Source organism: Perna viridis, chromosome 12 (assembly GCF_037379345.1).
Source record: "Perna viridis isolate PV_CMFRI_1.1 ecotype Kerala chromosome 12, ASM3737934v1, whole genome shotgun sequence".
NCBI lineage: Eukaryota > Metazoa > Mollusca > Bivalvia > Mytilida > Mytilidae > Perna > Perna viridis.
The window spans coordinates 14,380,739-14,524,917 of record NC_142456.1 but is presented as its reverse complement, the minus strand read 5'-3'; the positions used below and the strand labels follow the sequence as shown (position 1 = coordinate 14,524,917).

The following is a 144,179-nucleotide window of genomic DNA, read 5'->3' as shown; positions in this document are numbered from 1 at the left end:
GGGGCTAGGCGCTCTGCCCACAGAGCAACTGGGATGTGTGCCCCAGGTGGTGGAATTGGGTACCCCTGGCATGTTACATGCTGGGGTTGTCTGGCTATACTACGGAAAACCTGACCGCAAACCATAGTGGTGCACCGTGTTGGGAAAGATGTCGCGATCCTCGCACGTTAAAGAACCCTGCTGTGGTATTCGATAGGAGTAGGAGCCTTTGCGCTCCGCCACAGGAGGCTAAATTGCCCGACCTTACTCATCCCTCCCATTTATTATGAGGCAATCAAAATTTGTCGACCCTACTATCCTTGTGTCCCATCCCATTTTTCATTTCATCATCATTTCATGTTCATTTTATCATCCATATCATGTTCATCGTCTGTATATAGCTGGAATATTGCTGCTCGGACGTTAAACCCCAACAAACAAATAAACCAGGAATAAGTTACAACGTTATGGTGGTCACATCAACATCACAAAGACTTTTGACGCGTCTCTCCTTCGTCGGATTGGGTTTTTGCTACGTAAAGGTACCGAAGATGTAAAACATTTACCGGCGGACTTTGACATCATAAAGACCGAGTTCATCAACAAAGTTGATAAAGTTGTAAACGAAAACAACGTTTCATACTCGTTTTTTATCAACTTGGACCAGACAGGATGTCAGCTCATTCAATGTAGTGATTGGACTATATGGAACAACAAAGGTCTCAGCAAGTTCAAATTATTGGTATCAACGATTAACGTCGAAAAACTTTTTTTGCTGGCAACCACTAAGGACGGTTCGTTATTACCACCTAAACTCATTTACCCCAGAAAGACAGACAGGTGTTTACCAAAAGGAGTACCATATCCACCAAGCTGGGATGTTACACAAACAGGAAGCCACTAGTCTGCTGAAGACTCTATGATTCGTTTTATCGACAATGTATTCCTACCGTACTAGCGTCAATCGTCAACGACTTGCCGCTGTCGGAGAAGTCCGTAAAACAAAAAACAGTTTGCATTTAGCCGTGTATAAGGCTCATCGTGGAGCCTTATTCAAAACCTCAAAGACAACAAAATCATCGCACTATTTGTTAAACCGGCGTGTATGAACCAACTACAACCCTTAAATTTATGGGTTAACAGAAAGTACAAAGAGCAGTTAAAGTCTTACTTTCATAAGTGGTACTCCAAACAAGTCGTTGATCAACTGAACGACAGAGAAGCCGAAACAGGGAAAACAGTTGGACAAATTGTTAGTAGACATTTAGAAATCATTAGTTAAGCCTATTCACGCACAGTAACTGATTTCACTCATAAGGCCACGTCGTCAAGCACTGATTTGATTAAATCTGGCTTCTGTTGGATTATTATCATTTTATATCCGAATATGTGATGAATATTATCTAGTTCTGATCTCTTGTCACTTTTTGTATTCACATGCCTAGTATGTATATTTGTGCTTTCGGTGCATTACATATTGTTGTTGTTGAATTATCTATTAGTATTATTACTAATATAGAAAATAGTAGATTTTTATATGATTTTCAACCATCAAGTGATTCAATTTCAAATTGAAAAAAGCACGGCAGTTGACTATCAACCAATAAAATACAAAAGAACAATCGTAATAAATGATATACATTTTACAGTACAAACATTGAAAATCAACACTTTACAATTAATGATACACGCTTGTAACAGGAAGTACTTCAAATCATAGACACTAATACAAATTCAAAGAAAATATCTGTGTTTTCTTTATCAAAATCATGTCTTACTGTTTAATATACACATTCTAATTGTTTACTGTGTCTCGATCCTCGTGAAATACAAGGTTTGCTGACAAATTAAAGTAATTAGAAAAAGGTTGTCAGCCGTCTCGAGATCTGGCATTATCACTTGTTTCTTCACTGCCATATTTAATCGTTTGGAAATTTTTATTAGTTTAATTCTTAATTTCGTCTTTGACTCCTATCCACAAAAACCTCGAAAATTGGTACCACAAAAAAAAGCAAACCACAGTATTTAAAAAAAAAACTCGAACTGTCTGTTAAATAATCTTAATTTAACCTTTATATGTACATTTCTAACATAACGTCGTTAACAGGCTTGGAGACCACAAGTTTGGTTGATTTTCGATTCTATATGAGCAGCACCCGACTTATTGGGCGTGGCTTGTAAATTGGATAAATTACTGCCTACCTTAATCATGTAAAACCAATAACATTCCGAAATGTATCAGATGTTTTCATTCATTTCAAGGTCCCAAGTACCGTGAACCACGCTCCTTAAATTGTAATTATAGCGGTAATCAAAAGAATGCAATGTAGGGACAAAGACCAGACATGGAAAACAGACATACACAACAAAGAACATAAAGTAACTAAAATCATACATACAAAGTAACAAAAACAAATGAGCAACTCGGACTCCACTAAAAACTGGGAGCATGGACCAGGTGCACCGGTAGGGTAAGCGTCCTCTGCTTTTCTAGAAACACCCGCCGAGTTGCTAATAAAAAGTCAATTCCGGGTAGACAAACGAGGAAAGGAAAACTATGACCCGTTGAATAAATCAGTTTTCATGGTGCAGATGGATACACCATAACGATACATGAGTTCATGAGTCCACTGGAAGGAACAGTTTCTATACATTTTGATTCCAATCGCATGGCTTTTGCTGGGGTGTTTGGTAGGATAAGGTAGGATGAGGTTTGGGCCCTTGAATAAATTCTTTTGATCTCTCTACCAAAAACGATAATTGTGATCTACCGTCTATGTACTGGATTCCTAAACTCCACAAGAATCCATACAAACAACGCTACATAGCTGAATCTGCAAAATGTACCACCAAACATCTTTCAAAGCGTTTTAAGTCTATACTCACAACTACCGAAGAGGGTCTCCAGTCCTACCACAACACTTACTACCGTAGTGGTATTATTCAATGTGGATCCTGAAAAATTCGAAAGATCTTTCAGAACCCCTCAATTTAAGATAATTATCAGAATACAATAGCTTTTTCTTTTAAAAAAATCAATGATTTTACAACTCTTTATACTTTTATTACCTAAACTCATTTAAAATCCCGACTCAAAAACATTAAACATTGTTGTTACTCCAATAAGACGGTATACCTAGATACAATTACATAGATTTTGGTAGAAGTTCCTCTTACTTCGTAAAAAAAGATTCCAAATCAACTTTCAAATATACCGATTAAGATGTTTTCAAAATGTTGGGTTTTTTTTATCGACAACAAATTTGTCCGGTGTGGTGGACGCTTTTTCAACAAACGGCCTGCATTCCGTTAGAAACAAATTGTGCTCATCTACTTGCTGACCTATTCCTTCACTTTTATGAGGCTGACCTTATATATGATCTGATCCAAAAGAAGGAACATCGTTTAGATTCATCCTTTAATTTAGTTTCGCTATATTGATAACGTATTACCGTTAAACAATCCAAGTTTCGGGGATTTGTTACTTAACATCTACCCCAAGAAACTTGAAATAAAGGATGCTACAGACACTGTGAAGTCAGCCTCATATCTTGACTTACACTTAGAGATCGATGGTAAATAAAACACTTTCACCAAAGAGCAACTTTCTAGAAAATGCTTACTCTAACGGTGCACGTGGTCCATGCTGCCAGTTTTTGGTCCGATTTCCTCAATTTACTTTTGTCACTTTAAATGTTTTATTTTGGTTATTTTATGTTCTTTGTCGTGTGTGTCTGTTTTCCATGTCTTGTCATTGTCTCTGGAATACATTCTTTTGATTTCTGCTAGAATCTTGGTTCCCTTGATTACTCTTTCTGACAAGGATCCAGGTCCATATTGGTGAAAAAATTTGAATACGCATTAAGAAATTTTGTATTGAATAGAGTATTCGAAAAAAAGCCAATATAGTTGGATCGGAACAGGTGTTATATATTCGTATTTTAGTCCGTGTTGCAAGACCGGCTGTAATATTTTGCATTCTCTGGAGTTTGTTCGTATACTATTTGTTCACTATACATAGTAGGTCACTGCTATTATCTAGTCTCAATATAAGTAGAGAGTTCACCAATATCTTAAACACTTCTGAAATGAACGGTCGAAAAGTACCTATCCAAAATATGTGTATATAACATGATCCTGCACCGCACTGTTTTCCATGGAGATTTGACAAGGTACATTCCGAGATTTCTGTATGACAAATGATGTTCCCTTCGAATGTTATGTTAAAATATTAATTTCTAGATTTATTCCGTTTTCGGACAAAACCACGAATTGGGACACATCCATTGTAGAATATTTGTGGTCATATTTAGGAAGTGGTTAAAGAAACTGCATTTTCGCTGGTCAAAACATCAGTGATATAATAACTAATAAAAATACAAAATATTTTTGAGTGCACATACATTTGTAGCTACGTCTCACATAGTAATAACCCTAAATCATACTATTTCAGTAGAAATACATTTAACATTTTATTTTTTTTTTATCGTATTTTGTGCTGAAGAATTTGGTGTTCCGTTTAAACCAATGAAACTCGTGATGGTAATAACTAATAAAAAAACAAAATATTTTTGAGTGCACATACATTTGTAGCTACGTCCCACATAGTTATAACCCTAAATCATACTATTTCAGTAGAAATACATTTAACATTTTATTTTTTTTTATCGTATTTTGTGCTGAAGAATTTGGTGTTCCGTTTAAACCAATGAAACTCTGGATGGTACTTCCATTCAATAGACGCTTTTATGTATAGCCAGAGAGTTGTGAAGGAATGGCAGCAATAATTAAACAAAAATAAAATTGCAGAACTACTTGAATAAATAATCAAATAAAAATTAATATTAACATGCATGCATGGTACCAATACGACCGAGTAGTATTTAGCCATATAATATATCCTTAATCAGTCAAAAATAAAGTTCAAATTGTTTTGTATATGTACTGAAATGTCTATATCAAGTAATCTTTATAAGAGATGAACCGGAAACGAATGTTTAAAAATCATAGCATGAAATCATAACCCAATTACAGTCTTTTATCGCCAATTTATGGTATTTAAATTAAGCCTCTTTACTAACTTGTAAATCAGTCGACAAAAAAGAGCCACTATATTTTAACCAAATTGATCGATTATGCATTTAAACTATTTAGAAATTAATGCACAAAATTACACTCATGGGAAAGATTTTCATTTTTTTTTATCTATTCCTGACTTCTCGTATCACGGGACATTTCATCATTTTTTATGCTTTAATATAATAACCTTTTGGTTAATGATATTCTGACAAACAAAATAGAAATCAAGATTTGTTTTGATAGAAACTATATATTGAAAAATAGTTACTGATGCAATAAGAAAATATGCAATTCGGACTCCACTAAAACCTAGGGGAATCGACCAGGTGCACCGGTAGGGTAAGTGTTCTCTGCTTTTCTAGAAACATCCGGGTTAGACGAAAGAAGAAAGGAAAAATATGACACGTTGAGTATAGTATTTAACTGAATAGATCACGACCAGCCTATAATGATTGATTTTTAATTGGACAAACGAACCAATTGGATTTTTGCGCACTTATATCACATTGGTTTGCCTGATACCTGTGATACAAATAGTATGAAAGATATCAAAAATATCAGGTAGAAATGTCAAAGGAAAAATGAACATATTACCGATTGTAGAAGTTTCATACAATTCTAATTGTCATACCATTCTACCATTCTACAATTTCACTTTTCTTTGTTTGTGTAATGCAGCTTATATTTGTTCAGTGAATTTCTTTGATCTTTTGCAAGTATATTTATCAATTAACTTAGTGAATAGTTTGCCAGTTGTCTGTATTTGGATCGTAACAGTAAACACTTAAAAAACTTTGAGATTAATATAATCCAGTTAAACTTGGCAGCGTCCGAAATCAAATTATCTTCAACAATAAATACTGTATCCCTCGATTGGCTAGATCCTTTAATCTCAATTTCCGCTATATATATGACGTATTACCTTTGAACAATCCTAATTTCGGGGATTTGATACATCGCATCGCATCTACCCAAAAGAACTTAAGATAAAGGATACTACAGACGCTGTGAAGTCAGCCTCATATCTTGACCTACACTTAGAAATCGATGGTAAAGGAAAACTATTGACCAAACTTAACGCTAAACGCGATGACTTTTCATTCAGAATGGTCAACTTTCCTTTCATCTATGGCAACTTCCCTTCTGCACCTGCGTATAGAGTGTTCATATCGCAACTCATACGTTATGCCAGAGGTTGCCGAAACTACACAGACTTTTTGTATTCCGCTAAACGTCTTACAATTATGCTTCTGGAACGAGGTTGTATTGCTTCAAGGTTTAAGTCATCACTACAGTAGCTGCATGGTCGTCATCATGAACTCGTGGATCGTTACGGTGTATCCATCTGCACTATGAAAACTAATTTTTCAACGGGTCATAGTTTTCCTTTCCTCGTTTGTCTACCCCGGACTTGACTATTTATGAGCAACTCGGCGAGTGTTTCTAGAAAAGCAGAGGACGCTTACCCTACCGGTGCACATGGTCCATGCTCCCAGTTTTTAGTGGAGTCCGAGTTGCTCATTTGCTTTTGTTACTTTGTATGTATGAATTTAGTTACTTTATGTTTTTTGTTGTGTTTGTCTGTTTTCCATGTCTGGTCTTTGTTCCTGTACTACATTCTTTTGATTACCGCTATAACCTTGGTTCCCTTGATTACTCCTTCAGAACATGCGAACTTTTAAAGCTTGTACCGCGGGAATCGAGGTTTTCACAAATAGACAGAATAAATATAAAGTGACGCCTTAACTAATGCCATGATCTATTTTTACAAACCTGAAATCCGATTAAAATAGAAATTGGATGTGTTAAAGTCCAGCCAGACGGTGGCGTCAAAACATACAGGGTTTACACGGTGCAGTTTGTATAGATGCTCCTTTAGTTATTTAGTGTGACAATATTAAAACAGTCAACAATTAGTAAGAACATGTAAAAATTTGAAATAAATAAAATTGTCTTAAATCTTCAATATTACGATCAATTTTCAGTTGATGTATTTATTTAGGTAAAGACGTTTGCAAATAGTTGTTTTCAAAATCAAATGTTATTTGATATTGTCAAATTAGAAAGTACTCTAATCTTAAGAACAAAACATATGTTATTGATCACAGATCTCTTGGATCATTCTCTTCTATTTAATATTTGACTTTAATGTTTAGTACCTGAATATAGATATGATTGATTGACACAGTTTAATGTCATATGACACTATGTGCTAGCTCTAAGAGTAGGCATGTCAGCCACTCTGACACATAAATCTAGCTCCCAGCCAACTATTAGATACTGTATCTCCTATATGCCACGTGCTTCGTGAACAGTAACTACCAATATTTAAGTTTCTTGTATATTTTGTCCAGGAATCGAACCAACGACCTTCCGCACTCGATCAGAGCACCTGCCACGAGATCTAGTCAGTTAGTTAATATGATTAAAACATAATACACATAGATTACACAGCAAGCAGTCCTTCTTTTATTTCTTTTTATTTAGCATTCTACAAAAAAAGCAGGAGAAAAATGATTCATGCATGTAAAAAAACAACATCGAATTTACTTTTATTTTTTACCCAGGAATAGTTTCAGACCACATAACTAATCTTCGTCATTTGGTTGTTGCACCTTTGAGCTGACAGTTATATGGATTGTGTATGGAATTGGCACTTTGTAACATTTCAACATTTGGTGTAATTTTATTTGGTTGATTCAAGTTTTTTTGTTTTTTTTTGTTTTTTTTTTTGTTGTTTTTTGTTTTTTTGTTTGTTTTTGTTTTTTGTTTTGTTTTTTTTTTTTCAGAAAAAAAGACCATTGTTACATAAAGATATTTCATATGTTTCGTGGGCTGTCCGACACCATAGATCACATTTAACCACAGGCATTATCTAAATTTTGGATGGTTTGGTACTGACTTTGTAAGTTGAAAACATTTACCAAATATAAAACAAAGAACACTTTACTTCTAACATTCTAAATTGTGACCTTTTAAACCGATACGTCGATACGTGTGCCCGTCCCCAGAAGTATGACATATTTTATTGATTTACTGTTAGTGTGTTTTCCTTTAATTCACGGCATAAGGAATTCGTTCTGTGTTACCAGAAAAGCAGATGAGTTTTATCATACTAGTCCATTTGTCGCGTGTTCACAGATATCGAGCAAAAAACTAGCACTCATATTGATATCGCAAATGAAAGAATAACCCCTAACCAGAAGCATCAGGTGTCGAACTCACAAAAAGTCGTGGCAGTAAAGTTGATCATAGTAAAGACGTTATAACAGAAAATAGCATTGTGACGTTATAATTTACGATCAATTTCACACTGAAGACACCAGACCCTAATCATATTATCTAAATACAGTACCATTTAAAACTCATCATTTTATCATGTTTTGTGCAGCTGTATTTCGTTGAAACAAAGGTAACTCTTGATTGTGCTTTCATTCAGTGGCCTTTATTTATAGACAGGAAGTTATAAAGGAAAAGCTACACAATCATTTAACTCCATAGAATTCAATTAAGAAATACAAAACAAAGATAAATAAAATTGAATTGCAAAAGTACTTTAGTTCATTATGAATAAAATTTTATATTAAGATACATGCAGGGTACAAACACGATTGAGTAACTTTTGAAAAGGTGTCCATGGAAGACCCAGGCAGTGGGGGCATATATTTACCAAATTATATTATCAAAACATTTTATCCATTTGAGGTCACAAACTCATGTTTTCTAAAAAAAAAAAAAAAACAAAAACAAAAACAAAACAAAACAAAAAAAATCTTGTTTTGTAATTTACTGATATGATACCAATTAAATAAATTATTACTTTGATGTGTCCTTACCAAATCAGGACCGTTGTGGTGGTTTCCAACTTTCCGGCATTTACCCTGATGTTGCTATATGTCATACGACTTTCCCTTTGACTTTTACTTTTGTCTATGATATAGCTTTTGTCAGTTCGGTAAATTGTTTATACCCTTCATTTTGAAAGCACAACAAACTTTGAAATAAAGGAAAATAACTCTTTCATCTCATCATAATCTGGTTGATTTTTAGGGAACAAATGTATATTCTGACACATGCATTTTTGGTACAGAAAAATCGCTGTTCTTTCTGTCATCATAATGAATTTAAGAAACGAAAAAAAAAAAAAAAAAAAAAAAAAAAAAAAAAAAACATAACTGGCACCAGACAGTCCAGTGCCACTCAATCATACAACTATAAATTACAAATTGTTTTTTGCGTCGCTATTTATATTAAGTCGTCGAGGTGAACCGGAAAATATGTTTTTTGAAAAAAATAACAGCTATAAAAATAACCCTAAGTCAGTCGATTAACACTTATTAATGCAACATAATTCCCTGTTCTTACTGTCAATGTAAATACTGTAAATGTATTAATTTTCGCGGTGTACTAATTTTTGCGACTTTTGCGGTGGACAGAAAACCGCGAAAAATAGTACCAGTGGAATGAATTTTTAACACTATAAACGATAATCATTATTGAAAGAGTAATCAAGGGAACCAAAGTTATAGCGGTAATCAAAAGAATGTAATCCAGGGACAAAGACCAGACATGGAAAACAGACACGCACAACAAAGAACATAAAGTAACTAAAAGTATACATACAAAGTAACGAAAGTAAATGAGCAACTCGGACTCCACCAAAAACCGGGAGCAAGGACCAGGTGCTCCGGTAGGGTAAGCGTCCTCTGCTTTTCTAGAAACACTCGCCGAGTTGCTCTTAAAAAGTCAAGTCCGGGGTAGACAAACCAGGAAAGGAAAACTATGACCCGTTGAATAAACCAGTTTTCATGGTGCTGATGGATACACCATAACGATCCACGAGTTCATGAAGACGACCATAGAACTTCTGTAGTCATGACTTCAATCTTGTAGCAACATAACCCTGTTCCAGAAGCCTATTTGTTAGAGTTCTAGCGCGATACAAAAAGTCTGCGTAGTTTCGGCAAGCTCTGGCATAACGTATGAGTTATGATATGAACGCTCCATACGCAGGAGCCGAAGGGATGTTGCCACAGATGAAAGGAAAGTTGACAATTCTGAATGAAAAGTCATCACGTTTGTCGTAAAGTTTGGTCAATAGTTTTTCTTTACCATCGATTTCTAAGTGTAGGTCAAGATATGAGGCTGATTTCACAGTGTCTGTAGTATCCTTTATCTTTTGGGTAGATGCGATGTATCAAATCCCCGAAATTAGGATTGTTTAAAGATAATACGTCATCTATATAGCGGAAACTGAGATTGAAGGATCTAGCCAAACAATATTCTTTCTTTCTGATCAGATCAGCTATAAATTGAATGAATTGAAGGAATAGGTCAGCAAGTAAAGGAGCACAATTTGTTCCCATTGGAATGCCGATCGTTTGTTGAAAAACACGTCCACCACACTGGACAAATATGTTGTCGATTAAAAATTCCAGCATTTTGTAAACATCTTCCTCCGTATATTTGGAAGATGATTTGGAATTATTTCTTACAAAGTATGAGGAATCTCTACCAAGAACTATATATTTGTATCTAGTGTACCATCTTTTTTGGAAAAACAACGATGTATAATGTTTTTAAGTCGGGATTTTAACTGAGTATGGGGAATAGAAGTATACAGTGTTGAAAAATCATAGGTTTTAATGCTATTATATTCAGATAATAGTCTTGAACTGATTGTCTCCAAAAGATCTTTCGAATTTTTCAGGATCCACATTGAATAAATACCACTACGGGAGTAACAAGCGTTGTGGTAGGACTGTAGACCCTCTTTGACAGTTGTGAGTATAGAAGTTAAAAGTTTTGAAAGATTTTTGGTGGTACATTTTGCAGATCGAGCTATGAAACGTTGTTTGTATGGATTCTTGTGAAGTTTAGGAATCCAGTACATAGACGGTAAATCACAATCATCGTCCTTGGTAGAGAGACCAAAAGAGGATAGCACAGATTTATGGTTTTCCACAATCTCTTCTTTGGAGAGAGTGGTAGCAGTGTAGTCTTTTCACTGCTATTATTTTCTACGTCTACCTCTGATAATAAACATTGGATATAAAACGTTTTGCAGACAAAAACAATGTTGTTTTGGGCTTTGTCTGCTGGTACGACAACATATTTGTCATGTATAGTAGACAATGTTTTTGCTACATCGGGGTCTTTGAAAACTGATGTAGCCTTGGCACTCATTGGTCTACTTAAAACTTTCATTCGTTTCAAAATTAAAGACTTCACGGCCTTCAACCACTCTGACAGAGAAACAATGTCTTCTTGTTCTCGTTTTATCCATTTTCTTGCATAGTCCTCGACGGCATCCATAAGAACTTTAAAGTTATAATTCCAATTTATGGAGCGTGGTTCACAGTACTTGGGACCTTTAGAAAGGTTATTACGCAGAGATTCGTTTTCGATAATGGTTAAATCTCCCGTAACGACGTGACCAGAAGGCCCATATTTGAATGGAGAGGTTTTGCAAGAACAGTCAGGTGGTTTAGCCTTGAAGTCCTCAATCTCGAGGTTCTGCAATAGCCTTTTATAATTGAAAATTTTGGATGCGATGGGTGAAGTATAGGAATATGAAATAATTGGTATGGATTTGTCTTTAAAATATAGGGGAATTTTGTTGGTAACTTTTTTGTGATGGAGGATGTTAGCCAAATTAATTGCATCTATACCTTTGTTGACAAACGGTAGTGGAAGAAATGATCGTTTTTCTTCATCTTGACTTTTCACACAAACTAGTTTTTAAAGAGTCTGTGGAAACCAATATCCAAAATGATGGCAACAAGTCTGTATAATGATGAGGTGGGGTCAGAAACAGGAGTGTCAAGACTTGTTTTATAAAGGGAGTGTAGTAGACTGAGAGGTATAGAATAAAGTTGGGTTCTAATGTAATGAAGTCCAAGAGGTTTTTGTATGAAAGGAAGGAGACCATCTATGGAGACATCATGTAACTTAGGTGACGTATAGTGGCGATGGCCATGACGCCTTTCCCGTCTTGGATTTTTGTCAAGTAAATTCATCACATTTATGTTATTGTTATATTGGCTTGAAAGGTTTCCTATACTTTTGATGTTGTCATTGCATCCGTAAGGTATTGCAGTACCTAGTCTGCGTATCCAGTACTCCTCTCTTTACTTAGAACGGGACTGTTCGTAGAATGGTAAAAACGCGAAAATTGATTCACGCGAATATGTTCATTTGACAGAATCCGCAAAAATTGGCTACCGCGAAAATTAACACGTTCATAGTATCTTGAATATAGGTCATTAAACACGGACAGCTAAATTTGGACTAAAACCATCGATTATGCATTTAACTTAATGCGAAATATTATGCCAGTGGAACACATTTTTATTTTTTAATCCTTTCCGGATTTGATAAATCACAAAACATGTTCAGATTTTTTTTTCCTTATTCGAATTTAATGTTGTGATAGAATAACCCTTGGGAAAATGATAAAAATAGTTTTGACAAAAAAAAAAAAAAAAAGAAATATATATTTTATAGAAATAATTGAGAGAAGATATTTATGTGTAAAAAAACATATTCCCTGCATTACAAAATCTACGCTAGTTATCAAGAAAACGATTGTGTTTGGATACGAATGAGCACAAGAGTACTGAGTAAATATATAAGTTCTATAGAAGTGTTTCTTGAAAAGCAGAGGACGGTTGCCGTATCGTTGCACCTGGTCCATGCTCCATTTTTTTAGCGGAGTCCAAGTTGCTCATTGACGTTTGTTAATTGGTATATATTATTTTGATTATTGTATGTTCTTTGTTGTGTATCTATTTTCCATATCTGGTCTTTGTCCCTGGATTACATTCTTTAGATTTCCGCCAGAATCTTGGTTCCCTTGAATACTATTGACAGCAGCACCACAGGGGAGGATGGAGATAATTGTACTTACGTGTTATTGACTTTAAAAAATGAAGCAGTACCATAAACGTTAAACGTTTAACTTTTCTTTTACAATGTTTTTTTTTTCTTAAATGCAGCTTAAATTATTACTTCATTGATGTTCTTTGACCTTTCGACAAAGTTTATTTTCTTAATTCCCATACAGTGTACATTTAATAATACGAAATGTCTCATTAAAATATTAATCTGATTATAATTAATATTTAAACTGGTTGCAAAAATAACGATCTCGTTAATTGGTTGTTGTTCTCTGTTCGTTTTAAACAGATTATTTTGTTTTTAAAGAAATTATTGAATTGAAAAGTTTACGTAAATATATACATAAATTATGTCAATATTCCTGACAGTTTTTAATATTCCGTCGCTAATATCTCTCCTACAATAGCTATGACTTCAAACATGGAATGAATCGTGTTCGTTATTAATAGGATGCAGCATGTGTTATTGCTATCAATAGATTGTCCATTGATCTGTAGTGAGCGAGTATATAAAATCTTCTGTGAACGTTGTGAGTTACAAAAAAATAAAACGTTTACACTCTCGGTAAAGGTAAGGATCATATCCACCTGATGATTTCCTTCTGCACTTATATTATTCCTAACGTTAATAACACGCACGTATTACACACATTGTGATAATGGTTTTCAACGATTATTTAAAATATATTTATTATGTGGTTTTCATCTTGTAATTAAATCTAATTACTTTATTTAGACTACAAATGGAATTAATGAAAGTAGTTGTTTTATTTGGTATATTTGTATCCGTTACACCACAGACGCTACAAAATGCTAAAGACGTATATGACCATATTTTCAACGACTACAGGATCGATCTTCGTCCGTCAAACAACTACTCAGAGCCTGTCAACATCCAGATTGGTTTCTATATCGTTTCAATTAATGACTTCCGGGAAACGGAAGAGACCCTTGTATTAACTGGAGGACTTTTCATGAACTGGACTGACGTTTCTCTGGTGTGGAACCCTGCAAATTATGGCGGTATAACCTCACTTCAGGTTAACACAGAAAAAATATGGACTCCATTGATATACCTTGCAAATAATGCTGAAAAACTAGAACAAATAGGTTCTGACTCCAAATTCATTTCTAATATATTGTTTAATGGTCAGGTTATGTATTCACCTGGTGGTATCATACAGGCTAAGTGCTCCACAGACTTGTCGAAATTTCCAATAGATTCTCAAACGTGCAAGCTACAATTTATTCCATGGAGTTCAAGCTCAAGTATTGTTAAACTGATAGCTGGCCAAAATGAAATAAATCTGAATTTCTTCAGCGATAACTCTGATTGGGATATTAAAGAAACCAGTGCGTATTCTGAACTGAACGACAGGGGAAGTGGATTTTATTATGTCTATGAAACAACTCTGACTATTAAACGGAAACCAGCCTACTACGTAGTCATGGTTATATTACCAACTATTCTTCTATGCCTGCTCAACCCGTTAGTGTTTCTACTTCCGGTAGAATCTGGAGAGCGTATATCATTAGCGATTACAATTTTACTATCGTATGCTATATTTTTAACACTTGTTGCTGCTTCTATCCCTGCGTCGTCAAACCCAATGTGTTATCTGTTAGTTGTCATGGTGATAATTATGATTATAAGTGGCATGACCGTAATAGCTACAATAATATCAGGGTATTATTACTATAAAAACCCTTACAGTCCAGGAAAAATTGCAAAATGCTTACTTTGGTGTTTCTATCGTAATAAGAAGGTCCGTGATTACAATGAAAATTCGAAAAAATCGGTCGTCACTGGTCGAGATATGTCGAACATTTTAGACAACATATTTCTTGTTTGTTTTTACATTGTAATAATGTTGTTGATATGTTCTTACCTTTTAGTGGTTGTTACTTAGGAAACTTTAATAGTATGAAAACCCGTAAAAAACAACTGCTCTGTGTTCTGGACATCGTGTCATATATAAACCTGGAGAGTGAAGCTAAATTTTGCTATATGGAGAGATAATTGGATCGTGTTGATAAAAAGGATATAAAGAACCTGGCTTACTTGGTCTTCCGCTGAATCAATATAATGTAGTACATGTTATACTTGTTTTGTCACTCGAGATAAAATTCATCGATATGGTGTTCTTCTACTGTATTATTTTTTTTAATTTTGTATTTTTACAAAGTCGTTATTATCGGGCAATTTATGGTTGGTGGTAGCCTTAAAGAAAGTCCACCTCATTTCTGGAATTTGACGTAGTCATTCTTTGTCGAAATATATATCGTTTCTAAGGAAATTGTCCCCGGTCATAATGTGTAACACACACACACACACACACACACACACACACACACACACAGATATATATACATGTATATCTGAAAATATCAGTTCTAAGACAACATTCGTTGTTACCAGGACTTGCACTTTACATTACACGGTGTGAATTCCACGTGCAGTGTTACTTAAGATACACTTAACAGTTGCAGTAAAGGTAACCGTGTTGTATTTAAAGATATGTAACCGTTAAATCCACAATTACCGCCTCCAAATCTTTTTTAAAAAATACAACTATCTCCTAACTTAAACTCTTTAAAGATAACGTCTGCGCATGCTTAATTTTTTTTTATTAAATCGCAGAATTGACTCCCTTAATTCACGTTGTTATCCAATGGAATTGTACGTTACGAATGTTGCATTAGAATGTCGAATTTCTTGTTACGACAAAGTTGGTTGAACAGTATATTACAAAATCATACAATCATAAATTTAGCAAGGACCAATGAAAGTATTTATGTATTTGTTGCTCTTTAAAGTTATATTCTTATCATTATATTGTACTAATTAACATGTTCGAGTTACGTAAGTTAGATTGTTAAAGATTCGGGATTTACAAGATAAAGCAAGAAGAGTTTGTCTCAATAGAAGATTTAAACCTGCTACTGACCCGTAACAAGAATCTGTCAGACAGTGTGTACAACTAAAACAGAAAGATATGGATAGAAAAGATATCACTATAAGTGAAATAGGATTCGAGCGGTAATCTAAAGGATATAAATCGAAGTTAACGACTGGACAAGGAAATAGCTAGACACACATGTAAAAGAACATGAATTAACCAAAAATACGTAGAAAGAAACAAATTTAAGAGTAATCAAGGGAACCAAGAATGTAATCCAGGGACAAAGACCAGACATGAAAAACAGACATACACAACAAAGAATATAGAGTAACTAAAATCAATCATACAAAGTAACAAAAGCAAACGAGCAACTCGGACTCCACTAAAAACTGGGAGCATGGACCAGGTGCACAAGTAGGGTAAGAACTCTTTTCTAGAAACGACTTTTATGAGTTGCTCATAACGATCCATAAGTTCTATAGAAACTTGGGAGTGATGACTTTAATCGTGCAGTAATTTAACCTTGTTCAATCTTAATGCAAAATATTATTACAGTGGAACACATTTTTATTTTTTAATCCTTTCCCGACTTGATATATCACAAAACATGCTCAGATTTGTTTTTCTTCCTAATTCGAATTTAATGTTGTAATGTAATGACCCTTGGGAAAACGATAAAAAAATAGTTTTGACAGAAAATAAGAAATATATATTTAATAGAAATAATTGAGAGAAGATATTTATGTGCAAAAAAACATTCCCTGCATTACGAAATTTACGCTTGTTACCAAGAAAACGATTATGTTTGGATACGAATGAGCACATGTTCAGTACTGAGTAAATATATAAGTTCTATAGAAGTGTTTCTAGAAAAGCAGAGGACGCTTACCGTATCGTTGCACCTGGTCCATGCTCCATTTTTAGCGGAGTCCGAGTTGCTCATTGACGTTTGTTACTTGGTATATGTTATTTTGATTATTTTATGTTCTTTGTTGTGTGTATCTATTTTCCATGTCTGGTCTTTAAATTTCCGCCAGAATCTTGGTTCCCTTGAATACTATTGACAGCAGCATTTCAGGGGAGGATGGAGATAATTGTACTTATGTGTTATTGACTTAAAAAAAATTATTCGCAGTGCCATTCTACAACTACGTTTAACTTCCTTTGTAATATTTTTTTTTCTTAAATGCTGCTTAAATTATTAGTTCATTGATGTTCTTTGACCTTTCGACAAAGTTTATTATCTTAATTCCCATACAGTTTACATTTAATAATACGAAATGTCTCATTAAAATATTGATCTGATTATAATTAATATTTAAACTGGTTGAAAAAATAACGATCTCGTTACTTGGTCGTTGTTTTCTGTTCGTTTAAACAGATTATGTTGTTTTAAGGAAAATGCTCTGACAAATTCAAGAATTGAAAAGTTTACGTAAATACATATATAAACTATGTCAATATTCTTTGTTAATAGTTTTTAGTATTCCGTCTCTAATATACTTGCTCTCCTACCATAGTTATGACTTCAAACTTGGAATGAATCGTGTTCGTTATCAAAAGAATGTAGCATGTGTTATTGCCATTAACAAATTGTCCATTGATCTGTAGTGAGCGGTATATAAAATCTTCTGTGAACGTTGTGAGTTACAAACATGTAGTACCTTTAAAAAGATACCTCACGCATTAAAATGTTGGGATTTACATGTAGTACTAAAGAAAAAGTGAGAAAACATGTGTTAATCTTTAAGAGTCAATAAATACGTAGTGGTCATTTTTTTGTAATTCATTAACATTCTTGTTCTTTCATTTGAAATTTGTATATCCCTTAAACAGAAGATTAGAAGATTAAGAAACTTGAGAATGTTTAAGAGATCAGATAAAGTTCTACCCTAAACTATCGTTACATTGGCAAACGTTTTCAGTGGAGTCTGCGTTGCTCATGTGTTTTTGTTTTCTGTTAGTTCCCTTCGATTTATTCACGTTCTTTTTAGTGCAAAATTAGTTTTCCTTCTGTAAGGAACTTGCAAGTTATAGCTAATTGGGGCACAAACTTTTGGTTATTCCATATAATTATGAAAAATGTTGAAAATTACAACATCACCATAAGAGCATACTAATGTAGATGTGAAATTCTATACAAGACACTTACAAAAGTATATAAATTGCATGTTTTTATTGAGATGAAATAGAACTGAGAAGGTATTACATCTTTATTTAATAAAATTGAACATCATATTTACGTTGAAAACATTTTTAGAGATTGCCTTGTTGTAACATTGAATTCAATATCATGCATCATGTTTGATAATTTCAACTTTTAAAATATTATATTTCACCAAATATATATATATATATATATATATATATATATATATATATATATATATATATATATATATATATATATATATATATATATATATATATATATCTTTGGTGAAATATAATATTTTAAAATAATATAGAAAACTATTAAAATTGTATATTCAGAAGAAATTACAGTTTTTAAATGAACCACAATATGTACGTGTAAATAACTAAAAAATAAAAAAGGAAAAATATTTAATTATTGCCTGAATCCTAAAACCTAAACTAATACTTGAATGGTAAAATAAACATCCATATTTGCATTATTACTATTAAATAATTCCAAATCATCTTCCAAATATACAGAGGAAGATATTTACAAAATGCTGGAATTTTTAATCGACAACATATTTGTCCAGTGTGGTGGACGTGTTTTTCAACAAAAGATCTGCATTCCAAAGGGAACAAATTGTGCTCCTTTAATTGCTGACCTATTCCTTCACTCTTATGAGGCTGACTTTATAGCTGATCTGATCCGAAAGAAAGTATATCGTTTGGCTAGATCCTTTAATCTCAGTTGTGACTATATAGATGACGTATTATCTTTAAACAATCGGGGATTTTATACATCGCATCTACCCAAAAGAACTTGAGACAAAGGATACTACAGACACTGTGAATTCAGCCTCATATCTTGACCTACACTTAGAAATCGACGGTAAAGGAAAACTATTGACCAAACTTTACAACAAACGTGATTACTTTTCATTCAAAATTGTCAACTTTCCTTTTATTTTTGGCAACAACCCTTCAGCACCTGCGTATGGAGTGTTCATATCACAACTCATACATTATGCCAGAGCTTGCCGAAACTACGCAGACTTTTTATATCGTGCTAGAATTCTAACAAATAGACTTCTGGAACAGAGTTATGTTGCTACAAGATTGAAGTAATCGCTACAAAAATGTTATGGTCGTCATCATGAACTCGTGGATCGTTATGGTGTATCCATGTGCAGCATGAAAACTGATTTATTCAAGTCATAGTTTTCCTTTCCTCGTTTGTCTACCCTGAACTTGACTTTTTTAGCAACTCTGCGGGTGATTCTAGAAAAGCAGTGGACTCTTCCCCTACCAGTGCACCTGGTCCATGCTAACAGTTTTTTAGTGGAGTAAGAGTTGCTCATTTGCTTTTGTTACTTTGTATGTTTGTATGTTTGTATGTTCTTTGTTTTGTTTTCCATGTATGGTCTTTGTCCCTGGATTACATTCTTTTGATTACCGCTATAACCTTGGGTCCCTTGATTACTCTTCCATGTCTGGTCTTTGTCCCTGGATTACATTCTTCTGATTACCGCTATCACCTTGGTTCCCTTGATTACTCTTTCACTTATTTACACAATAGCATCAATTTATTGTTATCAAAAGAAGTATGACACTATTAGTACAATTCATGTACATACTAATGCTGAAGATTATGTAAATTATCTCAGAAGATTGTGTTCTTTTTACTTAAAAAATCATCCACATTCTATTTGTATAAATATTAAACAGAATGGAAATATAAGTATAGATATGATTTCCCATTATCTGGAAGGTAGGTCACTATATACATGTACATGCTATAGAAAAGCTTCTAAAATTTTCTGAAACAACACTTCAATAAAAACGAGATGCTCTGTAATCAATCATGAATTATTCACCTGGATATTGAAAACTAGTAAAAATATATATATTTTTCCCATATATTTCCAATGCAATCTATTGACATATGACCAAAACAATTTGACCAAAGTTTGCAAGGGAGTTTATTATGAGCATTCCTGGAAAGTATTGGAGAATCATCCAAAGAATAACAGAGAAACTTTCAAAGTGTACATTGTTTATAGAATGGCTAACAGAAAATAGATGCAAAGTCATACATCTAGCCATAACTCAAAATTGACATTGACAAAGTGAGCTTCAAAGTATCAAATAAAACATCACTGAATACTCTGTACAAGTAACGAAAAAGCAATGAAGTATATCAAAATGTCTTTGTTTCATACATTGGTACCAGTACTGATTGGAAATAAAAGATAAATATATACAAAAGACAAAAAATACTGAATGTACAGTACAGCGTAATAATTTTGATATTTCTTTCAGAACATATTATGTTGATCTTTACAAAATTAAAATATATTCAAAGAGAAATAAATTGTATTAAAGAAATAAAGCATGACATTTGATTAACAACATTCGTACTTCAGAAAATTTTATTACATATATGGAACCCTTTGAAAAAATATGAATGTAAAACTAGATTGCACATGGTGGGAAAAAAACCTTTGGATGATATATTTACTGAATATGTGCCTACAAAGTTGTTTATACTGCTTTGGGATTACACAAGGTTGAACAATATACAAACAGTATAACAAAAAAGTTTCTGTGCAGAATGATATTGGCCTGACATTGTTGAGTCATGTTTTTTTGGGGAACCAATGTGGACAGCATTCATGTTTAAAAAAGTCATACTTAATACCCTGAACTGAAAAGCATCTTTGACAATTAAACCTTGTTTGGATAATCAATAAAAATAAATTCCCATTACTTAAAGAGATTATCCAAGTAGAAACCAGGCCGTTTCTTTGATATCAATGGCACATGCAATTTTTTTATCCCACAGAATTTTTTATTCCAGTGTAATGTTTATATTATGTACAAGTATATCTCAAATAGAACAAAGAAACAAAGACTTTTTTGCATGACTGAGATAATGATTTTAAAGCTCCATAAGAAATCAATTTTGCACAATATAAATGCATAACCTCTATTTTTCATTGAATTTTAAAGCTTTTTATGTAATTGCTTTCCCTTTATCCGTTCAAGTAAATCAAAATTTAAAATTCAACTTTGAGAAAGGATGGATATTTATACGAAATGGATGAATCTCTTTAAAATATAAAATTTAACATCTGCCACCTACTGTCTAGTTTTTGCATGAACACCCTCTTAAATAAATACACGCCCAACTAAAAATCTGTGAGTATTTGTATGCCTATGGTTCACTTGGTTCACTTTATGTCAGCAATGATATATATAGCATAAAGGAAATTTTTCATTCTTTTCAATCAAGTTCTACATGTACAATTACACGTGACAACAACATAATATGTCTGCAATATTTGTAGATATAACAAAATTACTATTTGCTCAAGGGACTAGAATAAACATATATTAACATTAATATCTATAAACATAGATATATTTAAGAATTGGCAATAGTTAACATTTTGTCTATTGAAAAATAACATAAATAAAAAGAAGAAAAAATTAAAGAACCTTAGTGAGCACGCACACATACCCTATGTGTCCCCATGTTGGATACTCAAGTAAATTTATTAGTAAGAGAAATCCATGTAGAAGGACCCCGATAAAAAGAGGAATAAGAATGTTTTTTTCAGGCTTTATCTTCTAACTGAATTCTGTTACTCAGAATGGTAGTTTCAAACTACAGACTGTGATTTCTTTGAGTTTTAGTTAATCCAAAGTAAATATCAATGTAGCCGAACAAAATGTACACTTGACCTGTAACTTATCATGGTGAACTTATATACCAAAAATTATGTCATAATCTGCAAACGTTTAGAAAAAAGTGTCTGAAAACTGTTATTTCTGTGAATTTTGCTAAGTTCAAGACCCGTAATTTGGATAAAAATCATCAGAGCTGAACGCAGAGTTAGAAATAGTAGCCTGCCCGCCAGTCCGAGACTGGCTATTTTTTGGCAGGGCTGGCTAATTTTAGCAAAAATTTATATAGCTATATACATGAAGTAAATATATGGAAAAATTGAATTTATGACTGGTTGGAATTGGAGTGAGTTTCCTACTCTGCTGAATGAAAATTAAACTCGACCTGTTAACTTATCATTTTGAATTTATATACAAACAATCATGTCAATATCTGCAAGCGTTTAAACAAAAAAGTCCGGAAAACTGAAGATGAGCTGACGGACAGGTCAAAAACATTATACCCTTCGCAACTTTGTTGCAAGGGGTATAATAAACTACGATTACAGTTTCTCTAAAGTACTAGACAAACCTCTTTCACACTGGGCAGCATTAAATTTCTAGTAAAACTAGAAAATCTACATGTATATCTAAAAAAAGGAAGTTACATCAATTCCAATTCAAAAGTTACTTGTGTCAAAAAAAAAAGTTTTTCCTATAACAAGTACTATTTTATCACATGTTATTCCTTGGACTTTATGAATAGTTGATGCCCAAGCAAGAAGGAGTGGAAACTGAATTCTAGTAATTGATTTACCACTATAATAAAATTCTTGTGAGATTTGGTCTGTAACAATGGCATTGTGATGTTCATCATAAAATCGACGTCCATTATTATTATCATCAAACTATATATATATCCTAGAAGGTTTGTTTTCATTCATCTAAATGTGGCAAACAAAACCAAGTGCACCATTTATCAAGCCGTGTTCTGTAGCAATATTACGTATAAGCGTAACTCTTGTAGCAATTGATAAGACCAGATTTCTAGGTAACCCTCCCGCATCACGATCATCATTTGGAATATAATCATCTGTTTTCTTCTAGTCCTACATTAATGGAGCTAAATCTGTGTACAGCATTGATCTCAACACTGTTTTGTAATAGATTTTGTTGTTTCTGATTGTATTCACTGACTTGTTTTAAAGTGGGATAAACTCTCATGACACCATCAAATCTTTCATCATTCTTTTCAATACTGTACACGTGATGCCAAAATATGTATGTCATATTGTTTAAATGCTGTTAAGCATTTATACATAGACTGATGTAATATCTGTGATGGTAAACAGGTGTAATTTAAATGAAGAATGGTATCCGGAACGTTTCAGTCCGCTGCCATATTGTATTAGGTTCTCTCTTCAGCATCAGATGGCTGATTTTCAAATATCTTATTTCACACGAACTTTAGGAACTAAAATTGTGAGAGAATGAATCGAAGAGGATGTTATTATTTTTACAGTGTCTAAGTGCCTGATATTTTATAAAACATAGTATTTGGATGTTAGTTTTGAAAAGGCACTCCTGATATGTACTAAAACTCAGTTATATTTTTTCAGTATGTTACCATGTCTACTGTATTTTATAACAATGATCACTAAATTACTTATAAATGACTTGAACCTCCAGACACCAAGGATTTCAAAAATATGCACTTTTTTTATGACAAAACACTAGAAATGTCAGTGTGGACTGCCTGAGAACAGCTTTAATCAACAAAATGAGACTAAATTTTCAGAAATGACCTAACTGTATTGTACTACCTTATGGCACGTTTTCAGGAACACTACATCTGAAAAAATAGGATTTTTACCATAGAAACCACAATTTCTTGTGCAGGTTAAGGTGCACTGAGTAAGAAAATGTAGTTTGTGTTAGGAAATATAATTGTTTAGTGCAAATAAGTCCTTAGCAACCAAATTTTCTGTTGTTTCATAATTTCAAATGCAACGTCATAGAAGATATGCTTGTATCTTCTTGCGATATGTGCTATTCTAACCACTTTTGAGTAAAAAAATGTTACTTCTTTAGCTTATAATAAATATAATGCATTACCGAACAAATATCGAATAAATACTGTTTTCAGTGCCCAGAGTGTGAAAAAAATCTGTGTCTGAATGTGTTTTCTCATTTTTGCTATGTATACAGCCTTTTTCAATATATGAATGCATGTAGCAGAACACAAGGCAGAATTACCCCCAAAACACTTTTTTGGCATTTTTTTATTAATAGATCACAGCTTGATTCTTTGACAACACCTTGATGAGACATCAGTACCTTCAGATAATGATATTGTTTGTATGTATGATTTTAGTTACTTTATGTTCTTTGTTGTGTATGTCTGTTTTCCATGTCTGGTCTTTGTCCCTGGATTACATTCTTTTGATTACCGTTATAACCTTGGTTCCCATGATTACTCTTATACCATGAAGCAAATTTAAAAAGAGACATGTTATCTAATTCTATCGGCTGATTCATATAATTATCTATTATATTTGAGCAAAATTTTCTGCACCGAGGGTCCGGAAATTTTGACAGCCCATGCCGGACACGTTTGTGTCAGTCTTTTACATGCTCAGATGAAAAATAAACTTTAAAAAACTTTTGTATGTATTTATTGTAAGATAAATATTGGAAATTATATTGGAAATTATATTGGAAATTGTGTTATTTCATTACATACTCTTGTTTTTACAAAATATTAGAACGAGTGAACGAGTTCGATTTCAACCACACATGGACGTATAAACAAAACATCGCATCTCCCGGACTTTTTCATTACATAGGCAATAGCCAAAAAACCTCCGAGTGTGGAAAATATAAAGAAAATCGCGGACGACACATTTTGTACGTTTATTTAAATGGTCTGATGATTTCTGTGTTAAAACATTTCAATCAAAGAATTAATAATTACAAACTACAATGTACGACTGATTCGTAGTTTCATTTCCATGAGTTGTCGTTACCACTGAAAGATCGTCGGGAAAATGACGGACTTGTCAATCTTTTTTTCTTAATTAATCAACTAATAAATGTATGAAAATTCTCCGAGTCACTTCAATATTGTATACGCAATGGGGCTTCACTTGTACCGTTAATTCAATTGTGCAATCAACTAATCAGTTACAAGTAAATCAGTCACAGGTGGCTGCACATTGACACACACCTGTGAAATAATTTCCAATGAACAATTAGGAGAAAGGTAGACAGGATGTTTATAAACTAATAAAACCATGCAGACTCTAATTTATAAGGGTTGACATTTTTTTATGTCCGATATTGGGAAATGGTCGTCGGTCATTTGCAAAATTTGTTGGTCAATGACCGGCATTTTCTACCGTTTCCGGATCCTTGGTCAGCACTATTATTTCTTAATTGCTCTCTCTTCTTTTGTGGTAATAAAACTTTGTAACGTTCATCATTAATACATGTTTTAACAAAAACTGTTGTTCTCGAAGACCAAACTGACCAACTCTAACCGCTGTCTCCTGTGCAGACAACCGTCTAGCTTTTAATACACAATTGCCAATGATGTGCATTTGTTATTTTATTGTATATTGCTGCATATTGTCATGTATGTCCTTGTACAGTTTATTCAGAGCATATTTCAAATCATCAGGTCCAGTTTTTGCTATGTAACTACAAACATAATACGCTAACCCATGATCTCCACTAACCAATTAGCACACCACCTCTTTAACTATTTAGGATTGTATGCATTTACATAAACATCATCAACTGTGCTAGCCGTTTGATAAAAAATGTCCTCTACTTGCCTGGTTTGTAATATTAACATTTGATAGTACATGTATCTTTGTTTTAGTACAAGGTGTCTTAGGAAACCCGAAACAGCAGACATTATGTCTTTTGCACGAGCTTGTACATGTATGACGATGGATTTGTAAACGTTTCACTAACTAATACAGGTCTGGGTCTTTTTACCAGAAAGTAATGATGTGCAAATTACCTTTTCAATGTAACGCACAATGTCTGATGATGTACTTGAAATCAAAGTAGGGGCATTTGTTATCCACAACAAAAAATATGTAAATGTGGACTTCCTCTATTTTGATATTCAACATGTGCAAAAAAATAATTCTCAATATTCCCTCAAGGTTTTTCTTTCCCATTTAAAACAAACTTAAAGAAAGCTTTCCATCTCCTTTCAAAAGGAAGAGAAGTGAATAATGGATCTTTCCTCATATTTTCATTACAGGATTTTTTTAGTTTTTGGCTTCTTCATATGATATTTTATTCAATAACATGTTTAATTCTGGTCAATTATAATCATCTGCAGATAACGTAACAAATAATGTTGGAGGTCCTGAACTTTTTACGGTCGCTAACAAATATTGCAATATATCTGCTCAATAAGCTACAGTACCTCTAATTTTTTCAGGAACATACAATGTAAATGAGTTCTGTTTTATCGTAGACAAATGAGAAGTATCTGAAAAAGACCCAACTGTCAATGTACCATTTGATTTGCGGGGCGCATTTGAATTTTAACTTCATTAAATAATTTTCATTTTTGTTTGTTCCATATCACTGACAGCAAGCAAAAGATATGTTATATTTTTTCTCCAACGATCATCTTTATGATAAAGAAGATATTGATAATATTCAAGTTGAGTTAATTTTTTAGATCTTTCATCATACAATCCTCCCTTGCTATATGAGAAAAGCCAAGGAAACGCCAATTCCTCTCTCCATGAATCATTTGAGACAACCATGTAGGTTTATTAAATGGAACAGGAATTTCAAGTTTTGCATTACGACTTAACAACAGATCAATATCAAAATTTGGAACAGAATATTAACTGGAACCGTTGCAGATTCACTGAATCCTTGAATACTTTTTTTTTACATCATGATTCACATTTTCATAGCTACTTACATGTATGTCAGTATAAACAATTTCTACATAAGTTCATATCACGGAAATTAGAGTAAAGTTTGTTATACAATTTCAACCAAGAAATTGAAGTATATACCTCATCAAAACTGACTATTTTTTTTTTGGATGGCCATTTGCTATGATTTGGTCTATATGTCCTGGGGTAAGTATGTTGTTTGGGTTGAAAACCGTCGAAGCTACCAACCGGGCGTACAGGGCGATTGCAGTACACTGAAAACCCGCTAGATTTGACATTATATCCCCCTGGTGATAATTTCCATTAAAAATCATAATAATTCAATATAAGCTTTGTGAACAGGCACTTACCATTTCCATCATTCCTAAACTGTACAAAATATATTTTTTCTTCTTCGTTGACAAACACCAAAAGCGCGCGAAAATCCAGCATAGGTAGAATGTCCTACTAAAAAGTACCCGGGCGCTGCTTGAGACATATATGGCAAGAAATGTATGCAAAATCCAATATATCAACATTTGTAACCCCTTTAATAATATGGTTACAACCAGTTACATGGTTACACTCATACATATCTCATTGAAAAAACTGTTTCAACTTGTTCCCTTATGCTCAACCACATCCTTATTCAGGTTACATGGTAACAATGGTTACATGGGTTTTAAAATTATGCCAAAGAGTAAAAGTTTATTGTGCAGGTTTTTTTTTTTTTTTTAGGAAAAACAGGCTTATATTTGGATTCATATTATAGGTAAATATTTAATTCTATACCCAGGATCTTCGAATTATTATTAGTATATAGTTCCTGTTTAAATGTCTCTTAGGAAAATTTATGGTGTAAAGGGAGGAAAACCTGTTGATTCTAATGTGAGGGGGATTTAAAGTTTTTTATGTTCTATAAATTTTGACCCGAAATCATGCCACCAATGATGGTTAAGCATTAAAGTCCTGAATCTCCTGGCTTCAGTTTCACAAAATGTCGTAAGTGTAAAATTGATCGTAAGTCATGACGTAACAATGCTATTTTCTGTTATGACGTCATTACTTACGATCAACTTTACACTTACGACTTTTTGTGAAACTGACACCTGGTCCCGATACACCATTTTATAGTTGAAAATCGATTTTTTTTTTATGCAATAGGTGAAGTATAGGAGTATCAAATAATAAGTGTATGGATTAGTATTTGAAATAAGGGCTTTTCATAACTTTATGGAAGCCAGTAATTAGTAAAAGCAAAATTCATCCTGGTGTAATTAAATAGAAAGTTTAGAAATATATTAAAAACTGAAATAAAAGTAAAACACCAGCAGTACTCAAATTTTCTTATGCAACCTACAAACGTTTTACCAACGTTGGCCATTTAATTAAACGTATAAGATGCCATAAAATTTACGTCGGGCCAACATGGATGCCCAACCTTAACCTAAAGTCGTAAGTGCAAACGCTTGGCCAATGTTAGTTCTATGTAACCTCAATATAAGTTAACGTTTTCCTAACACAGACAATGAAAACGTGATTGGGTTTTGACGGTCAATAGTTGATTACCACAAGGATATTTCATTGGAATTACATCATCATATATGAAATATTTCTCCGAATATATATGATAAAAGACACTTGCACTAACTGTATCAAATCATTGCCATAACTTCAATCAGTTCTTTATATAAATTTATATTTAGATGTCTTACAGTTATATTAAAAGATGTGTCCTTATTATTTCAGGAACTCTAAAAACATAAAAACGGGTACATCAGATACGGAAAATTGCAAAATTTCAGATAAGATAGAATAGCTTATCTGCACCATGTAAACTGATTTGATTGACGTGGCATAGTTTTCCTTTCCTCTTTCGTCTACCCTGCACTTGACTTTTTATGAGCAATTCGGCGGTTGTTTCTAGAAAAGCAGAGGAGCCTATCCTAACGGTGCACCTGGCTCATTCTCCTAGTTTTTAGAAAAGTCCTATAGTTGCTCACTTACTTATGTTACTTTGTATGTATTATTTTATTTATTTTATGTTCTTTGTTGTGCTTGTTTGTTTTCCATCCTGGTCTTTGTCCCAGAATTAAATTCTTTTGATTTCTGCTAGAATCTTGGTTCCCTCGATTACTCTTATCTGGGTACCGGTTTCATACAATATCTCACAGTAAGAATTTCCTCAAATCCTTTCTGAACTATGATTTCGACCACTCAAATCAATTGAAATTGAACATTGGAATAAAACTCCAGGATTTGAGGAAAATTACAATTTTGGATTTTTTTATGGAATCCTGGCCAGAATACATAAAAGTGCACCATTTATCAAGCCGTGTTCTGTAGCAATATTACGTATAAGCGTAACTCTTGTAGCAATTGATAAGACCAGATTTCTAGGTAACCCTCCCGCATCACGATCATCATTTGGAATATAATCATCTGTTTTCTTCTAGTCCTACATTAATGGAGCTAAATCTGTGTACAGCATTGATCTCAACACTGTTTTGTAATAGATTTTGTTGTTTCTGATTGTATTCACTGACTTGTTTTAAAGTGGGATAAACTCTCATGACACCATCAAATCTTTCATCATTCTTTTCAATACTGTACACGTGATGCCAAAATATGTATGTCATATTGTTTAAATGCTGTTAAGCATTTATACATAGACTGATGTAATATCTGTGATGGTAAACAGGTGTAATTTAAATGAAGAATGGTATCCGGAACGTTTCAGTCCGCTGCCATATTGTATTAGGTTCTCTCTTCAGCATCAGATGGCTGATTTTCAAATATCTTATTTCACACGAACTTTAGGAACTAAAATTGTGAGAGAATGAATCGAAGAGGATGTTATTATTTTTACAGTGTCTAAGTGCCTGATATTTTATAAAACATAGTATTTGGATGTTAGTTTTGAAAAGGCACTCCTGATATGTACTAAAACTCAGTTATATTTTTTCAGTATGTTACCATGTCTACTGTATTTTATAACAATGATCACTAAATTACTTATAAATGACTTGAACCTCCAGACACCAAGGATTTCAAAAATATGCACTTTTTTTATGACAAAACACTAGAAATGTCAGTGTGGACTGCCTGAGAACAGCTTTAATCAACAAAATGAGACTAAATTTTCAGAAATGACCTAACTGTATTGTACTACCTTATGGCACGTTTTCAGGAACACTACATCTGAAAAAATAGGATTTTTACCATAGAAACCACAATTTCTTGTGCAGGTTAAGGTGCACTGAGTAAGAAAATGTAGTTTGTGTTAGGAAATATAATTGTTTAGTGCAAATAAGTCCTTAGCAACCAAATTTTCTGTTGTTTCATAATTTCAAATGCAACGTCATAGAAGATATGCTTGTATCTTCTTGCGATATGTGCTATTCTAACCACTTTTGAGTAAAAAAATGTTACTTCTTTAGCTTATAATAAATATAATGCATTACCGAACAAATATCGAATAAATACTGTTTTCAGTGCCCAGAGTGTGAAAAAAATCTGTGTCTGAATGTGTTTTCTCATTTTTGCTATGTATACAGCCTTTTTCAATATATGAATGCATGTAGCAGAACACAAGGCAGAATTACCCCCAAAACACTTTTTTGGCATTTTTTTATTAATAGATCACAGCTTGATTCTTTGACAACACCTTGATGAGACATCAGTACCTTCAGATAATGATATTGTTTGTATGTATGATTTTAGTTACTTTATGTTCTTTGTTGTGTATGTCTGTTTTCCATGTCTGGTCTTTGTCCCTGGATTACATTCTTTTGATTACCGTTATAACCTTGGTTCCCATGATTACTCTTATACCATGAAGCAAATTTAAAAAGAGACATGTTATCTAATTCTATCGGCTGATTCATATAATTATCTATTATATTTGAGCAAAATTTTCTGCACCGAGGGTCCGGAAATTTTGACAGCCCATGCCGGACACGTTTGTGTCAGTCTTTTACATGCTCAGATGAAAAATAAACTTTAAAAAACTTTTGTATGTATTTATTGTAAGATAAATATTGGAAATTATGTTGGAAATTATATTGGAAATTGTGTTATTTCATTACATACTCTTGTTTTTACAAAATATTAGAACGAGTGAACGAGTTCGATTTCAACCACACATGGACGTATAAACAAAACATCGCATCTCTCGGACTTTTTCATTACATAGGCAATAGCCAAAAAACCTCCGAGTGTGGAAAATATAAAGAAAATCGCGGACGACACATTTTGTACGTTTATTTAAATGGTCTGATGATTTCTGTGTTAAAACATTTCAATCAAAGAATTAATAATTACAAACTACAATGTACGACTGATTCGTAGTTTCATTTCCATGAGTTGTCGTTACCACTGAAAGATCGTCGGGAAAATGACGGACTTGTCAATCTTTTTTTCTTAATTAATCAACTAATAAATGTATGAAAATTCTCCGAGTCACTTCAATATTGTATACGCAATGGGGCTTCACTTGTACCGTTAATTCAATTGTGCAATCAACTAATCAGTTACAAGTAAATCAGTCACAGGTGGCTGCACATTGACACACACCTGTGAAATAATTTCCAATGAACAATTAGGAGAAAGGTAGACAGGATGTTTATAAAGTAATAAAACCATGCAGACTCTAATTTATAAGGGTTGACATTTTTTTATGTCCGATATTGGGAAATGGTCGTCGGTCATTTGCAAAATTTGTTGGTCAATGACCGGCATTTTCTACCGTTTCCGGATCCTTGGTCAGCACTATTATTTCTTAATTGCTCTCTCTTCTTTTGTGGTAATAAAACTTTGTAACGTTCATCATTAATACATGTTTTAACAAAAACTGTTGTTCTCGAAGACCAAACTGACCAACTCTAACCGCTGTCTCCTGTGCAGACAACCGTCTAGCTTTTAATACACAATTGCCAATGATGTGCATTTGTTATTTTATTGTATATTGCTGCATATTGTCATGTATGTCCTTGTACAGTTTATTCAGAGCATATTTCAAATCATCAGGTCCAGTTTTTGCTATGTAACTACAAACATAATACGCTAACCCATGATCTCCACTAACCAATTAGCACACCACCTCTTTAACTATTTAGGATTGTATGCATTTACATAAACATCATCAACTGTGCTAGCCGTTTGATAAAAAATGTCCTCTACTTGCCTGGTTTGTAATATTAACATTTGATAGTACATGTATCTTTGTTTTAGTACAAGGTGTCTTAGGAAACCCGAAACAGCAGACATTATGTCTTTTGCACGAGCTTGTACATGTATGACGATGGATTTGTAAACGTTTCACTAACTAATACAGGTCTGGGTCTTTTTACCAGAAAGTAATGATGTGCAAATTACCTTTTCAATGTAACGCACAATGTCTGATGATGTACTTGAAATCAAAGTAGGGGCATTTGTTATCCACAACAAAAAATATGTAAATGTGGACTTCCTCTATTTTGATATTCAACATGTGCAAAAAAATAATTCTCAATATTCCCTCAAGGTTTTTCTTTCCCATTTAAAACAAACTTAAAGAAAGCTTTCCATCTCCTTTCAAAAGGAAGAGAAGTGAATAATGGATCTTTCCTCATATTTTCATTACAGGATTTTTTTAGTTTTTGGCTTCTTCATATGATATTTTATTCAATAACATGTTTAATTCTGGTCAATTATAATCATCTGCAGATAACGTAACAAATAATGTTGGAGGTCCTGAACTTTTTACGGTCGCTAACAAATATTGCAATATATCTGCTCAATAAGCTACAGTACCTCTAATTTTTTCAGGAACATACAATGTAAATGAGTTCTGTTTTATCGTAGACAAATGAGAAGTATCTGAAAAAGACCCAACTGTCAATGTACCATTTGATTTGCGGGGCGCATTTGAATTTTAACTTCATTAAATAATTTTCATTTTTGTTTGTTCCATATCACTGACAGCAAGCAAAAGATATGTTATATTTTTTCTCCAACGATCATCTTTATGATAAAGAAGATATTGATAATATTCAAGTTGAGTTAATTTTTTAGATCTTTCATCATACAATCCTCCCTTGCTATATGAGAAAAGCCAAGGAAACGCCAATTCCTCTCTCCATGAATCATTTGAGACAACCATGTAGGTTTATTAAATGGAACAGGAATTTCAAGTTTTGCATTACGACTTAACAACAGATCAATATCAAAATTTGGAACAGAATATTAACTGGAACCGTTGCAGATTCACTGAATCCTTGAATACTTTTTTTTACATCATGATTCACATTTTCATAGCTACTTACATGTATGTCAGTATAAACAATTTCTACATAAGTTCATATCACGGAAATTAGAGTAAAGTTTGTTATACAATTTCAACCAAGAAATTGAAGTATATACCTCATCAAAACTGACTATTTTTTTTTTTTTTTTGGATGGCCATTTGCTATGATTTGGTCTATATGTCCTGGGGTAAGTATGTTGTTTGGGTTGAAAACTGTCGAAGCTACCAACCGGGCGTACAGGGCGATTGCAGTACACTGAAAACCCGCTAGATTTGACATTATATCCCCCTGGTGATAATTTCCATTAAAAATCATAATAATTCAATATAAGCTTTGTGAACAGGCACTTACCATTTCCATCATTCCTAAACTGTACAAAATATATTTTTTCTTCTTCGTTGACAAACACCAAAAGCGCGCGAAAATCCAGCATAGGTAGAATGTCCTACTAAAAAGTACCCGGGCGCTGCTTGAGACATATATGGCAAGAAATGTATGCAAAATCCAATATATCAACATTTGTAACCCCTTTAATAATATGGTTACAACCAGTTACATGGTTACACTCATACATATCTCATTGAAAAAACTGTTTCAACTTGTTCCCTTATGCTCAACCACATCCTTATTCAGGTTACATGGTAACAATGGTTACATGGGTTTTAAAATTATGCCAAAGAGTAAAAGTTTATTGTGCAGGTTTTTTTTTTTTTTTTAGGAAAAACAGGCTTATATTTGGATTCATATTATAGGTAAATATTTAATTCTATACCCAGGATCTTCGAATTATTATTAGTATATAGTTCCTGTTTAAATGTCTCTTAGGAAAATTTATGGTGTAAAGGGAGGAAAACCTGTTGATTCTAATGTGAGGGGGATTTAAAGTTTTTTATGTTCTATAAATTTTGACCCGAAATCATGCCACCAATGATGGTTAAGCATTAAAGTCCTGAATCTCCTGGCTTCAGTTTCACAAAATGTCGTAAGTGTAAAATTGATCGTAAGTCATGACGTAACAATGCTATTTTCTGTTATGACGTCATTACTTACGATCAACTTTACACTTACGACTTTTTGTGAAACTGACACCTGGTCCCGATACACCATTTTATAGTTGAAAATCGATTTTTTTTTTATGCAATAGGTGAAGTATAGGAGTATCAAATAATAAGTGTATGGATTAGTATTTGAAATAAGGGCTTTTCATAACTTTATGGAAGCCAGTAATTAGTAAAAGCAAAATTCATCCTGGTGTAATTAAATAGAAAGTTTAGAAATATATTAAAAACTGAAATAAAAGTAAAACACCAGCAGTACTCAAATTTTCTTATGCAACCTACAAACGTTTTACCAACGTTGGCCATTTAATTAAACGTATAAGATGCCATAAAATTTACGTCGGGCCAACATGGATGCCCAACCTTAACCTAAAGTCGTAAGTGCAAACGCTTGGCCAATGTTAGTTCTATGTAACCTCAATATAAGTTAACGTTTTCCTAACACAGACAATGAAAACGTGATTGGGTTTTGACGGTCAATAGTTGATTACCACAAGGATATTTCATTGGAATTACATCATCATATATGAAATATTTCTCCGAATATATATGATAAAAGACACTTGCACTAACTGTATCAAATCATTGCCATAACTTCAATCAGTTCTTTATATAAATTTATATTTAGATGTCTTACAGTTATATTAAAAGATGTGTCCTTATTATTTCAGGAACTCTAAAAACATAAAAACGGGTACATCAGATACGGAAAATTGCAAAATTTCAGATGAGATAGAATAGCTTATCTGCACCATGTAAACTGATTTGATTGACGTGGCATAGTTTTCCTTTCCTCTTTCGTCTACCCTGCACTTGACTTTTTATAAGCAATTCGGCGGTTGTTTCTAGAAAAGCAGAGGAGCCTATCCTAACGGTGCACCTGGCTCATTCTCCTAGTTTTTAGAAAAGTCCTATAGTTGCTCACTTACTTATGTTACTTTGTATGTATTATTTTATTTATTTTATGTTCTTTGTTGTGCGTGTTTGTTTTCCATCCTGGTCTTTGTCCCAGAATTAAATTCTTTTGATTTCTGCTAGAATCTTGGTTCCCTCGATTACTCTTATCTGGGTACCGGTTTCATACAATATCTCACAGTAAGAATTTCCTCAAATCCTTTCTGAACTATGATTTCGACCACTCAAATCAATTGAAATTGAACATTGGAATAAAACTCCAGGATTTGAGGAAAATTACAATTTTGGATTTTTTTATGGAATCCTGGCCAGAATACATAAAAGGAAGGATGATGCGACTTAAGAGCGCCACCCTTTTTTACCCAACTAAAAATTATCCATCGATGATTCAATGCAGACAATCAATACAAAAGTAAAGAGAATGTGATTAATACAGTAATTTGTGTGAAATAACATTGGTTTTTAAACAGAACAGATCAGAAGATGTTATGTCTCTTGTCAAAAATTCATAAGCTTTATCCAATTAAATGTAATATAAACAGAGTAAGATAAAATATAAAACTATTCAGATAAGGACCCATACAAAGGCGATCAACTGTATCATACTGTGATTCAGTTTTCGATATTTATTCCGGGTATTCTGCTGTTCATGCACAAGGTACTTACATCATTGACTGTATGTAATTTATATCGATTATAGAGATCACAAGACTAATAGCAGCTAATACCGCTAATACTTGAAAAGTATGTAAAACCGCCAAAAAAGGTAAAACTAGCAAAAACAGGGAAAATTACTCCAAAATTAGTGAATCGATTATCATGAAATTTTCAGGGTTGATAGATCTCTACGAAACTTGTACCAATAATATATCTTGTAAATACTGAACATTTTATCAGTTTACAAATTTTGATAGGAAAGAAGTTTGTCATTATTTATCACGTACAGAAATGATTAATGCTGGACCTTCGATAGAAAGTTACCCCTTATCCTCGTTATTACATCATTACAAGTCAATCAGTTTATTTTCAACAATAGACATTTAAAAACGATCACCTGGATACCAAGGGAAATCACTTTACAAAGCACCATCCAGGCTTACCAGGCGCGGATCCAAGGACAGGCGTGCCGGACGTACGTCTCTTCCCCTTAGCATTGAAAAAAATTTTTTTTTGCATAAAATTTTGATTTTTCACAAATTTTACCCACACAATATTCTTTAATACTATTTACGCCTCCTCCAACCTGAGATCCTGTATCCGCCCGGGTTACTGATTTGAGGGTACATGATGTACAATAACTTCAATGGAACATTATAGAAACATTAAATATCACATATGCATGCACTTTTTCTATAGATTTAGAGATTCGGGTTGTGTTTGACCAAGGAACTTGAGACTGAGTATTTCTTTGAACGCGCACGTGCTAGTAGAAAGCATAGATTCACGAGCCTCTCTCGTCGTAGATGGATTTTTGTTTATTAATGGGACCTAGATTTTTGGCAGACTGGTATCTTAAACATGAAAACGTTTCCAGTATTTTGATAGATTCGATACTTATATATTTACAGAATGGTAAAAGGAAAGAGTTATCAAGGGATATACTTCGATTTTAAATATCTTGATTCACAAATGGTACACACAATTTTGAGAGAGAGAAAAACAACAGTCCCGTTTTTGCTAAAGAATTTATTAAAAGAATGTATAAGGCTAAGGGTATCTACAATATCCTTCCTTATTTATTGACGTTATAGAAATAGCCATGATGATAAAAAGTGATACCACAATAGCGACATCCAAAGAATCGCCTCTAGCGTTTCCCGTTGCCTTCTCATAATGCATAATTAATTTATGAAAAGAATGATTAAATAAAAAAATAAGAATTTATATTATGCAAAGTCGACGAGACAAAATTGATCTATAACTAAAGGGCCTTTCTTGTGCACGAGTAAACCTCTTTCAGACCTTCTCATTTCTTTAAGATGGACTCAGTCGATACTAGTACTGTGATATAAAGCCTTCTCTGGCAATTATCAATGTGAATTCTCCTAAATTCAAAAACCTTCAGGGGTCAGGGGGTGGATCCAGGATTTAAGATTAAGGGGTGCACAATCAAAATTTCTTAGAGATTATTTTTTTTTCAAATATTCTTCTAGAGTGAGTGCAACGTAGATATCTTTTGTAGTAAAATAAGCGCGAAATTTAAGTTTCAACCTAAAACTGCCTAAATCTACCCCTGACAACCCATGCTTTGCCAATTTTAGGGGGGTGCACGCCCGCCACGCTCCCGCCTGAATCCAACCCTGGGAGGCGTCCTCCTTTTATAGGGCTTACCTTTTATTATGGTAAATACACTTTTGATGTTTCTACCTTGTACATACCACTTCCACATGACAAGCTAAAGTCCATTCTGAGTGATCTTATGATCAATGCTCCTAAACGAAACAGTGGATTTTAAGATATATATATCTAGCATCTGACGAAGAGCTTATTTTGTGGAAAAATACGATTCCGACAAAAAGTACTCTGAATCTGATGTTGTTAAAATGTTGTAATAATTTGTCGAACTTTGATGTACATGCCATTGGAATTTCCGCAGAGAACTAGTTGTGTACCGATATTGGAAGATTTATTTCGATATTGGTGTGAACCTGCGGGTGTTTTTACAAAAATTTAGTGCTAGTACAAAAAAATGAAGCGATGAATGTAGTCCTGTTATATCAGTTTCCGTTAAAACAGACGATGTCAAACGTGATGATTTTAACTTGCAATTGTAATTGTTACATAGCTAGTTTACCGAAAGTTAAATTATCAAGACTAATTACCATTCTGATTCTAGATCTGTAAACATCCATACATAGCACTCATGAATCAAATATGGTGACCATCGCATAACCTTTATAAAAATAGTAAATACTTGCAGAAGATCGCCGAAAGATCTTCAATATGTGTAAACACACCTTTAAGTAAGCTCTGAAAAGCACTGACAATAAATATATATCGTAACGACACCTCTTTAAAATAAACAAAAAAGTCAAATAACGACATGAAAACATCTTTGTCTGTGGACAGGAGCATGTCTGTGGCGGGTTAAATAAATCTAGTAACCAACCCACTTTAATGTAAGGTCAAAAACGAACTGAACTGAAACAACAAATCAACACTCAGCAGGGCACACACTTTGAAAAGGTGGGTGCCAGCCGAAGTTTCTCAGAAAAAGGGGCTGCTAGGACATTATTTGCCAGTTTTTATCAGTATTACACATGAAAAAGAAAAACTTTCCAATAAAATGGGGATGCCAGCCCCTGCACCCCTCTGGATCCGCCACAACTACGTGTTATATTAACCCAATACGCCTTCATGGAACACCTAGTTCTCGTATCATCCATATAGTTTGGTTTTCAACTGATAATTACTATAAATTAGTGTATAACAAAAAAAAACCAATACCATATCATGCAGGTTCAATTTTAATAGACCCTTTTGTGGTAAGTTGGTGAGCATGCTCAATATACACTTCCGCGAGGTAGAGCTTCGGTAGAACTAAAGAATTTTCCTCGCGGTAGTGTATATTGAGCATGCTCTACGCATGCTCATCGACTACCCCAACGTTAGCACAAAAGGGTCCATTTGGCCAAAGGGAAAGTGAATGACAATGTCTAGCTCAGACTGAAAGTGTAACACACATGTATATTCGTATATACAAAAATAAACACGCAAAGGTCAAATAATTCAAAATTAACTTGTATCCTGTATAATTATACTTTTTTGGAAAATTTTGTTAAATTTTGTGCAATTTTTGGACAGCTATTAGCAAATAATAACCTGTTACCCTATCCCTTTATACGTTTCTGGATCAATCCTTGCCATATTTTTACAATGTCTGTGTATCGAACATAATATGGGACGACTCGACTGTCTTTGTCGGAAATCACTTCCGGGTTAAATCTGACGTCACTTCGAATAAGGATCAACAAAAAAGCCACTTACTGGTCTCTATATTTGCAAGAAAAACTTATCTCCTGTCAATGAAAACTTAATACAGTTCTCACTTTAATCGCAATGAGTGAACTGACTCCAGACGAGGTAAAATTTCCATGTACTGTGTCGGTACGATATGATTGAAGTCATCTGTTTCAAAGAGAAGCAAAATGACACAAATGAGCAAAATAATGGAATTCTGCACCTAAATGACACAGTAGAAAAATTTGTATTCCAAGGATTGAGAAACGTTAAAACCATGAATTGCAGTGGTCATGCCATTCAATTACTAGTACTTTAACACAATGCGAAGGATAAATTTTGCATTGTTAGAAAATATTTATATTCATTAATTCAATTGTGCCTCCAATCTTAGAATTTGGTTATTACAGATCTGTAACATGGTCACCATATTTAATTAAAGATATAGAAGCATAAGAAAGGTCCAAAGAAGGGGTATCTGCATGTCGGACAATTTGTTCGAACTCATTTCATTAAATTTAAGACATAGAAGATGGGAATAAGATATCTGTGAAACATTCAACTATGTCCACTAGTTTTACAGAGGTGATTTTAATGATTTGTTTGAAATAAACAAAGTGAACACTAGAGGTCACAACTACAAGTTATCTAAACACTTATCTACATGTAGAACCGAGGTTAGTAAACATTTCTGAGCTAACTGAGTTGTGAATAGTTGGAACTTGCTTTTCTCCACTGTGGCCACATCCTCTTTGGCTAGTTCTAAAAGATAACTGAGGTCCTATAATAGGTGAAAAGGATGGAAGAACAAAGTAACTGGTACAAACCTTAGTGCTGTTTTGTTAATGCTATATTTTTCAGCTTTAAAACAGAGTGCAAATGTTGCTATTTACATGTACAATGTAGATTTGATACTACGTAAGCAGTGTTTTATATCAAGTTTTGAATTCTGTTAGGAAAATGCAGTATTTTTTTTTTCTAGATAAGAAGGCGGCGATTGGCTAGGTTAGCTGGTTCTCAGTCTTCGTCTTCCCCTGGCAGTCAGTCTACACCTACAGATGGCTCCAGATCATCAGGAAGTCAGTCAACACCCTCTAGTCAGTGTAATAGACAATCATCATCGAACATGCCATCTTCCATGGATACTTCATCCCAAAGTAGAAATCCTCCAAGTAAGTAGGACTAAATTTACCCATACGAAAGACTCTATTTTGAAGATTGAAATGGTTCAGAGGAGTAAGGTTACCAGGTATGCTTGTATTAACTACCACAACACTAGTAGTGTTTCTGCCATGCTAAAGACACTTAACTGGCCAAAACTACAAGAATGTTGATAGGGCACTCGCCTTATCATGATGTATAAGATCACACATCAACTTGTTGCTATACCATTCAGCAAATTTATAATTCCATCAAACTTGAGAACTAGAAAACAATACTCTCTCACTTTCAGACTTATCTACATATCCAAAGAATCTTGCAGGTTTTCATTCTTCCCATGCACTATTACTCAGTCTAACTTATTACCTTTTGCAGTCTTCACCTTAATTTTTTCACCCCACTTGCCCCATTTTCTCCTTGTCTCAACGTAATTTGACTTGCCCAACAAATTTGAAGGCGATTTTGATGTAAGATAATAGAATGGGTTTTCTATATTTTATTCTCTAAATGATATAATAAAGGAAAACACAGTGTCCACTATTATCTCATAATCACTGTCATCGTCATCACTATCCTTAAAGCTTTTGGTGGACACGCTAGCAATAACCTGCAGAAAATGTATCAATTAATAATTTGACCGGGAATTGCACCCTCATGATACTTGAGAAAGACTTTGCGTCGTTTTACCAGAAGTGAAAACCTCGCATCTCTTGGGTTTGACTGCAAGTGATGCACAACTCGGATCTCTGGAAATACATCCTTAATACAAATATTAGGCACGAGTGCTTCGGATCAATGGAGAATGTTCCATGGTGAAAATAATGAAAAATATATATTGATCGTTATTTTATAGACTTATTATTAATTGAAAGCTAAATGCAGAATTTCTAGGATTGCTTAGGACATATTTATTTATCTCTTAAGATAACACTTGCCCATTTGGACAAGTGACCATTTTACTTGTCCAACACAGAAATAACTTGCTTTGAACTTAGGGCAAGTGGGTTAGGTTGGTAACTGCTTTTGCAGTTACAAATGTACCATCTTTAGTAGGCTATATTCAGAGAACAGCTTTCACATGTTCTATCAACCCTCATATGATCATTCCTTATTTCCTTTACATAGTTTTAATCACTAATGACTACTGCTGTCCTCTGAACAATTTTCTATGTAGATAAGTTTAACTATTAACATTTTCCTGTAAATACATGTAGGCCATGCATGCACCAGTAATTGATAACCTAAACTTAGGAAACCTTAAAGGAGGAGAAGAAGAAATGTCTTTTTGATCTTGAAGTGTTTCGGGGCATAGATAACACTACCAAACTTTTGTTTGCAAACAGTTTTTCTTAGTGATTTTGTTCAGGAGGAATAATAAAAAAAAAAAATGCTGCACTTGGTGTAATATGAAATATATATATGGTAATGTACAAATGTACATGTACATGTAATTTTGTTTTACAGGTAGTCTTAGTGTTGAACCAATAACACCAGATTCACAGAAAAGTATGGACGTTGATTCTGAATGCTCTGAAAAACAGTATGTACTATGTAGATAGTGAAACATTTAATTTATTACTTCATCAGCTGATGTACATGTATTCTATGCACTTTGATTTAAGAAATTAAAATCATTACTCACTGTGAACAATATGCAAATGAATTTTGACAAAAAATAAACTCTCAGGAAAGGGGTTTGGGCCAAAAATAACATTTCATGAACACAAAGGAAAAAGGTTTTTTGGACCAGAAAATCAGTACAACAGTTGTAAAATAAGGTGAAATTAAGAATTCTGGTAACATTAAGAAAAATAAATCGAATAAGTGCGAGAATATACTCAAAACATGAATACAGCAGATGAATGCATATATAAATGATCAGGATGAACTTACATTTATTATTATTATTATTATTTATTTATTATTATTATTATATGGTTTGATTGTGTTTATAGGTTCCAATCACAAATGGATGTGGATTCTGGTATAGAAACTATGGAAGTTGATGAAACAGAAACTAAATATGATGTCAAAAGGAGAAAGGTCAGTACACAATATAGGTTTTTATATGACAGCAAAAAATTTGCTTCTCATATAGTGGTATGGTGCTGTCCTTGTCTGTGTCATCATCATCCATAGACATTTGATTCTGTGCAATAACTTGAATATCAGTGGGTTCATTTAAAAAAAAAATTAATAACAAGGTTCCAAACCACAAATGGAAGGTTGGTATTGATTTTTGGGGTTGTAAATTGTGTGCAGAGGGTCCACCAGCACTTTTTGTGTGTGCATACACACACACATATACATTATTTTAATAAATTTTCAAATTTATAAGGGTTCCCCTTTTTGATCCACTATGAATAATATAGTTGTGGATTTTATCTGTTTATATACTAATCAACTTGATGTATTTAACAACTGTAGAATGTTACAGTTAATGTGAAGTCCCACATGGTTTTTTAAGCACACGTTTTTAATTACCATGTTTACAGGAAGTAGGTGCAGAGGCAACAGATGAACAAATGTGTAGTGCAATAAGGTCAGTCTTTCTGGTTTCATGGAAAGAAAAGTCATCAGACACATTGGATGTTCCTGAGTTAGCAGAATGTTTTGAGGAAGGTAAGTATACACTGTGGACAAATGCAGGTGTCATTAGGACAAAAATGAATCAAATTTGTAAAAAGTCTACTTTATACATATAATGACTTTTTTAGAATTTTTAAAGTAATCAACAAACCTGATGGCACTTTCTGTTAAATCTACAGTGATATAAACTGAAACATTTTTTTCTGTCTAGACCAGAAGTATTAAGGTATACTGGTGTCCGTGCATTCATCTGTGTTACACATTCCACAATAACACAAATAGGTACCACTTATTTTAGCGAAACTTTGGTGAATTGTTGCTTTCTATTGCTGTGAGCTTCCTGTTGATTTTAATGAATTTCTGCTTTATTTTTGTTTTTGACTTAAGGGATTTTATTTCTACAAAAAGAGGTGATTTTATGATTTCTGACTTTAACTCAAATTCCATTAATTGAATTGTTTATATAGGTGTAAGCTTCCTTTCTGTTATTGTGAATTTCATATTGATTAAGAGTTATTGGGTTTTGTTCATAAAAAGGGGGATTTCACAGTTTTCAGTCTATAACTCAGTAGTATTTACACCCATTTTTCTGTTTTTGAGTTTTTTTACTTTATTCTTAAAGAGAAGGCATTTTCCATAATCATACAACAATTTTGAATTCATGAAACTTGTTAATTTCATTTTTGAAAATAATGTAAGTCTTTTTATTTTTTTTTGTGTCAGCTATTTAATACAATCAAATTCAGAACTGCATCAAGCTAGAATTTGTGTCCATATTTGCCTTTCTATTCAGGGTTCAACCCTTTGCAGGCATATCTTGCTGCTTTTTTGAAAAGCATTTTATTATGTACAGGTAAACTGTTTATAAGATGTCAGCCTGAAAGTATCTGTAAACAAAATAATTATAACAAAAAGTAAAATTGAAGTAAAACAGAACATTTATAACTGGAACAAATTATAGGATTCTTTTTTATGCAAGTTGTAATTTTATTGCAGGGAATGTTGATTACAAAGATGTTGTCAATCAGACTTTAATGGAAGTCCTGTTAAAGATTAGAGACAGTTCCGAGAATCCTATCCTTAAACTTAGACCAGTCTCACCTCGTAAACCTGGGTCTAGTCCTAAAACGTAAGTATCTTAGACCAGTCTCACCTCAGAAACCTGGGTCTAGTCCTAAAACATAAGTATCTAAGACAATTCTCGTCCCTTAAACCTGGGTCTAGTCCTAAAACGTAAGTATCTAAGACAGTTCTCGTCCCTTAAACCTGGGTCTAGTCCTAAAACGTAAGTATCTAAGACAGTTCTCGTCCCTTAAACCTGGGTCTAGTGGAAAAACATACATAGCTAAGACCAGTCTCACCTCCTAAACCTGGGTCGACTCCTAAAACGTAAGTATCTAAGACAATTCTCGTCCTTTAAACCTGGGTCTAGTGGAAAAACATACATATCTAAGACCAGTCTCACCTCCTAAACCTGGGTCTAGTCCTAAAACGTAAGTATCTAAGACAATTCTCGTCCCTTAAACCTGGGTCTAGTGGAAAAACATACATATCTAAGACCAGTCTCACCTCCTAAACCTGGGTCGACTCCTAAAACGTAAGTATCTAAGACAATTCTCGTCCCTTAAACCTGGGTCTAGTGGAAAAACATACATATCTAAGACCAGTCTCACCTCCTAAACCTGGGTCGACTCCTAAAATGTAAGTATCTAAGACAATTCTCGTCCCTTAAACCTGGGTCTAGTGGAAAAACATACATATTAAGACCAGTCTCACCTCCTAAACCTGGGTCTAGTCCTAAAATGTAATACCATAGACCCACAGACTAGTCCCGTCTCATAAACCTGGATCTAGAGCAAAAACACAATTATCTTGGACAAGTCTCACCTAGTAAAAGAGGTCTAGTTTTAAAAGGTAAGTATCTAAGACCAGTCTCACCTTGTAAAAGGGATTTTGTTTTAAAAGGTAAGTACCTTAGACCAGTTTCACCTTGTAAAAGGGATCTCGTTTTTTAACGTAAGTATCTTAGACCAGTTCCACCTCATAAACCTGGGTCTAGTGCAAAAACACAAGTATCTTAGACCAGTCTCACCTCAGAAACCTGGTATTAGTGCAAAAGGTAAGTGTCTCGGCCAGTCTCATCTCGTAAAAGTTATTTACTTTTTTAAAAGGTAAGGTAAGTTGCAGTTTTGACCATTTATATTAGTTTTCTGAGTGTTTTCTAAGTCTTTCGAATGGGTTAACTGTAATAAAAAGTTCTGGAAAATACTTAGGCCTGTCACAACCTGTTTCTTCTTAGTTGTTTATGGATAAAATATTAAGGTGCTGTAAAATTTGATTTTCTGGGAACATTTATCAATATTTAGTGGGGTCTTTCTATTTCAATCCCATCCCGATATACTGATTTACTATGTATATACATGTAATATCAATCCACTTGCTGATAAGCTTTGCTGTATTGCATGGGGACATTTTAACAAGGCTTGGGCACTATAGACAGAAGTCTTTGAAGCTCTCTCCATTGTACTGTACTAATTTACATATAGGCAGGGTTTAGTACTGAGGATGGTAAAAGGGTAAGAGCTTTGAAGTAGTGAATATATATCAGATCTGGAGATTGTTTCTAATTATCCCTAAATATTAATAGTGTGTCTTTTATTGAAACTGTTTTGTAGGTCTTTAGTGTCACCAAGTTTACAGTTAAGGAGGGAGTTTAAGTATGATTTACAAAAATGTAAAGACACAGATATGATAAATTACTTACTGGACAGTTATGATAGGGTAGCTACTGAGGAAAGAACTGCTCCGAAGGTGAGTATTGTTATCCACCTTCTTCCCCTGTATCTGAGGTATAAGCGATACCCATGCTAAACATTTCAATTTTAAAATGCTTATGGACCCTTATAGTTTTAAACTATAACTATTGTAAATTTAGTAATTATTTCATGCATTAGTAATAGCAATTTTTTCATTTAAGTAAAGAATGTAGTTTTAATTTTTGCAATTTTAAACAAATCCGATATTATTTATGTTAAATATTTTGCAATGCAATTTTCATTAATGCAATTTAAAGTCAGTTGCAGATTTTGCAACAGTAAAATTATTTCAATAAATTCTGCTGAATTAACAGTATCTTGAATGTAGAAATCTTGTTTAACACCAATTGCATTGTAAAAATAAAGATTCTATATTTCTTTGACCAGGGTTTATCTACCATAGAATAATATTGTATTTTATATATAACAGAGAGCTAGTATTCCTCCAATGAGTACCCTGCTGTCTACAGCCAGAAATCAGTGTGTGTGTCATACAGCTCTTGTACTACAGGGGGCTTTCACACATTCTAGGTAAGCTACTGATAGATTATTACTATTCAGCTCCGTGAAAAATGGCACATCAAAAGCAAGAGATTCATTCTCACTGATGATGTCCAAGTGTAATCTGGCACCAGAGCCACAAAACTTAAAAAATACTTGAGTCTGAGAATATTCATACGATAGGGCATGGATGTCATTACTTTGTCTATGACTTTGATGTTTATAATGACTAAGGTACATTCATCCCTAGTTTATAATTTTCATTATGCTCGGTCTACTGTTCTTAGGAGGGAATCATCTTATTAGAAGAGTTGTGAACCGAGATATGTAAATATTGAGGTACATGTACATGTATGAAATCCTGATATTCAATTTCTTATTACCATTGACATATCATCACAAAATTTTTAAAAGTTGCTAGTAGATATTGCTTTAGTTTTAAGTGGTCGTTTGATTTTCAAGTACATTGGGGAAATGTGAGTTTGGTAGTATAACAGGGTTGTTTTTCATGTACAGGAATCAGGACAATGAAAGTTTGTGGCAGTATTCAAGTTTGGCAAGTTTTCATTGAAAAAGAGAAATTGCAGCTTAACACTCTAAAAACACACAAAAGCAAATTGTAAATTATTTCACATCGTTATGGGATTTACCATTTAAACATAGAACTGTCCATGATATTTTGTCGAACATTGACTCTTATGATAACAACGATGAGCACTGTACCCTAGCCACTTTATATTATTTGGCATGAATTCAGTATCATAGATGAGAAAAAAAGCAAATGACAAATAAAGTAATGCAAATGAACACAATAATATTTAAAACACATACATGTTTGTCCATGTCTAATACATGTATGTTAAATTAAACTCTCAGTTGTTATATGTCTCTTCCAGGATGTCAGTCCGTCAGACATTCCCATATTATTGTCATCAAATGAACTTCCAGTTTTTTATTAAACTCAGTTTATTGCCAAATTCGTTATAACACCAAAATCTGCCTGGACAGATAGTGGCAAGGTTTTACTGTATTTATCTGTTGATTTTTATTTTTCAGACCAGGAATGACATTATTATTACCATATCTACTGTCACACAATCTCCCTAGAGGATTTCTGTCAGAACTAGTACAGACAACATGTCATGACAAAGACACATTCTCGAAAGTGAGTTCTTGTGAAAGGTTTGGTGTCAAATTTGTTAATGGAGCTTGTTGTTTTTATTGCAGGTTAATTAGGTTCATTTGAAGTCAAATTTGTTGATTGTATTAAAAAAAAACACTGGAGTGTTACATATATAATTTCTGGTAATTTCTTTGTTGCAGATATGCTCTTTTTTCATAGTACATATCATACACACTGAAATGAATTATGTAAATAGTTACATGTACATATGTATACTGTATTATTATTTATAGACTCTCATAACATGAAAAAGATTAATGTATTCATATATTTTTTTTATAGTTGTGGGTTTCAGTAATTCATTATCATCCCCCTCTTTATTTTAGATATTTGAGCCAGTACTTCATAGTCTAACCAGAATGATTTGTCCATTATCTCTGGATAGTGATGATTATAAAGATCCTCTCTGTGTACTGACAGAGCTTTGTGAAATTAAAAGTGGAAATACTAGACCCATCTGTTCATTGGTATGTTCCTGGTTTTATATGTGTACCTGTCTCAACCTTGAATAATCCAAAACCTTGTTATAACCATATATTTTAAAAATTTCTACATCAGTTTATACAATGTTTGTATTTTTAAACTTTGTGAATGAAACACTTGTCTTAACCAGACCAATTTTATAGTCTAAATGGGGTTTGGTTTTGACAGATTTTACTGTATGTGAAAAAGTGGCTATAGTATTCAGTGCATTTATGTCTTTTTTATACAAAAGAAAGCATTTTTTATAATGAGGTTGACTTTTTACTAGTATTTAATGTTATCATAGGGCTATGTAAGTAAACTTATGTGCTTTTTAGTAAAACTTTATATTTTTAAGGTGCTGTTAACTCATTTACCTTTTGTTCTCTATATACCCTGTGATTTTATGAAATAATTGCTTTGATGGTCAATATTTTCAGATAACGAAAGTTCTCTCGGAAAAACCAATGTATGTATGCGTATGAAATTATCAGAAAAAAAAAGTTGATAGTTTTATCTTCCTACCTACACCTTTTATTGGGTAGCTCTGAATACTTTCATGTTATACTCTTATCCATTCATAGATAGTAAAACAGAAGAACTGGATACCTGAGACTGTTACCCAGGCTGCAGGGATGGAGTTAGAAAAGTTGTCCATTCTTGGACCCTTCTTAGGACTTTCTCTTTTTGCTGAAGACAATGTATGTATTGATTATTCCTATAGTTTCTTTATAGATTATTAAGATACATGTAGTTGGTTGTCTTTACAGACATGTCACACCTAAGACTTCAAAATTGCTAGTCACGGCTTCTCTACCAAACCATGGAACTATAAGGGATTGAGTGACGACTGGTTCGCTCACAGTCAGAATAATGTGTCCAAATTGGGTGACATGCCTACCTGCAGGCTGTTTCTTCCATGAGCAATGGCCCAGTGTGTCGGTCTAGCACAAAGTAGGGTCTGTTTGATTGGTCAAACATTCCTGACATGAAATGGATTAAATATCTGCCAAATGATGTTGAAGGGAAATCAATCAGGTTCATACTAATAAGATTGAATCAAATGAAGGGCAGTAAAGTAGAAAAATGGAAAAAACTGGTCATGAAAGGAAATTGATAAGATAAAACCATGTTGTTAAAGTTGAAAATAATTGGACTAGGATACAGCAAGCAAGGTTGTTTATCATATCAGGATTTATAAGACTAACAATTTATGGTCTGTATTGCGATATATGTCGATCAAATATTTCTATGGTCCTTATTTTATGTACTTGTATGTTAATGTTTTTTTTTCAGACACGGGTGGTAGAGAAATATTTTTCTGGTCATCAGCTGTCTCCTGATAGTATAAGGATAACACAACAATCATTACAGCATGGGTTGGAGTTTGTAAGGGTGAGTTACTCTATAGGTCTTATCACATAAAAAGTTTGTTTGTTTGTTCGTTTGTTGGGGTTTAACATCCGAGCAGCAATATTTCAGCTATATTCAGACAATGAACATGAAGTTATGATGAAATGAAAAAGGGATGGGACACAAGGACAATGGGGTCGACAAATTTTGATTGCCACTGGAAATAGGGAGGGGTGGGTAAGGTCGGGCAATTTAGCCTCCTGTGGCGGAGCCCTATGGTTCCTACTCCGGGAGAATACCACAGTAGGGTTCTTTAACGTGCGAGGAACGTGGCATCTTTCCCAACACGGTGCACCACTATGGTTTGCGGTCAGGTTTTCCGTATTATAGCCTGACAACCCCAGCATGTAACATGCCAGGGGTACCCCATTCCACCACCTGGGGCACACATCCCAGTTGCTCTGTGGGCAAAGTGCCCTAGCCCCTGGCTAGGGTTCTGAGCACTATTTAGTCGGCTTTTACGACAAGCTTAGCGTTGCTGCAGGCCTATTCTTTTAACACCCGGACCTGCACATGGCCATAAAAAGTTCGAGAATATAATGTAAATGTGTTTGCTATGTAGACGGCAAGGAATTATCAAATGTTAACTGTAAGAAATTAAGATAATTCTGTAATTTCACTCTAGAATTTTTCCTGCCAAAATGTCACAATCGTATTACATTAATTTTTTTTTCTTCACTGATTATCTTGATTTACAATCAGCCAATCACAAGATTTAAGATTTATTTATAGAGAGTCATGAGTTTTTTTTTTTTTGTTTTTTTTTTTTATAAAAAAAAATATATGCTGGGAGGATTATCAATTAGGTAACTAGGTAAATTACCCACAAGTTGAAATTGTTATATCATGGCTTTCTACTGGACTTGTTCTCATATTTCTTATTGATAATTCTACTAAGATGTATAGAATCTTCCTTTGTAAGCAGAATATTTCACATAACAGTCAATTCTGGTTAATTATAAATTTTACCTTTAAAGACTGCAGACACGACTTTTTTTTCGTTTTAAAACGGAATTCTGATTTTTCAAATCTGGATTATACTGTAACATTTCTGTATATTTACTGCTGATTTCATCAGTTTCCAATTTTTTTTGTTGACTTAGAAAAATCATGTCCGAGATCAAAATACAGAAATAAACTGTCCACATATTGCAAAGAACAAATTCTCTTTATAAAATTTTGTAATATTATTATATAGATAGCAGTCATTTATCGAATGTTCCTATTGTAATAAATTTCGATAATTCACACTGTGAAATGAATTCGGTAATTTCACTCTAGGACTTTCTCCCGCCAAAATGTCTTAATTTTGATATCCATCTGCCAATAAAAGAATTAAAAAATTCACGTTGAAAATATCGATAAATTATGATGAAAATCTATATAATAAATAGGATAATCAATTGGTTATCATGAATAACCAAAATATGATCACTCGTGCCAAGAACGCACACTCGTTAAATCCTGGCTTTTTCGACACTCGTGATGATATTTTGGTTATTCAATCTTTCCAACTCATTATCCTATTATTAAATGTGCATGTACTGTTAAAACTAAGGTATAGTTTTCCTGTTCGTTACATAGAAGCCAGTGAAATTTGTACAGGAATTCATAAACTATATGCTTAGGTTTTTAAGTAGCAGTCTTTGTAAGAATCATGCAAATTCTGCAAAATGTGATACACCTCAAAAAAGGCTACATATTTTTATTTTTGTTATTAAGTTGCTTTATAGATCTATATGATGAAATGTATAATTATTCATTCCAATCTGTCTGCTCTTAGGAGATAATCCACATTAAAATACAATAGTTTCTATTGTATTTTACTGTCATTTACAAAGTTATCTCCCTTAGTTATGAATTCTACAGTACATTCTATATTATTTTTATCTTCTAAGAGCACAGGTTATATGAAAAACCACATGTCAATTTCTGTTTACTATAACAATTTATACAAAATATCAAAAATAAAAATATGTAGGCTTTCCAACCATGAATAACATTTTGCATGATTCTTAGGTGGAGTGCTACTTAATAGGTCATGCTGGTACAACAAAAATAGGTTTGCATGTGAAAGAATAATTTTTTACTAAATTGCAGAAAATACCAAGTGAGAGAATTCACTCAAGGATGCTTTCTTTATATGAGAAGCCCATTATGTATTCTCTGCATCATTGGATTTGCTCAGAAAATTTCAATAGAATCTTGGAAAAATGAGTTTATTAACAGAGTTGTCTGCCCTTGAAATGTTCATTTACAGTGTATTTCAATGAAATTGTAAATCGATGGTCCAGCATGATAAAGAAAATCTTGTGTGTTTTCCATGATTCTGATGGTGCAAATAGTCTATTACACTATCAAAATGATGGGTTTTTTTTCTTACCACGTTTCACCCACTGCCTGATTCCTTCAGGAACTGACACTTAATGCATCTACATGTAGCATATTTATACATTAGAATAATGGACAAATTTCATGTCATTGCATGTATTTTTTTAGTTATAAAATTTTACTGTAGTCAGTATTAAACAGATTGAAAGAAAAATTAGGGAAAGATTAAAAATAGGTGCTGCAATGTTTCTTGGTGTACTTAAACATGACAGTTTTTTTGAAATTTTAATTACATTTCAGAATGAACTGTACAAGATTTTACACAATATTCTAGTCAACTCTGAGAGTAGAGATGCTGCCCTGTCTTTCATTGCTACAGCTTTAGAGAAAAACTCGAAAAAATCTCAAATTCAGGTAGGATTTGTTTCTTTTTTGACAATGTTAATTTACATGTATGTTGACCAGCGCTGTTAAAACATAATAATATAAACTCATGATTGCAACCTGATATTCATTACCTAGTGCATCATTTTATCATATAGGTAGCATTGACTTATCAAATGTTCCCTGTGTAATAAAATCGATAAACCACATGTGGACTAAATTTTGTAATTTCACTCAACAGATTTTCACAGGGAACTGTGATTGTCACAAAACTTTTCTCTCAAGTTAACTTTATTTGACATCAAAGACAATTAAGAATATCTATTGGGTGATCACAAAATTTAAAATTTAATTTAAGTAATCAATAAATTATAGATACAATCTATTTAATAAATAGGATGATCAATTGGTTATTGTTCATAACCGAAATATTATTACTTGTGCTAAGAATGCCCAGAGATTTTAAAAGTTTTAAAATCTTAGTGTTCTTAAACACTGGTGATCATATCTGCATATTTAGGTTATTCACACTATATGAAAATTATCTACAATTATTACATTATCATAGTGTTTATTGAATAGTAAGAGGATACTTCTCTTATGCCCATCTTTTAAAGGATGTACTCTTTTTCACTGCTGTCTGCATTTTACATTAGCACAAAAAATAGTGACGAGTTCTTGATACAAAATAATTGAATTTGTTGACAAATTGTTTTTGATTTTTGTTTAAGTAGCTCAGTTTTGTATCATTTTTGTCTAGTGTTTATTTAGACTGAGTGTAACCCCAGAAAAAAGGAATGAAGGGTGTAAATTGTGTTTTAGTCCTGTTGATTACTGTAAAAATACTTTTTATTGATGTGTAAACATTTCCTGGTTGTCTTTTTTTTAGTAAGTTGGTCAAGTTTTTATTCTATTGATTTAAAGCAAAGAGTGGAAAAGCAGGAAAATTGGTACACAAGCAACAGATTTTCCATAGTATTTTGGGTTGCAGTCATTTTTTTGGGAATATTATTAGGCCTCAAATAAAAATGCTATATTTTTTGGGGGAACATCTGAAAGGGTTGGATTATAAATTTTTCATTGTATCATTAGAAAAAAAATTTTACTTTGACAATTTTGACATTTAATATATGTGAATGCAGTAAACATTTGATTACAGGTAGATGAACGTTACGTAGCGGGAGATGGTCTGATGTTAAACTTGTTATCTGTCCTCCAGATGTTGACAGTTAATAAAATTAGTTTAGATAAGGTATGAATCTTTTCAACTGTAATTCCTTCTGAACATATTCATGTGGTTTTACTACAGCAATAAAATTAACAATGTTGAAGTGCATGAGAGATACTAATAAACCAAGGTTCTTTTACTTAATAACAAAATTTTTGATTTTTTAAAAATTTTGTAACCTTGGATGGCCTATTAAAATCAGTTTCTTCATTATCTCTCATCCCACTTAGGTCTGTCTGTCTGTCACACTTTTGTAAGATCAACTCATTTGAGACTATTGCAACAAATTTAATAGAGATTTGAAGGTACATGTAGGTACATGTAGTTATGACATGATATGTTGTTTTGTATTTTATTTATGATCCGTTAAATTTTGTGGGTGATACATTTTTAAACTTTGGAATGAAGGGGTGGGTGGGGGTAGTGTAACATACATTTTTGTAGGCAAAAAACTTTGTATCAGTCCAGTAATTAACACATATTTCACCATTCATTGCTATCAGGGTTTGACAATAACAATGGTCTTGTAGTCCTGTGCCCATCTAATTTGGAAGCAGACTACCTTGGAATTTTTTTGGGCTACCTTAGATTATTCTTAAAATTTTATTAGTCTTATGGACAGGACCACAAAATAATTTTGAGGACCACATGTACTTAATTTATCAAATAATGATGTGGTCTACCTAGTGAGTCAGTGGTGAACCCTGACCACTTTCATGAATCAGAAGAAATCCAAAATGTATAAATAGAACTACTTTATTTGACCATACACACCCTGGAACAAAATGAGATCTCAGATTTACCAACAAATGAAAAATTTGATGTAAAAAATTTGAATGAATCAAATTTTGATTGTCGTTCAACATTGTCATATTTTACAAGAAACAGGATTTGCCCTGTGTTGGATTTGACAGGATTCACTGAATGTCTATACCATATGAAATATTACAACCTGATTTGTTTTTTCAGGTTGACCCTTATTACCCATTTCACCCTAGTTGTCGCATCAGTATTAAATCTGAGACCAGATTACGTGCTCTACCCAACGATGCTGATAAATGGACAGAGGAACTTAGTGAGTACTTTACATGTACACATAGTATTTTAATGGTGTATTGATTTTTGGTACATGTATTTTTGTGGTATATTTAATAGCACCAAAAACTGCCTATGAAAACTGTTTGTCAGTGTATTAAACATTTAATTTCTTGGGGGGAAGTCCTTTAAGTTAATACCTGTGAATATTGTCATTTGACCGAATTTGTAACAATTGTCAGCTGTGGTAATTGATACATTTCTTCCAGTTGAAATACCACATGTTTTTAAAATATGATTTATATTGGGTCTAGGACATAAGCCCCTCATACAAAAGCCATCCCCCATCCCCCACCCCTGAAACAAAAGCCCCCCATCTTTTAATAAGGTTAATGTTAATATATATATTTACTTTTATTTATTTTTGTTTGTTTTTTTGTGTGCATTTTTCTTTATTATTCTTTCTTTTGTTGTGACTGTTCCTTTTATATTGGTATTGCATTTTATTTTTGTTTATCTGTTTTTTGTGTGTATTTTTTTATTCTGTTTAATGTATTTAGGAAGTTTTTGTTTGTATTAAAATGGTTCAATTTCTGTATATATTTTTTTAAGGGTATACTCATTTTATATTTGATGTTATATTTCTTATTACCAGAATCATTCGAATTTCATTAATGAAAAAAGAAAAGCTGCCAGTAATACACTTTTTAAAAAGAAAACAAAATGACTGTTTTTAGATATATTTCCTTTTAAAAGAGTGTATATCTGACAACAGTTATCATTTTATTGATAAAATATTGTCTTAAAAAGAAACAAAAAGTTAAAATGTTAACAATGTAGAAATTAAATTTCAAATTTTACTCTTTCAATATTAATAGAAATATTATTCATAATTGATAGAATAATTTCTCTTGGGGGGCTTTTGTCCTGATCCCTTTATATTTGCAAATCCTTCAAATGAATCCTGTAAACATGTTAATTTCATAGTGTTCAAATTTTCGTGGTAGAGTGAAAATTTCAAAAATTGTACCTGTGAAATTGATTTTCACCTCTGTATTGCAGTAATATAATTTTTCATAACTGTGAAAATTGATACCTGCAGATATGTCTAAATGACCAAATATGTTTACAGTATTTGAAATATATTGAATGTAATTCTACAGAATCTCAGAAGAAGCCGCCATGGCAGGACCCTAAATTCCCTACAGAGTGTTTCTTCCTTACGTTACACTGCCATCATTTATCTATCGTCCCATCTACCAGGAGATATCTTCAGCGACTCAGGGCCATACGTGATGTCTCCAGAATGGTGGAAGAGTTAGAGAATACAGAGCCAATCTGGAGTAAACTTCCGAATGCTGCCAGGAATAAAGAACTACTTAAAAAATGGAAATCTCAAGTCCAGGTATTGTTTAGATATTCAGATTTTTATTTCAAGAAAACTTTTCGAATTTATAGAAATTTGAATTGTTCTGTGTTCTGAATTAATACAAGCTGAAGTCCATCTGGAGGATTCAATATGTCCACAAAATATGATTTCTATTGAGAATCTTTAATTTTTATCTTTTGGGCATACTTATCATTTCTGCTACACTGAAATATTCTTTTGAATTTGGAAAAGAAATTTTCCTGTTACAGTTTGATTTAAAGATCTTTGTAATAAAAAAGTTTTTTCCTTCATTTACGCACTTACGATAAATGAATAGTTTGATATCATTGTAAATTAAAAACTAAAACATGCCAAAAGTTTTGACATGAACAGAGGGGCAAAGAACTTTACTAAATGTAAAAAGGTTGAAGCAGACCAATCAAAAATACAAAGTTTTAGTCAGTTAGAAAAAATCCTGCACTTATTTCTTAATGCAATGCAGACTTCAAGCAGCCCTATATTTTCTATAGATTCCTATATATTTTATATTCCCCTATATTTCCTATATTTTTCCATGATAATGGCATTTTCCCTATGCTAGCTCTACAAATTCTAATAAATTTGTTGAAAATTGATTTTAAGTCAGTGCAACAGCAGAATGCTCTTATATTTAAAAAAAAAATCAAAAAGTAGAGGAATCATCTAAATTGGTTATATTGTAAATCATTCCTTGGAAAGAAAATTTTTTTGTGTCTGAAAATTTTGTGCAATATCATATTGGCAATTGAAGCATGAAATTTCTATTATGAATTACAGAGACTAAATAAAAGCAAGCTGTGTGCAGATGCAGCTGTTTTAGATGAATCTCTCCTGAGAAGATGTCTGCAGTTCTATGAATTTCACTCTGATTACATGCTTAAAGTTGCTGATCCTAAAAGTTCTGGGTAAGAAACTAAATTGAAAAAGGAAATAGCCCAAAGAAAAAAGAAAAAGAATAATCGGCTTACATACATGCTACAACAGAGAGCAAACCTATGATAGGGTATGATTTTAGTTACTTTATCTTCTTTGTTGTGTATGTCTGTTTTCCATGTCTGGTCTTTGTCCCTGGATTAAATTCTATTGATTACCGCTATAACCTTGGTTCCCTTGATTACTCTTATAAAAATTTAATCAGCTTATGAAACGCCTCCGAAACATAACTAATAACTCACACACATAGCTGAAAGAAGCTGCTCCTAACAGTTCTGGGTCAGAATGTCGAGTGTGAATAGATACATTTTAATAGAAAAAAAATTTAAAAAACTGTGGTACATGTATAATCAACTGATTGAGGTTTATACTCACAAAAACATTCACATTATTAACACAGGATTTTATATTTATGTATGTATGTATCATTACTTTTCAACGAAATTCCTTTTTGATTTTAGTGACTGATGATATCATCAAAGTACATGTAGTAGTATGGTGGAGAAGTTATTATAAGGAACTAATAAGATTATAAGATACATGACACAATGTCTTTTTTATGGCTGTCTTTTTTTTTCTCAGTAATGGGTCTTAAAGCCATGTAAGCTATTGCCATCACTTGGTGTCTGCCATCGTCTTCGTTAATAATTTTTCAAAACTCTTCTCCTCTGACACTTCTTGACCAATTGGAACCCAAATTGGTATGAATGTTCCTTGGGGTATCCTGCGTAGAACTGATGTGAGGATTTTTGATCCCTTGAAAAATGTGGCCACTGTTACTAAAAATAGAACATAATGTCCTAGCAACCACTTTTTCTGAGAAACCTTGGATCTGGCCCCATTTCTATAGGGAAAGAGTCAATTAAATCAATAAGAATAATCACGATGATATACTGCTCTTATTATATTTCTTTATTTCAGAGTGAAGTTACCATTACCAGAAGATGTACCTATGCAGTTTGCAGCTCTCCCTGATTTCTATATTGAAGACTTGGCTGAGTTTTTACAGTTCATTTTACAGTAAGTCTTATCTACATTGTGTAGGAAAAATCAGTTAAAGCCAAACTGTTAAAATGTTTATTTCCATAGTGTCACCAAGGCTTGTTTTATAGACACCCACCTGATCATTTTAGCTTTTTATATGATTTTTTCTTGCAAATTCATACAGTGTTCTCCCCAGGCCTATAAAGCGCTGCACTTTACAGCGCTATCGAGTTTGAGTGCTGCGCTACTGACTTCCATAAAATTCCCCAAGTCTAAAAATAGTTCCACAGGTTTGTTGAAAGTTCTGTCATTGAATAAACTTCATTTTAAACAAAAACAAAACAACTAGTGTCAACCTTAAATAACTTCCTGAATATTTGGCAACATGTATTTTAAGACCAGAGTAGTCTAGTACATGTACCTGTTAGATAATTCTAAATCTATAAATATGTTGAAAATCAGAGAGACTACAAAAAGAGTTTAATAGAGAATGCTCTTAATAAAAGTGAATATCTCATTCATAAAAGGCCTCCAAAAAATAGAAAATTGTAATTTCCAATGGGTCTGCTGTCAGCAATGATTTGCAGGTAAAACATCAATGAAGAACCTTGGGTGTGTATAAATAAGGGGAAATGTTCATGAAGAATTACTTATTATATTTGTGCAAAACATAAAAAAAAAAAATAAAAAAAACTGATTAAAAGTTATAATTACTGCAATGGTAAAAATATTTACCTATGAATAATCCATATAAACATTAACAGCAAAGTACATTTTGAATACACAGATGAATTTTTAGATAATACATAAAATACCAAGTTGCACTTTAAGACAAGGCACCTATTAATATTGTGTCATGCATGCAGAATACAGCGCTATCCAAAAATTCGTGGGAGAACACAGATACATGTAGAAATTGTTTTGCTTTAGTTTGACCAATCATGATCCATCTGTCTTTGGTAACTTAAATGTTAGACTCACCGTGTTGGTTATTCCTATATTCACAGGGTTTGACACTAACAGTAGTACGGTAGTTCTGTGCCACCCTACCTTGAGAGGGGACTACCTTGAAATTATGATTGGTAGTCCTTTGGACTACCTTAATTAATTCTTAAATTTTGTTAGTCCTGATGAATACCTTATTTATCTATCAGAAATTCATGTGGGCTACATAGCAAGAAAAGTTAGTGTCAGACCCTGAACTCATGCTGATGAATTATATATTAGATATCAAAATAAAAATATTCAAAATTAACACTTTGGTATATTGCATTTAAAAATGTTTGCTTTCAATTACTAGAATTATACACTTCCTGTTTTGTAATGCTGCTCATATGTTAGAAAAGACAACATGTGTATATCTAACGAGCGTTTTATATTTAAAGATACATGCCTCACATAGCCGATGACCCCTCGATGGATCGCATTCTACATCTGTTAGTTGTATTGGTTTGTAGCAGTCACTATATGGGTAATCCTTACTTAATGGCCAAGCTGGTAGAGGTGATATTTGTGATGAACCCAGCAGTCCAACCTCGGAGTCAGAATCTCAACGAGAAGTTCCTCATGCATCCACTGGCTCTACAACATCTTGTTCCCTCTCTTATGAATTTTTATACAGGTACAAATAAAATTGAGTATTGTTGTAAAAAAAACTTCCTGCACTAAGGTAATATTTTCTGTAGCTTAACACATCTGTCTCGCTCAGCATGGAACCTGCTTTTTTATAGAAATTGAAACTGAAATTGATGTACAGTCGACTCCACTTAATCGCATATCGCTTTATTGCATATTTCGGTTTTTAGCATAATTTTCTCCTGCACAAAACCATTTCCTGTTATTCTATTAGGGAAAAAATCGCTTATTTGCATAGGCCTTGCAGGTGCATTTCAGTTTATTGCATAGAGAATTTTACCTCATCCAGGTAAAGACCGGTTTTCCCAAATTCTATTTTAAGCTTCGGGTCATAAATATGTCAATCATATTCATTGTTGTAAAAACTAGATTATCATCAATCAGGAGGTGTTAATAATGGATTAAAAACATAATTGAAATAAAAGACAATTTATTTTTTTTTTTTTAACAACAAATAATATTCTTTATTATCAATAAAGCTTGTTACAGTTTACGTCAGAAGTCCAAGCACCTTCTGACGCTCCCTGTTCATGATCACTAGTTACCCAGGGTAGTAAAAAGTGTCAAAATAAAATATTTCAAACATAAATTTACTAATACATAAATACATTCAACTTAACATACAATATCACTTCTAATAGTTGTTTGATACATAATTTTTGATGAATATTAATTTTGAATTACTATTAACTGAGTTAATTGTAGTCTTCAATTCTTTAACAAAGATATCAAAAGTATTAACATGTTTGGTTCTATGTTCAGATACATAGTATGCTTTATAAATAGAAAAACCTATTATAGTTAATAAGAGATTTAACCAAAAATATGTTTCATCAAATATTTTATATCCCAAAACAAGATGTTTTAAAGTAATCTCAAAATTCATGTTACATACACGAAGAATTTCTTGTATTTTTGTCCAAAAATTATCTAAGCACGAACAGGATATAAAGTAGTGAAGATAATCTTCGTCTTCATTACAGAAATTGCACTGAATATTTTGAGTTATTTTCCACTTACATAATAGTTTTCTGTTAGGAATTATGAATTGTAGAAGTTTCCATCGAAACATCTTCAATTTGTTTTCTTGTAAATAACCAAAAATAAAATTATAAATGTTTGGCATAAAAAACACGTCTTTTATATCAAAAATTCTTAACCATTTGCTTACTCCAATAGAGGATTCAAATTTTTTAACTATAAATGATTCATACAATATCTTGTTCGAAATATTTTTTACATTTATATCTATATTTTTCCAACAAATTTGAAATCTTTTAAAATGAACCACACTCTTTACAGAATTTTCTGATGATAAAGATTGTTTCCATTCGAAAGGTATGGCTTTTTTCAAAGTTTGAATTTCTGCTATCCAGTTAGATTTGTTTTTCAATTTACTTAAAATGATTTCTTGAGATATGCATCCATTTGCATCTATTATGTCATTTATATAAATTATATTACTTTTAATCCAATTATCAAAAATTACAGGTTTATTTTCAAATTTAATATATTTATTATTCCATAATATTTGTTTTCTTATTTCTGTGAATGTAATAGGTTTTTCTTGATTGCCCCCACCTGATAAATTCCAACATTTTAATACTTCTTTGTAAAAACCAGGAATATCTTTAAAATATTTATGTTTTATACTATTATCATTATTCGTCATAAAAATTAACCAATTTGTACCAATACCATTAAAATATTTATGAGGAATAACCTTCCAATTTACAATTTCTCCGATAGCTAATCTTTGCACCCACGCGGCTTTCAATGAACAAAAATAACTCCTTATGTCTACCATTCGCAATCCCCCTACTTCATATCTACCAATAATTGTGTTTCGTTTTACTTTATCGGGTTTATTATCCCATATAAATTTAAAACATCTACTTTCTATTTCTTTAATGTACACTTCTGGTACGATACAAGTGGACCCTATGTATGTAAAAATTGGCAAGACAAGTGTTTTTGTTATTAAAATTTTTCCTAAAATTGTTAGGTTTCTCTTTCCCCATGTATCAAAAAGTCTATTCATCTTATTTATTCTATTTTCCCAATTTAATTTTTCACATTCTTCCCTACAATAGCCAAAATATACCCCCAGAGTTTTTACTGGATTTATAGTCCAACTAATTCCTGCAACTTTATCTTTACAAGATTTTAACTTCCCTACCCATATTCCTTCCGTCTTGTTTCGATTTAATTTTAACCCAGAAAAAGACCCAAAAATTTCAATTTCGTTCATAGCAAATTCTACTTCTTGCTTTGAGCTACATAACAGAGTAGTATCGTCTGCTAACTGAGAAATTTTTATACTATGATTTCTTTGGTCTAATTTGATATTGATACCTTTGATCAAAGACAATTTAAATGATTTCTAATTACATTAAAATAAACAAGCACCTAGGTGAACAATGACTTCTGACGACATGCCAAACATCACCTTATGATGCGGCTTGGGGTTCGGCTTGGGGTATTTTTTGTCCCTATTTAAATTCTTCCGACTACAAATGATTATCAATGTAAATTTAATTTTCTTTAATGAGCTGAACAGTTTTTAGTGAGCTTGGGTTACTAGGCATAAATATCAACCGAAAATTAAAAGTCATCATTCATTCAGTACAATGTCTAATGAAATTCAACTACCTTAAGGTGCCCCATACTATCCACACTTCATAGGAATATATTGAGGTCAATGACACGTATAATACACAACTATCCGTGTACAACGGTGATTGAACAGAGGAATTAAAATGCACAGACCATTTCAAAAGCCCAGGAACTGCAAACATTGATGAATATTACACTGAATCCTGGCTGAAATATGAAATATGGGATTTTCTTTCATAAAATAGCCCCGTTATTTGCATAATTTTTACTGGCAAATAGGCTATGCAATTAAGCGAAATCCACTGTACTAGTTTCTGAAATTGAGCTTTAGAAAAGTCAATATTATTTTTCCACTCAACAAATGGATGGTACATTGGAATCACTTCGTCCATCTGTTCATCAATCATTCCATCTGTTCAAATTTTATCACAAAAATCTCGGCTCTCACTTGACGGGTAATTTCAAATTTGGTATATAGCTTTATATAGATAGGGCATTTGTTGTAAGCTATTTCGTTGCTATATGATATCAACTTCCTGTTTGAGTGGGGTATACCTATCAAAACCATGAGTGCAACTTCATGTTTTTGTTTTCTGATCTTTCTTTGTTTATAATAGCATCACAGTGTTTTTATTGTCAGTTTAGTAAAGTTTTGGTTCAATGTACTAAAGATAACTTAATTACTAACACATATTATGAAAACTATATACTGTAAACGTATTAATTTTGCGACAGCTAATTTTCCGTGTTTCTGAAAAGTCAACATATTCACGGTTTTCAAGGTTGAAAAAATTAAGTTTTTCAATAGTCTCAGCAGTGTGTGATTCCAATTTTGATCAGTTATGTTACCGTTAACATTTCAATAAATTAAAATAAATTAATAGTGGCCGTTAATATGACATAAATAAATTGACAAGTCCACATGTTTTTTCTGGCCATTTTAGTCTAACAGTGTATTCTTATTTAAATCTTAAAAGAACTCACTTAATTGCCCAAGCCGTAGCTTATTGTAAGGATTAACTTTTGACACTTTAATTGTATGTTTACGGAATAACTTTTTATTGACAGTTATCAGCGTGTGTATTTTATGGTTATCTTTTATCAGTGATTACCTGTAGTGTGTGTTTGATACTTACATTTTATTTTTGTTAATAGAATGTTTGCACAGTATTGATTTGTATTCTTTGATGTGACAGGTACTCTATGGCCATTGATACAAATCATTATGTAAATAAGATTATGAAATGAGAAATTATTACCCACATGCTTTTACCTTGTACGTTTTTATAGTAGACTTAAATGTGTAAATTCATACTTGATTGCATTTAATGATGTGACCCTTACACAAAACAATGTTTCTATTCAGAATTGTGGAAACCATAATACAACGGTCAAAAGACTTAGTAATTTGAATATATTTTTGCGGATACTAATTTTCATGTTCTTGAGGAAACTGAAAATAGCGAAAATTGATACGTTTACAGTACTTAAGTTAGATTAGCCTTATTGTGATGTAAATGTAAGGATAAAATGTACTGGAATTTTTCTGAAGATGAGTTAATTATAATTAAAGTTTACTTCAGTTTGAAACCTGTTTATGAAATAGTGACAATGATTTACCTGTCATTTTAGACATTGAGTCTACTGGAGCTAGCAGTGAGTTTTACGACAAGTTTGCTATAAGGTATCACTTAAGCATCATACTGAAATCCATGTGGAGTATACCAGCTCATCAGTCCAGAATGATAGAGGAAGCAAGGTTAGTAAGGTTAAAGGTTACTAATTACCAATGTTACCAATGTCAAAGGTCACAATACTATCAAATAGATGGTTGGATATGGTGATTTATAGGTTATAGGTAACCTCAGTACTGTTGCAGTGTAGACAGAAAGCTGTATAGACTTCCAAACCTATAAAACAGAGCCCTGAGTAACTGATTCCTGCTTTAGGAGGTAGACATAGGGTAAGGGACATAAGTCATGAAATCAGTGATATGTTTGTATCATATTCAATTTCACCAAAGCCTCTCAGGGTTTTGTTTGAAGCAGAATAAAAAGAATCCAAGTTAAAGTAGATGCTTACACGAGATTGATGTAAAATGTTGAATACAAATGTTCCAATGATTTTTAAGAGTTGTGTCCCTTACCCTAGGTCTACCTCTTTAAAGGAGTTTGCTGCTCATGTTCAGCAGTTTTTGTCTGATTTTCAGACTTTTCTGGTTTCATCCATCTCATATCATTAATATTATTTTGCCCAGTGACCCCCACTTTTCATAATATCATTAAACACTCCTTAAAATATTATTTGGGAAGTTTTCATGAAATCCTCGTTATTTTGTTGGGATTTTTAATATATAAAACGTACTAAGACAAAACCTATGGAAAATGAAGAAAAAAATTCGAATGCTTGTATCTCAAAAATGAGGGCACTGACCCATCAATTTTTATTGCTAATATTGTTGTAGCATGAAAGATCTTAAAACCTTAAATCATTGTTCTTCTTAAACAGAGCAATAAATATCATTAAACTATTGTAAATTCAGGAATGCAGTGAAACCTGTCTAAACGAAACCCTGAATTAATCAAAAACCTGTCTACACCAGACAATTTTTGAATTCCCATTGTGCCAGTTTAGATATATTTTGAACCTGGATAAATAGTACACCTGTCCAAACTGACCAAATTCTACTGTCTGTCTGAAAGGGGTTCAATTTATTAAGTTTACAACCTTGCATTATTGAATTTTAAATATCATAAAACTGCAAAATATAATCTTGCATTTCAGACTTAATTTAATAATTAATGCACAAAATAACTTCTTCATTTTTGTTTTCATTTGGAATTGTATATACCCATCTTATTGCAGCCATATTTATATGTTTTATATGTAAAAATAACCATCTATTCATATGAAAAACAACCAACTTCATGGCAGTTTATGATTCACGAACTACAAAACAATTTATTAACAAGCGTAAATTGTCCCAAAATTAGTTATGCATGTATAACTTTGTAAAGAATTAAAAACAGCTCTTTCAATTTAATTCCAAATCAATTCCAGTCCAAATTAAGTCCTTAATCAAAACATTTTTTCTTTGGTTGGAATTATTTGCATTTCAGTATATGGAGAAATGGACAGTACCAAGTTACATATAGTAACTTTTGTTTTTTTGTTGCCTGATTTTTAGAATTATATGACTTTAAACATTAAAAAAAAAACAAAAAAAAACATACTTATTTCATGGCAAAAAGTTTATTATATACTTAAGCTTGGCTGATCATTTATAATTTCTTTTAGTCATATTCACATGTTCATGTTATGACTTTTTTCTTACATTTATTTCTGCAGGAAGGGTAAATCTTTTGTGAAGTTTGTGAACATGCTTATGAACGATACAACCTTCTTACTGGACGAGAGTTTGGATTGTTTGAAGAGAATCCATGAAATTCAGGAAGCCATGGAAAACACAGAAGAATGGGAAAGTCAACCTAAGGTATATTATAGTGTTTATGTTATCTTCCCATGTGTTTGGATAATTATTCTGTTTCATAGGTGTTAACCTTCGACAATTCTAAAGTTGGAGATGTCCTTCCAAAAATTTTCTCAAAGCGAAAGATTTTTTTTTTATTGACATGTTTTGACAAGAATTGAAGTAATTTATTACGATTTTAAGCTAAAAATTCAAATGAGATGGTAGAAATTTTCATGTATGTGACGAAATCTCCTGTTTTGACACTGGCACATTAGCAAGACAATGTTATATTTTTCATGAAATATCGGCAGGCTCCTGTTGGAAGTAAAAGAGCAAACACCTTTGATATTACTATGCATAATGCTCTTAAGGCTTTGTTTCATATTAATAAGAGCCTATAAACAGACGAATCTTACTTCTGAATTTACAAGGTATTGGACTCTTTATATACAGATGTATGTCTTGGCTGTTCCATTAAACTATATAAGGTACTGGGGAAGGTACACTATGCCAGGGGACTTGTCAGTAGAGGCAATTTAAGCTAAGTCTATATATATATATACAGTCGACTCCACTTAATCGCATATCGCTTTATTGCATATTTCGGTTATTAGCATAATTTTCTCCTGCACAAAACCATTTCCTATTATTCTATTAGGGAAAAAATCGCTTATTTGCATAGGCCTTGCAGGTGCATTTCCGTTTATTGCATAGAGAATTTTGCCTCATCCAGGTAAAGACAGGTTTTCCCAAATTCTATTTTAAGCCTTCGGGTCATAAATATGTCAATCATATTTATTGTTGTAAAAACTATATTATCATCAATCAGGAGGTGTTAATAATGGATTAAAAACATAATTGACATAAAAGACAATTTAAATGATTTCTAATTACATTAAAATAAACAAGCACCTAGGTGAACAATGACTTTTGACGACATGCCAAACATCACCTTCTGATGCAGCTTGGGGTATTTTTTGTCCCTATTTAAATTCTTCCGACTAATGATTATCAATGTAAATTTAATTTTCTTTAATGAGCTAAACAGTTTTTAGTGAGCTTGGGTTACTAGGCATAAATATCAACCGAAAATTAAAAGTCATCAATCATTCAGTACAATGTCTAATGAAATTCAACTATCCTAAGGTGCCCCATACTATCCACACTTCATAGGAATATATCGAGGTCAGTGACAGCCCACAAACTGCAAACATTGATGAATATTACACTGAATCCTGGCTGAAATATGAAATATGGGATTTTCTTTCATAGAAAGGTCAGGAAATTACTTGACTATTTATAGATGAGAAATATGTGGTTTTACTTATAAATACACACGACGTAAAGAAGGTCAACAAACAAGACGAACACAATATATATTATTATTTATTGATGAAAGAACAATACAATGAGAACGTCTATAACAATTAAATACCAGATCAGAAATGTTGAACAGTGATATTCCTGGTTGATCCACAGTATCGTCGTCTTACCTGAACTCACACTTCCGGTAAAATCGTAATTTTGGTTATAAGAATAGCCCCGTTATTTGCATAATTTTTATTGGCAAATAGGCTATGCAATTAAGCGGAATCCACTGTATATCATTCAATTTATATATATCATTCAATTTGTCAATAGTTCCAACAACCACCTACGTATACATTAAAATGTGTCTTCCACCAGTACCTCATTTGTTTTATTTGAACATGGCCTGGTTTCATAAACAAATCTCATTTTATTAAAATCATCAAATTGAAAATTTAAGCAGGCTGATTGTTTCAAATTTTATGAAAATCTCAGTTTCAAGATTTTTCATGAAACCAAACCCTGTTTTGAACAAGTGGATGCAACCCCTTCAGAATTTTCTTGAAACACAAATTTTTTTCTAATTAGCTATTAATGTTTGATTGCAGGAGCAGCAGCAATCCAGACAGCGACAATTAGCAATGGACGAGAAACAATGTCGATCTTACCTGACCCTTGCTACAGAAACTGTAGATATGTTTCATTACCTCTCAACTAAAATCATCGAACCATTCTTAGATTCTGTAAGTTAAATTACTTCTCCTCTAAAATCAATGAACCTTTCCTACTGTCTAAGTTAAACTACCTGTACACTGGTGGAATCTCCAAACCATTCTTAAATTCTGTAAGTTTAATAACCTTTCTACTAATATCACCGAACCATTCTTAGATTCTGTAAGAAAAATAACCTCTCCACTACAATCACCAAACCGTTCTTAGATTATGTAAGATTAATTATCATTCTTCCAAAATTACCAAACCATTCTTAGGTTCTGTAAGTAAAATTACCTTTCTACTAAAATCACAAGACCATTCTTAGATTCTGTAAAATCAAATCACTAAAATCAGCGAAGGATTCTTAGATTCTTTGAACTTAACTCCTAAGCATTTATTTGCACATTTAAAAGTAATTCCTATAGCTAATAGTAATTATAAGTAATATTTTCCAGTCATCTAATTTGCCTATTATACTCATACAGACATGATCTTCAATATATTTTAGCATTGGTTATGTACATGTTGATGAAAAAATTTGTGCATAAAGCTCATCCATGATTGATTAAGCTTGCCTTTAGTGTGTTGAAAAGGAAATTATATCATATAAAACCAACTATATTCACATTTAAATACAATTTGTTATTTTACAACTGGTAAAATAATTTAACTTCACTTTAGTCATTTGTTTTTTTTTTTTTATTTGTTTCTCTTCTGTTTACAGCATCTAGGTGACAGACTAGCAGCTATGTTGAATTTTAATCTACAGCAGCTCTGTGGACCGAAATGTAAAAACTTAAAGGTGAAGAACCCTGAGAAATATGGCTGGGAACCGAAAAAACTGCTGGACAGTCTTACTGATATCTACCTACACTTGGACTGTGATGACTTTGCTAAGGCAATCTCTAATGATGAGGTAAATATTGATATACAGTCATTACTACCTCATGTGGTGTACATGTTATTACTGTTATCATGGTGTCCTTTAATCTTGTGACTACAGGTCAAATTTGGTAATCATGTAGTTTGTATTTCTTTCATTTCAATGGAATATAACAGTCTTTTGACTTATTGTGTAATTACTGATAATCTTGTGAGTGAATTCTTCGCAGATGATTGGTATGAATTCCATTATAAAGTCATCAAAAGATGATATTTGATGTTATGCTAAAGATGGAAAAAATTTGAACTTTAATATCAAATTCATTGTTTTAGGAAACTAGAAAAAAAGTTTCTTACAGTATAACTCATAGATTTTCAGAATTCGCCAATCTCAATAGTGAAGGCCATACCAAAAAAATGCCTAGATTCTCAGGCCACTTTTCAACAACAAAAATTGATGCAGGAGGAAGGCAGATCAGAAGCAAGTTTTCTTCTTTTTTTTTTTCGAGATTTTTCATCGAATTAAACAATTCTGTAAAACGTACAGGATGTTGAGAAGTTAAATAAAGTACCACATGGCATTAAAATTTTACTGGAATATGGATATGGCAAGAAATAAGAGCCTTATCTCCAAGACATACTTCTGTTTTTAATGATCAATGTTAAATAACAGCCTCATTCGCATCATATTTTTTTCACCTTTCAGTCAAGCACGCAGACGAATTCGTTAACTAATTAAAAGTCGATTCTGTACTTGATATGAAAATTTCCGAAACAGATCTGAAATTTCCGGATTTTACCATAATAAAAATTGCAGATGTGGGAGGATTTTTATTGGAAAGGATGCTTAGATATATAGTATATTGCTATTGCATGATGACTTGTACTGTGTCTCTCCTTTCCATATTTATTGCTTATCTACTATCTGTTAACCGAGTGACTTAGTAGTTTTCTGGGTGATGCACAATGAAAAAGTTAGTAACAGATTTCTCAACTTTTGAGATATTTGGTATATTGCTTATGTATGATGACTTGTACCATGTTTCCTTTTACTGGATTTGACTGATATGGTTGAGTAGGGGTATTTATAGTATTCAGTAATGTGCAATATCTTGTTCACAGTCACAACTACTTCTTGTGTAAACTGCCATGAAAGCATATCATTTTACAGTAAGTAACTGCAACCCATACAATTTGGTGACTACAGGTGAAGTATATTTATGGTTTATTTGGTAATTACCTTTTCGGAGGTATGGCTCTTTTTCACTTTGATAATAGGATCTTCTTAGGTTTTCAGATTAAAATTAAAATATAGAGTACCAAATTTTCATAGGCATGAACATAAGTAGAGTTCTAGAAGATACAACTGTATTTCATATTTGGTGATGTCGCTCTAAATCAGGAGTTGTGTCCCTTTTCCACTTTGATAAATTTAAAATTTGGGATATCTATGATCACTAGATAAACTTTCATTAGTTTGTGTAGGAGAACTATCATGTTAGGGACACAAGGTGTCATTTTTTTGTCCAAATTACCAGGGCATGTACCGGTATTAGTATAGAAAAATAAAACACTGTGAACTTATGTATTTTCAGAGATCATATAGAAAAGAGTTATTTGACGATGCTATTTCAAGGATGAGAAAGGCCAGGATTAAGACAGAACAAGAGATCAATAAGTTTAGAAGGCTACAGGATAAAGTAGAGGAGTTGGTCCGAGCTAAAAACCTAGCTGAAACAGACTATGGTGAAATACCAGATGAATTTAAAGGTATCAGATATCCTTCTGAAATGTATTCTGTTTTCATTAAGAATTTTGTGCAACTTTACCCTAAAGTTTAGCCTTAATCCCAACAATTGGTTTCTTTTTTAACCATAATTATAATTTATGCTTATAATAATGATCTGAAAAAAGATAATAAATATGTTTTTTTTTTTTTAATTGTTGTATGTTTTTTTATAGATCCATTGATGGATACCTTGCTTGAAGACCCTGTGATATTACCCAGTGGAACTGTGATGGAAAAATCCATTATTCTGAGGCATTTATTAAACTCTCAAACTGATCCGTTCAACAGACAACCTCTTACTGAAGATCAACTCAAACCTGGTAAGTTTATCTCAAAGAAACCCATTCATCAAATAACCTCTTTCAGATTATCAACTCAAACCTGGTAAGTTCATCTCAAACAGACCTATTCATCAAATAACCTCTTTCAGATGATCAACTCAAACCTGGTAAGTTCATCTCAAACAGACCCATTCAACAGACAATTCCTTAATTGTTGAAAAAGCAGAGAGAAAGTTGTTTCTATGACTTCAAAAAGTGTACCCATTTTCCTGTTGTTTTTTTTCCGTGGGTTTGGAAAACCAAAAAATTTGGTTCCCAATGAAAGGATAATTTTATATCATTTGAATGATTTAGCTGTCAAAGCAAGAATCTATGTACTGATGTTTTTTCCCTAAACCATGAAAGTTAGTCTCCATGAATGAAAGTTATTTAGGATTTGTCTTTGTCTTATTTTCCTTGTGAGTAATTTAATACACATTTTTTACAACTTTGTCATAAACAAACATTTCATTGTCTTTTAAATATATGTACTGGATAAATAAACACAAGCAATGCTGACTGACAGTGTTACTGGTAGAATCCAGAGGCAAATTGAGGACTGTTGTGTAAATATAACTTGTACTAAGTGAAACTAATTCTCATTTTGTAGCTACGGATCTTAAGAAGAGAATAGAACAATGGAAGAAAGAGAAGAGAGCACCTAAGCAGTGATCGTGTAATAGTTTGTAAAGAGGAGAGGAACTTGGTTCCATTCTGTGATTTGACCTATGTAGGGTTCATTGTAATGACAACAATAACACTGTGTTCAAGTTCATTTATTGATTGTTGACAGTATTTCTTCCATATGAGTTATGTCCCATACATCATAGATTTCTCTTTATAGCATTTATAATTTTTGGGAAAGGATCTATTTCAGTCTTGGGTATTTATGTTGTTGAAGGGTCTGGTGAAGAGCAGAAGTGATTATGATGGTTTACTGCTTTCCTGTGTGTTATCTGCTCATTCTGGACCAGTCCAACAATGATTATCCATGGTTGAAATGCAAAAGTACCTATGATAGCAAGGTTTTTTTGTTGCTTGAAAAGGATGTAGTATTTTTGTGAATTTTGTTTTGCTGTCTATCAGAATTATACTAAAGTTTCTGAATATACTTTTGTGGATTAAAACAGGTATATTTTTCCATACTTGCAAATGTTTGCTTTTGATTGTAGCATTTGGTTTTGCTATGACTTCTCATATGAAGATATTTAAACTGATTTAGTTTTTAACATAGAATTTTTGCTTTTTTTAAGTTTTTCTCAAAACATACCCATTCAACAGACATCAAATGATAGAGAAAAATACATTTCAACGTTTTGTTTCTTCACCCCAATAGATCCCCTGTTTATTATCTAAAATATAATACATGTATGATAAATATTACATGTAAATGGTGTGCAATAATTTTATGATTCTAATTGATACGAGTTTCCAAGTGTAATTGATACGACCCTGTAAATGAAAAATATGTGTCATTAAATTGAGCCATATATTAATGCTTTAAAAGCCTTAGTTAATGGCTTTGGAATAATCTGTTCTAGTATATTTATTCCACACAGATTTACGAACTATTCAAAATTGAAAATAGGTTTCTAAATTATTTGTTGCTAGAATTTGATTTTTGTATGCAGCTGATGAATTTTGTAGAAGTACAAAAATCTTGCAGTTTAACCTTATGTAAACAATCTATATAATGAGACAAGTTCTTTTATTAGATTTTACAGATATCCAACATGTTCTATCAAAACAAGGGAAATAACTCTTAAGCAAAACTTCAAAATCAATTTATTTTCTTTGAATGATTGTAAATTGTATGGGTATTTCACCTAAATTCTTTAACTCTTACGACATGGTTATAATTTGTAAGTAAGATGCAATGTGTAGGAGAAAAATATGGTAATATCTTTTTGTCTATATTTAGACTGAAAGTTGAATAATTACTTCTGTCATATAATGACAATGAATTTAAGTGTGCTCCTTTGTATATTTGTGTTGTCTATGTTTTATGTCTGTATTTTATATGTGTCTGTACATTTCTTTGTACTAAGAATTTTTTTGAATTGGAGAGCATTTCAGAAATGAATAAGATTGAAATTTCTTTTTCTATTTTCTCATCTATATATTAGTGAGCACACTTAACTTTGAAACTACAATATCAGTGTTCCATTTTTGTCTAGTAGACAAAGTGTTGAATTTCATGTTTATTTATTAAGATGCCCCATTTTTTTTTATTATTATCAAATGTTTTAGTATTTTGAAGTATGATGAAAGTACTAAAAACAATATCAAAATTATATAGAGATGATTAAATTCTCAGGATACTCTTGCATCAGAAGATTAAGGCAAAATATAAACTGTTACTGTAAACATATCAATTTTCATGGATTCTGTAGAGTGAAAATATGTGTAGGTATCAAGTTTCATTGTAGAAAATTGAATAAATTTAGCTGGTATATTTTTCATGTTCATCTGTCCAGCACAAAAATATCAAAAATTAGTACGCACAGCAAAAATTTTTATGTAAACAGTATATAAATTACTGGTAATTTGATGGATCATAATGTCTCCATCAATTTGTTTTCAACACTATATGATTCATAAAGAAACTTTGTTACAAGACACAACTTTGTCAACTTTGCTTTAAAAACAAATGTACATATTGTTATATTTTTCTTTTTCTGGCTTGTCCTGACTGATTTTATAACTAGTAGCTAAGATCATTATATAATTGAAACCATTTACATATTGAAATACTGGCATTTATCAGATCTGGCATTATTGAACAGACCTTACTTTTGTTCTCTTGGAATTTAAACACTGACTTATTTTAAGTAATTTTTTTGGATAAATGACTGTGAGATCATTTGAAAGTTAATTGTAGATATTTTCAATATGAATTATTTGTGATTAAACATGTTTTACAAGATTTCTTCTGTTTTATTGTCATATAGGTGATGAAGTTTGTTTGGATAATATCTTTTCATGTCTTATTTTAGAGCCCCACTTTTTTTTAATATACAGCATCCCTATTTTTTGTTGAATATATAGTGACATTTCTGGAATGGATTCATGATTGCATACACCAGATTCAGAGCTGTCAAGCTTTCAAGATGAGAATGAGCAATATTTGGGAAAATTTGAAAGCTTTAAGAAAATTTTAGAATAGTCAGCTTTAAAATTTAATAATCTCATGACAATTCTGTAATGGTAGTTGAGAAAACCAACTACAGTGAAAGCTGTGTAAACCAAACCCAGAACAATCAGAAAATCTTTCTTAGCAAGACACTTTTAAGTGCTTTTGTATCAAATTCAATGTAATTTGAACATGGGTGTACTAAACACCCGTCTCAATGGAACCAATTTAAAAGTCCAAAAAGAAGTTTGGTTTAGAAGGGTTTCACTGTCATATTTAAGATTTTTTATTTCAAAATTGTAATCACATCAAGTACTGTGCAGGTAAATTGGTCAGGATGATTATAGAAAAGTGATGGAGTTATAAAAACTATCTACATGATAGGCTGTGTAGTATATTAAAGCCTACAGTGAAGTAAAGCAGCTGGTTCCAGCAGGTGATAAACCAAGACTTTTCAGGGAGACTTTCAGAAGTCACAGAAAGCTATTTTGTTTTTATTTCTTTATCCTAATTCTTAATGTTGAAAAAAAAAATGTTTCCCCTTCAAATCATTTATGGAAATGAAGGACAGTCAACTATAATTATTTTATGAAAAAAAAAATCACTCAAAAGTACCAATGTGATAGCTATCTACATATGTACATTCCTTGTTTGAAAATTCTGCTAATTCATACACAGGGATCAATAAGTAATTTTAAATGTGATTGATTGATCAAGATGCACACACAAATCAACAAAAAAATTCTGGAGTTTGTAAAAGCATAAATAATTTCCTTAAGTCTGCAAATTCATTTAAGAAATGATACTGTGCTTTCAAATTGCACATCTGTTAATTGCAATTGCACATGATATTAAAACACAAATGTTACTGGGCCTATCTTATCAATACATGTATAAAGAAAATTGTTTAAAACTAAACTAAAAGCTGAAATTGAGAACTTTCCTCTGAACTGCATAAATGTTCTTTAAAGTTGTTGGAGTGCTCCGGGATAGGCGGAATATAAGATAAATAGTAGGGAATTGTGGGACAACTGAACTGGACTCAACGAGTTATTCCTGGGATCTTGAACTGGTCGGACGTGTGTTCCAACAACTCCTATCAGATAACTCCAGTGTGTGCTATTACAGGTAATTGTGCATGTTTGTAGTACGCCCACACGCATACATGCTCTATCTTCGACATTGGTGTCCGGTGTAAATTCACGGTGACATTACTGTCATTCTTTGTTTCCATTAACTGTCAAATTTACGCGGGAAAATTTATTTTGATTCTCGTGTTTGGAATCGATTTTGTATTTTGTTCATTTCACCAGATTTGTTTTGGTGGCGTGATATTTATTTGCCACTGTATACGTGCAGGTTATATTTTCGTTGTAACCCCCCTCCAACCGCAAATAAAAAACACAATCAAATAGTATGCATACACACAATGACAATGTACAAATATCCTCAATTATATTGTCAATAAAGCTTAATACCGGTTGACTGTCAGCAAGTCTGCTGCCAGTATTGTAGTGTGTCAGGAATTAGTTCTGATGCGGATTGTGTTTATTTTTGTTGTATGACTACACAATTTCGCACCAATTAAAATAGCCCACCCCATTATGTTAGTGCATACACATATGTTATAAACTTGGGTGAAAGTCTGCAAATGTTTTGTACATTCAGTATCAATATACTTATCATGTTGATAATTATTTATTAACAAACTATTTTTGAAAAGGTTTTCACCCTTGGTATTCTTTAGTAGGACAATAAGTTAGGCCTACATATAGCAATTCAGTGCCGGTTTTCCTGGCCTGTTGTTATTAAATCTGCATTCACACAGACACAACATAATGAAAACAAACATTTGCTTTTCTTTTTGGTCCATTACAGTAGGACAATTGTAACAAACTGCCGGTTTCCCTGGCTACATTGTTATTAGTCTTGAACAATATTTTGAAAGTCGTTATTTACAAATTGTGTAGTCCGCGGCTTAACATAGTACATATATGTAATATTTTTGTGTGAATATTATTGACCATAGTGCAGGTTTTCCTTGCTTGGTTAGTATATTAAACTTTTAACTTATTATTAATTATTTAATAACAATTAAAATTTAATAATAATTAAAATTTATGAATTAGTTCTTAATCATTATGGATAGTCATAGTGATTACAGTATTGATTAGTTTATAATCTATACTGAAGAACACATTTAAACTTTGCAATTTTGTGTTCATATAAATCCATATTTACTCTAGTCAGTGTTTTGGTTATGTACAGGTTTCCCTTGTCTAGTTGAAACAATAATAAACATTAAAATAATTACTTGACCGTACCGAATCTGGTTATTGTGTAGGTTTCCCTTACCAAAACCAGAATAAATATTAATTTAGCTGTGTGCAGGTTTCTCTTGCCGGCTAAAAATAACAAAAAATTAAATAACTATCGATATTCTTGTTATTGCGCAGGTTTTCCTTGCCTAACTAGAATATAATTTAAAACAACATTAATATTAAATATATTAATTTAATAATTAATAGTCTGGTAGTCATGCCACCATCAAAATAGGGAAGACAGAAACAAAGTGGAAACTTATAATCGCTAACATCTCGGACAGCTTAATTATCGGACTAGACATTTTGCACCATCTGCACGCAATAATTGACCTTCTCGAGTACACTGTCCGGATAGGAAAAGAGAGGGTGTTAGCAAAGGCTTTAAGAATTGGAGAAAGGTGTGCAAAGGTATGTAGAATACAGTTGGAAAAGAGGCTTACGATTCCACCAATGACTACGGTGCAGCTCCAGGCAAGAAATAAGGGATGTGTGAGCACTGACATTTGTGTCCAGCCGACTCTCCATTTAAGAGGAGCTGTTATGCCACACACTATTGTCTCCGCCAACTCAAAGGTACCAGTGGTCATAAAGAACCTCTCAGACAACTGCATTTCCCTCCCAAGGAATACTGAAATAGGGGTTGGAATTGAAGTGGAGGAAGTGCTTGGTGTTGAGCCAGATATCACCCTGAAAGTACGCCAAGTAAAGGAGGATAAGCCACTTGCACAAGTTCATGTCCCGCCACATTTAAGTGACTTATTAGACAGGTCCAAAAAATATCTTACCCAAGAGCAAATCCAGCAGTTATGCCAGCTGTTAACGACATATCAGGACACATTCTCAAAGGATGATATGGACATAGGACATTTCACTAAGATTGAACATCGAATAGACACGGGAGCTGCTTTACCAACCAAAGAAAGCATTAGAAGAACACCGCTAGGGTTTGAGAAGGAGGAAGAGGACCATCTACAAGATCTGCTGAACAAGAAAATCATTCAGCCCTCCTCATCCGAATGGGCCGCAGCCACTGTCATCTGCAGGAAGAAGGATGGAAAAATACGATACTGTATAGACTAGCGGAAGTTGAATGCCGTTACAAGGAAGGATGCTTTTCCACTCCCAAGGATTGAATCATGCATAGAACAACTGCGTGGTGTTAAATTTATGTCCTGCCTAGATATGTCCTCTGGATATTATCAATTCCAGATCCATAAGGATGACAGGCATAGAACAGCCTTCATAACAAAGTATGGGCTGTTTGAGCATGTACGACTAAGTTTTGGACTGTGCAATAGTCCAGCCTTCTTCCAACGTGTAATGCAATTGATTCTGTCTGGGTTGACTTGGTCTCAATGTTTGGCATACCTAGATGATGTAATCGTCTTGGGGAAAAGCTTTGAGGATTATCTGAAAAATCTTGCCATGGTGATAGCCAGATTCCATGATAACAACCTGAAACTTAAGCCAAAGAAGTGCTCTCTGTTTCAAAAAGAGGTTGTATATCTTGGAAAGCTGATTTCGGAACATGGCATTTCGATTAATCCAGAGAACATTGACACCGTTAGAAAATGGCCACCACCTGCCACAAAGAAGGATGTTCAATCTTTCCTTGGATATGCGAACTATCATCGGGATCATATTCCCAACGTGGCAGAATTGTCACAGCCACTACACGCTTTAACAAAGAAAACAGCTAAGTTTGAATGGACTAGCCAACAACAAGCTGCCTTTGAAACCATCAAAGATGCAATAGTTGGCGCTGTCACCTTGGCTTTTCCTTACCCTGATGAACTGTTCATCTTGGACACTGATGCATCAGACACTGCAGTTGCTGCCGAACTACTACAGGTACACGATGGAAAGGAGTGTGTTATAGCCTATGCCAGCAAGGTATTAACACCTGCCCAAAAACGCTACTGTACCACCAGGAAGGAGCTGTTGGCTTTAGTTACGTTTACCAGACAATTTCGGACTTATTTACTGGGTAGGCAGTTTGTAGTCAGGACAGACCATCATAGCTTGGTGTGGCTCTTGCGCTTTAAGAACATAGAAGGACAGTTAGCTAGATGGTTAGAGGAGCTTGCCCAGTATGAGATGGTCATCCAACACAGATCTGGACGTAAGCACATAAACGCTGACAGCCTGAGTCGCATCCCAGATACCATAGATTTCTGTGACTGCTATTATTTAGGAGCTGAACTGACGTCGTTACCTTGCGGTGGATGTAACTACTGCTCCAGAGCCCACCATCAGTGGCGGAAATTTGAAGATGATGTAGACAATGTTGTCCCATTAGCTGTCAGAAGTCTGGAGCAGCAGTCCAAGGAAAAGCCTGGAAGTTCAGCCACCAATTGCATGGTTGGCTTTAGTAGTACAGACATTGGTAAGAAACAGGAAGCTGACCCAGACCTGGGAAAAGTAATGATCTGGTTACAGGAGAATGGTCCACCCTCACAACTTGAGCTTCAGTTGTCCATTGCAGCTATTAAGCACTGGTGGAGCTTTAAACAACAGCTGGAAATTGTCGATGGATGTCTAGTGTATCATTGGATCGAACCTGTCGGTTCCCGTTTCCTGCTTCTTGTTCCACAGGAATTGAAGAAGGAGGTCCTTAAGTACTGTCATGACAATAAATCCGCGGGCCATTTAGGTAGGGACAAACCTTTGGGCAGATTGCAGCAACGGTTCATTTGGCACGGAATGCGACAGGATGTCATTTTGTATGTCAGATCCTGTGAAGCGTGTTGTGTTAACAAGGCTGCTTCCAGGAACGCGAAGGGTGGTTTAGGTCAGTACCATGCCGGCATACCCATGGAACGAGTCCATATGGATATTCTAGGACCACTTGTGGAAAGTAACAGTGGCAACAAATACATCTTGTCCATGATAGATCAATATACTAAGTGGATTGAGATCTTCCCCTTGCCCAATCAAAATGCAGAGTCAGTTGCAAAGACGGCCGTTAATAACTTTTTCTCAAGATTTGGATGTCCTCTTCAGATCCATACTGACCAGGGTCGGAATTTCGACGGACAATTATTTCATGAGCTCTGTAGCCTACTGGAGATAACAAAAACAAAGACAACACCATACAGACCTTGTTCCAATGGCCAGGTGGAAAGGTATAATGCCGTTATCATGAGCACAGTCCGGTGCTACCTCAAAGGCAAACAGCGAAATTGGGACGACAATTTACCATGGCTGGCGGGAGCCATTCCTTCCTCATTTAACAAGAATACAGGGTTCTCTGCTAATATGATGATGTTGGGCCGTGAGGTAATGCAGCCAGTTGACCTTGTCCTTGGAACAGCCATGGTGAATGTAGATCGCAAAGAGTCCAGTGTTTACGTACAGGAGCTTCGCAAATCGATGCAAGAAGTACATCAAATTGCACGCGAAAACCTGAAAGTTGCTCAAATGAGACAGAAGAAGGACTACGACCTAACCCTCTCTCAAAAAACCTACAACATTGGGGATGTGGTGTACAGACTAAATGCAGCCACCAAGATTGGCCAGAGCAAAAAGTTGAAGCCACATTGGCAGGGACCTCTGGTAGTATGCAAATTGTTGTCACCAGTGTTATACAAGGTCAAGAACCGAAAGCGGGAAATTACTATACATCATGACCAACTCAAGCCTTGTGAAGACAGGAATTTGCCGCAGTGGGTAAAATACGTCCGTCACAACAAGTGTACTTGGGAAGATAAGGACGATGAAGAGGCCGAACCATCGGATACAAGAATTGTTATAAGGAAGAGGAGAAGGATAAGGACCAGTACATGTGGGGCTTGCCATCAAGAATTTCGACACATAGGTAGACATGTGAAAGCAGCACATTTGCCTTGGTTTTGGGCTTGTAGGACGAGTTGTTGGGAGTGCAAAAAACAGTTTGGAAACAGGAATGTACTTGAACAGCACATCAAGGACAAACACCATGGAGACGATTCCAGGAAATTTGATTCCAACACACAGAAGGAAGAGTAGGTGCAATTGGTGAATGGTTGTCTATGGGAAATCGCAAGACTTCTCTCAACTGATTTTCCATATGGGCTAGTGGAACGTTTGAATGCCATAGCAAATCCTGGTGACTTTCATGATAAAGTTTTCAGTGATCAGGAGAAGGAACTTGCTAGAGACTTTATCGTGTACCATGGTCACCCTGATTTTGGACATTCCGTGCTGTCGACTAATGCTACTTTTGCCCTACAGTCCACGCTACACTGGAAGCTGATCCTAACATTGATATTAGAGTTGCCACACGATAATCAACAAAGGATTATCAATTTCACAGAGAGAAGGGATCACAATGGAAACTTAGTCCAGTGTCCTGTATCCGAAGAGTCAACACTTATCCCTATCTGTGACGCCCACTTCCACTATGACAAGCTCATGGCTAGAGCCGGTTTCCCTGGCCGTCATGAGCTCTGTCATTCTGGATCAACTGAACAGTATGGAACTGAACTAACCCTCGCTGTGGCCAATTACTGTTTTCCAGAGCGTTACCCGTCTTCGACCGAACGCTCCATGGTCAGAGAAAATAAATCAGTGGTCTTCTCCTATGGAATCCATCCACGCATAGTTCATGCTGGGAGTTCCACAACGCTGGATGATTATTTTGCCAAGCTCAAAACTTTGGTCAAGTCAACAAGAACCGTCGCAGTTGGGAAATGTGGAATGGATACCACAGATAAGCCGAACACCCATGAGCTAGAAAGACAACACCGCTACTTCGAAAAACAACTTAGTCTGGCTGTTCAACACAACCTAGCTGTGGTAGTGTACTGTAGAGGGGACACCAACTTACACCAGACAGTTCTTAAAGGACTTAAAGGATATGAAGGGGAGGAGTGTTGGAGTGCTCCGGGATAGGCGGAATATAAGATAAATAGTAGGGAATTGTGGGACAACTGAACTGGACTCAACGAGTTATTCCTGGGATCTTGAACTGGTCGGACGTGTGTTCCAACAACTCCTATCAGATAACTCCAGTGTGTGCCATTTATATATATTACAGGTAATTGTGCATGCTTGTAGTACGCCCACACGCATACACGCCCCTATCTTCGACAGTCTCTAGATCATGAACCTTAACAAGTAAAACAACAGTTAATGTACATTGTAAGAGAACTTACTCAGTTTTTTTTTGAAAATATTTTTTGTAAAATGAAAAGGATATCTAATTACATTACAAAAGATTATATCTGAGTTAATAACATCATTGACATGAAATTAATTACAGGTCTATGACAACATCAAAACATATTTTCCTTTAAGTGTTAATATTGTTAATTGCAAACATATCCTGTTTATTTCATATTTTTTTCTCCTTTAAACTGGCTAGACAATTAAGAGGTAGGATTAAAAAAAGTCTGCAATGTCAGAGTGGAAAACAAAAATTTTCGTATTTCCCGCCGTTTCACTTCTATAGTGTTCGAAAACCCTCGGAATTTAGCGTACATGTAAACATGGTGGAATAAGGAAGCTAAAATGAGCCAGGTTTGTACAGGATAAGTTCCAAGTATTTAAGTTTATTTGTCTTTAAATAGAAATACCTTCCTGGAACCGATTTATTGATTTGTAGGACAAGAAAGAACAAGCTCATGGAATGAATTGTAGGCAGAGCGAAAGAGATATTAAATCTATTTTTATGCGTGGAAATATTTGCTAAGGAACAATGAATACTAAGGAAAATAACAGAGAGAAAGGATTCGTTGTGAGTTTCAATTGATACAATACACCAAACATTAATTAGAACTGATTTTGAAAACGTCCTTAAGTATTAATTTTTATCTAATACTGAGTTAGCTCCCCTGTCAATAGTAATAAGTAATGGAAAGTGAAAGTAGAAATGTTTTAATGTTCAGAGACATATTTTCACATAGATATTACTGTTCTTGAAGCCATCAGATTTGATATCCTCTCTTTATCTAGTAGAAAACCATAAACCAGTTTCCACCAGATTTGGGTATGACTTTAAAGATTGTCATATTGCCTGAGACAAGTGAAACTACCTTAAGGACTGGTAAAAGTTAAATTATACTTGCCCAGCAGACAACTAAATTTTATTCAATTATCAAAATGCATCTACTAAAGCCAAAAGACAACCTAGATTTTAGGGGAAGTATAATTTTTTTCAATTTTAATTGCCAAGTATGACAAGCTTCATAAATGTTATACCATGACCATGTATTCTGCTATGGGGTAATATCCATTTTAAGTGTTCCATAAAACATGATATTGCAAATTGCACTGAGCTCCTATACTGTTGACAGTGTTGACAAGGTCTTTATTCTTTTAACTAATTACCATCTTTTAAGCAATCAATCCAATGGGGTCTGAATTTACTCTGATAACTTTAAAATATACTACTAATATTTCCAAATAATCATTTGCTAAGTTACAGAATATGAGATAAAATAATATCACTCACTTAGATGAAAAAAATCTGAGACATAAAATATCATGTTGAAACTTTGTTTAGCTGCTCATTAAAAAGAAGCATCAAAGTACTAAATCTCCTGTGTTTAAAAAAAAAGGTATTACCTATATAGTTGAGCAGCATGTATTTTTCAGTATTAACCAAAAAAAAGTACACATTAACATACAAACTTCTTTAAGCTTTTTAAAGTAAATGATTCAGGAAGGGAGCACCATCTAGCAGTAACTGTAACATTATAGAAAAATGAGTGCTAAATGATTATTGTGGATGGTGTGCTGTTGAAAAATTTCTTTCTTATCATTGGCTTCCCAACTGTTGAGTTTAATGTTGACTAAAAAACCAAAAACAAAAACAGAAATGAAAAATTTTGATTTTAACAACTTTTAACAACATGTGCATGTAATACATGTATTGCATGCAGTCAAGCTTTATATTGAACAGATGGATCTGCAGTTGAAAATAATAATGTAATGTTATATTGTAGAAAAATAAAGGTCAAATGATAATTGAATTTATTTCAGTTCACGCTGTTGATCTAAAGTTAAACCAGCAGTCCTTCTGACAAAAATCTTGAGTGTAAAATTAGTCTTATGATCTCATGTGTTTCAAAAAATTATTATCCAGCACAGTTATATCTATTGTACCTGTTTCAAAACTTTCAAGTGGCAAGAAATACCTAAATCTGACATCTACTATTTATAATATAATGCTTGTGTAATAAGTTTTGACCACAACAATGATACAATCAACATTGTTTTCTTGATAAAGCAAAAAAAAACTTAACCCGATAAAATCCACTGTGTGACAGCATATTAATGCACTTTATATAATCACTAATGCTTTAACATCCCAATGCATAAAAATTGCAATGGGCAAACAAACATAACTTTTTTACATAACTTTCACATTATTTTTGCATTTTCTAACCATAATGAATTGATAACAAATCCAGTGACCCATATCCTTTTCATTTCAGCTCAAAATGAACCTCTCATATTTAGAAAACAAAATGATTTCTGTTTTAAACAAAATTCTAAGGCCTCAGTTTATCATTCCAGCAGTTTGATTGTGATTATGATTGATTTAAGCCCAACAGAAAAACAGATATTTCCATGTAAATTACCTGGTGTCTTATGCTGAAAATTTAAATACTGATTCTGAATTGAATGTTTTAACTTCATGTGCTAAAATAGATGTCCTCACTGAACTTTGACATTTATATATGCATTTATGTATTTGAAAAAGTCAAAAGAATATTGAATAGTTGTACATGTACTTCTTAACAACATTTATGTAAATTTAACAGATAAAACCTGGCACACGTGTAGTGAGAGGTCCAGATTGGAACTCTAAGAAGCAGGACAATGGAGAAGGATTTCTTGGGACAGTTATATTTGTACCAAAATCTGGGTCTGATGATAAGAAAGTTACAGTAATTTGGGATTCTGGTCGAGAGCTCAGATACAGAGCTGGTGATGGAGGAAAATATGACCTTCGTGTCTTTGATAATGCACCTTCAGGTATATGGCTAATTAAAATTAATGCTGGATTTTCATCCCAGTCTTGCATTATAAAATTCTCCCCAATTTTATGTACTGTAACATATTTATTTTCATGGTTGCTAATTTTTGTGATTTATGTCAAGTAAACATATTCATGTGTATCAATTTTCACTGTATCAAAAATGGTTAGTGGGTACTATTTTTTGCTGTGTTCTGTCTATTGTGAAAATAACGAAAAAATTAGTACCTTTTCAGTATTTCATCTGTTATGGGAAGTTCAGTATATTTGTGCATGTCCAATATTTACTGATATTACTTGGTTCATTCTGCTGCTTCCTTATTTTAGGGTGGGATCTATCATCTAGCAATTCAAATATGTTTGTCTAATGATGTACTGTTTTTGACTGAAAGTCTTTCTATTGATATGGCAGAAATAGATTTGTTGTGACTGGTGAGACTCCATTTAAGGGGAAAAAAGGCCTTAAAACCTGAAAATTATTTTACCAGTACTGGCAGTAGTTAGAATTCAATGGCATAAGATATATTGGTAGCTAAACAAATTTTCTAACCCGCTAAATGGTAGTAAATGCCTGTTTTGTTGTCTGTTAAAGTGCACCAGTAATGGCCCAGTCATCTCTGACTTAGAATTTCTGTAGGGTTACCTCTCCCTGAATGTCTATAAGACCTTTCCTGAAAGCATAGGAGGGATTTTACAGGTCCCATACTGGATTTATCCTCTGGGTTTTCTTCTGAAAAAAATTGCATTCAGCTGATAAGCAATAATTACTAATGTACTTAAGGTATTGTTACTAGGTGTACACCATCCTAGTATAAATTGTGATAGCTGTGGCGAAGAAGGCATCCATGGAATACGATGGAAGTGCTGTGACTGTAATGATTATGATCTCTGTCACATGTGTTATATGAACGATAAACACGATATAAATCATAATTTTGTTAGAGTGGATACACCAGACTCAACTGCGTAAGTAACTAATATTTTTTTTTGTGGTCTTATGTCCATAGTTACTGTAATAAAACCTTTGTCTTTGATCTCAAAGTCTTATACAGTTGTAATCTACCACTGATTCCGAAGTTAATTTTCATGGCAGTGTTTCTAGTTTTGTGAGTTAAGAGCCTCTGGTCAGAATTAATCTGCCATTAGTGGTTTTCTGGTAGGGTGCTTAGCTATAGTTTGTGAAATTTGTGGGTTTGATCCCAGGCAAAGTCATACCAAATACTTTAAAAGAGTTAGTCACTGCTACTCTCCCAAACACACATCAACAGTGACAACTGGTTGGCTTTGAATCGGATTGATGTCCAACTGTAGTGACATTCCTACCTGTGGGCTGATGCTTCTGTGAGCTAACATTAAAAAGTCATTAAAAATCTTAGGTAGTTGCAAATATATAGCAGGGTCTGTAGATTGATCACTCTTGCAATGAAATGCACAAAATACAAGCCTTAGGATGTTAAACTACACAGACAGTCAATCAATCAATCAATCAATCAACCACAGTCATATTTAAAAGCTTAGGACTTGGAAATTATCAGTCCTAGCAATTATGTAGTACTCCGGCTAAGAATCATGCAAAAGGTGATTCATGGGTGAAAAGCCTACATATTTTAATTTTTGATATCTTGTTTGAAATGCCATAGTAAACAGAAATTAACAGTCGGTTTTTCATATACCCCATGCTCTTGGGAGATAAAAATTATATAGAATGCACTAGATTTCAAAATTAAGGGAGATAACACTGTAAATGGCACTCAAATACTATAGAATCCATTAGAATTTCAATGTTGATTATCTCCTGAGAACAGGCAGATTCGAATAAATATTTACACATTTCATAGTATAGACCCATAAATCAACTTCATATCAAAAATAAAAATATGTAGCCATTTTTTAAGGTATATCACATTTTACAGATTTTGCATGATTCTTACAAAGACTACTACTTATTATAAAACAATAACATACAATTACTATAGCCTCCTGTCAGAATTCAAGATTATTTTTTTAAGAGATGTCCTTTGAAAAATTCAAGATTAATTTTGTGTGTTTCCTTCTTAGGTACAATGTATCAACTAGGGCCTCAAGTAAGAAAAGTAAGAGACAAGCCAAAGGGATCTTCCCTAATGCTGAAGTGATGAGGGGACCTCACTGGAAATGGAAAAATGATGATGGTAGGTATTTTACAATTTTAACATGCTACATGATATAAGGCAGGTGTAGAAGATGAGGAAAAATAATTTTTATTATACAATTAAGGACCCTCAAGGGGCATGGAATGTGTAATAAAGATTCTGTAAAGTTTCATTAAATTCCATTGTGTGGCATAGACAGTGTTACAGGTGACAGATGGGTAGCTGCGAAACGTAGCTCTATCTATTTTTTTTATATTTTCTAAACATTAGATCGCAAAATCAAAAAAAAAAAAAAAAAAAGATCAAGAGCTACGTTTTCGCAGCTAACAGAAGTTTTGTTAAATTCCATTGTATGGTGTAGACAGTGTTACAGATGACAGATGGGTACCCCAATTTGTGGCGTAGACAGTGTTACAGATGACAGATGGGTACTCCATTGTGTGGCGTAGACAGTGTTACAGATGGGTACCCCATTGTGTGGCGTAGACAGTGTTACAGATGGGTACCCCATTGTGTGGTGTAGACAGTGTTACAGATGACAGATGGGTACCCCATTGTGTGGCGTAGACAGTGTTACAGATGGGTACCCCAATTTGTGGCGTAGACAGTGTTACAGACCCTAATTTGAGGGAATGATTAACTCCATGTTTTGCATAAGTGAGACCTAAAATAACAATCAGATCTAAATCTGAAATGGAAGGTGCTCGTTTTCAACATTTTATAGAGAATCTGTGTAAGTTTAACTGCATTCCATTCAGTGGTGTAGGAGTAACTGATAATAAATGAATGCCCTCATATTCACATATTCATAAATGATGAAGTCCATATTTTGCTATGAGATACAGTCAAGTTGATTTGGATCAACATCTGAAATAAGATAGGAGGAGTAATGAATAGGACCCCACTGCCTAACTGAAGGAGGTACGTATATAAGGAAGAAGTAGCATTCCTATCCCCATATATCCATGCAAGTAGAGGAGGTGAAATAAAACGTTACACAGACTCTGCAAAAGCCAAACAACCAATCAGGATGCACATCAACAAGACGAATGCTAAATAGATTGGAATTATTATAGAATACTGTCGGTGATTTAGTATTTATTTGAGACAAAAAGTTCACCATTATTGCAGCAGGCCAGATAAGATGCAATTTGGAGATATAAATGTGTATGTTATTGAATGGGAGATTGGGTATCGATTTTGTGAACACTGATTACAGTTTCTCTAGGTCCAGAAGAGTATAAATTCTATATACATTTTGTACATATAGCTACCATCCTTTCAGTAAAAAGAAATAGCTGATCAATGTCACATTATTGGTTGGATTCCCTTAATTGCAATGTCAACATCACTGGATGAGGGTCCTCAAGACAGGCATAACATTCAATTTCAATTTTTATTTGTGCTTGGAATTAAAAGCACCAAATACTTCTTTTTCCAGAATTTATTGATATGTAAAATCATACTTTTCGCTCACGAACCTGGCGATTTTACTGGAAAATTTAGTGTAAAATCCTATATAACAATAATGATTAGTTCAACTAAATAAGAAGTTGTTGATATTGATAGACCTGGTGTAAATCAAATATATTTAGACACAGGATAACTTAAATAAGTACTATTTTTTTCTATAAAAGAGAATAGACCCTTATGTGGTAAGTTGGTGAGCATGCTCAATATACACTTCCGCATGGTAGGGCTTGGGTAGAACAAAAGAATTTTCCTCGCAGAAGTGTATATTGAGCATGCTCTACGCTTGCTCATTGACTACCCCAACTTTAGCACAAAGGGTCTATAGGTCAAAGAAACAACAACAACACCTGGATATTTATTCTAAGTTCTCATATATTTTAATGAAATTATTTCATGAATAATTTGGATGTTGTTTTTAGCTCACCTGGCTGACGGCCATGTGAGCTATTGCCATCACCTGGTGTCAATCGTTGTTGTCCGTTAACAATTTTTCAAAAATCTTCTCCTCTGTAACTATTGAGAGGAATTATATGAAACTTTGCACAGATGTTTCTTAGGGTATCTTGCACTGAAGTTGTATTTAGATTTTTGTTCCGTCAAAAAACATGGCTACCATTACTAAAAATAGAGCATAGGGGTCAGACTGTAGTTTTTCGCATATATCTCCAAAACCAAATTCTGACATAGGGTAAAAGTGTTTAGCATGATGAGATCTATCTGTGGTCAAATTTTCATTTTTATCTGTTAAGCCATGTATTGATCCTTAAGCCCTACCAAAGTCTTCTTGGGTCAAAATTATTAGTAAACTTCTTGTTAAATTTATTGCCATTGAAAGACAAAATTTGAAAAAAAAGGTGAGCAACTCAGGCTCCTGGGAGCCACTTGTTCTTTAATGTTGTAAAATTGTGATTGGTAAGCATATTTTTTAATTACAATAATTCTTGTAAACAAAGGGTTGTACATTGTAACACAATTACGAAACTATTAAATACAAGGCAGTAGTCTAAAGGAATAGACCAAAAAAAAAAAGCAATATCAAGGTTAAAACTGGAAAATTTGATGACTTGGTTTAGGCATTTACAATGGAAAATGTTGGTTAAACCAGATTTAAGAATGCTAACCCTTCCTATCCAATTATCTCTAATTGTTTCCAGTACAGGGAGGACAAAATTGCCACTGGGCAAAGTTGATAGCGTCTACAATCTTTCTGAACAATACATTAAATATTTTGATGATGCTATGAAAGTCAATTGTCTATAATCTTTTTGGCAGAAACAGAATATTACTCAATAAGATGGAGCTTTTCATGACTTTTGTAGAATTGAAATTTAATATTATTAAAGCAAAGTGATAAAGCATAAGGTCATTATTTAAAAGTTATTGATGTTCTTTCCTTTTTTTTTTACCTACAATTGGGTAACCGTGTACATGCAGGTATGTGAATTTTAATTAAAGGGGACCTTTTAAAATTAGAATAAATGTGCTTAAAATGAAGCACCATTTTTTAAAATAATTAAAAAAAAAACAGTTTGAAGGCCAGAAACAGCAGGCAAGCCTTGAATTTTTCTATGGAGAGTCAGATAAAGTTTTAATTCTGGTGTGTTGATTGTTTTGAGGTGGAGAAGGTGGAGTTGGGATTGTAAAAAAACTTGACACATGGGGTAAAGATTCCTACCATGGAGCTGTGAAGATCGCATGGAAGGCTGACAATTTAATGAAGAATTACAGAGTAGGTGGGGAGGGATGTGTGGATGTTATATATACCAGAATGACAGAAACTGCCAATGGGGGGAACTATTATGCTGATCATCTCCCTTTAGTTGGTAAGTGGACATGTCTTTATGGTACCTTAATCTAATTGAAGGTTCATCATAAACAGGGTTTTAATCTAAAATTCTGCAAATAAGTGTTATTTGAAACCTTAAGAAATCTTTCTCAAAATATTAAAAGCATTTTAGTAAAAATGTCATATTTCTCCTAGGTTTCCAATACCAAGAGTATTTTTTAAATCTCTAAAGAAATATAATAATTACAATGTCATATTCTTTCTAATTTCTTTATACAAGCTAGTTTTATTCTAAACAAGGACTTGGCTTTTATAAAATTCCTAATTTATATATTTTCTATTATATGTTCATAAGTATTTTTTATGTCTTAAACAGATGTTGTTAACCCGGGTCAGGTCTTCTTGAAGATTGGTGACAAAGTTGTAATAAACCTGCCACTGAAAGGTTTTAGACAGCTACAGGATAATCAGGTTTATGGAGGCTGGGATGATGACATGAAACAGGTACGATCAGGTATTTTCTAGTGGTTTAGCTTTTCTATTAAATAAGGTAATAATAAATGTAAATAGGAAAATATACATATACTGAGTGAAATCAATGGACTTTAAAATTTTTACATTGTAAATAAATGAAAGATATACAGCCCACTAAACTCTATACTTGACGTCAGTTCTAGCCCATTTATAATTTAATCATAATTTTCTTTAGCCATTCTTTTATTGAGGCAGAGTTGTCTTTCACTTATTTGTTATGCATTTCTCAGTTTGTAAAAACCAAACATCAGTACTTAGGATTGGTGTGCACTATCAAAAAGAATTTTACAATTTTTTACAAGAAATTCCATTGTAATTCCACCGTTTTTGTTGCTAAGTGCTGATTGTTGACAAAATGTAATTTTAATTTCTATGTTGACAAAAATGAAATTTCTCACGAATTTGAAAATTAACAATTATTTAGTAGGAAGGATAACCTTCAGAAGAATTTTTGACACAAAATAAGGCAGTAGATATTTGTTTTCGTCAAACTACCAAGAACCGAAAATCATCTTGATAACAAAATCATGGCTGATTTGACAAACATTGTAATCTGGATTTAAAATGTCATCAGATTTGAAAAATTCACATTTTACATAGAAGCTGTTTTGTGATATTTTAATACATTTTAAATATCAGTAGTTGTCAATAAAACTGTATGTAGACCAATTTTTATTTCAAGTTTCAACAATATGTTCTCTATGTGTCAACAAGTGTGAGGTAGATTCAAATTATTTACAGGATAGACTTTTTAGATTTTTTGCCTTATTTATCACTTGGTATGAAACTATTTTTTTAATTCATGCTTGAGAAATTTCCAACCCTCAAGGGAGATGGTGTAGGATGGTTTATTGCTGAAAGAGATGCCTTATTAGAATTACAATTTTAGAGACTTTTTTTTCAGTGCCTTGATGAGTTAGGTACAATAGTAGGATTTTTGTACAACGGCCTGAGTGTTAAGCTGCAGTATGAAGACAGCAAGATGTGGATTGTCAACAAAGTAGCTCTTACAAGGGTAGGTACAACCTGTGTACCAGAATTCTGAATAATACTAATTAGCTTGCTAGGCTCACCTGACCTTTCTTCTTTGTCTTGAAAAGCTCTACAAAGTCTCCATAGGGTTGAAGTTACAGGAAGACTGCTTTTTTTTGAGAGGGACCATGTATCTTGAAAATCTTAATAGAAAGAAATTTTGGACTTATAAAAAGATCCCTATGATAAGGTCTATGATAGTTTCTGTTGGGTCGAGGTTGATTACTCCATATTAGAGTTGTGGTTCTTCAAAGATGAAAAAATATGTTTTTGTTGTTTTAGCCAAAATCTTGAAGTTAAAGCATCCTCTGATTGATAAGATTTTCTTTATGATAAGCTGTTTTCAATCTTTTTGGAATAACCTCCTTTAAATAGTCAAAAATTTTGCAGTTTTTTGCTGATATTTTTGGAACCCTAACAGATAGGGTAATGGTTTCAATTTCAGTAATATTTTTTAATCCTAATATATTCATAAGGGGAAGAATTGAAATCCAGGTGAGTGTTTTGGGCCCTTTAGGGACTCCAGTTATAGCGATAAAATATTGAGGAGCCATCATTGATTGCAAACACTGACAAATGATTGATGATTAATAAGAAACGAAGATTTCATTTCAGAGAAGTCTACCCTACCGGTGCACCTGGTCCATGCTCCCAGTTTTTAGTGGAGTTCGAGTTGCTCATTTACTTTTGTTACTTTGTATGTATGATTTTAATTACTTTTGTATGTATGATTTTAATTACTTTATGTTCTTTGTTGTGTATGTCTGTTTTCCATGTCTGGTCTTTGTCCCTGGATTACATTCTTTTGATTACCGCTATAACCTTGGTTCCCTTGATTACTCTTCCATTCTGGTTTTTGTATAATAATGAATACATTTGTATGTAAATACCATAGGTCAAAATTTACAAAGACACAATGTTAAAACTTAGCAAATGTGTAGCTGAAAATCACAGGAATGGAACATACATTTCTGTATGTTCTATATAGAACAATGTAGATGTCTAAGATTGGAGAAAAAAAAATACTGATTAGTTCATGAAGCTGATAATATGTATACAACTTATACTTAGGGATATATCTTTTAGTTCTGAAAATGATATGTTTAGTTGAAAGAGTAATCAAGGGAACCAAGATTTTAGCCAAAGTCAAAAGAATGACATTCAGGGACACACAGAACAAAAACATAAAATAACCAAAATAATACATACAAAGAAACAAAAGTAAATGAGCAACTCAGCTTCCATTAAAAACTGGAAGCATGGACCACGTGCACTGGTAGGGTAAACATCCTCTGCTTTTCTAGAAACACCTTATTATATATCTTCCCTGTATCAATTTGATCCGATGGAGCAGTGTAGCGAATAGAGTCGTCACATTCTATATAAATGTCTCAGAATGTGACGACTCTATTCGCTAAACTGCTCCATCGGATCAAATTGATACAGGGAAGATGTGTAAAGGTATAGAAAGGTCTGAAAAATTCCCAATGACGTTAGAACTGTCAAATTTGCGATATAAATTTTTGGTTGAAGCTGATTGGTCAAATTGAGTCAAAGAAGTATTTCAAAGGAGATCATCAATTACAAGTTTTTTTAAAGAAATTCGTCAAAAACCAATCGCTACATTTTACAAAAAGTATCTTTAAATGATACTTGTCTTAGTTAAAATAATGTTATTGTTGTGTTATGTAGGACTTATTTAACATGGATAGACTGTAGTCATCAAAACTCAGAACAATCTGACTGGTTATTTCATTGGTTGCTTGCTTCATGATTTGTTTTGCATTTGCATATACAATTCAGAAACTGCCAATGGTATATGTAATTCATATTGCAGAAAAATGAAACTCATCAAACAAACCACATTTTTTTTCTATCTACGTACACCATACACTTTTATGTAATTATTTTTTTCTGCATACATATCCCTATTTAGGAGAAAACCATACCTTTATCTTCAACTTAAAACTACCAAGTTAAGAATGAAAAAGCTATGGGTTCTGTAAATTGTTTCTGAATAAGACATTAATGGGAATTAGGTGGATTTTTGACATGTTTGAATCACCCCTGTCTGGTTGTTATAAAGACTACTACTTAATACATGTATAATGAAAAAAGTTTAATATCAGTTTCATCTTATTCTAATTTGAAGCAGCTGTAACATGTAAGAGGACAAATTTGTATATATTAATCTTTTTAAAAATAATTATGCCTTTTACAGTTTTACTTGGATAGCCATTTATGTAAAATTAAATTTCATTTTCAACATGCACATTAGAATTCAATAAATCTATTGACTATATCAATTTAAATTGAATTTACACAGGCCACACCTACCCTTTATACATGCCATACAAAGTGACAAGGTATTATATGATAACCTTTGAAAAATGTCATGTCTCTTTGTCCATCCATCTATACGACAGTTTGTCCATCAGTCCCCCTACAGTTTCCAGATGATAACTTGAGAATGGATCAATGATTTTTGAAACTTTGCACAGGTGTTTAGTTCCATAAAATGCAGGTTTAGTTCAATTTTCTGCAAATTAAAATGTAGTTTTCCAGTTAGGCCATTTTGAAAATTTTGCCATACCCCTTTTGCACCATAGCATGTTTGGATAACACTTATTGTTCCATTATTCCATATTTATATTACTTTAGGTCTTGAAAAATATGTAAAATACTGTAACTGTCTTATTAGAATAAACTATTTCATTGATGCTCAAGATGATCACCATAAATTGGGTATTAATAATGTTATTTTACTCCTCTTTCCCCCTTAGAGTACACATGCACTAGAATGAAATTACTGTCCAGTGTGTGGTAAATAAAGTGATTAAGCGAATCTAAAAGGTCAACTTCACCTTGTATTCTAAAATAAATATATCTCCACTCAATGAGTGGGTGGTATATTGGATTCCCCTTGTCCTTATTTCTGTCATTTTATCCTTCTGTCATTCTGTCCATCTAAATTTTGTAGCAATTATCTGAATTTGCAATGGATGGTTTGATTTTAGATATGATATGTGGCTTAAAATAGATAGGCATACACTGTAAGTGATTTTGTTTGCTGTATCAACTTATGTATGAGTGGGATATACTAATCGTGACATTGTGTGCAACTTCCTGTTCTGACAATTCATGTACAATGTAATTTAAGGAAGAATATATATTTTTTTAGAAACATACTTTTAACCAAGGAGATGCTGTTACTGTATTGAATGATTATAATGCAGTGAAAGAACTTCAGAAGGGTCATGGAGGTTGGAATGATGAAATGAGAAGTGTAAGTTAGCAAAGGTCTAAGCTCAGGTTAAGTCAGGAAAGTTGTGTCAGCTGAAAATTTAAGTAGAAAAGGTCAAAGGTCATGTAAAGCTAGACAGTTTTTAGTGGATGGAATAATGAAATGTGAAATGTTTATCAATATGAATAGTTTTATCAGTGTGAATAAAAAAATAGTCAAAGAAAAGTAATGGGAAGATAAAGTATTGAAATAAGAAATGTTAGTCGGAAAGGTCAAATGTCAAGTTAAGTCAAAATAGTTAAAAAGGATACAATTGTTCAATGAGAAAAGGTAAGATGTTAAAAATACCGAATTAAGTTCAAGTACATGGTTATCTTACTATTTTTTTTCATGTTTTTATAGATGTTTTTAATTAACTCTCTTGGTAAATTTTCAAAAAAAAAAGACTTCACTTCTACTAATGAATGAAGATGTTATTGCCTCTCTGTCATCTTTTTCTCCTCCTAAAGTTGTAATTTTCTTATTATCTATGTACTAGGCTTTAGGAAAGAATGGCAGAATAGTTCGACTGGATACTGATGGTGACATGAGGGTCAAAGTTGGGGATAAAACATGGATATTTAATCCGACCTGTATCACAGCAGTGGATGATGATACTACTGCAAAAAATGTGCCACAGCTGACAAAACAGGAAACCAGAGACATAACAGATGATGAGGATTCTAGTTCTTCTGATGAAAGTGGTGGACAAGGTATACTTAAACTGAAAAGATACATCATACCTACTGATTACACCCCAACTCAGTATGGTGTACATCAAAATCAGCTTGTCAATCCATCCTTTCTAATGATTTTTTGTTGCAATTATGGTTTGATATGTGGCTTCATATAGATGGGATATACTTTGTAAGTGATTCTGGTGGCTCTATGACAGCAACTTCTTGTTTTCTGGGACTTTGTAATTTTACAGTATAATTAATGATACAGAAAGGTTTTTCACACAAAAATAACAGCTGCCAATGGATGGATTTATTTTTTTAGTGTATGGCTTTATATTGATGGGGTACTTGTTGTAAGCAATTTTTGTTTGCTCCCTGATTTTTGTGACTTTGCCATTTTTTACTACAGTATATAAGAAAATTTTTTGCCATAATTATCTTGTCAACCACTTTATGGATTGGTTTCAAATATGGTATGTGGCTTTATAATTGATTGAGCATATGTTGTTTGTTAGCACTTTTAAACTTCGTGTATGAGTGGGGATATACCTAGCATGACAACACGGGCAAATTTGTGTTTTTGCTGGTTTATGATGGACAACAATAGATGTGTCTTCATTTGGACAGCCAAATTCTAAGATATATTATAAGATAAATATTATGTTATATTATATTAAGGATATATTATGTCACAATTTAAAATTGCATTCTTCTTTTGACATTTACATGTCATTTAAATTTATCTCGGGTCAAAAAAGAGCAAAATGTGTGAATTCAGGAATCGTAATAAACAAATTTATGAATCCTGGACAATGATTCTAATCTTCGTTTAATAAAAGTTTCCAGCTTTTAACATCATTTTAACAATAGCTTTCCTTTGTGCTAGTCCTATCAAAACTGTTGTTCAACTGCTTTACTCTACAGCTGTTGCTGAGTCTATAGCTCAACTATTTGTTGCCATGTTGAGGGAGCAGCCAGACACAGAAGAGGACAACACCTCTATTGTAGAAGCTGCAGCCAAGGGAGAAATGAAAGATGTCCAGAGAATTCTCAAACGCCATCCTGATAGGGTAAGGTTTTATGGGAGTTTACATACTTTACATGTATACCAGGCTAAGTTTGGGCCAAATATATATATATAATACTCTGAATTAGTAATGATGCATGCTGCATTTGTTTATACAGGCAACAATATGTATAAGACTCGGAAGTGCATTGGAGATGCTGCAGTGAGATGGTCGCGCTGATCTGCGATGGTCAACGCTGAAGTACATTGGATGTCTAACGCAAATGCGTGGAAATGCGTTGGTATACCCCATTCAACGCCGCCATGAAATTTTAAGTGCATAAGGGCGTACAATGTTATAGAGAAAACTAACAAACTGAAAGGAGAGTCATGAAAGTAGCTAGTATATTGTTGCCGGTATTAATAAACAAATGCAGCATGCATCATTACTAATTTGGAGTGTTAACAGTACATGTATTTAATGCAGTATCAAAACTTAAAAGATATGGATTACAAAAGATAGCAGATACTGAAAGTCGTATTTCATGCATCATGAAAATTATAATAGTTATAATTAAAAGATTTACTGGGACAACTTTGTTACATGTGTAGTTGTATTAAAAATTGGAAAAATGTTGCTTTTTTATAAATTTTATATTATGGATTTTTACCTTTTGAAAAAGTAAGACATGATTTCACAATGAATCAAGGAGCATACTCTATGGTTGAAAGGCAAAATAGATACTGCAATATACAGGTTAAGAGTGTTATAGAATGTCGAAGTTCCGGTGGACCAGACTGGCATGTTTCTCTTCATATTATGTATAGTCAGTTCATCCATCAAATCTAGACCTCTGTAGCATCAATCATTCTTTGATAATCCTAGCAGCAGTGCATAGTATGACACACATGCAAAAAAAAAAAAAAAAGAAAAAAGAGGCGCCATCTTATACTACATTACATTTGTATTTGGAAATTCTACAGGTACTGTTGATCATTTTTTTATGTAGTACATGTAGATAATATGCTAATACAGAAGTCTTAAAGCTATCCACAACCATTTTATAGCTAAGTTGGTCAAGAAATATTTCATATTAAAGAGTACTCATCCTTCTTAGAGACTGCCAGTTTATTCAATTTTCAACTGGGTGTAGGAATAAAAATTAAGAAAAATTATTAATTTTGTTTTTATAATTTCCTCAATAGTTGGAAGTATGAACAAACTGAAAGCAGGTTTTTACTGATTGCATGTAGACTAATATCACATCTGTAGAATTTCAAGATAATCGTATATTTACAGTATCAAAGGAAAGAATCTACATGAAAGTCAAAACATTTCAGCGAAGTACAAAAAATGCACCTCCTCGTAGTGGCCAACGCATTTCTGCGTTGCTATTGGCGGTCAACAATCATGTCTAACCATCGCAGTTTAGTGTGATCATAAACGCACTTCAGTGTACTACCATTGCGCTTCTGCACGACCATCGTACCCCTGGGTCCCATTGCGGTTCCAAGTCTTACATATATATAGGGATTACCATGACTCTCAGTTTGTCCATGTACCTTGTAAGGCAATTTTTTCTAAACTGTTTAATGAATTCTGGGATATTATATTTTGATCATAGATGTAGATGCCTTACATTTTGCATTCTCTCTGTGGATCTATCAATCTGTCAAAAAGTTTGTGACTGCAAAGCCTTAATTGTCATTTAAACAGGTATATATATTGAATTTTGTTCAAGATTGTATATTTTTTTTGTGAGGACTTTACCTTTTTAAAGAAAGAAATCACACATTTTGAGGATATTTTGTACCTACAAAATGAAAACATGAACAAGACATGCCATGCACTGTTGTTTTTTTTATCACCTGACTACTACCATAGACTTATGGTCTTATGGTCAGTTTATCTTCATCTTTGCTTTCCTACCCTTGCATCAGGATCCTAGTACTTTACTTTTTTATCTGAAATTGTAATTTCATGGTTCTAACTGTATAATATTGTGCCACATGTACAACATTTCTATAGTCCTTTTTCATACTCCTGACTGGCTTTGTTTTTTAAGATTTTAAGCAAAGGGGAGTAACTTTCTACAAATTTGTCATCCAACAGACTGGTTTATTGTCAAATTAGAGCAATGGACAGCAGTAGACTTCAAATTCAAATATTCAATTTATTAGAGCGCAGTATTAAGTACTTAGATACTTTGAATAACTTATTTCAAACCAGGTTCTTACTAAAGTGAAAATTATTTAATTTTCCAAGAAAAATGTTTACTGTTTTCCCTTCCCCCCCAATGAGACCATATAAAAAACGACAATTGTATTGGAAAATTTAAGAGGATGCTTACCATATTGGTGCACTTGGTCAATGCTCCCATTTTTAGTGGAGTCCTATTTGCTCATTTACTTTTGTTACTTTGTACATATTGAGTTAATTTATGTTCTTTGTTTTATGTGTCTGTTTTCCCTCTCTGGTCTTTATCCATGGATTACATTGTTTTGGTTTCCATTAAAATCTTAGTTCCCTTGATTACTCTTTAAGTAGATATTTATGCACATGTTTCCTTATCAATGTGCAGGTAGATCAGAAAGTAGAAGGAAAAACAGCCCTACAGTTGGCCTGTTATGAAGGTCATTATGAGATTGCTGAACTTCTCCTTAGAAACAAGGCTGATGCCAATATTAAAGACAGCGAGGGAGATGCTCCTTTACATTATGCTGCTTATGGGTAAGGAGTAGAAGATTTAAGGTTAATATTTGTCTTTTTTGTTAAGTTTGATTTATTCACAATTTTAAGCCCCAGATTTTAGGTACCAAAGACATTATTGGTAAGTTTCATACAGTTAAGTAAACCTCATCAACTCTCATGGGAATGATTTCAAATTTGACTTGAACATTTATGAGAAAGCTTTAAAATTTGATCTGAAGGTTTTGTTTAATTGATTTTGTTATGTTTGAGACCTCAGCTAACTACTGTATTTAATTACTGTTCACTACTTTTTTTTAATAAAGGGTTAAGGGGGGATCCATGTTCCATGGGCATATTTGTATCACTTCTTCTTGTTTTTCATTTAGATAGCCTGTGACTTTGATAAGGTACTGCTGGTTGTTATTAAACGGTTACTAAGGTTAAATTATTATACCCCCCCACACACAAAGTTTGGTGGACAATTATATAGGAATCACTCACATCTGTCTGTCTGTCCACATTTCTTGTAACTCCTCCTAAACGGCTCAAGGCATATTGATAAAATTTTATAGGAAGGTTGGGTATCGTATGTTGATGTGCATGAAGGAATATCTTTACTGTTGGAGGACTGCAAAGGAAGATACTCCTAATTAAGGGTTTTACATGTTGAAACCTCTTAAGCCCAACTCCTCCTAACCCTCTCATGGGATTTCAAAGAAATTCTATAGGAAGATTGGGTAACATATTTAGATGCGCTTGAAGGAATATAATTACTGTTGGAGGACACAAAAGGGAGATAATCTAAATTATGGGTTTTACATGGTAAAACCTTGTAAGTGTAACTCATCCTAAACTGCTCAAGGGATTTTGGAGAAATTTTATGGGAAGGTTGGGTATTATATGTAGATGTGCATGAAGGAATATACAGTAGTCTCTTTCTTATATAACCTCCCATACTGCAATCCAAAACTGGCCACATAAGTGAGGTGGCCTCTCTTGAGAAGTTAGGCCAATATCAGCATGTTATTGTATCTGTTACATTAGATTATCATGTACTTGTACGCAGATTATACATTTATATTTTTCATATTTGTTATGAATATGTAATATCGTGTATTTTTTTTTAAAATAAAGTGATAATTAACTATTGAATTTCGGTTTTGTTGTAGTAGGTTTCATCTATTAAAAATCTCAAAGAAATAACAAGAATTTCATTAAAAACTTCTCAAATAACACTTTAAGGTGTTTTTCTTGAAAATAAATTATGAAAAGAAAGTAGGAGTTATGGGCAAAAAATTATGAATGCTATGAAATGGATTAAACCAGTAGAGTCTGAAAATCTGACCAAAATGACTGACCATGAGCAGCAATCATCCTTTATTCCACTAATAGAATTGCCCATATAGATTACAAGCAAAAGTGTTAGATGTAGATAGAACTCTTTCCATTAGATTCTATCCATCTTAGACCCTTGTGTACAATTTGTCGTCCATATAATGAGATCTGTTTTGAAGAATTAATGTTTGATATTCTAGAAAAGAGAGTAAGATAGTCAAACTGCTCCTGGATAATAAAGCCAATGTTAATGCTATCAATGCCAAGAAACAGTCAGCTCTTCACATCTCTGTCAATAAGGGGCAACCAAAATGCTGTAAAGTGTTGATAAATAAAGGCTGTGATCCAAATCTAAAGGTCAGTACATAGTTGAAACAGAAAATACACATGTAGTACATGGTAGTGATGCTATTTTTATGCCCCCATGACAAACAGTCAGGGGGCTTATTAATTTACCCCTGTCTGTCCGTTCGTCCGTCTGTCTATCGTGCCGTCCGTCCATTCATCCATCCGTCAGGATTATACATGATCGTTGCTTGTCCAGCTATCTCCACAATTTTTGAACTACATCTAAAATATTTTGTATGTTATTTCTACACATGATGAAGGTGTGCAGGACCAAAGGATTTTGATTTTTGTGAAATATTACTGAAATTGGTGATAGTTACACTTAGTCATTTTACTCAGAAATATATGGATCATGGCTTGTCCGGCTGTCTCCTCGTACTGTTTTTTAACAACATCTAAAGTATTTTACAGAATATTTCTACACATGATGAAGGTATGCAGGGTCAAAGGATTTTGATTTTCATGAAATAGTACGGAAATTGGTGATAGTTAGACTTAGTCATTTTCATCAGAAATAGGGCTATATGGCTTGTCCGGCTATCTCCTCCTGTAGTTTTTGAACTACATCTAAAATATTTCTACACAAAATGATGGTGTGCAACGTCATAGGATCTTGATTTTTTGTGGAATATTATGGAACTGGGTGATAGTTGGACTTTGGAATATTACAGAACTGGGTGATAGTTGGACTTTGTAATTTTTGTCTGAAATATATCCCAAGTAACAAAGTTATGGATTTGTTATTGGGGTTAGTAACACTTTTTATGTGTTTGTCAGTCTGTCCATTTGTCCTCATTTTCTCATCGCAAGTATTTTTGCAGTGCTTAGCCTAACATACCAAATATTTACTGTATCAACCAACAGTACATAACCTTTCTGCAAACCATGTCTTCATACAAAAATAAACATTTTCTCAATTTGCCAAATCTAGTGAGCGGGGGCATCATTAGTGTTTAACAGACACATTTGATTAACTAAAAAAAAATTACTACTAACTAAAGATGCGGGGGCACCTATGACAAACAATGATGCGGGGGCACATGTGACAAACAGGGCTTCTAGTTTTATTGTGAAAGTGCTAATGCTATAATTGACAGTGTTTTAGTGAGATTTTTGCTTGATGCTTCAAAAATAAAGATTACATTTTACCATGTCTAAAATTACAAAATCATACTAATATATACAAGTAATATTTTTATTTACAGTCATTCTTCATTCACATGACTTCAGGTCTTGCATACCTTCTATACTGACTCAAGAGATCTCTTTAGATTAGTTTTGCCCCATGTTTAATCCAAGGTGTAGCCCCTGAACCAATCTGCACAACTATTTGACAGATTGATTACTGCTGATTGATAGATAACCGATGACTGGTGACCAATCTGGTCCCAGTTTTGTTATTTGAAATGTCGGATGATCGGTTTATACGAAATTAAGAATTTCCATTGGAACGGATCCAATATACTTAATATTACTTTAAATTTAAGATTTTAAATCCTCATTTTGTATTTTCTTAAAAATAAAACAAATGTAAAATAAAAGTAATTAATTGATGTTTAAATGCATTATGTAAATATGTGTAAAAATTGACGAATTAAGGAAATCGAGGAATCCGTAAAATATATTGACTGCTGTGTGATCATGTAATGCAATCACAGGTTAAATGAATCGGTTTGACTGATTAATGGCTGATTGAAAACTGATCAGTGATTGATGACTGATAGCAATTTTAGTTCCACAGATCAGTTCAGGTACTCTTACCATGTATTATTCAAGATATGACATCTGGTATTTTATAAAACCAACAAATTAGTACTTTTATTCTTTTATGATCTTTAATTTAACTAAATAATGGGTGAATCAGATGGAAAGGGGTGTTAATAAATGCTGACTTTGATGTGTTGGAGTGGGAGATGTCTTGAAACCCATATTAGAAAAGCTGGTAAACTCCCGAGGCACACATGAAGAATTGCATCACATGTCTAATTTTTTTGTAAAGCACATGGAAAGCATATGTTAATCATGTGTTTGTCATATGTTTAGTACCAATAACAAAAACATATGGAACAAATGTTTAGGACTTTTGAGATAATTGATGAAAAAAATATAGATTAAAATCATGTGGTAATAACATGTATGGTGTTTCATGAATGCAAAAAAAAACAAATTTAAATGATTGTTGAGAACACATTTTTTTGTGTGTTTTTCATATCGGTTTAAAACATATGTTTCCATATGCACATGTTACAGTTTTTTCTATGTACACATGGCTCCTGGAATCCTTGATACTTTTTAGATGTTGCCACATGTAAGACCTCATGATTTTAAGTCCTGTACTACTCATTTTCCATACCATTTGTTTGTTCTCAACTTTTTTTTGTAAAGGATGATGATAATGATACAGCAATGCATGATGCCATATCTCAAAAGGACATCCCTGATGATATCAGGGTAACAGTTCTTGGTTCGAAGAAAGCCAAGTTTACAACAGAAAATACTAGAGGGTTTAATGTACTACATTGGGCTGTACTTAAGGATAGCAAACAGTAAGTTTCATGAAAGATATAGGTTTAGATGAAATTCTCCCAGTTTCAACTTTCTATAGTATTACATACTGCCTCAGTGGTCTTGTTGTTTTGTATATCCCACTAGTACATTTGAGTCACACCAAGGACTTTAAAAATTGGTAGTTACTGCTTTTACCAACTGGTTGACTCAGAGTCGGAATGCCTACCTGTGGGTTGTTGGTACTGTGAGTTTGCACATTTAAGATCTGACTTGACGTGTCAGACAAGTTAAAAGCAGGTTTTTTTTTTCAGATGTTTAATGTTCTCAACTTGAAATGCATGAAATATTTGTTGTTAAGCCACAATCTACTTATCAATCACTATGACCTTCTTAACTAGTAGAAAAGAACCAGCCAAAACTTATAAATGTAACTTATGCAGTTGATGAAACTAAAGATGACTTTGATACTGTTAGAATGGAAGAAAATTACATACATTCTTTAAAAGGTGAACATATCTATAAAAATACATTGTGGTTTATTTTACTACAAAATAAGCCATTGCATACAGCATAGTTAATGATTTTGAGGGTAATATCACAAAATGTTGATGGTCCAAGCAGAGTGAAATGGACTATGAAAACTGATATCGCTCGAGCTGTAGGCGAGGTTCAATATTAATTTTCTGGTCCATATCGCAACCCATGGGCCGTTCACATTTTGTGATATTGCCCTCACCAACATTTACTATTCTGTTTATTGCATTGATGAACCATCCACTTATATACAATGCTTTCTGTTTTTGTTCAATTTTATTAAGTTCTTACATTACACGTTTTAGTTGTCTTAATTGTAGTACAATTGTATAATAGATGTAACTTTATTTATACACATACATTATTATAAAATGACAGACAAACAGGAAACAATAAGAGCTAACTCAATTGCAGTGCTCCGAACACTATCATAACTCCCTTGATTTCACTTTTTTTGTTTTTTTTCATTGTTTTTTTTTTTTTTCATTTCCCCAGGATTTTGTGGTAGCTTATTGTCTGACATATTTCTACTGTGTTCCAATGACAACAATAATGTCTTAGTTACCAAGATAAAGAAATGCTTATCAATAAGTAGCATTCCAAAAATTTTGGTATTGACTGTCAATACCAGATTTTTGGACCGGTTAATTTCAATACTTTGGAATTCTACACATCAGGTGATCAACGTTTAAACAATAGAATGTTAGAATTTATTATTGATATGCAATAATTTATAGTCATACATAATTATGAAATCAATACAGAAACCTAATATATAAGTAGCACTCCAGCTAAGGATCAGGCAAAATGTGATTCATGGGTAAAAAGCCTACATATTTTTATTTTTGATATTTTGTTTGAAATGTCATAGTAAACAGAAATAAACATGTGGTTTTTCATATAACCCGTGCTCTTAGGAGATAAAAATTATATACAATGCACTGTAGGTTTCAAAATTAAGGGAGATAACTCTGTAAATGGGGCTCAAATACAATAGAATCTACTGTATTTTCAGTATCGATTATCTCCTAAGAGCAGGCAGATTTGAATGAATAATTACACATTTCATAGTATAGACCCATAAGACAACTTAATTACAAAAATAATAATTTGTAGCCTTTTTTGGGGTGTATCACATTTTTCAGATTTTGCATGATTCTTAGAAGCTACTTAACAGGTAACAGATTCAAAGAGTGGGATTTTCTTGTGCTGAAAATCCAACCTCTCAGAACAGTCTCCAAATCTTAATCAGAAAATAAGTAACAAATACATGTACATGTCATGAAACATGTACATGTATAATTAGAAAACAACCTGATATAGGGAATTCCATTTGTTGAGATGAAATCTATACATAAGTTTGCGCTACAAAATATAAAAAAAATTATATCAATAACTTCACACGTGGTATTATTACGTACACATGGCAAATAAAGGTATATGTTCCTCTTCAATTTTATTGTTGGGATGTAAATTAGAAGAAATACAATTCTTTTACAATAGTGCCACAGAATGAATTAATCAGTTTGATTTTGAGCACTAAAAAATGCTTAATTTTTCAGATGTGTAGAAACAATTCTAGAAAATGATAGAAGCTGTGTTGACTCCAAAATGAAAGATGGCAGTACTGCTATGCACATTGCCGCAGCAAATGATAGAGTAGAAATAGCCAGCCTTTTGCACTCTGTAAGTCAGTGTCTTACTCCACAAACTAGGGTAGGACAAAAAATGTTCTAGAAATTTAGAGCCAAACTAAAATCCTTAAAACTATATTTTATGTCAACCTTTTACTGTCTTGACATTCATTCTTCTCTCTGACTTGGACTTTGTTTCTACAATATTGATGGAACTACTAATGAACATGATTTGAATTCAGTTGTTGTCATTGTCTGTTTATATTTTTCAAACATCTTTTACTCTGAAACTACTGGACAGATTATTACCAAACTGTAAGAATGTTCCTTAGGGTATTTTCTTTTTCTGTTTTTTTTATTTTTTTATTTTTGATCTGGTGAAAAACAAGGTTGCTGTTACTAAAGATAAACCATTGGAATCAAATTTTTGTGTTTTGCAAATAACTCAAAAACAGTTGGGTTTAGCTAAAATCTGTAGGGAGTAAAATTGTTTAGCATGATGGAATTGATCTATGCAAACATTGTCAGAAAGATCTGTTGAGAAATGTTAAAGTTGTGGGCCTGGTCCAGAAATGTATTTTATTAAGAATTTTGCATTTCCAACTTACAAAATCTCCTCCTCTGAAACTACTGGATGGATTGCAACATAACTTAGCCACAATTGTTTCTTAGGGTATGTTTAAAATAATTTTGTTTAGGGATTTTTGATCTGATGAAAAATATGTCTGCTGTTACTAAAAATAGACCATAGGGGTCTAATTGCAGAATTTTTCAAATAACTTAAAAATGGTTGGATTTAGCTAAAATCTGGCAGAGTGTAAAATTGCTCAGTATGAAGAGACGGAAACCCTCAGATAGATCCGTTGTCAGATGATTGAGTTAATGATCGTGAAATGGATCCCCCCCCCCAATTTTACATTTCCACTTTTGAAAGTCTTCTTTGAAACTACTGAGGCAGACCTAAGCTGAGTTTTCATGAAGATCTGTTGACCAATGTTGGAGTTAATGCCCTTGATGAGAGATTTTTTTATAATAGGAAAACTAATATGCTCTCTATTGATTAAATTATTCTGATGAAAATGGTACAGTGGGGTCAAGAGTCCAATTTTGAGTTATTGCTTTAGAAGGCTTAAAATACTATTTTTGACCAGGTGAGAGTTTCAGGATCTCTAGAGCCTCTAGTTATTGTATACTCAGATCTACTTTATATGGATACAAATAAATTGGTACTATAAAGAGACTAGCTTGAGAAAAAACATGTTTATTTATCTTAACAGAAGGGGAAAGCTGATGTCAATATTAGAGATAATATAAAGAGGACGCCTCTTATCCTGGCTGTGTCCTTAGGAAAACGTAAAACTATGGAGCTTCTAATTACACTTAGCTGTGATGTTAATGCTCAAGACAACAGTGGAAATACAGCATTACATGTGGCTCAAGTAAAGAAACACCTTGGTCCTGTGGTAAGTAATTTATTTTATGAAGTATTTACTGTTTGGTCGCTTGTCCATTGGTTTTACTCAATATTCCCATCAGCATGATGAGTTGTACACTGTTTGATACATTTTATTCAGTTGCTCATCCACTTCCTGTTTACTTAACAATTGAGTATGCTGCTGCTGCGTTTTCAATTGTGCCATGTCAGATATTTTGGTTTGGCATTTTTTTGTCCTGCAGTTTACAGTAGACACTTTCTTACATTTTTATGAACAATTTTCTTTCAAGTTTGAATTGAATAAACACACTTAACCATTTTTTGAACTTGTAAGATTTTGTGCAGTAGCTTGAGATGTAGGGGATATTACCAAATAAGCTTTCTAGTTACACTATATTTTTAAATACACCAGAAAGTGTTTTAAAACTGGTTCCCTATTTAATAGAATGTTATCCCAGGAGCTAAGGCAAATGATGAAAGTCAGGATACACAGATTATATGTTACCTGATTGAATGTGGAGCAGATATTGATATAAAGAATAGTGATGGGAAAACCCCACTAGACTTCGCTAATGATGACATGGTCAGACACTTTATGAGAACGTGAGTGGACTGTAAACCATCTTATTATATAGATAGCAGTGATTTACCGAATGTTCGTAGTGTAAAAATTCTTTATAATTCACACTGTGAAATAAATTAATTAATTTCACTTTAAGACTTTCTCCTGCCAAAACATCACAACTTTGCTATCAATCTGTTGTTCACAAAATTTAAAATTCATGTTGAAAATGGGAATGAATAATGGAGGAAATATATATATTATAAATAGGATAATCGATTGGTTGTTGTCTTTCCAGTTAATTATCCTATTATTGATATTTTGATAACTTCATTTTATGAATTTTGATGTTTACATTTCTGTATGGCTTTATGATTATAGAGGCTTAATTTTCTCAGCTTTAAAGATTGAAGTTTGTTTTGACATATTGATGATTTTATTTATTATAGCAGTGGTTTTAAGTTAAGCATTAAAATTTTTATCTGAATTTTCCAACTCCCTTTTAAGCTTTCTGGTTCATATTATAAGGTCTAAATGTCATCATCACTAACAATTTTCTTTAAGTTCGAACTCTCTAGAAGTTACTCTGAAGGTTTTAATCAATCTTAGTAGGATCGATATACAGGTAAATCAGAAGCATCTACAAATGACCACTCATGTTTAGATTGCTGCTTGAGGCTTCTGGCCGGGCAATTTGTAAAAATCAACATCTAAAAAACCAATACCTTTAATTTTTAAGGTTGCATTGTTCTGTACATGTGCATAATTGTCATTAAGATAAGTTGTGTACAGGACATAAATCTTGTGATTTAGTTAGGCTCCCTTGACTGCCTTGAGCCCTTGTTTTATTTGTTGGCATTATAAAATCATAAGTTATTTCATGACCCAGTTTTATAAAAAAAAAAAATCCCAAATCTCATAAAAAATCTCAAATTGAGATTATATTTTTTCTTCTTTTTAGGTTAGCAAAAAGGGCAAAGTCGAAAACTCTAGCTATGACACAAAAGGGAATTCCATCTCCTTCAAATTGGGAAGACATGCATGGCGAGTCTGTGGTAAAAATAACATTGAACCCCTCTGCTGGTCTTGGCAAGTTGGAGTATGAAAGTATCCAGAGGCAGTTTGAGAAGACATTACCACAGGCACAGATAATATCCATTATGAGAAATCAAAACATGTTTATGTGGGAGATGTATTATCTGTAAGTATTTTGAATACAATTTGTTAATTGATAATAATTTCTTATCATTGTCATGCACAAAAAAACAAAAAACAATGATTTAATTTAAAAAAATGAATTGGAACAAGAGGTATAATAGCCCCATTGAACACTTGGGTGGCAATTGGAAACAACTTGTCTATCCAAATTTTGTTGCAGTTATCTCCGCTCCCAATGGACAGATTGATTTTCAAATTTAATGTGTAGCTTCATGTAGATGGAACATACTTTGTAAGACTTTTGGGTGCTGTCAGATATCAACGTCCTGTTGCGGGGAACTTTGTCTCTTTTCACTGAATGGAATGATTAAGAAAATTTTCATCACAAAATTCATGGCTCTCTATGAATGGATTGGTTTCAAACTTGATGTTTAGCTTCATATAGATGGAGCAAAAGTTGTATGTGATTTTAATTGCTCTATGATATCACCTTCTATCCGAGTGGGTATACCTTGCTTTGCAATGTATGCAACTTCACATTTATAAAAAAAATACTGATATACTTTTATTTCAATATTCAGAATTTTTTTTCTCTTCATAATGCATTTTATAGATTCATTTTCATCTATGACTATGACTAAAAAGATAAAAAAAAATACAACACCGGTTTATTATTTTTATGACAATCTCGGACCAAAACGGAAATAAATTTACCTTGATATGATATTTTAATAAGGTTTCATGCTACAGAAAGAAAGTTTGGTGTTGATTTTGGTTGGTATGATTTATGTTGAAAATACAACTAAAATATTGAGAAAGTCTCTATTATATATGGGATACTCAATTAGTTATCATGAATTATTAAATTATAAATACTTACACCAAGAAGCTTGGTGATTTAACTGGTGCACTGAACAATTTCCACAAAATTGTTAAATCTTGGCATTCTTTGGCACTCATGATCATATTTAGTTATTCACCTCTGTCCAATTCATTATCCTTTCATCATTAATTAAAGAGATAATGTGATCTTTCACAGGCTTTGGCTATATTTAACTACAACTATGTAGTTAAACTGTTGTAGTTTACAGTCTTATTCAAAATAGTCAAGTGTCATGTCTGTACATTTTCATTTTAAGGAAAAAAAGAAAGATGGAGCACAGTTATGGTGGTGGATGTGCAAACGAACTATCACTTTTCCATGGAACAACACCAGACAAAAAAGATGTCATTGCTGAACAGAACTTAGATCCTCGTTTAGCTGGTGGCAGGGTTGGGGCACTATTTGGTAAAGGAACTTATTTTGCAACAGATGCAAAATATTCTGATCTTTACTCACAAGCTGATCAAAATGGACATAAATTCATGTTCTTGGTGAAAGTACTAGCTGGTAAAACCTGTATTGGGAAACCTGAATATGCTAGACCTCCTCTGCAAGACCCACGGAATCCTAAAAGTCCACTGTTTGACAGTTGTGTTGACAATGACAAAACCCCTAGAATTTATTGTGTATTCCATGACACTCAATATTATCCAGAGCATCTCATTGAATATACTTAATTATGGAATTTAAGTTGTTTTTTTTTTATTGTGAGACAAGTTTTTTTAATTATTTCTTTTTTGTAACCAGGAAATACACTAAAAACAAAATCATTTGGAAAAGGGCTTTTCAGTCTCTATGCTCAACAACTTTGTAATGTGATTTATTGATTATCCTTACTACATTGTTAATTGCATTTAATATACTTTTTACTTCTCTATTGCTTTATAGGTGTATCAAAGTATTTCTTTAGCGATGTGTGTATCATACATTATTATGATTTTTTATAACTAAGAATGTTACATGTACCACTCCTTTTTTAATTGTGTGAAAAAATAGTTATGTATAGTGTTATGAAAGTTGGCCTTAAATCAGAAAATGAATTATGTTTGCTATTGAAAAAAAGCTTGGTGGAACAGGGTGTTTCTAAAATTTCTCTTTCTCAAAATTAGTCTCATCTAGGGTTCAACAAAAAAAATAAATGCTTTTTTTAATTATCAGTATCTGCATTTTGTATTAGCACTGAATGACATTTCAATAAAATTGGAGTAAATATTTGATTTTTTTCTGGAAATGATTCTAGCTCCCATGCAAACACTAGGGTTTATTATACAGATACATTTTATAACCAATGATTAAATTTGATTTACATTACATGACCATCCTGCATCATTCAATAATGTACAACTGGATATTTCATATGGGATGTTATATCAGCAACCTACTGTCCAAAACAGCACTAAAGAATTTGTATTGCACACCTGAAAAGTACTCAAATTCAAAATGCTGTTTCAACATGTCTGCATCATATAATTGTCATAACTTTGTCACCATATGATAATTATAAGTTTCAGTTAACACATGATTATCACATGTTTATCACATGATAAAAACGTGTTTCTCACAAACATATAATTATCATATGTTTTCAAGCCAAAATGAGCATATGAGAATTATAAGACTATCATATGTTAAATATCTCAAGATAATCATATGATTACCAAATGAGTATGATATGAATCGAGCACCATATGATTATAATTTGTGGCACATTTTGCTGTGTACTGCTCTCTGCTTACACTGCTTACTGCAAAGATATTTTGGGACAATTACTGTAGATATATTTTCTTTGGTAGCTGTATAGTTTTATATTGCAATATGATTAATTCAGTTAAGTTTACAATACAATAGAGACATATTTTACTGAAAAGCTGTACTGTAGGTACCACTCTCATTTCATTTTTTTAATGGAAATACATGGGCAAAAATAAGATTGAAACTACTTTTCTATTTTAAAAAATAATGAAGCCTTTAGGAAAACAATAAAAGACTGACCCTGATGACTCACTGCTTGTGCAGCATGTCCAATATGGCTTTCAGTAAAAGAAAGAATTGAAAAATATTTTTGTGTAAACACTAAACTTTTAAGTAACCAACTGATGTGACTTTTCTATTTAAAATATAAAAAAAACATATATTAGATTATTTTATTGCAATGTATTGTTATTGTTCTATTAGGCAAAAAATTGACTTCGTGGTGACATTTTATTGTGCATTCAATTTTTTCTTCTCATTCTTCTTATCCTGAAGTATTTCTTGGCAATATGAACTTTGGGAAAAAAATTCCAAAAGAAGCTCATCAATACTTATTGCTCTTTTGTTATCTCTGCCATAAATCCTTGACATGTGGATGTAAAACAAGTATGTCACGTTGTGAGCCATATTCACCTTAATGTTTGACCACAGGTATGCTGTTGCTTTTTACCTAGACCTTGTATCCTTGACACACAGTTGTATCACTATGAGTTGATTTGTCTTGAACACAGTGAATTTTATATGAACATGACCCTTAGTAAAAGGTCACTGACTATATTTGGTGTTAATGGAGATATCACTGTGAAATGATGTGTCGCATACCGTAATCAGTAAACCTTAACCTTTTACCTCTAGGCCAATTTTTACTTCAACTGAGAACAATATGTTCATGCAGACTTCAACATTTTTTTAAGCCAACAATGTGTCACCAAAAAGTGATGTGTTTCACATTGACTTTCATGTAAATTTGAATTTGACCTCTAGGTCATTTAAAATGTTTTTCTTCATAAAAAAACTTCTCAGATCACCTGGCCCAAAGAGCCACATGAACTATTCCCATCACTTGGCATCCGTCATCGTCGTCCATGGACAACTACTGAAGAATTCAGTGAAAGTTGGTATGATTGTTACTTTAAAAAATCTTTTCCTCTGACACTATTGAACTGATTAGAACTAAACTTGGTTTTAACATTCCTAAGCGCATTCTGCCTAGAACTGATTTGTAGATTTTCAATTCGTCTGAAAACATGACCGCCGTTACTAAACAATAACAGGATAGTGGTCAGACAGTGATGTTCTTCATATTTTCAAAGCCATTAGGTTCAGCCAAATTCTGATACGGGATTGAAGTGTGCAGCATACTGTTTTTTATCGAGGAATACACATGGCTTTTTTCTTCCTTGTTTTTTAAACGAATATGGCTCATTATGCCAGATGAGCCTGTAGTTTTATCTTTCTACCTTTTGATTTAAGCTTTGAATTGTTGGTATGTGAACGGTTTGTTTTCTATAAAGAATTTCAAGTGTTCATTATTTTGACTTTTTAGATAGCTAAGGTGCTATAGAAATGTTTTTGAACAATACAAAAGCTTGTTTATTATAGGTGAAACGGGGGAAAATTGAAACTTGAATATTCCCCTTTTAAAGTTGAGGTCATCATTCAAATCCTAAAGCTAGGGAATTAAGCCTGAAATGAAAAGACATGTTGAATAGATTGATATATATATATAACGAAAGTAGCGAACTTGTCTTTTTTACATCGTTTTTATGCTTAACAAGAGGATTTTGGTTATTTTGAGGTATTTTTTCAGGGGTATGGATGGCATTTTTTCACCCACATGGACTTAAAATAGTTCTAATATTTATAACTTGGCCTCGTTTTCAAAACGATGGTAATTTTACATGTTTCACAAAATGACCAAAACGAGTGAGGTAAGAGTTAACAAGGGAACCCGGATTCTAGCGGAAATTAAATGAATGTAATCCAGGAACAAAAATCAGACAGGGAAAACAGACATACAACAAAAAACATAAAATAACAAAAATAATACGTTGAAATAAACACAAGTAAATGAGCAACTCAATCTCGCTGACTACATGCATCAGATTTAAAACAATTAACAAAGAACAGATTGACAAACAATATAGAATGTCGAGTATATAGCGGCAATCAAATAGTCAGTTCAATTATAAAAAAGGAGATTTGGCATGATTACCAATGAGTCATCCACCAAATGCCAATCAATGAACAAATAAACTTTACATGTCACCACAGGTTTTCGGTCGGTGATGGACAAATCGCATACCATAAAGTTAACTTACACAATTGTATGGGAAAAGGGTTTGTTTTAATAAGAAGACATCAACAAAAATTGTTTTATTGAAATACTTCAATAATATTTAGTACTTGGAACAAGAAATAAAGGGGGGAGGGGACAAAATAAAAACTCAAAAACAAATGAATTAATAAAATTGATCAGACCTGGAAAGAAACAAAACAAACAGCAATGGACAGGAAAAGAAACTGCCCTACCCCCAATATGAGATGAAGTAAAGTCAAAGTAAATCACAAAAGTTATCTGTATAATCTCCACATCTGAAGAAAAAAACCGCTCTGAATTCCAATACATGTATTTTTGCATCAGTTAAACGTGGAATCATTTCTCAAATACAAAAAAGGAAAACTTCATGGGTAGACATTGTCTTTCTTTCATAGATGTCTTATAATTATATTGTTACTGAACATTTTTACATTTTGTTGTCTTCCATTCATTTCACGAACCGGGATTATTTTTGCAGTCTGCCCAATAACAACTTTTAAGTTTGCCCCTACGACGTCAATATTTCGCCTTTAATTTTAAAGAAGGTTAAGGCTAGATAAAAAATGTAACCAATACCAATCTAAATAAAATAAATATACTGACACAAGAGGTAAATTGGACAGTTATCATCAGTTACAAGTACCCCTGGCTCCAGAGCTGAAAACTCATTTTCAGAAGCACTGTTTGCGGCTTTATCATGTAAAATTCCTTGTCTGATGCGCCATCTACAAAGTTGATTAATACCATTTGTCGGTACTATATATACATTTTTATAAACATAACACGCATCTTACTCTAGGTTGACTGTGTCAGTTGTTATTGTATACAATTTCAAGATTGACGCCGCTTTCATCCTGGAACCCCAATTTTTCTCGAACACCTTTCAAAATCTCTGGATCCGCCACTGTATTTAGTTTGGGGCATGCTGTGAATAAATTATTTATTTACCGGCTTTATACAGCAGCGTTTTAATTTCTTTTTTTTTTTAGGCCAAACAATTTTTGGACCATACTCTAACGTTTTCAGTAAGCTTTATAAACAAAATGAAATGTCCTAACTTTATAGGCTCGATGTAACAATAAGGATCCGTTTAACCTGATATAACATACATGTATTGGTTCAGAGTGTTTTTTGTTTTTGTTTTTTTTTTTTTTGTCAGACATTGTACGTGTCACGTTTATAAATACTTTAAAAATATTATTGACTTTTTTAAAGTATCATTTGTTGATGAATTTATTTAAATAGATCCTTTCACAAAAGATTGTGTATAAAACTAGACATAAAAAAGTCATATTTTGATTACCGCTTGGAAATATATTTTCGTATTGTTTCTCAACCTTTGTTGATTTCTTAAACCGGATGCATATGGTCAGCAACTGTGAAAATATATGCCAATGTTTATTTCTTTAGTCTGAATTACATTTTGTCATTTGTATACTGTTATGCGTAGATTCATCCATAGACCCTTATGGTGTGATTAAACTGAGTAATATAATTGGACGTTATTCAATGACTGGACTGACATAGCACACACCCCGACATTCGATTAGGTTCTTCGTTGTGCATTGTTGTGACGTGTAACTAATTATCTTTGGATCATTCCATTCATCGGAGGTACGATATCAGATTCCATGTCTGCGCAGCTCACTTCACACATCAATGCAACGGTCACACTGTTTTTTCATAGGTTGTATCATCGACGTCACAGTTGTTTTTACCTTCTCTTTCTTTTATTTCTGCAATTTTTGGTTTGTATTTAGTGCATTTTTTTTCTCCACTCCATGTGCAACATGTTTTTGTCCAATAACAAAAACCTCGCCTTTGATACGTCTCTTGAGCTTGTTTAAAGAGAATTTAATAATGGGCATTTAGAATAATGGTCCAGTGGAACTTGCTTTTGTTGAGCAGATTCTAGATCAACAAAATATCACTCATATTTTCATGACGAGAGTATTCGTGAATATATGGGAAATCGATAGAATTTGATCACTTGCTTTTCCCTGGGGTCCAAGGTGTCAGTTCTATGATTAACAGGCTCGGAGGTATATTTAAGCAGATCAATTACATCAATTTAGGGCTGACCTACATAGTAAAGGTTTAAGAGGGTGTCCATACACAGTGTAGGTTGTACATTACAAATTTTGTTTTCAACAAATTTCACACATTTCATATAACAAATTCATCCTTTCTCAAAGTTGATATATGCAGGAATGATTTTCTTAGCGGATTTTCGCGATTTCAAATCCGGATTTCACCGTTACGATTTTTTAATGTACATTTACTTCCAATTTTTCCAATTTCCGCTTTGTAGACCTCGTATAATTATCCCTGTATATGATATATTGGAACAAAAAAATTACTCCTCTTATCAACTGCCCTGAAAGAGTAATCAAGGGAACCAAGAATATAGCAGTAATCAAAAGAATGTATTCCAGGGACGAAGACCAGACATGGGAAACAGACATACACAACAAAGAAAATAAAGTAACTAAAATCGTACATACAAAGTTACAAAAGCAAATGAGCAACTCGGACTCCACTAAAAATTTGGAGCATGGACCAGGTGCATCGGTAGGGTAAGCATTCTCTGCTTTTCTAGAAATACCCGCCGAGTTGCTCATAAAAAGTCAAGTCCGGCGTAGACAAACGAGGAAAGGAAAACTATGAACCCAGTTTTCTTTTAATGAGCAACTCGGCTTACCGTTATAACCTTGGTTCCCTTAATTACTTTTTCATTCCGTTTCATATGAAAACTTGATACACATTTGTGAAATTTAATATGGTACAAACATATCAATAATTTCAAGAGTCATGTCACTTAAATTAGGTCTACTTCCTAAAATGGACATTATAAAATTCAAATCATTCAAATATATTCATCATTAGTGTACATTTCAAAAATGTGTTTACTTTTCATTTGGTACAGGTAGTTATTGAAGCTTTTAAAAATTTCGAAATAAAATTCTTCCTTATTTTCATCTTTATATTTACTTATAATATCCGTATTGTTCAATTATCATGAATGCTCGTATTTAACCGAAAGCTTTGTTGACAAAATAAATACTGTTTAATAAGGATCAAATTCATAAACAATAAAATACTTTGTTTTACCAATACTTTTGAAAGTCAGCAAAATACAAGCTTTCGGTGACCTTGCATCTTAACACTTACACTTGAATGTGGTGAACGACGATGACGAGTATTTGCGAGCCTTGTTAAAATCTACAAAAAACAAATGGGACTGGTTTTCATAACTGTACAAAATAAATGAATTTCAGTAATATTTTACAAGGTATCAGGTATTGCTAATTCTCCCTTGACAAATTCAAAATGCAATGTTGAGCTGAGGACCAACATTTCTTGAATTTCATATGTATGGAAATCTTGCATACGTAACGTTGCCATAGATGATTTGTTTCATTAAAGTACAGAAGCAACTGAAGATTTGAGTATGCAGTATTTAGTTGCGAGTCTTACAGGTAAAAATTACATGTAATAATAGTTACCGCTCTTATCAAGGTTTGTTTTAGATACTACGATCTATGGAATATCAATACAGGTCCCGAGGAAAACATTCGGACAGCTTTTGAATTATTCCCTTTTCAATGTGGTCAACAAGGAAAAGCTCATAAAGGCAAAATCGTAAAATCGTAAATTAAAACGAAACATTATCTCTTGTTTCATTTTTTGTCGTATATTCTTTAAAACGACTACCGTTGAATGTATCAACTCGTTCAAACTCATATTTTTATATGTTTTCTTGATCGGGCAAATGCAATGTCGACATTTATTTGCAGCTGGTGCAGTTAATAAAGAGACTCATTTTTTTCATAACAAAACTTACAATACATAGATCTAATGCAAAATTAATCAGAACTTCATATGAAATTAACTTGATTTTCATGTAAAATTCACTAAACATGAACTTCACGAGAAATCATTTTAATCTGTTACAAAATTCATTTTCTTAATTCAGATGACAATTAAGTTAAATAAGTTTGCCTGTGTAGATATAGACTTAGTGGTGTCTTTCTATATATATTTTTTACCAACTGTTCAAAACTCGTGTAAAAACTCGACAAATGCAAGGACTTATCGTTCCGTTGAGTTAAAGTTCTTAAGTTTTTTTTACATAAAATTACATGGCATATATTTCCCATTACCTACCGCTTTGGAGTATGAAGTTATAAAATATCTGCTTTTATATATATTACACGCGGGATTGCCATTTTCAGTTCAAACAGTACTCTGATTAAAGTATACAAACCGTCATTATATTTATGTTGTTATTTTTATCTTCTTTTTTTTTTTTGTATTTTGTCATATAAGCAACCATGAATATCGTTCTGGGAATTACATATTAGAATGGAATATCTAGACAAAAATTGATATGGTACGATGTATGATTTATAAGTAACAAATACGAGTAATCTTCATACGTGTTACAGGCTGAGCGTCTTGCTTGCTATAATACCTATGGGCTGGTATTCATTTTAAGCCGAATGAAATCTATTTTACACCCCAAATAATTAATATTGCTGAGATTAAACCATATCAAGGAGTTACATATATGATAAACATGATTACATATGGAATGCCATACAACCCTCTTGACTCATATAATTCCTCGAGAAAACCCGCAAGTAAGATGGGTGTCTTGAAGCCGTTATGACATATTTTGTTTAAAATGATAAGAACTTATAAATAATTGTAATAAAAATTTCCAGCGTATAATTTCTGGCCTGAACTTGTACATTGAAATCATTGATTCCTCTTGACATTGTCAGTTAAGGGTCCAATTTCATACGACATCTCAAATTGAAATTTTTCTTAAATCCTTCCTCAACTCAAATTTTGACCTATCAGATCACTTGAAATTGAAGATTTGAGGAAAAACACAGGGCTTGAGAAATTCTCAGTTTGAGATTTTTTTAAATGAAACCCCAAAAAAATACCAGAACTGCCAAATTATGAGTTTGGTGGTAGATTTGAAAACAAAAACGTGTTTAAGATATTACAAATTGTGTCGTTTGTGAGTTAAAAATGCAAGATTTCTTTTCAAATCAAAATACGAATATTTACAATAAATTTACAAACTCATCAAAACAATATCAATGTTGTCCATATCTCGTTTCCATTATGAACCAAATGCGCGAATGGGTGACATTTTTTTTTATAATTTACAAACTACTCTCATCAAAACAATATTAATGTTGTCCACATCTCGTTTCCATTATGAACCAAATGCGCGAATGGGTGATATTTTTTTTTATAATTTACAAACAGTACATCATAATAACTATTACAATACATGACTTTGTAATTGTTATGATCAATAGCAATTGTAAATTGTTATGATCAATAGCAATATATTGTATCAAATGTCAATGATAATTTGTTAACATTTATCTTTTTTCATCTTTTGACAATACCCATGGGTAACACCGATCTTTGATAAAAACAACCAAAATATCATTCTTAAGTCTATGGTTGAAATTCTTTAAACCAAAAGAGACAAATTCAATTGACTTACATTATTACTGTTAACATTTTTTTGTTTCAGCAAGATTGATCAAATAAAGAAAGATGTGATATGAATACTCATGACCTTATATGCATGTCTTGTTTGATTGTGTTACCATAAAACAAATGATGAATTATTGGGTTTTCCACTTTGCGGTAGATCGATAGAAAACAAAATCCCCTAGAGAGCCAGCATCGCTTACCTATAACTTATTCCTTACCTTTAAACTATTTGAAATCAGGAATAAAATAGAATTCCAGTACTTGAAACCATTGCCTTATCTGCTAAGGCTCTTAAGATATAAGCATGAGACTTAATAAAGTACTATTTTATTAACTTTCAAGGGTAATAATTCCTGATACATGTCGAAGTATTTATCTTTTATGGGTTGATCATAAGGATAAGTTAAGTTTTCTTTTTATCTATAATGACTATCATGATATTGATTAAAAAACACATTTGTCGCGTTTTAAGGATATACCTCTAACAATGTTTTGTCCCAATTGTGACTTTTGAAAGCCTTGTCCATAAAGATGATTGCGTCAATTGAAATTCTCTTTTTATCATATATTGTCATTTTTGCATTTCAAGTGCAATAACACGAACACGGAATCGTTCTTCAACAACGACCGACCAATTGTTTAAAATTTAATAACACTTCCATACGAGATTATTCTGCCTACATAATAATTTGCTTACATTTCATGTCTCCCGTGATTTTGTCAAAACCTCTATGTTTACCTATGTTTGCATGTTTGTTTTTTTAAAACCTAGACTCATCAACAAGTTGTTAAGTTGTAATAGTTCATCTTTAGAATATGTTTGCTTTCGTGTTTGCTCTCAACTCTGTTATTGATCTTAAAGGAGGACTTCTACACAGGCAAATATTTTTCACGTGAAATTCATGTTAATCGAACTTCACATGAAATTCATGTGAAATTCACATGAAATTAACATGATTTTCATGTGAAATTCACTAACATGAATTTCATGTGAACATTTCGTGTGAATTTCACGTGAAGGCTCCATTCACCCGAATTTCACATGAACTCTGTCACTTAGTTTATTTGTTTAATTAAGGTGAAAATCATGTGAAATTCGTGTAAAAATCATGTGAAATAATTTTGCCTGTGTATGATTATGTCAATAATCATATGTATAACATGTCAACAAGAAGGGGGTCTGATTATTCAATTTCTTCAGCCACCGATTACAACGCACTTCGTTAATTTGTTTAGGTTATTTTCTCGCTATTCTGAACACATTTGTAAATGAACACGCAATTAAAGCTTTTACAGTCATGACTTTGGGTAAGTACAAAAGTAGAGATGGAGAAAAACTGAAATGAATTATGAATTATGTTGAACATCTTGTTAATATGCAACCTTATTCAAATATGCTCTTTTTATTGAAAAAAATGCAAAATGCTAGTGTTTTCGCAATGTCGTTTGTGTGTCAGTGTTTTAAAAGTGGTATTACAAAAACAAGTTTACATAGGTTTTCGGAAAGAGTAATCAAGGGTATCAAGGTTATAGCGGTAATCAAAAGAATGCAATCCAGGGACAAAGACCAGACATGGAAAACAGACATACACAACAAAGAACTTAAAGTAACAAAAACATACATTCAAAGTAACAAAAGTAAATGAGCAACTCGGACTCAACTAAAAACTGGGAGCATGGACCAGGTGCACTGGTAGGGTAAGCGTCCTGTGCTTTTCTAGAAACACCCGCCGAGTTGCTCATAAAAAGTCAAGTCCGGAGTAGACAAACGAGGAAAGGAAAACTATGAACCGTTGAATAAATCAGTTTTCATGGTGCAGATGGATACACCATAACGATCCACGAGTTCATGATGACGACCATAAAACTTCTGTAGTGAGGACAAAAAGTCTACGTTGTTTCCGCAAGCTCTGGCATGACATATGAGTTGTGATATGAGCACTCTATCATTATTAGGTACCGGAGCGGTTTAAAGAGGACTGTTCCAGATATGTGTAGCAATGAAGACAAAAACGCGTTCGAAATTCTGTTTTGCTCACCATGTTCGTAGATGTGACTGGACTAGATCCTTTATTTGTGCTTCCGCTACTGGGAACAGTGATTTTGTTGTTTTTACAACATGTAAAAAGGGAAATGACACAAGAAATCTCATATGAGGGTAAGAGACTAGAATTTATGTGGTTCATTTTAACTGTAATATTCACATTTACCATGGACATGTGATCTAAAACAACCTGGCTGTTTTAGTTACAGATCTTGTAAATACTAAATTTGTCAATTCCAAACAACAACAGAAAAGTAAATATAGGTACAAATTATTCGAGAATTATTTTAATAAAATGACAGCCGAACAGATCACCCTATTTAAAAAATGGAAAAAACAAAAACAAAGAATAAAATAAAACAAAACATTAAGCACTTTATGAACTTCAAAGAAAAAAATCTGAAAACACTTTCATTACTTCAGTTATTACCAATTTCTGCCAAGTGGGTGTATCCAATCCATGCTGATTTGAAAAAAAAAAGTTTTATTTCGAAATGTTTGTAATAAACTTTGACAAATAAAAGACCCTTTGTTGTATAATACAGAAAATCTTGTGGCTAATAAAACTATTTGGTCGCCGCACGTTCCTAATGTTTCTTTTATGGAAATACATCTCGAAATATTCTTTTCATGTTGTGCGTTTGTGAAATGCAAACACAAATGTTGATATCAATGTGAACACGCAATAAAATACACATTCAGCTTTATTGTCAGAATTGATGTAGTTAACTATTTTCAGGACTAAACACATACAAAATATTGCAAATTCAGGCATTATATGTTCATGAATAGTAAATTCAAGGGAAGAAATTGAAAGACACATTATGGTCGAATCAACACAATATGAGACGGGCGAGCTCGGAAGTTCTATACATATAAAACAATCGTAAACTGACAATTCATCAACAATATATGTTATTGCTCTCACTCATTTCAGTTGGTGCTTTTTCCTCCAACCTAAATATTAAGATCAAATTGTTAGATGACGTATTATCGTTAAAAAATCCTAGTTTCGAGAATTTGAAACATTGCATCTACTTCGAAGAACTTGAGATAAAGAATACTACAGACGCTGATTTTTTAAATGTGTCATAGTTTTTTCCCTTCTTTCGTCTACCCCTGACTTCACTTTTATATTAGCAACTCGTCTGGTGTTTCTAGAAAAGCAGAGGACGCTTACCCTACCGGTGCTCTTGGTCCTTGCTTCCAGTTTTAATCTCGTCCTAGTTCTCATTTACATTTACTTTTTTTACTTTGTTCCTTTGTATGTCTAATCTTAGTTACTTTAGGTTCTTTGTTGTGTTTTTCAATGTCATGTCTCTGTCCCTGGATTATATTCTTTTGATTCCCGCTAGTATCTTGGTTCCCTTGATTACTATTTGGCCAGTCCAAAAATATTGTTTTAAACAAACATAAATGTTCGTTGTTTTCAAAATGATTACTCAAATACTGTTGTATTTAACGGTTTGTTTGATTGATTCACCAATCAGGTGGAACCTGATAGATAATTTAATAGGTGAGTAGATACAGGTAAATTCATTTCTAGCCGCCACTCAGTTGATGCAGATTCGAAATGCCTATGGACGCGGATTTACAGCACCAAATTCGACAAGAGGTTTTTAATGTGATGACCGAAAGACGGAATGCGCTTATGTCAGAGATGAAGGATTTTCTTAAGGCAGAAATGGGGAAAATTCAGGAAAGTCAACACAGAATTGCTGAAACCCAAATAAATAGAATTGAAGGCACTTTGACATTATGAATCATAGACAGAAATAGATTAAAATTACCGACTCTTCTGAACTTGGCTGGAAAGTAGTTCATGAATATGAATCTAATCCGTTGGCAAGTGATTCTGACGACGAGAAGAGTTTGTATAAAGCAGAAACAAGAGCGGAGAGAATAGAGAAGGCAGAGAGAGTTAAACGGGCTAATAAATCAGGGACAGCAGCTCTTATCTTCAATCGATGCATAAACTAGGGTTGCCGAAGCGAACAGGACGTTGATTTGCATGCGGTGTGAAGGGTCACTAGAAGGTTTACTGTCCAGAGGAAAACAAGAAGAATGAAAAGATAAGTTTATTCTGAAATTCTTGAAATAAAATGAAAAGAACAATGTAAATTTTCAGGCTGATAGAGTAAGAAATTTTTAACAGAATTTCTAAGTTTGTTTGTTTTTGTTTGTTGGGGTTTAACATCCGAGCAGCAATATTTCAGCTATATTCAGACGATGAACATGAAATTGATGATAAAATAAACATGAAATGATGATTAAACGAAAAAGGGATGGGACACAAGGATAATGGGGTCGACAAATTTTGATTGCCACTGGAAATAGGGAGAGGTGGGTAGGATCAGGCAATTTAGCCTCCTATGGCGGAGCCCTATGGTTCCTACTCCGAAAGAATACCACAGTAGGGTTCTTTAACGTGCGAGGAACGTGGCATCTTTCCCAACACGGTGCATCACTATGGTTTGCGGTCAGGTTTTCCGTATTATAGCCTAACAACCCCAGCATGTAACACACCAGGGGTACTCCATTCCACCACCTGGGGCACACATCCCAGTTGCTCTGTGGGCAGAGCGCCCTAGCCCCAGGCCTATACTTTTAACACCCGGACCTGCACGGGGTAAATGTCAAGGAGTAATCAAGGAAACCGAAGTTATAGCGGTAATCAAAAGAATGTAATCCAGGGACAAAGACCAGTTATGGAAAACACACATAAGAAAACAGTCAAGTATCAAGAAACTGAGAATTTGGATAAATTAGATCAGAGTATTGTTACTCCAGTTAATAGTTTAAGAAAGCATATTGATCAATGGAATACTATAGGTACTAGTGAATATATTTTAAAGGTGATTGGTCAGGATTACAAATTACCGTTTAAAACACTACCCGTATCGGTATTGTTAGATAATAATAGGTCAGTTAAGGAGAATGAACAGTTTGTATCAGTGGAAGTGAACATACTTGTTAAAAGGTTGTATTTCTCAGGTTAGACAGAAACCATATGTTGTGAATCCTCTCACTGTGGCCGGCAACAAATCTTGTCTACCCCGGACATGACTTTTTATGAGCAACTCGGCGGGTGTTTCTAGAAAAGCAGAGGACGCTTACCCTACCGGTGCACCTGGTCCACGCTCTCAGTTTTTAGTGGAGTCCGAGTTGCTCATTTACTTTTGTTACTTTGTATGTATGATTTTGGTTACTTGTTGTTCTTTGTTGTATATGTCTGTTTTCCATGTCTGGTCTTTGTCCCTGGATTACATTCTTTTGATTACCGCTATAGCCTTGGTTCCCTTGATTACTCCTTGATTATCGCTATAGCCTTGGTTTCCGTGATTACTCCTTACCTTAGACTTGTATTAGATTGTAGGTAAATAAATCCACATTTATATCAATTTCAGTATAAATATGAAGATGCAATTATCCAATAACTGACCAATATAGAAATGGGAATGAGGTTTTGAGCACTGTGGCTTGTCCTTGGGCCATTTTGGATACATATGTTAAGTTGTCAGAGGTCAATTTGAAGTCAGATTTTTATTTGTTTAGGCCTATTTTCAGATCTGGGAAGAATTGTTAGTTAATTTATAAGAATAAGAAACTTAGTTATACCGTAGCTAGGGAGAGTATTGTATTACGCATGAAGCTTGTTTCGAATGGTTTGAGACCAGGATTACATTCCATGCGTTCGGGAGGGGCAAAAGCTGCGGCCCATTCGGATGTTACCGATAGAGTGTGCAAAAGGCATCGTCGTTGGAAAAACGACAGCGGTAAGGATGGGTACGTGCAAGAATCGGTAGAGAATAGGCTGCAGGTGTCCAAAAATTTGGGTTTGTAAATTTTTGGGATTCTTACTTCTCATATGTTCACGGTAACCCCTATATTTTGTAGCGTATTCGGCGGGCTAGTCGGCAAAAATAATAGAATTGTTTATTTTGCAACAGAAAGGCATGTTATCTACACAGTGTATCATTTGTGTTAGTCGTCATGGTTATTTGCGATATACAAATGTGCTGTCCCATGCGTTTTTTTTTTTTTTTTTTTTTGTTAGTCATGGTAATTTAGGGAATACGTATTCGAATGTGTAAGTTGTTGGGATAATCAGCTGATCAAGTTCCAATTAACGGACAAAACATTGCGACTTACAATGTATAGCTCTTACGCAAGACGATACCTTATGAACTAGTATGCTGTTGTGGTTCAATAAATACTGCGATTTTAGTAAGACACGTTAGCGCACGCGTTCTTATCACCAAAGCATTCGCAAAATAATTACCGGATTTTTGGATTTTAATGGTACAAATACCTTTAAATGCTTTCTCCGGTTATGACTTCGTTCCGATTGTCAAGTGTTTATTTGTGCATATCATTCATTAATGCAAAAGTAGAATGTAATATTGACAAATAACTTAAAGTTTCACATTTATTCTTTTTTTTTTTATCAATGTTTGAATCATTCCGTATCTAGTGCGTATTTATCTGTGAATTTTGAGTTCATTTTGTTATTGATTTTGTATGTTCGTATTGCAAGGTAAGTTAAACTATGTTTGCTTAGATCACACAATACCATCTTCAGGCATTTTACTTGACTTTTTATGAGCAACTCGGCGGGTGTTTCTAGAAAAGCAGAGGACGCTTACCTACCGGTGCACCCGGTCCATGCGCCAGTTTTTAGTGGAGTCCGAGTTGCTCATTTACTTTTGTTACTTTGTATGTATGATTTTAGTTACTTTATGTTCTTTGTTGTGAGTGTCTGTTTTCCATGTCTGGTCTTTGTCCCTGGATTAAATTCTTTTGATTACCGCTATAGCCTTGGTTCCCTTGATTACTCTTACTAGATATTGAGAACTGTGTTTACCTCAGTGATAAACCCAATGGATATTAACTGTTTTACATAGTTTACTTTTAAACGAATGAGAAATCATTAGCATTCATACTCCTTTATTGCAAAAGTTCTAGTTCTTCTTCCTCATATTTTATCATAAAAATACATACTGTGTCTGTATATATCCCTGATTGCGTTTCACATCATTTATTTTATCAGCCTGATTACTAAATGTTTTGTTTCTAATATTGTTTCGTTGACCTGAAGTCCAGGTTTTCTCCGAATTTCGTTTTTGTCTTTTAAAGTTTATTGACATGACAGACCACGAAGATATTAAGGAAACGGAAAAAAATACACAAAAAGGTAATTGCTGCATTACTTTAAATATATTTCATTTGAATTGTATGATAAAAAAATATATAAAATTGCATTTCAATGACTCGTCAAGCATGACACATGATACAAAATACCTGTGCGAAAAATGCACATTTTATAGGTGGGATCGTCTAAAAATAGTGCATTGTACAGAAACACACGTTTTAAATGTACAATGCAAAAAGCTCTAAAGTGGATATTTATGTAGTTTTAAATGCGTTATCAAGACTTAAGGATCTTTGTTGTGTGTTATGATTAAACAGACAGATATCTCTGCATCAATCGTTTTGATTAACAAAAGTTTTGTTTTGCATCATTTTTGTTTTGTATCATTGTAGAATTTATACAAATATATGAAGCCAGGGTCAAACTAAAGGAAAATGAAGATTCGATTAGAATGAGTTGGGCGGGAGAATTCGTTATCCGCTTGACTCCTTTCTATATTTTATTATTAGATATCACGTGTTCGAAAACAATAACTACGTGGTACTATGAACACATACGAAAATTTGGGAGTTCGAAGCATTCTGTTATAATTTGTTCTGGTAGAAGAGCAGAAACAGGAGTTGGATATTTCGAATTTGAAACTGAGGAAGCCCCATTGGTAGTACATGCATGGATCTCATTTAATCAGCAGAGACAAAAGGCGTTAGGGCTAAAGAAAAAAACTGACTCGGCAATTTGTCATTCTACAGGTAAAAGTACATTCTTTTACTCTTTACTTTTATTTCTTATTTACAAGTATCTGGCCTACATACTTGACTAAATATCACCTTTACTTAAACACATACTGACATTGCGGCTCACCTTCAAATGTTGTCATGAAGTTCAAAGTTCAAAATATAGCAAACATGACTGTAAATGGTATCAATTGGGGATGTTTCATTTTCTTAGTTTTTGAATCTTATTGTGTTTGTTGCGTTCAATCGAAAACATATTTCATTGAATTTAAAGATACTAAACAATACACAAAAACATTTTTGGAGCGATACTAAGCAGTTTGTTAGAACAACTGTAGGTGATAATTATCTTACTATCGGGAACCTTAGTATTAGAGAGAGAATGATTGAGATAGCGAGAGTCTCGTATACAAATTCAAAGGGTTAACAACCATGAATGACATTATGGTAAGAAATGGAATGTTAGACAACTTGGGCCAAGTGACTAAACCAAGACTAATATGACTTATACTCTTTTTTCTTTCAATGTGGTTGGGTATTTTTTATGCGTTGCTGTCTTTTTTCTGAAGTACTTCAACTACGGTATTTTTTCAGTTCCGGTCGCCTTGTTAAGATGTTGAACTGCGTTTTTACTGTTTATCATAAAACATGTTTTTCCGAGATTTATGCTTAAATCAAGCCAGCCTGTCTATCCAACTATTCTTTACAAAAACAATGATGTTTACATCAAATAATTTGTGTAAAAGAGTAAAGAGTTTTGGCAGGTGAAAGGTTAAAACAGAGGAAAACGTAATCAAGGGAACCAAGATTCTACCGGAAATAAAAATAAAGTAATTCAGGGACAAAAACCAGACAAACATAACAAAGGACATAAAATAACCAAACAAATACGTACAAAGCAACAAAAGTAAATAAGCTAATCGGTCTCCACTAAAAAATGGGAGCATGGATCAGACGCACCGGTAGGGTAAGAGTCCTCTGCTTTTCTGAAAACACCCACCGAGCTGCTTATAAAAAGTCAAGTTCGGGGTAGACGAAAGAGGAAAGAAAAACTATGACACGTTGAACGGATCGGTTCTCATGGTGCAGATGGATACATCGTAACCTTCCACGAGTTCATAATGCAACCTTAACTTGTGTAGTGACTTCTGTGTTTGTGATCTACCGTTTATGTACTATATTCCTAAAGAATCGATACAAAAAAGGCTACATGGCTGGATCTGCCAAATGTTCTACCAAATCGTATTCAACACTTTCATTTTGTTTACTCACAACTGTAAAAGAGGGTCTCCAGTCCTACCACGATACTTGTTACCTGTGTATTGGTATTAATTCAATGTTGGTCCTGTTAAATTCGAAAGATCTTCTGGAAACCCTCAATCTAAGATTATCACCAGAAAACAATAGCATTAAAACATGTGATTTTTCAACTCTTTAAACTTCTATTCCCTATAATCTTTTGAATTTCCCACTCAAAAGCATTATACATCGTTGTTACTCCAAGAAAAGACGGTACACCTAGACATAAATATGTAGTACTTGGTAGAGATTCTTCATTCTTTGTAAAAACATGATTCCAAAACATCTTCTACATATACCGAAGATATTTTCAAAATCCGGGAACTTTTGATCGACAACATCAACATGTCCAGTGTGATGGATGCATTTTTCAACAATCGAAGGCATTCCAATGGGAACAAATTGTGCTCCTCTACTCGCTGACCAGTTTCTTCAATCTTTTGAGGCTGACTTTTGAGCTGATCTAATCTAAAAGAGGGAACATCGTTTAGCAGGTTACTTTTATTTCAGTTTCCGCTACAAAGATGACGTATTATTGGTAAAACAATTATAGTTTCGGGAATTTTATATGTCACAAAAACCTCAAAGAACTTGACATAAAGAATACTATAGACACGTGAAGTCAAGCCTCATATCCTTACATACACATATAGATCGACAATAAAGGAAAACTATTGACTAAACTATACCACAAACGCGATGACTACATTCCGTGTTGTCAACTTTCCCTTCATCTGTGGCACCATTCCTTCAGCACCTTAGTATGGCAGAGCTTGCCATAACAACGCAAACTTTGTTGTATCCCGCTAGATTTCTTATAATTAGGCTTCTGGAACAAGGTTATGTTGCTACAAGATTGAAGTTTTATGGTTTTCATCATGAACTCGTGAATCATTACGGTGTATCCATCTGCACTATGAAAATGATTTGTTCAACTTGTCATAGTTTTTCTTTCCTCTTTCGTCTACCCCTAACTTGACTTTTTTATGGGCAGCTCGGAAGATGTTTCTAGAAAAGCTTACCCTACCGATTCACATAGTCCATGCTCCCACTTTTTAGTGAAGTCCAAGTTACTCAATTACTTTTGTTACCTTGTATGTATTATTTTAGTTACTTAATGTTCTTTGTTGTGTTTGTCTGTTTTCCATGCCTGGTGTTTGTCTCTGGATTACATTCTTTCGATCGCCACTAGAATCTTGGTTCCTTTGGATCCACTATCTCTTCTCCGGAGAGTGTGGTAGCAGTATAGGTCTTATTACTGTAATTATTTTCTATGTCTGCCTCTGTTTATAAACATTGGATGGTATGTGTTTTACAGACAAAAACTATGTTGTTTTGGGCTTTTTCTGCTGGTATGACAACAAATTTGTCATGTATGGTAGACAATTTTTGCTTAACTGATATAGCATTGACACTCATTGACTTACTAAAAACTTTCATGCGTTTCAAAAGACCTCACAGCCTTTGTCCACTTTGACAGTTAAGCAATTTCGTCTTTCGTTTTATCCATTTTCTTGCATAGTCCCCAACGACATCCATAAGAAGTTTAAAGTTATAATTCCAATTTATGGTTCACAGCACTTGGTACCTTTAGACAGAACCTTAGGGAGATATTAGTTTTTCTTTGTTGTTTAAATCTCTAATACGTTTTTAATCGATTTACAATATTAAGATAAAAAATGAATTCATGTGTAAGTACTTTAAAGACATGTAGACAAAGTACCGACGCTACATATACATAAATTTTACTACGTAAAAACGCACAAATCATGTGTACATATGAGCAACTCGGTCTCAATAAAAAAAACAAGATATGGTAACAAGGTTTACTGGTATAATACGCATACTCTGCATTCTACAAAACACCTAACAATTTGTTCCTGTCATATGTGATAAATGTTTAAAACTTTTTTTTATTTTTGACAACTGTAACCTATCGAATGACAAATCAAGTTTTGCACGGTATAAAAAAATCCATAAATATCTGTAAACCATTATTAAGTAACAGATAAGAGATGCAAAATCTGTATTACTTTTATACGTATTTTTTCATATATTTATAAGAAGTTCACGCTCAAGTTCCTGTTGTGCAAGATACATCTATAAATGGCAAAATTGGAGATTGGTCTGTAAGTTTATTTATAACTTGCATTAATAATGCACCGTATGTCTTCTATAACTAAAAGATAAACTATATTACCTGTGTGCAATTTGGCACAAATCAGTGTTGGTAATTGTCAATGTTGAGGTGATTGAACTTGCAGCATAATTTGTCATCCTTTCTCAAATGACACGTACATTTTGAAGCCGTATCTTCTGTTTTGTTTTGCCAAACTATTTTTACCTAAGCAGCACAGAAGTTGGATGAACAATGTGTACAGAAAACAAGCTCAGGTTAAATTAAGAGTAATCAAGGGAACCAAGGTTATAGCGGAAATCTAAAGAATGTAATCCAGGGACAAAGACCAGACATGGAAAACAGACATACACAACAAAGAACATAAAGTAACAAAAATCATACATACTAAGTAACAAAAGCAAATGATCAAATGACTCCACTAAAAACTGGGAGCATGGACATGTGCGCCGGTATGGTAAGCGTCCTCTGCTTTTCTAGAAACATTCGCCGAGTTGCTCATAAAAATTCAAGCTCGGGGTAGACAAACGAGGAAAGGAAAACTATGACCCGTTGAAAAAATCAGTTTTCATGGTTCAGATGGATACACCATAACGATCCACGAGTTCATGATGACAACCATAAAACTTCTGCAGTGAAGACTTCAATCTTGCAGCAACATAACCCTGTTCCAGAAGTCTATTTGTTAGAGTTTTATTGCGATACAAAAAGTCTGCGTAGTTTCGGCAAGCCCAGGCATAACGTATGAGTTGTGATATGAACACTCCATACGCAGGTGCTGAAGGATTAAGGGTAGAATAAACAAATACCGCATACTTTATTTTCAGCAATGAACTCCATTTTATCGGCAATCTGCACTTTTAACCTTTCATCTTATTTAAAAATATATTGCTATCTCTCGTATATGACAAGATACCAGGAGTGATTGTGATGTCATCAGATTTTTTAATAGGTTTGAATGGAAATGAAGTCAAGCCTGAACAATATGAGGTTGCACTAGTTGACAAACGAAGTTGAAAATATAAATGTATATTACAACATTACAATGATTGTTAATGCAATACGATACAGTGCTACCAAAAAAACATAATGATATTTACTCTCGATTCTGATGCTGACATTATCGTGTGAAATATCTAAACTCGCTTTCACGCGCTCAGCGAACTATTCAATTATCAAAATCAAAAATAACTATTAGTCTATAAAGTATAGGTATACATGAGTTTCGTTCTTACCAAATTAAATTGTACATTATATTAGTTGTGTCCTTATTGTATGACTTACGATGAGCTGGCTTGTCAGTTATTCTGTTTGTACATTTGTGTAACGTATAGTCAGTTTTTTGTTTATTTCTGTTTCAACAAGGGACTCTTTCTGAACAGTTTGTTAGTGTAATATCGTCTTTCACAGAGGTAAGGTTGAAAAGAGGGAGGGTTTTGACCATTCCAACATACTCTAACTTCGCCGCATTGTTTGCGCCTGCCCTAAGTCAGGAATATTTGGCCTCTGTATTTTTCTTGCATTTTTTGTACTTTCGGTTTACTTTTGTGTTGCTGGGGAATATAGGTGGCAATTATTTCCACTCTACCTGTGTATAATGTTGTTTTGGGGCAATTGCAGCCTGGCCTGTGGTTTGAGAGTGTCCTCGTTATTCATGGAAGACCCATGGATTGCCTTGATCTCACATCATGGTGGGGTTGTTGTCTCTTTTGCATATTCTCGTTATATCTTATGCAAATGATAATACTTTTTCCTTCGACATTTTGTACCAGGTGCAAAACTGTCAATTAAAAAACTGACGACAATTTGTGGTAATTATCACATTATGTGACCATACATAATGAAGAGCTATTTCACGTTTGTTTACTGTTAAAAGTAGAGTAAAAAATTAAGGTACTTTACCATCAATAAACCATTGGTTTACTCTTCTTAGTATTAAATATTTGTTTATCCATAAAGAAACGATGCAGATCCTATGAAATTGGTGACATAGTTACTTTCATCTCACCCAGTGTTTATTCTTAAACACTGTAAATCTCATTATGATTTTAGGATGGACAGTGATTGTTTGTATCAATACTGTATTACTCAGGATAGATGTTCAAGTTTGAAAGGAGGAAAATGGCATGTGGGTCTTCCATGAAAATCCTCTTAAACATTTCTCTTGGTAAAAAAAACTAAAAGATGTCATATACTTATGCTTCAGTGTACCTTAATTTTAAATAAAACGGAGAAAACTATTGGTTTGTGGAAAAAACACACCACAAAAAACAATTAAGTGGTCTCAGCATTGCCTCGAGCCATAACAAATTTTCTCTTCTCAGTATTCCAGACCTCGGGTAAGAAAACATGACCACTATAAAACACCGATCCATTAATTTGTTATATAATAACATATCAAATGTATTCCACGTACAATTATAACTTAAATCCGGTCATGTTTCTGTTTTGAAGGTGATTATTTATTTGAAATTACTGTTCAAACTTATTAAGTAATTGTCTTTGTAAGAATCATGCAAAATCCGAAAAATGTGATACACCAAAAAAAGGCTACATATTTTTATTTTTGTAATCAAGTTGTTTTATGGGTCTATATTATGAAATGTGTAATTATTCAATCAAATCTGTCTGCTCCTATGAGATAATCGACATTGAAAATCCAATAGATTCTATTGTATTTGTGTGTCATTTACAGAGTTATCTCCCTTTATTTTGAAATATACAGTGCATTCTATATATTTTTTATCTCCTAAGAGCACGGGTTATATGAAAAACTGAATGTTAATTTCTGTTTACTATGGTAATTCAAACAAAATATCAAAAATAAAAATATGTAGGCTTTTTACTCATGAATCACATTTTGCATGATTCTTAGATGGAGTGCTACTTAATAAGTGAATATTATTTTTTCAATACGTTTTCTTTTCTTTTGATAGTAATTTATTCGATTCATATCGATAGGTAGACGCAGTTTGTGAATTTATCAAGTCTATTCCGGATTGTTCACAATATGTTGAAAAATTCAGGGAAGAACGGATTGACGGAAAAGCCTTGCTTGAAACAGACAAACGAGATCTTAAAGAGATACTAGGAATTCCTTTTGGTTTAGCTGTAAGGATATGTTCAGTAACGAAAGCCAAAAATGAATCGACACAATCATAATACCATTACATGTATTACAAAAAAAACACAAGCAGTAAGGGGTTGTATATATATGCTTTAAAATATTCGGCTTGAAATGCAGTTTCTTCGACTAATCAATTATACAAAAAAGTTGATAGTGGCAATTATTTACATATTTTATTTTTTTTCAGGGAGTGATATGAAATAAGTATTTGTCTAGGAATATTTTTTTCAATACAAAAGATATTCATTTTTTATTGAATCAGATTACTGCTTGAATACTAAAAAACATTTTTTTTTCTATAACATTACTTTATATACATTTAGATTCAGTTAAGGAAGAGGGTGTTTAAGATACTTTTTCACTTTTCAGTATGTAAAGGTAAAATCTGTATTTCTCAGTATTTTATTAGCGTCCACATTTCACAACTGATGCTGTATAACATCTTTGTTTATTATTTATTTATATTTTCAAATCGGTTTCTCCTCACATTATATTGAAATTTGCTATTATTGTGAACTTATTTCCAGTATTGAGTAGATTTCTTTTTTTTTTTTTAAACCAAATCGATAATTCAGATGTTCTGTTTCAATAGTGGTTTATAATGTTCCATTCAGGGTATATCAAAATAAGAGATTGTATTTAAGGAACATACTGTTAGCCACCCGCCTGTATCCTGTCCGTAATACCTGCCGGTGGTCTACCGTAATGTACATGTAGAACATGTAGCGCCATATCCATATAACTGTTCGATTTAAATAATTGTATTTATAGTTTCAATTTTTATGAGTTTATTTTAACAGGTTTTACTTCTGTGTATATATATGCACTAGGGTTTTTTGATATTAGTCTTTGTCCCGTGCGATCGGATTTGGTATGCGTCCCGACTTAAAAACATTATACATCGTTGTTTTTCCAAAAAAGATAGTACACCTAGATACAAATATATAGTTCTTGATAGAGATTTCTCATACTTTGTAAGAAATAATTCCAAATCATCTTCCAAATATACAGAAGAAGATGTTTACAAAATGTTGGAATTTTTAATCGACAACATATTTGTCCAGTGCGGTGGACGTGTTTTTCAACAAACGGTCGGCATTCCAATGGGAACAAATTGTGCTCCTTTAGTTGCTGACCTATTCCTTCACTCTTATTAGGCTAACTTTGTAGCTGATCTGATCCGAAAGAAGGAATATCGTTTGGCTAGATCCTTTAATCTCAGTTATATATCGCTATATAGATGACGTATTATCTTTAAACAATCCGGGGGACTTGATACATTGAATCTACCCCAAAGAACGTGAGATAAAGGATACTAAAGACACTGTGGTCAGCCTCATATCTTGACCTACACTTAGAAATCAATGATAAAGGAAAACTATAGACCAAACTTTACGACAAACGTGATGACTTTTCAATTGTCAGAATTGTCAACTTTCCTTTCATCTGTGGCAACATCCCTTCAGCACCTGCGTATGGAGTGTTCATATCACAACTCATACGTTATGCCAGAGCTTGCCGAAACTACGACCTTTTTGTGTCGCGCTAAAACTGTAACAAACAGGTTTCTGGAACAGGGTTATGTTGCTACAAGATTGAAGTCATCACTACAGAAGTTTTATGGTCGTCATCATGAACTCGTGGATCATTATGGTGTATCCATCTGCACTGTCATAAATGCGCATAAATATAGCAGACGAAACAACAATGCGGAAGTTTCCCCAGACAAAATAATATCTTCTACTATTCTTATTAACAAAAAGCACATTCACGTCCGGCAAGGTGCACCTTACATAAAAATGAAAACTGGGACCTTTACAGTGAACCCAATGTGATAAAATTACTTTACATGATGAAATAAAAGAGATTCTTTGACGTTTCACTCCTACCCCCAAAAAAGACGACGTTATATCAAACATGGGAAACCTGTTTTCGATATCAATTGGGTATATTAAATGCAATTAGCATGAAAAAGTAAACAGTTTGTGTTTATTCTTTATTTGTGCTTAAGACCATGGATATCCGCTTTTATCAATGTCATTAAGGATTGATAACCAAGTTATACGGTGTACATTATTGTTATACTGTCTTGAACACTAAATGAACCAGACAGCATGTCTTAATTTTCTGAAATCCTTTCATCTCTTTTACATTTGTACAAGGCATTTTGAACTTCTATTAACTGAACAAATCTATAGTCATACAGGAATCTGTTGTTGTTGTTGTTGTTTTGGTTTTTTTTTTCGCTACTGAAAAAGCCTCTGGTACCGTTCAGTGCTTGGACAATATTTGATAAGTTATTGAGAGTAGTGTCTTTTCTTGTTGTTAGTATAATTAATATATTTAGAAGTCTATACGACTTTTAGTGCGAGAGTAATCAAGGGAGACCAGATTCTAGCGGAAATCAAAAGAATGTAATCCAGGGAAAAATACCAGACAAACACAACAAAGAATATAACATGACCAAAAATAATACAAACAAAGTAACAAAAGTAAATGAGCAACCCGGACTCCACTAAAAACTGGGAGCATTGACAAGATGCAGTAAGCGTCCTCTGCTACTCTAAAAACACCTCTCGAATTGCTCATAAAATGTAAAGTCCGGGGAAGACGAAAGAGGAAAGGGAAACTATGACATAAAGCAGTTGTCATGGTGCAGATGGATACACCGTAACGATTCACAAATTAACCATTCAAAATACAATTTTGTCATGGAAAGAGATACATAATTGACTTTTTTGTATTCTATGCGGGATTACTTTAAAGTTATTTTAAAGATCTCTATTATAGATTTTATTGTTATTTTTTGTAAAACTTCATTGCAGTATTTCTCTAGACATAACCCCTTCACAACAACTTATGTAACCAACATGTATTTTATCTGTTTTGGCACCTTTGCGACACTTGATTCTAAATCAGCTCAAATTACAACCCCAAAATCAATACCTAAAGCCGTGTGATATGAGACATATTGTAATATAATTTAAAAGAGATCCATTCACTTTTGCCTATATTATTGTCAAATCATCAGAAAAAATAAACACTTGTTTCTCGCTCCTAATTCCTAATTCCTAATTGGTTAAAATCATAGGCACAGAAATTAATCCATATCTTTTTTGGTGACATGGACATGACATGGGCCAAAAGAGTAGTGTGTAACTTGGTAAGAATTTACTTTTATGTGGTCTCTGTTTTTACATTAGTCCTAATAAAACTGTTTTCTAACAAAAGAGAACTTAACTGCATAATAGTCAAATTTTATATGTCTTTAATATTTTCCACATACATGTACTCAACAGCGAGCACTTGACATTCATACGAAACAAAATTACAATATAAAATATAGAGGACTTTAAGGCTAATTCCATCGATACTGGCTGACAGTTTACGCTTCAAAATCAATATTTCAAGTAATTCTTGTATCTAACAATTTATCAACTTCTAAATTACTATATTACAGAACGTGTATTTACAGTAAGCACCTTCAATACACTGGAATTTATATTTTTAGAATCTCTATTTCATTAAATCCTGTAGTCATTATTCACAATTGAACAAAACATTGAAATGAGAAAAAGAGCAAACAGATATTTTTAATTTATAAGAATTGTTATAAGTTGTTTTTTTTTACTCCATACAAGTTGCTGATTGAATGCAAGTAGTTACTCATATATTTTAATCATACAGTAAATCCTACTGTGTACAATTCAAATTAATGTCCAATATTCTATCGAAAATTTCATAGCAATAGCTAAACGTTATTTATAGAACCTTGCATTACAATGTATTTTTGTTTACACTCATATATGCATAATATCATTATAAAATGAGCTCAGAAATATAGATTGATATAACCTCATTTGTGTTTCTAAAACTACTTAGTATTTCCCCACTTGCATTTATTATGCTAACGCTCGAATGTTGAAAATTAAAATTTTACCACTTCCAATTGAGAAATAATTTAAACCAATCATTACTGAAGGTGAATCTTGCGTGATACAAACACATGTACATGTATACAGAAACCTAAAAGTAATCAACATGGTTGTCAAGTTTACCTGCCCCTGGTCCATGCTCGAGTTGCTCGTTTGCTTTTGTTACTTTGTATATATGATTTTAGTTACTTTATGTTCTTTGTTGTGTATGCCTGTTTTCCATGTCTGGTCTTTGTCCGTGGATTGCATTCGTTTGATTACCGCTATAACCTTGGTTCCCTTGATTACACTTTAAACATGTATTCAAGTGTTTAAATTTCAAAAGCCAGTAAAACTTTATGATTTTGTAAAAATGTAGACCTGAAGTACCCATTATACTTGTACAAATTATTATACTTCCACAAAACTGAAACAGACACTCAACTTGAATGTTGTTGTTTCGCTTCAATTCTGAGGAACAATGCTTGGTTGTTCCCGGAAATGTTAATTAAAAACATTAAATACTTATGTAATTGGATGAGGTTCATTAACTATTTACACACAATAATATGTACATAAAGCCATAAAATCGATAGTTTTCTATAAAGTGGGCTTAATGTTGTATATAGTGATGTAAAATGCTGCGCAATTCCGGTTTCAATTGATAATTCAATTTTCTACATAATTATCCCACGGAAACCTAATTTTCACGAAAAAAAATTATTCCTACCAATAGAAAACTGGTATCAGTATCAAACAAAGTTCTCATTCACAGAATACTAACACAGTTAAACTTATATTTAAGGCATTCATATTTAAGATAATGATGATTTTGACATATTGATTAATTCATGCGCATAGCTTTTCCTTTTTGGGTTACAATAATTATAAAATCGTAAAAAGGGGAATTTTCAGAAATATATATTTTCTCCTACATACAGTAGTTCAAAGAATCTTTTGTATATTCAAATACATTAATATAACACCTTAGCTTTTTAATGCGCCAAAGTAATGATAAGGCATAATTAAACTTATTCAAACCCAATTGAGGGAACAAATAATACCCCTAGAAGGTGAAAATTGTAACCCATACCCCTGACACAATAACTCAAATGATCGGATATCTTAAGTAAATTCATTTCTTAATCATAATGCCCTATTTTTACATTGTTTATGTGCTGAAAGTTTTCTTTATATATACATTACTTTTTGAGGAGGAAGTGGTAGCAATTTTCATCTAAATGGACATGAAATATTTATAACCGTGGGTCGTTTGATAGGTACAATTCTAAATAATTGAACTGCCATAAAATCTTGTTTTTTAATATGATATTTTGAAGACTTGACAACAACAGAAGAAACATAAGTAACTCCACCACATACAAATGGTGTCGGAAAAGATATGACGGAGATATTGTTTTCTTTTCTGAATGACCGAAATTTAAGTTAGACAGGGTTAGCATGCCGTAATAGAGCAGTTTACTTTCATACTAAGACCTGTTTTATAGGGGCAAAGGTTATATTTCTATGTTTTGTGCTTTTAAAATTTTAAAAATTGTTTTTCTTTGTTTCATCATGAGGTTAATATTGAAATTTTTTATCGAATAATTCCAAATTTGAGATGTTTTGCCGTTGGATAAATTGTGGGAAAGAATGCATCCTACCATTATTGAACATTAGAAAAAAATTCAAATCCCAAAATAACTTGTAGATATTGTGACACTGAAACATAACTACTCAGGAGGTTTAAAACGTGTCATTTAAAGCATTTGTTGTGGGGTAGGTGCATGTATTTTGCATTTAACAAATAAAATAAACGTAATTGTGACGGCAAATTGATGCCATTGTGACAATTGATTAGTAAATGGGATATGCAAATGTAACTGAAAACCATCTTGTGTTGTTGAGTGGAATGCTGCATGGTTGACTAGCCTAGTCCAATGAATACATTAACGAAAAAAAAACGACCTAAAATGGCGAAGAAGGAAATGAATGTTGAATTGTGATACCTGACTCATCCTGGGTCGATTGCGACCATTCCCAACTCTGTGTAACCTAAAATGACGAATAAGGAAACGAATATTGAAAAAGGACATGAATGTTGGAATGAGATCCCCGACCCCTCTCGAGTCAATTACGACCATTTCCAACTCTATGAAACCTAAAATGGCCAATACAGAAAGGAATGTTGAATAGGGAAACGAATGTAAAAATGAGATCTCCGATCGCTCCCGAGTCGGCGGCCACTATTCCCAACGCTATGAAGCCTAACATGGCGAATAAGGAAATGAATGTTGAAATGAGTTCTCTTACACCTCCCGACTCCCGAGTCGATTGCTACCATGTCCAACTCTGTGCGACCTAAAAATGGCGAATACGAAACCGAATTTAGAAAAAGACAACAAAGCTTGAAATGGGATCTCTGATCCCTCCCGAATCGATTGCAACCATTCCCAACTCAATGCGACCTAAAATGGCTAGTAATAAATTGAATGTTAGAAAGGGAAATGAATGTTGAAATGTAATCAGTGATTCTTCCGAGTCGATTCCGACCATTCCCAACTCTATGAAACCTAACATGGCGAATAAGGAAATGAATGTTGAAATGAAATCTCTGACTTTTCCCGATTCGACTTCGACCATTCCCAACTCTATCAAACCTAAAATGGCGAATAATGAAATAAATATTGAAAAAGGAAAGAATGTTCAAATGAGACCCCTCCCGAGTCGATTGCAACCATTTCCAACTCTGTGTGGCCCAAAAAGGTCAAATAAGGAATCGAATATTAAAAAGGAAAATAAATGTTGAAATGAGCCCTTGGTACCTGACGACTCCTCTACCACCCCCCCCCCTTTTCCCTCTCGTCCCACCCTTTTACAATACTTTCTTAAAAGATGCTTTATGATTTGTTGGAAATTAAAAATAAAAATATTTTATTTGTGAAAAAACACCTATGAGATGTTCCCTATGATAATTCCAATTTTGTATTTGAATGTTGAAAAAAGGAAAAAGGAAAAGGAGATAACTTGAGGTCCGTCTTTATTGTTATTGTGTTGAAATAATGAATTCTATTTATCTGGACTTTTTATTGTACTTAGAAATATCAAGTTTATAAATGCTTTATAAGTATTTTCCGTATTTTACATTGTTATGCTGATGTACATCTTCATTGTAACTATGGATAATAAGTTCATATCAATGTTTTGGAAATTTAGAATATTTTTTGTTTACCATATATTCATATCGGTGATGACAGCATATTAACCCAATATTTGTGCGCAATCAATCTGATTTGACAGATCATTGTGTTCGTTTTTTTTTATTGTTTTGCGAGACTGGCCATAAGAGATCATGTCAAAGGGAACGGAACGGAAAGGTAATTTTGAAACCACAAAATTAACGATCATCTTCGGACTCTTGTTTTTGTATCCATTTTGATATAAATCAACTCGCAATGAGGCAGCATATAGCCGTAAGATTTTTAATTATTATTTTAATGTATGCCATGTCTGCATATCAAACTATACCGAGACGTTTATCCATATCAGAAGGTATTTCTACTTTCAAAGTGTCGAATGGACTTTTACTTATTTATATTTATGTAGAAAAATCATTGAAATTGTGTATCATAAGTTGTTAATGATGACTTCGCTTATGAATATAAATATAAATGTATTTCCGGATTTCCTAAACATAGTAATATATTAAAACATGTACTAAAGCTTTCCCATACAAAGAAAGCGATTTTTGTAAAAAAAAAAATTCGACGGACAATTCAGATTTTGAAAGTATTATGTTGGGGTTACCCAGGTTTGTATGTTCTAATTCAACATGTTTATATATTCTAGTTAGATGGTCTTTATATTAATGTAAATATGATATTTATATATGTAATCTTATTTTTATATATGATACAGACTTGACCAATATTCAGCCTGGACAAGTCATTCTGCCTGTAAGACATGGTTCTGATATTCTTAAGTTAGACTGAACTTTATTTTTGTGTAAGACTGTTCATTTATTGTATTAAGTCTTTACACTAAGTTGGACTGTAGTCATCGCTGCAGAAGTTTTATAGTCGTCATCATGAACGCGTGGATCGTTATGGCGTATCCATCTGCACCATGAAAACTGATTTATTCAACGGGTCATAGTTTTCCTTCCCTCGTTTGTCTACCCCGGACTTGACTTTTTATGAGCAACTCGGTGGGTATTTCTAGGAAAGCAGAAGACACTTACCCTACCGGTGCACCTGGTCCATGCTTCCATCTTTAAATGGAGTCCGAGTTGCTCTGCTTTTGTTACTTTGTATGTATGATTTTAGATACTTTATGTTCTTTGTTGTGTATGTCTGTTTTCCATGTCTAGTCTTTGTCCCTGGATTACACTCTTTTGATTACAGATATAACCTAGGTTCATTTGATTACTCTTTACATTCAGCTAAACTAGTTTTAATATTAAGGCAAGACTGCTTTGGTTAAACATGTTATTATTTGTGGATAGCACAACTCATTAAATTCAGTTTGGTCGTGTCTTTATATATAGGTCAGACTTGTCGTTATACGCAGGATAGAATAGTCATTATATTCAGATAAGAGAATTGTTTATTTTGTTTTCGTGTTAAACAGGTAATGATATAGACTGACCTTTTTATTCAAGTAAGAAAATGTTTTTCTATTAAGATTAGAGTGGTCTTTGTACTCCGGGTCTTCATACCTTTATCACATTTGTCTTCATATCCAAGTTGTATTGGTCGCCCTATTTTGGTACATTTTGTCTTCATATTCATATCAAACTGGTCTTTATACTCAATTAGACTATCTAAATATTTTTGTAAGACTGGTCTTATTATTCAGGTAAGACTGATCTGAATGTTCATGTTAGATATCAGCAAAAAATACTGAAGCATCATTACTTTGATAATTCAGATACATAAATATTCAAGTATATGGTGTAAACATTTAAACAGAAATCAAGGACAATCTACAAACACAATGTTGTGAGCATAATCAAATGAAATTCACACAAAAAGTAAAGATAAGGAAAACAAGACATCACACTAAAGACCTAGCACTAAAGACCTAGCAATGTAAATTCTCACAAATAACGTGAATAACTTTAGTTACTTCGGTAGAGTAAATATATACGGCTCCGTCAACCGCACTCGTCACATCCGTAACAGACAAATATCGATTTAGACAAAAAACTTTGGACAATACTAACTATGACAATTGAATAGTTGATCACATGGCATAAATCATCCGAAAACTGAAGATTTGTTTCAGGTTAGAATAAAATGTATAATAAGAATAGGTCATTATATTCAGGTTAGACCATTTTTCATTTTTGGGTTGGATTTGTCGTCGTTGTTAAAACACACTCGTCTTCATCTTCAAGTTACCAACGTCTTAACATCCAGGATAGGTTGTCTTTTTATTTGGGTTAATATACTTTTAGATTCATTTCTGACAGATCTTTATATTTACATGTCGTTATATTCAGGTTACACAGGTCGTTATATTTAAGTTATACCTGTCTTAATAGTCAGGTCTAACAGCTTTAAATATTCAGGTTATATAAATCTTTATATTCAAGATTCACTGGCTTTTATATTCAGGTTATACAGGTCTCTTTATACAGATTATATAGGTTTTTATATTCAGGATATTCAGGTTTATATTAAGTGTATACATGTCTTTATATAAGGGTTCGTCTGGTCTTTACATGTTGGTTTACATGTTAAGATAAAGCAGTACTTTCGGTTCGAATAAGACTGTCTTAACTTTAGTGTTAAAAATTGTCGTTATCTTCGGGTTATATATGTAGGTAATAAGAAAGCTTTTCCTCTCTTACCTATTAAAATGAGAAGCATTCACACGCTAATATTTTTCATGTGAAAAAACTTTGTGGAATACATTTGCCTGTACCGAACCGATTAATGGAATTTGAACTAAAATCAAAGTAGAGTTTTTTGTATTCAAAGTATAATTGCTCAAGTTTTGAAAGTCCTATTTGTTAACATTTTTACATGAACCGCATTGTGATCAACTTGATATAAAAAATATCTTTTGTTATTGTTGTTTATCTAAGATGGAAACGTTGTTTTAATTTTTTTTTAATTGGGCAACGCCTACTTACATGATCTTTAACCATTACATTCATATCAAACGTTATCGTTACTGTCAAACATATCGATATACATTATACAAAATATCACACTAACGACGTTTTTTTTTCGTTTTTATTGCTCTGTTTTTAAAAATTGGATAGAACATATAGTAGTGAGGGATATATTTCATATTTTACTTTCAGATACCACTGAAATATTAGATTTCAGTGTTGAAATAAAAGAAAATGATGATTCCAAGAGGATGAATTGGAAGGAAGAATTTGTCATCCGAGTTACACCGTCGTATATCTTCCTGCTGGAAGCTGTTTGTATGAAAACAATAACCAAGTGGTCTTACTATGATATTAGAAAATTTGGAAAAGTAAAACATCATTTTACCCTTTGCACTGGAAGGAAAACACAGACAGGGGAGGGAATTTTCGAATTTCAAACTAAACTGTCAGATGTTATCGTTCAGATAATAGAATCATTTGTCAGTCTCCTGCAAAGTCAATCATCGTTGATCTCCAGCCCACCCAATTTGTTTTCTCAACAATCAGGTAAATAACATTGATTAATCTTTGTATACCGAAATATGCAATGTTGAATCCAACGCAAAGTTTATTTCCAGCTTAGACCGATATTTATACTCGGAATAGACTGGTCTTTAAATCCAGGTTATACTAGTTTTCATATTTGGGTTGAATTTGTCTTCATTTTTAATATTAAACTCGTCTTAATATATATATTAATATATATAATAAAGAAGGGTATATAATATATATAATATATATATATTATATACCCTTCTTTATATATATATATAAAGGTCTGAAAAATTCCCAACGATGTTAGAACTGTCAAATTTGCGATGCAAATTTTTGGTCGTTCCCTCCGCGGGACTCGAACTCGTACCGCAGTGACATCTATGGCAACACCGCCTGCACAAAGTCCAGCGCCCTAGACCTCGTCGTGTATCGTCCTGCTGGATGCTGTAGGTATAAAAAACAATAACCACGTGGTCTTAGTATGATATTTTTTGTAATTTGTACTGGAAGAGGAACACAAACAGGAGCGGGAATTATCGAATTTAAAACTGAAAAATCTTATGACATTGTTCAAAATATTCTGTTACGTAAAGAGTCGGCAGCCTCCAGTAGATCAAGTTCGTACACTGCACCATCGGCGATCACAGGCCAATCTAACACATACGCTCCACGAGCAACAGGTAATTGAGCAGTGCTTATTCATATCTAATATTCCGTCTAAAGTAAGGAATTTTAAATTCTGACCTATTTTAGAAAATAAACTCTTCATTGTTCAATACATTGGCATTGCCTTTTAAAATTATATTCGGTAATTTCATCTTTGTGTAACTTTACATCTGATAAAAAGTATGTTTATGCAAATATTTTTTTTTGTTGTTGTTTTGTTTAGTTTGTTTTTGGGTTTTTTTTTTTCTTGAATGTATATATCAAAGTTATATCGTTAAATTGGACACCCTTCTTTATGTTAGTAAATGTACATGTGCACTTGAAGCAATATTAATGACTATCTTAACATCCCTATTTTAACATTAAATGCGAAATTTATGAAGCACAAATTGTAAAGTAATGGTAATTTCCTTTATACATTTAATATTTTTTTTTAAAAGTTTTAAAGACCATA

General features: G+C 33.1%; 5 protein-coding genes across 10 annotated transcripts; all 5 read left to right on the top strand.

The window, feature by feature from the left end:
• Positions 1-13,699: 13,699 nt before the first annotated feature.
• On the top strand, positions 13,700-14,976 carry LOC148601322 (neuronal acetylcholine receptor subunit non-alpha-2-like). The gene is made up of 2 exons (XM_088556382.1): positions 13,700-14,643; positions 14,853-14,976. Exons 1-2 carry the CDS (start codon positions 13,700-13,702, stop codon positions 14,974-14,976), a joined length of 1,068 nt encoding a protein of 355 aa, XP_088412508.1.
• Positions 14,977-38,779: 23,803 nt separating this feature from the next.
• Positions 38,780-72,887, top strand: LOC148601321 (ubiquitin conjugation factor E4 B-like). Its single transcript, XM_088554603.1, has 26 exons — positions 38,780-38,920; positions 39,780-39,969; positions 41,423-41,498; positions 41,914-42,001; positions 42,454-42,580; positions 43,544-43,676; positions 45,223-45,358; positions 45,794-45,894; positions 46,921-47,029; positions 47,374-47,514; positions 48,094-48,210; positions 48,806-48,904; positions 51,554-51,667; positions 52,797-52,889; positions 53,835-53,940; positions 55,064-55,305; positions 56,086-56,213; positions 57,163-57,261; positions 58,611-58,846; positions 63,109-63,235; positions 64,825-64,969; positions 66,865-66,999; positions 67,695-67,886; positions 69,448-69,622; positions 69,815-69,961; positions 70,572-72,887. Exons 1-26 carry the CDS (start codon positions 38,897-38,899, stop codon positions 70,631-70,633), a joined length of 3,342 nt encoding a protein of 1,113 aa, XP_088410729.1. The 5' UTR covers positions 38,780-38,896; the 3' UTR covers positions 70,634-72,887.
• Positions 72,888-75,868: 2,981 nt separating this feature from the next.
• On the top strand, positions 75,869-76,498 carry LOC148601320 (uncharacterized). The gene has a single exon (XM_088556381.1). The coding sequence runs from the start codon at positions 75,869-75,871 to the stop codon at positions 76,496-76,498; it is 630 nt and encodes a 209-aa protein (XP_088412507.1).
• Positions 76,499-80,854: 4,356 nt separating this feature from the next.
• Positions 80,855-109,606, top strand: LOC148601319 (E3 ubiquitin-protein ligase MIB2-like). Of its 2 annotated transcripts, none has more exons than XM_088556880.1 (18): positions 80,855-80,917; positions 83,167-83,380; positions 84,176-84,347; positions 85,440-85,552; positions 88,603-88,809; positions 89,149-89,276; positions 90,211-90,321; positions 93,520-93,624; positions 94,121-94,334; positions 95,226-95,371; positions 97,890-98,038; positions 99,535-99,691; positions 102,068-102,228; positions 104,287-104,410; positions 105,636-105,821; positions 106,239-106,396; positions 107,317-107,556; positions 108,653-109,606. In XM_088556880.1, the coding sequence occupies exons 1-18, from the start codon at positions 80,909-80,911 to the stop codon at positions 109,071-109,073; spliced, it is 3,015 nt and encodes a 1,004-aa protein (XP_088413006.1). In that variant the 5' UTR covers positions 80,855-80,908; the 3' UTR covers positions 109,074-109,606. The 2 variants fall into 2 exon arrangements, with proteins under 2 accessions (XP_088413006.1, XP_088413005.1); XM_088556879.1 differs by lacking the exon at positions 80,855-80,917 and adding an exon at positions 80,961-81,134.
• A 14,646-nt stretch (positions 109,607-124,252) lies between these two features.
• Positions 124,253-143,250, top strand: LOC148601318 (docking protein 3-like). Of its 5 annotated transcripts, none has more exons than XM_088555705.1 (5): positions 124,253-124,340; positions 125,175-125,232; positions 125,583-125,939; positions 129,288-129,352; positions 142,715-143,246. In XM_088555705.1, exons 1-5 carry the CDS (start codon positions 124,338-124,340, stop codon positions 142,730-142,732), a joined length of 501 nt encoding a protein of 166 aa, XP_088411831.1. In that variant the 5' UTR covers positions 124,253-124,337; the 3' UTR covers positions 142,733-143,246. The 5 variants fall into 5 exon arrangements, with proteins under 5 accessions (XP_088411831.1, XP_088411829.1, XP_088411828.1 ...); XM_088555703.1 differs by lacking the exon at positions 142,715-143,246 and adding an exon at positions 132,322-136,346 and having other exon boundaries at positions 124,261-124,340; positions 129,291-129,352; XM_088555702.1 differs by lacking the exon at positions 142,715-143,246 and adding an exon at positions 132,322-136,346 and having other exon boundaries at positions 124,270-124,340.
• The last annotated feature ends 929 nt before the right edge of the window (positions 143,251-144,179 follow it).

What these genes read in the sequence shown, in the direction of transcription:
- LOC148601322 (XM_088556382.1), top strand. Translation starts at nt 13,700, where the DNA reads ATGGAATTAATGAAAGTAGTTGTTTTATTTGGTATATTTGTATCCGTT. An exon ending in ATAGCTACAATAATATCAGG is followed by an intron (nt 14,644 to 14,852) that starts GTATTATTACTA and finishes CTTACCTTTTAG; the next exon opens with TGGTTGTTACTTAGGAAACT.
- LOC148601321 (XM_088554603.1), top strand. Translation starts at nt 38,897, where the DNA reads ATGAGTGAACTGACTCCAGACGAG. An exon ending in AGCAGAATGTTTTGAGGAAG is followed by an intron (nt 42,581 to 43,543) that starts GTAAGTATACAC and finishes ATTTTATTGCAG; the next exon opens with GGAATGTTGATTACAAAGAT. An exon ending in CCTGGGTCTAGTCCTAAAAC is followed by an intron (nt 43,677 to 45,222) that starts GTAAGTATCTTA and finishes ACTGTTTTGTAG; the next exon opens with GTCTTTAGTGTCACCAAGTT.
- LOC148601320 (XM_088556381.1), top strand. Translation starts at nt 75,869, where the DNA reads ATGACTACGGTGCAGCTCCAGGCAAGAAATAAGGGATGTGTGAGCACT.
- LOC148601319 (XM_088556879.1), top strand. Translation starts at nt 81,096, where the DNA reads ATGAATACTAAGGAAAATAACAGAGAGAAAGGATTCGTT. An exon ending in GCTGTGATCCAAATCTAAAG is followed by an intron (nt 99,692 to 102,067) that starts GTCAGTACATAG and finishes TTTTTTGTAAAG; the next exon opens with GATGATGATAATGATACAGC. An exon ending in TAGCCAGCCTTTTGCACTCT is followed by an intron (nt 104,411 to 105,635) that starts GTAAGTCAGTGT and finishes TTATCTTAACAG; the next exon opens with AAGGGGAAAGCTGATGTCAA.
- LOC148601318 (XM_088555700.1), top strand. Translation starts at nt 125,184, where the DNA reads ATGACAGACCACGAAGATATTAAGGAAACGGAAAAAAATACACAAAAA. An exon ending in GGAAAAAAATACACAAAAAG is followed by an intron (nt 125,233 to 125,582) that starts GTAATTGCTGCA and finishes GTATCATTGTAG; the next exon opens with AATTTATACAAATATATGAA. An exon ending in GGCAATTTGTCATTCTACAG is followed by an intron (nt 125,940 to 142,714) that starts GTAAAAGTACAT and finishes TTTTACTTTCAG; the next exon opens with ATACCACTGAAATATTAGAT.